Below are 144,179 nucleotides of genomic sequence, written 5' to 3' on the forward strand. Positions count from 1 at the left end.
GTTATCCTAAATGTGATCCCTTCATTCTCAATTCCAAACACGAAGTTGATCTTTCCCTTATTTTAATATTTAATCATTTTACTTAACATATAAAAATGTTTAGTGGATAGGGGAGATTTATTTATTCAACCGGCCGCTCTTCAGACGAGTAGAGCCAGATATTTGGCTCCACCAGGCCAAGAATAATATAAATATTAAAATAATAATGACTCTCAAATCATATCATAAATATTTTATTACTATTTATAATTTCTTTTTACCTCGTTATTGTATTGTATTGTATTGTATTAGTATATTAATTATATCCATATTTCTTTTAAAATTTATATATGGAGATAATAAAATTATTTTTTTTAGTAATTTTAAATACACTTAAAAAAAGTTTGGGGTACCATCACCCCTGGGCTTGGTCCCCCATCTCCAGCTTTTTAAAATTATCTTCGTGACTGGACTACAACACAAAAAAGAGAGCGAGAGAATGGGAAAATATCTCTTACCTCTTTCCATTTTTTAGTTTCTAAATTAATTGTTTTATAAATAATTTTTAAAATTACATGAATTGAATGAGAAATTGGTTGGTAAATTGTATAATTATTTTAAAAAAAGTTTTAAAACTAAGGATTTAGAAGAAAATCAAACGACCTTACCACAACAATAAAAAAAAAGAAATTAGCAACATATTTTTAGCATTCCCTTTTTAATACATTTAAATGTTTCTACTATCAATTAATTTTTTTTTAAAATTATACAACTATGAAAGAAAGCTTATTAAATAAATTGTGAGATCTTTAAAATTTTTAATTTTTAATATATTTTATTTAATAATAAAGAGTGTCTTAAAAGATGTGTTGTTAGATTTTTTCTTTCTTTATGATATTCTTTAATCTTTCTCTTTGTCTTCTTTAAACTTCAATTAGAAAAAAAAAACTCTTAATCATTTTTTTAACTATTTGTCTTTGTCGTTCTATTATCCTTCTTTATTTCTAAATTAAATTTTAGTTTTAAAAAAAAACTATTAAAAATGAAAAATGACCTTATACTACAATTTGAATAGTTTACATATTTGAACTATAATTTTCAATTATAATATGATTTATATTTAAAAAGATTTTATTTATTATCAATTTTAATTATATAAATAGTTATGACAAACTAAAATACTACTTTAAATAGGGTGCAGCTAGCTACTAGGTTTATCAAATCATAGTCGTTAAAATTAAGAAGATCAGCAAAAGAGGTATGCCTTTTTTAAGGTAGTCATAAATAAATTAATGCGAAGAGTGAAGAGTTGTATGAATATAATAAAATGATTGTGCATTATGTTAGGTAATGTTTCTGCTGTGGTGGGTATGTGTTTGCAGCAAGGCAAATTGGGTTTGAAGATGCTAGTGAGGTTCCAGAGCTATGCATATTGGCCCAAGACTATTTGAGAAAATCCAAAGGGTGTGATGAAAATATCTATGAATATATTTCCAATGCCAATGAGGACGACCCCGATTCCCTATATGTGAAATTGGTTGATGAGTTTGAGAGATGCATCCTAAGTTACTTCGCATTTCATTGGAACCAAGCTACATCTGTGGTTAGTCAGGTATGTTGTTCTTATCAATTCATCTGTCTTTTTATCACCCATCTTGTTTCTTATTTTTCAAACGAGTTCTTCTATGGAATACCTATTATGCTAATTGCTTTTTAGTCTCTACTTTTCCTAGATAATTATACCTTTGATTAAAAAAATAATTACACATACAAAAATTATCTCCTAACTAAACTATTAACTCTTTAGAAAATGTACCAATTAAAAGTGAGTAAAATATCATTCTTTTGAGAACAAACAATACTTGACGATAAAATCATAAATTATATACAAAATGGGTATTTAACGAAATGTATTCAATACAAAAGACAATAAAAGAGAAAGGTTTATGAGATATTTTTCATCTTTTTCTCATTTTTATAACGGTAGAAATTTAAATGAAAGGTTAAAAATGTAACTTTGGAATTAGGTTTCATTAAATAATATTCTCTTTTCATAAACACTTTAGCATTAAGTGATTTAAAAATCAAAGATCACTAGCAAATCATATTCATTCCTAAAATTGGAGTCATTAGGGATTTTCCTCCCATTTAAAGTTAAGAAAACATTTTTTAAATCATAAATCAAGATATGGACAATGAAACTATATCAAGCATTAAGTAAAATAAAATTGTTAATAATGTAGTACAAAGACAAATATATTAATTAAGTACAAGAGAATGAACTCAGTTATCTAATCCAAAAAATGGAGAGCTTATCTGCTTATTCTATGGGTCGCATCCACCATTTAAGAAAAATGAAGATGGTTTTGCTCTACCCCTCCTCCTTCGCTCTGCCCCCCTTCCTCCCCCTCTACTGCATTGCTAGCTGGTGGCACTTTTATGACAAATCGAAGAACTTGTCCTATGAATTCGATAAATTTGATATTCACCGTCCAACTGGATGTAATGATTGGTCGATTATAGGTTGCAAATGAAGGAGCTCGATTTTTTTTTATCAATTTCATAAATTTGAGCTCGAACTGTCCAAAACCAACTGCTGCTTAGGCTTAGTCTAGTGGTTTGAGGGACGGATGTAGGGTTGGAGTGATAAAGAGAGTGTAGAATTGAGTGGATCTTCATTGGCTAGCTGCTTTTATTAAATGTCATTTATGTTTTCTAGTTAAATGTTAGTTGGAGAAGCCTTGATCTATTATGGTAGTTATTTCTATTAATAGCTAAATAAAGGCTTTTTATCTCCTTTTATATAAAGACTTAGCTAGGTGACTCATAGAATGATGATACACACAAAAATACATTGGTGAGGTACCTTTGTTGAGTGTATAGGGATCAAGTGTGAGAAACCAACTCTTGTAAAGTTCTTGTAATCTATTTCAATAGTAAAGTCCAAAAGTACCTTGAAGAGTGGATGTAGGATTCAATCCTAACCAATATAATTCTCTATGTTCTTCTTTCTGATTTCAATTTTGTTTTTCGTTTCTGCATTACACTACTGCATTCTTGTAGTATCTTGTTTGTTATTTTACAACACAAAGAGAGATTGAGTTAAAATATTAACATTTATCAATAAAAAAAATACTTGCTAAGCAAAATTCTTTTATTGAGGAAATCTTTGAAATCTCACGTTGCATAGTGTGGCGAGAAAACTTTTGCTAAGTGAAATTCTCCCATAGAAGATTTTTTTAGAATGGCTAAATCGCTCAACAATTCTTCAATTTTCTAACTTCTCTCTGCTTAGATTTGATATTTCCTCTATTATCTATTATAAATAAAAAGCTATGCACATTTTTTTTCTTAAATATGAGTAAATTTTAACTACTTTTATCTCATTTATTGTAATACATGGCTTTTCAATTGTACTTTTTTGTTGTTGTATTTATTACAATTACAAAGACAACTTAGAAAGAATATTATGAAGTTAGTAAAATTTAATACATATAACTAATTTTTTTAATATATCTAAAATTAAATTTTTTTCCCATGTAATAAAGAAAAGATAGAGTATATAACACGTCCCAAATTGTAAATCAATAAAATAACCAACCGAAAATTCATATCAGCTTTCGGTTGTACAGAGTAAATGCGTGATGCTTTTTTCCCCCCCTGCTTTGCTATCCTTTTTCTTCTTAAATTAGATTAATCGTTACGTTTTTATATTTGCTGAACTATAGGTTTTTAGTGCGGAGTCTCCGCAGAAAAGAAAGCTGAAGGAAATTCTATTGGCAGCTACAAGGTAAATTCTATTTTCTTTAAAAAATTGTTTTATCATATTTAATCAAATAATTCAAATTTAGTCTTTATATCATAAAATTTTCTTATCTTAAAACTAAAATTTCACATCATTATTATGGAGTTAAAAGTTGATAACATTTATTTCTTCTCACTAGGTGAGAATAGCATGGTAATACAAGAAATGATAATTTTACAACATCTTACTCATTTCGTTTCATAATGACAGTACTTTTAACATTTTAATAATGATATCACTTTTAATATAATATTAATTTTTTTTTTACGAATTTATCTTTTCATAAATTATTTAATCGTTATTCGTACAATTTAAAGTAATGCATTCATTGAAAGTGAGGTATTTTAATAAAATTGTATAAAAAAAAAGTGATATATTTATTATTAATTTGTATATAAAAAAGAAAGAAAGTATAGATATCATTTGTTGTATCTACCTCTCTATCACATTATTTATTATATTTATTACTGTAATAATGAAGATAGATAAAAATGAAAAAATAATGTTGTATGAATTGTTTTTTTTTTTTGTTCGTATGTTGTATGAATTGTTATAAGTGCATCATTAATTTTAGAAATATTGACGGTTAAGAGAAATAATTGGTTGAAAGCAATATGGTGCGGTGTGTACAGGAAACAGAGGTTTGAGAGAGTAACGAAGAATCTGAAGGTGACAAGAGTGTTCTCTACTTTGGTGGAAGAGATGAAAGTAATAAATGGTGACGCGCAATACACAGACGTGATGGTACCCATGGCCCTCAGTGAGAGGAGTCCAGTGCTGATGTTTATGGGGGGTGGCATGGGAGCTGGAAAGAGCACTGTTCTTAAAGACATTCTTAAAGAGTAACCTCTTCCACTATTATCATTCTTCAATGCTAGAACTTTTACAAAATTTGCAGCAGTGCAAATCATATGACATTGAAATTGTGTGGATAAGTTTATAAGAGTTTTTGGGAATTCTCTATTGAAAATAGTTTTTTTTTTTTTTCGATAGAGAAGTACTACGTTCCAACCTAGTTTGCGGATTTAAGATTATTTATATGTATGAAACGGCTTTGGCAGACCATTTTGGTCGGGAGCAGCTGCAAATGCTGTGGTGGTTGAGGCAGATGCTTTTAAGGAGAGTGACGTCATATATAAGGCCCTTAACTCCAGAGGTCACCATGATGACATGCTCCAAACTGCTGAACTGGTATGCTTCTGAGTCAACACCTCCACTTATTATTATCACATCTCCTCTATTGTTTAGGAATGAATTTTAAAAATATGCACATTCACAAAGTAAAAGTTTCTTTTGAAATTAAAGGTATGACAAAATGAATGGCATATACTAGACCCTTATAAACTATTTTTAACTAATGGTTGCATTAAATTTTTCAACAGGTGCATCAGTCTTCCACCGATGCTGCATCATCTGTGCTAGTCACAGCTCTAAATGAGGGTCGCGACGTGATCATGGATGGTACCTTATCGTGGGAACCATTTGTGGAGCAGACTATTGCTATGGCAAGAAATGTTCACAAATACAAGTATCGAATGGGGTTAGGGTATAAAGTAGCTAAAGATGGGACAGTTATTGAGAATTACTGGGAGCAGGTAAATGAGGCAGAAGAAGAACATCAATCAGAGGAAATTTCTAATGGAGAACCACGCACTCGAAAGCCTTACAGAATTGAGCTAGTTGGTGTGGTTTGTGATGGCTATCTTGCTGTTGTTAGAGGCATTAGGTATATATGCTTGTGACTTTGTATTCTTCCAAGTTACTAGTTTGGGAAGGGGTTTCGTGGACATGACAGTTAAGATTTCCTGTTGGAATTTTGGCAGGAGAGCTATTATAACAGGGAGGGCAGTGAGGGTGAATTCACAATTGAAATCTCATAAAAGGTTTGCTAATGCATTTCCAAGATATTGCAAACTTGTTGATAATGCCAGGCTTTATTGCACAAATGCTGTTGGTGGTCCACCAAAGGTAACATGAACAATTTTGCACACTGAAATATTTGATTTTAAACTTTACCATTATTAAAATGTTAAGAGGATAACTTGCTTATGATGATGCATTACATAGCTCATAGGGTGGAAGGACGGTGATCACAATCTACTGGTGGATCCTGAAGATATCAAATGCTTGAAGAGGATAGGCAGTTTGAATGCTGAAGCTGATTCCATCCACGAACTTCACAAGGAACCCAACCCCATAATGGAACCTGGTTCTGTTTGGAATGACATCATTATGTTACCTTCAAGGCCAAGTGATCAGAAACAACTGAGGGAGGCCATTCAGAAAATAGAGAAATCCATTAGAAAAAATGTAACCAATATCGTTGCGTGATATGTTTGAGCCGTGTTCAGCTATCTTGTGAAGTTATCACGTTTTATGTTATATCTACTATTCCTATGTTTTACTAACATAAGGAAGACTATTGTGTGTCATTTTGTGGCATCAAAATGCAAAACATCCCTCGAAACATTTTGTTGCATAATATGTGGAAGCAGTGTTTGTCTATCTTTTGAAGTTATCATGTTTTATGTTGAACTTATTCATCATCTATGATTTCCTAAGGAGGATTACTGTGTATCATTTTTGTGGTATTAATATGTAAAACATTTCTTACAATTTATAAGCTCTAAACAAAGTCCTAAAAATCATCAGATATTTCCTTATAAGCTAACATTAGTCTCTACTATTAATGGTTAAAATTTACTAGAAATTGAAAAATCATAAACAAGACTCATTAAATGCAAAATGAGATCAATAAAATTTTATGATTTTCAATAAATTTGGTCAATACCAGAATGTTTTAAAAAGGTGTTACAAAGTGTTACTAGCATTTTTCTTGGCCCTATTCCTCCACCATATATTAATTGACCTGTTGACTTATTCAGTTCCAGAGAATTTCATAGGAACAAATGTATATACACACATCTCAGAAACTGCGATGCTGTTATAGACTCAGGATCGTGTCTAATTGCATACCCTGTGACAATATCATTGAATTGAGTAAGTTCTTATCAGCGATTTGATCTGAAGGAGATATTATATTCTTCGTCAATCAGTCTGTGGTCCAATGTATTGAGTGGCATTAATGGTTCACTTGGGCGTTAGGAATCCCCAAATCACATGATCCTTGACCTTCAACTTCGTGAGGCAAACTCCTCATGTTGAGAACACATATTATCACTTTCAACTTCACTGTCATTTTCGCTATTATAGGTCTCTAGATATGCCTCATCTCCCACCTCACCATCCTCTACCTACATAAAGATATGAACAAAAATATAAAATGAAAAACTGTTTCATCACAAGTCTTTTGATGAGGGTGGGGTTATTATCGCAGAGAGAGCAACCTCAGAGTTCTCATCATCAGAAGGATAGGCAGAATCCAATTTGTCATATAATGCTTCATCTCCATTGTCCTCTACCTTCTCCATTTGTTCCTATGAAAATTTATTTAAGCCAAATAAGATCAGGAAACGTGTTTCCCATAAAAGATGCAACTTGACTTGCAATAAGAAATGCTAAAAATGAAAGGTTAGGAAGGAGTTACTATTTCCGATCTTAGCTTCACCACTTTACTTTGCAAAGTTGAAATATGATTCAAGAGCGCCTGTTTGTTAACAGAAAGAGAGTTGAGGCATTATTTGACTTATCATATAAGAATGTACATACAGGACTACATAAGGGAGAGATGGAGAAGCAGACAAGAATTAGAGAGTAAAACCTTATTTTATTTTGGTCCTTAAATATATACAAAAAAATTATTCCCTCAAGATAAATTTTATCACCTTGGTCCGTTAAAGTTAAAACTTGAAATCTCCTTTTTTTTCAGCCCTCCATCTATTTAAGTTTAATATTGTCAACTCACGAGGCGTTTTAATAATATGAAAAGATAAACATGGCATATTCAGTACAGTTAACTAAGCCAAAATGATGTTTTGCCAGTTTTAGACAAGGTTTTGAGAGTTATATAATTTTCTAAATTAGAGCATTCATATACCTTTTTAAGACACATTTTGGCCAAATACTGTTATTTCCATTCCATTGGCAAAGCTAGACATGCCATGTCATCTTTCAATGTGGCAAATCAGGTTTCAACATTAAATGGATGGAGGAGTGAAAAAGTTAGGGATTTTTAGTTCTAGGGACTAAATTTATTAAAAAAAGTTGTATCTTTCAGGGGCCACAATAAGGTTTAACCTAAAAATTATAAGCTGCTTTCATTTATAGAAGACCAGCAACTTAATAAACGTCCAGCCAGACAGAGAGCAAAGAAAGGGAAATTTCTTATAGTGGTTTTTAGAACAATAAAAGAAAAGCATATAAATTATATATTAAACAAATAAATAGGTCATAATGCAGTGGTTCTGTGGTCTGACGTTAGGTAGTCATAAAACTGTAGTTTAAGGTACATTAAATGCAGAATTAGGTTGTTATAAAATTGTAGCTTGAGGTACATAAAGTACAGAAATGTACATTGCGATTGTTTAACTCCTGATCTACATGAAAATTAATATTATAAAAAATAAGTTTGTATGCATACCTCGTGTCGTTGGAGCTCAATTGAACGTGCCAAAGCCTTTCTCTTTGTCAAAAGATTTTTGGGTCTCAAAGATGAAGGTCGCTGGTACTCCTTACCCCGATAAACAATTATAGAATATCCTTTTGAAACTTTGTCAACTGAGACCAGAACACCTCCACTCTCAGCTTCAAGTGCTAGTGCAATTTTTTTTACTTGTTCAAAGTTTTTAGCCTTTACAATTATCTTGACCAGTTCCCGGTACTTCCAGTGCAAGTGCATGTTCTCAATAGTACCATCAAAAACTCCACGTCTACCTGAATCCACAAATTACTAGATTAGTATAAGCACCACATAATGAAGGTACCCTCAAGGGTGGGGGGATGAAATTATTGAGAAGAAAACGGGTTAAGGGGAGATATAGAAGATTTATAAACTTTGAAGAATGGATTCTCAACTTTTAGAGATGCAATATTCAGGTATAACATTACCATGAATTAGTTTTATAAGAAACTTTTTCTATCTGATTTCTTCCATCAGACTTAGTGGTGAAGGGATCCAAAGTGGTCCTAAAAAAGAGTAAGAATAATTTTACATAGATAAAGCTCTACCGAGAAGTAAGAAAGCTTTCATCCGCAATCCTAATTTGCGAAACATAAATCTCTCTTCATCAGATATACTTTCAGGATCTGCTTTGTATTCTGATGGCTTCAAAGACTCTTCCACCTTCATTAAGGCCTTTTCAGCTCTCATTAACTTTCTTTCAGCCTGGTTAGAAAAATCCAGGGATTACAATCATGCAAATTCTAAATTGGAAAATAATACAGAAAGAGACAACAAAGATTATCAAAACTTCCAGGAACCACTGACATGGTGTACATGATATTTAAAATCATTGATTGCCTAGGGTTAGGGTTTGTTTGAAAGTTAATTATAATCAGCCATAGTCAAATTTCAGCTCAAATAACACAGTTTTGTTTAAGTTTCATCAAGAAAACCCTTAGAAGAAAGGGCATTATAATCAAGCTGGATGATGAGAGATTAAACACAAAAGCCATTGGCAAGACAATAAGAGATTTCCATGATTATAGGAACTTAAAGAACTTACAAAGGAAAGCTTATGTTCTAATTTTTTAACAAGGTTTGCATGCCGTAGTTGCTCTACTTCTCTCATTATTTTTTGCTTGTGACGCTCATCCAATGTTTTCCCCCACTTTGCATCTGCATCCAAAGTTTCACCAAGAGTCCCCGCCTCTGCTGACAGCTCTGATGTATTATTAGTTGATATGAGCAATGATGACGCTCTCAATCTTGCTTGCTCCTCCTCATCTTGCATGACTTTTGCCATTTTTTCCCTCTCCAGCAAGGCTTGAGTGACATCTGCAGATAAAAAATTCTTTCCTCGAAAGAAGACCAAGAAGTCTTTATTTCTGGAGAGTAGTATACCACCTGTCAATTTCTGCAGCCAGCAAAAAAAAAAAAAAATTATCAACATATCATTGAATAGGTAACGATCTGGCCCATAGTTATAGTGAATGTAAGTTGTGTAGAGGGGAAGAAAAATGTATGCACATCTTCAAGAAATTATGGCAGATTATTTCATTGAAATGTGATCTGTATACAACATGTAGGCAAATAATAATAGTGTCTAAGCATACCCCTTCTTTTAAGAACAATACCAGCAAGACATCACAAGTTACAATCCTCAGGCAGTGAGAGACTAGTTATAACTTATCAAGTGAAACAAACAAGCCATAAGTGAAGTAAAATGTATCAAATTATAGAAGCAGTAAGTAACACTAGAATGCAACAAGAGCATTTCATAGTAATATGAATACAAAAAGCTGGAGGTTTTGTTTGCCAACATTCATTCAGAACAGGCAATATCTATATGCTGAAGCATTATATGAACCATGTATCATTTTCTTTTATTTACACAAAATAGAAACACTATTTTTCTCATAATATTCTACAGCAAGATTAAACTAAGAGACTTTTATTTTTCTATTACTATGTATATCACAGATATTAGTGGATCATTTGAGACATTTGAAAGTAGCAAAAGCACATGATAACAAAGTAGGGTTTTGCCAATGGGGTTTTTATAAAATTTCAACCAAAACAAGTGACAGTGAGAGCATTAGCAGGTCAGACGTGACATTGTCATGACAGAAGTTAGAACAGAAGAAAATTAGTGGGTTCACATGAATGTAGTCAATATGAAACACTGATCTTAACAGATGCCAAAGTTTATTCATTGATTCACCAATGAGAGTTCAATCTTTTGATAATTTCAAACTTACATTGTGGGTTGGTTCAATCTCTTAACATTTATTGTGCACTTAATGTATGCTGCTAGGAAATTACAAAAACTAAAGAAAATTTTCATGCATTAAGAAACTTTTATGCATCAGGAAATGGCATACTGACTCTGGAATGATGAAAAAATGCTAAAGAAAACAAAGCTACAAAAACAGGAAAATGCATAATGAAATACCTTGATCTCTTCTGCCATTCTCTCACTGGTAGTTAGCTGCACACCACGTTTGAGTGCAACCTTTGCAATAGAACTTATTTCCCATAATTTAATCATGGCTACAGCTAAGCCTTGAAGCTGTCTGTTTCTACCTATATATCATGATTAATTTATAATCAGAATAAAATTCAAAACTTCACATGCACAAGGGAAACAACAACAACAAACCTAGTGCAAAATGTGGAGGAAGGCTCCTCGCAATCCTTCGTAGAGCAGTTGCCTCCCTTAAACCAAGTGTTGATTTCACTCCAAAAGGAAGAACTCTGAAGGGAGGTTGGTAACCAGGAACTGTTCCAGGAAGCAAATCTGCATCAACAGGCAATGGATCACATCCAGGCCAATCTGTGTATCTAGGGCCTAGACCATCCAATAACTTGTCTACTTCATGTTCATAATTGACTTTAGGCAGATAATCTCTTTCTTTCTTGTCATATGTAGATTCCAATTTTGCCAATGGTGCATTTGTTGCAGCATTAGAGCCGATGTCAGAAGGATTCCCCGCAGTATTATAAGAAGGTGATGATAAAATCTTAGAAGTGTTCTCGCTTTTCCTATATATTTGTTTATTCTGCTTTACTGAAGGAACATCGTAGCTCACACCCCTGTATAAGGAAACAGAGTTGCCAGACCTCCAAATCACCAGACCACCAGTTTTTCTCTGAATGTGATTTTAAAAACAAACAAGAATATATCAGTGGTTATTGATAGTCAAATCAGAGGTGTATAAAGAAAAATTGGAAAACTCCAAATGGAATCTACAGTTGATGATTCACAGCAGCCAGCATTGACAATACAAACATTTTAATCATAGAGCATTCATATCGATCCCTACAGATAATCTGGACTCTTTAACAAGTGTTGTGGTTGAAGAAGAAAAATGTTTCCAAATTTGCAAGCACACTCAAGAGAGTGCTCTAGAAGATGGCTCAATTACTTATCACGGAAAAATTTGTATAAATAGGTATCACACCCCAATTAAAAATAAAAAAAATTACAAAATCAGAACAGGTTATGGGGACAGCTTAAAGAAAACCTGTTTGGTATTAATAAAATATTCATAATCAGATTCCCAGCTACAATCCAAGGAAAGTGAAAGTGTTGGATGAATCTAAACTCATTATAGTAATTAAGGATCAAACCCAACAGAAATTTGTACATAGTTACCTAATCAACAATTCACTTCCTATTCTGTCAATCCTATTTCCCCACATTGATTTGACATGTCTTAAGCAGATAATAATAATTGGACGGACATTCATCTGAAGAAAGAAAAAAAAATAAAGGAAAAACGTATTAGGGGAGTTTCTTTGAAATGCAATTCACTTTATTATACTGTAATTGGAGTAAAAGCCTTATCCCATATACACAAGACATGATAAAGATTTTGTTGGACTATCTACTTTGAAGAATTTTATGAAGCTCCCAAGTCGCATAGATACAAGCTATTTTAATAGTCCACTTTTAATTATCCAAAACAAGTTTACACACACTTCACAAAGATATTCCTATCATCCACTTCAATAAACTTGAACTAGCTTCTCGTTCCCAACATGCACCCAATAAGTTTTGTAACAAAATTCAAGACTTGGAGCTTGTTGCATGTATACGAGTTAGAGCTTCACTATAGGAAAAAGCTCTTTATTTTCAATAAAAAAAAAGCTTGTATCCAAACATACTCTCATTAAAACACACAAGAAGCTAAAAGGTAAAGACCAAACCTCGAGTATCTCATGCATCCTCTTCATGTTTAGCGCGGCCTCACCTTCAAACTTGAGCCTCACAATCTCCGAAGTCTTCCACCTCTCATGAATCTTGTCCACAACAGCTTGCGTAACCCCACTTCTCCCAATTCTGGTCTTGTGCTTCTTCTCAAAAGTCAACCTAAGCAGCCTCCTCAATTCTGACTCAGGAAGAGTTAATTCCGCCAGAGAGGTCTTACTTTTCCTTCTTACGGATTTCCTCTCTTCTAACTCCTCAACCACCGGCTTCTCCCACGGAAACCTCACTTCTCCATCATCACTTCCAAAGCTTCCAAACCCTAATGGAGATTCTCGAGAAAAACCACCTCTTGCATTAGGCAACATCCCTTCCTCCACATAAAAGATATCCTCCACCGACCCTTTTTCTATCACACTCTCCTTTGTTCTTCCCTTATTCTCAACCCCGTCATCAACGTACCCAAATTTCTTCAGTTTTTCCACGATCCTGTCCATGGTGCTTCCACGGGTGTTGCCATCAGCGTCCTCGTCGGAGCTGGAAAAACCGGATTTTGACGTTTGCCCATTTCCGGAATAGTCGAGAAGGGCACGTGGCGGTTTCGGGCGGGCGCGGTTGTGAATGGGGTGGTTCCACCGTTTCAACCAGTTTTTTTCAGCGGAGAAACTCTTGGCGGAGTTGCAGCGAAAGGTGGGTGTTTTGGCAGCGAGGAAAGTGGAATTGGGAGGGTGTCGGAATTGGAAGAGGGAGCAGAAGCGGAGAGAGTGGAAGTTGGAAGAAGTGTGAAATGAATCGAAGAATGGGTGGAGCTGGCGAGTGGGTACGAGAGCCATCACATTGACATGAGTGAACGAAGATAAAGAAAATTAGAAAATGATGATAATGGGATTTGCGAGTAACGTGTAAGTGTGTAATGGAATGGAAGTAGCTTCTTCTGCTCTGTTCTGTGTTTCCTTACCCTCTCGCCGGAGAGACAAATATCAATGTTGATTTTTGCTGCCGCCAAAACGACCGTGGATAGGGAACTACTCGTTGCCACATGCCAATATTTTCACAGTGAACAATTTTATTAATATTTTTTATTTTTCTTCCTTGTTCTAAATCTGCTTGCTTAAAATTGATTAATTTTTTCTTATGACTTAAAGAATTAATTCTTATACTGTAATGTTTATAAATATTCTCTCATCAGACAAATTGAGGTAAAGTGGATTTTAATTTTTTTAATTATTTTTTTCTTCTACAAGTGTTTTATAATGTTTATTCAAATAAGACTTAAATATTTTATTTTCAAATATTATTAATTAAATTTAGTTAATCTCAAATCATAGTTAGCTAAATATTGAATTCTGAATCTTTGACATAATATATTAAATTAAAATAATTAAGATAAATTATTTATTTGTCAAAAAGATAAATTAAATTTTAAGATTATTGACATAGGTGAAACTTTCTTGAACTTATATATATATATATATATATATATATATATATATATATATATATATATAAACCTACAGTTCTTACAAGCTTTTTTATTTATTTATTTATTTCGATAATTGCTAAGTGTTACTTTTTAAAATAAACTATCATTTTTTATCTTATTTCAAAAAGTTTCATGGTTAAATGTTTGACAGGTTTTTGAAGTAATAAGAGCTAATTGAGTAAGCAATTAATTAACTGTTTACTATATTTTTTTAGTGAATACAGGAGGCTAATAAGCTCAAAGATAAGAAAAAGACAAAGCAAAACTAAAATTCATTGAAGAAACGAACTCGAGGCAGCAATCAGAGGGATTGAGATCCTAGTGGGGGTGTTCAAACATTTGGAAGTTGAAACCCATGTTAGCCATGGTGTATACTACTTGATTGGTCTCTATGCAAACATGGTGACATTTGATCTGCTGCTCCATACTTGCAGTTTCAACAATGGAATTGATAAGTGTAGCACGACTATGTGAAGCTGCACATCCAGCATTAAGGAATTTTGCTGCAAGAGTGGAGTCCAATTCGATAATGATATCTTCTAAAAGTCCTTTATCTTTAATAATGCACAGGTCATGTAGAATGACCTAGAGTTTAGCTTGAACTACAGAATACTGCCCGAGATTACAGGAGAATTACAAAATATAGTCACCAATATTGTCACCGATGATGCCTCCACAAGCAGCCCTCTGACCAGAGTTTCAAACTGCACCATCACAGTTTAACTTGATGAATCTAATGGGAGGAAGGTCCATATAATTTTAGTCGAACATAATTTAAATTTAAAAGTACTTTTTAATTTCTTTTCGTATTAATATGTTATTTTCTATTTGAGAATTGTTATAATAATACGATATAACTTTTATTAAAGCTTAAATCATTAAATAATTTTATATTAAATATGAATTTTGTAAATTTAATTATTAAATTAAAAATTTTTATTTTTAAATTATATATATAATTTTATATTAATTCAAGATAATTTAATACTTCATTTTTATAAAATAAAATTGACATAATATATATATATATATATATATATATATATATATTTTTTAAAATTTATTAAAAGATGAACATTTTGAGTATCTTTAAATTGTTGTTTAATTTTAACAAAATTTGATATAAACATATAAAATACATGAACTTTCAATCTAACGGTTGAATTTACAAAATTTATATTTAATATAAAATTATTGCACGATATAATATTTAGTAAAATTACACTATTATTATTATTATAACTTTATATATATATATATATAAAGTAGAGGTTTAATTATGTTTTATAATTTTTTTTGAAGTTTAAAATTTTCTAAATGATATATATATATATATATATATATATATATATATATATATATATAAAGTAGAGGTTTAATTATGTTTTATAATTTTTTTTGAAGTTTAAAATTTTCTAAAATCATTTAGACAAAGCAGAAGCTTGTACGTACTAGCTAGAGGACTTTTGTCGAATGAAATATTTGTTTTAAATAAACAAGGAAACCAAGAGAATCAAATTCAACACAAATAGACGAATCACGAAGCACAAATTATTACTTTAAGCAAACAATAATGATTAAGCCCACGTATTACTTTGGGTTATTTAAAGGTAGAGACAGGACAGGTGCTTGGGGAGAGATGTTTGTCGCTGGTAACGTAAAGCATTGAGGTTAATCGAAAAGGCAAAGGTTGTTTGTTTTAAAAGTTAGATAAAATTCATTTTAGATTGTTATTTTTAATCTTGTTCAATATTTTAGATTGTGAATGGTTGTAAAAAAAATTAGATTGTTAAATGCAAATATGCTTATAGTATATTAAATTAATCTAAATCCTAAAAATTTACATTAAAATATATATGATTTTAACTTTAAGCATTGTCCAAATAGATTCTATTATTTGTCTTAGGTTAAAACTTCATTCAACTGTGGAGAAAGTTCTGTATCCATATCATCCAACATGCATCGCATCTCGTGGCAAAGTTAGCGTCATTCCCGAGATTTTGTTTAGTAATAGTGCCATGATATGATATCCTTCATTGGCACAACACAAAGTAGACAAATGAATGTGTGAAAATAATGAAGGAATGATAACCAGTAATTAAATTTAGGAGAAAAGGGAAAATTATAGTAGAATGAGAAGCTTTGTTTAAAAAAAACTTACTTAATAGGTGTTTTTTCTTCTTCAATTTTTACAATATCAGTAAATAAAAATATTTATTGGGATCCTAAAGTGTGATTTATATCTATAAATTAAATTTATGAAAAATGAAATTAAAATTTGAAAACCATAAAAATTAATCTCTTATTATTAGATTCGATTGAATTTTTAATCCAATTAATTTATGTGAATATATATATATATATATTATAAAATTAACTTGACAGTTAAAAAATCTTATATTTACGAAATTTTAATATTTAATTATTTTTTTCATGATTTTATTCTCAAGATTATCTTATTGCTTTTTAAAGAGTAAATATAACTATTTTAATATATGCATACGCTTATATTAGTTTTGAATTAATTTAAAAGTATTCCCATGTATCATTTTTCTTTATTTTATAAATTGTTTTATAAAAAAAATAATTAATAAATAAATAAATCTTACATAGTGTGGATCAAATGATAAAATAAGATACACTTACCACCTTAACATAATTAAAAACAAAATATATAAAACCGTTGAATCCAATCTAAATTGCTTATGATCAGGATAAAGATTAGATTTAATATTGTATTCAAATAAATTCAAACTGAACCATGACGCGTTTTCACACATATGATCAAATTAAAAAATATTTTTACTTAAAAATTAAGCTAATCTGAACTGCAAATACATGTATCCGCCTTATTATGCCAACCTTGATTTCCATGTAGCTATTAACATAAATAGGTTTTTTTTTTCAAAAAAAAAAAAGGAAAGAAGATTGTCACATTCTAATTATATAGTTCGATATAATGGGTCTTGTTAGGAGTAGCAATGAGTTGTATAACTCATAAACAAGTTATTAGGCCAATTATCCTATCTTTTAAGGTTCTTCTAATATAATGAAGAAATTAGTCGGTCACTATTATCGATATTCTATAAAAAAAAATATTAATATTCATGCATGCCTTTAAAAGCACGTTAATTATACGTGAATAGCATAAGTAAAAAAATAAAGATGCTGCAAAAACAAAAATCAAGGAAGGTAGAGCATAACAAAAAGCTAAGTTTATTCAGTTTTATAGTTGACATACAATACTGATGAAGCAAAACCATTATTTATTTTCCCTTTTATCAAGGGTAAATCAAGTGGTTACATGGCACCATGCTTTCATCTTGAAACGAAGACAACAAAAAGAAATATTCAAACACAAAGTTTTGCAAAGAGCAACTTCATGATGGAGGCTAAGAACCTCTTTAATTTCCTCTCACCAAATTCAGATTTTGGCATTGTCCGAAGCATCACGATGGCAGCACTGGTAATTAACAGATGTCACCTCCATCACACGTGCACACGTGGGATTTGGGCACGTTATAGTGACTAGAACATTTGCATTATTTTTAACAAAAGCACACTGTTGACGAGCATATATCTCATCAAGCTTGATCTTATAGTACTCATCGAAGGCCACGTCAAACCCTTCTTTTTGAAGTATTTTCTCTTTCCATGAATCAAACTCGGCCAAAGTTTGAAGCATAGGCTCGCTGTGACCCAGAACCCTCACGTTGAAGCCTTTGGTGAGAATAGCCCATCCTTTTTGATCTTGTTTAAGGCACAGCAAGGTCTTCACAATCTTTTGAACCTCACAGTCCAAAGGATCCTTATGCTTCTGCAGTCTCTTCCTCTCTATTTCAATCCAGAAACGTGAAACAATCTTGGAGTCATCCTTCCCCAACTGATAGTGATCTATTATAGTATCAGTGCTCAAGATTGTTGCATGCCTTTTTGTATTCTCCACGGCCACTGTGAACTGTTGAATCCAATTTTTGTCACCACCTCCATAGATGAAGATGTACCTGTCCCCGTTGGCCTAACTCACATTGAAAACAAACTATGCATATAAATATTGCACATTTATAGTATAATAATATGATACATTATTATTATTATTATAGCAAATTCCATTCACATAACATTTATAAAAGATACAATACTATAATCTGTTCTTCAATATAGTTACAGATAATACAATATATACTTTATTAAATTTAATATATTAGGTAGATAAAACACTAATTCTAATTTTGATCGAGAATAACACCGATTTTACTTATGATAAAATGGTAATGTATATAAAAATAGCTTCAAATACTATGTTTACCTGTATTCCAAGATTTGCTTTCCTTGCTGCATCCCAGAACCACTTCCATTTTATGGTAAGCTCAATACCATCACTTTTCCTGAAGGGGAAGGCATCGATTCCCCATTGGAAAATCAAGTCCATTGCATCTTCGTTCAGTATGTCACCTAGAGGAGTGAGCACTGGGATAATTGGCTTACCCAAGTAATTAAATTTCTCTTTTATTAACTCAGTGCCTGGTAGCTCTGAGAAGAGCTCCACTGCGTACCATTTGATGTTATCCTTCAAAACATTGAATTTGTACCTCTGCTTCTCGTCCCAGAGAGCCACAATGGGGAGCCACAAAATCTTGAAATCCTCTTTCTTATAATTTTTTATTATTTCCGTAGGGTTTTCCTGCAATCTGTCATAGATTGAATTCAAAAGTGAAATCTCATCTTCAATCTTGTCCAGGCTTGAAATGAACAACAAGACATATTTCTGCTTGAAGACTTCAATATCCTGTTTGAAACATAAAACGAAAAGAAAAGGACATAATCATTAGTACTGGTTTTGTTTTAAGAAGACACCCCAATAAGGCAACATAACTAAATGAAAAGGCGATATAAATTTTTTATAGAAATATATTGGCACAGTCATCCACTTTTGGATAGATTTATTGGTGGCTTCAGTTTATATTGAATATCAGATAACAATAGTTAAGGAAGCCTAAATGTTATTGAAACTAACCGTTTTGGTTTTGGTGCTGCCATCGTATATTTGGACCTTAGATTTATTGTCTTGGATCAGAAGCTTCAAGAATTCAACAACATCCTTGGGATTGGAAAATGCTTTCCTGCGCTGCAAGTATTCCTCTACATAATCTGAAACGAATTAATGGACATATAACCTCTTATTAGTTGTTAGCATTTGATCGGTTCCATCATACTTATTCATTAATCCAAAATTAAAATAACTGTTCTTCCTAATTAATATATAAAATATGAGGCACTAAAGCACCTAACCTATTTGCTCCTTGCTCGATATCAGGTGTTGCTTCAATCTAGAATCAGCCAAAGAAAGCCTTTCCATAAAACCCGTTAATCTATAGTCCCTGAAACAAAATTAATAAAGAATTTCAGTTTGATAAATAATGTGATAGTTAGATTGAGAAAAAAATTATAAAAGTCTATTTTCTCGGGTTTTACTATTGAAATTTGTATAAGCTTTATTATAATTTTTAATTCGCTGATCATAAATATTTTTTATATTAATAGTTTATTAAAATTAAATCATCTTTAAAAAAAATATCACAGAAACTAAATATATATTTAAAACTTAAATTCTATAGTATACACAACCCGATGAAAGTGTGTAGCGTATAAAGTCATAATTAAGAAGAAATGTTAGCTGCTGCATGTACAACAATTCATGCACTAAATTATATGATAAAAGCGAGAGAAAAGAAAAGAAAAAGAAATGTAATAAATGGTGTAAAAGGTGAGAGATTAGCATAAAAAGTGTCATATATAGTAGTATAAAATATTGGATGAAATGAAAAAAAAAAGTCATATAATTAAGAAATATGTTTAGATAAGGATTTTCAAGAGTTTCTTTACCAGAAAATTGGTAGAAAAATTCTTTAAAGTCCTTCTAACTTGTATTTAATAAAGTTCTAAGATAACTTACGAAACCCCAACGAGGTTGGCCGTGGCAGCAACAAGGGAAGCAAGTGTCCAATACACAACAACAGGGATCTCATTCAGGGCATTTGACAAGGAAGGCACTTCCTGTATGTCATAACCAAGAGCAGACCATCTTGCCCAGTCTTGGATGCGATCAAGCACTTCCCTCACCAGCACCACCAGATTGGTCGCAGGGTCCTTTCTAATTTGAACTTGATTCAGTTGTTTCAACGAGTTTGCAAGTTGATTATCCGGTGTTGCAATGTCACTGAGGTACAACAGATTCCCATACTCCAAAGCGAAAGCAGCTAGAGTTACCAGTGCTTTTGCCTCCCACGAGTAGCTTTTGAGGTACTGAAGAATGCACATCGTTGTTTGGTGCACATAATGTTCACCACGAGGTGTGGTTATCATCTGTTATCATACCATCACTTGTTTTCATTACGTTGCAAACATAAGATCATAATACAAACGACGAACGAACCCTTTATAAATGAAGCAAAATAAATCGTACGTCGCGCGCGACATGTTTCATCTAATTAATAATATGCAAATAAAGAAAGAAATAATGATGATTGTGCCATAAAATAACCTGACAAGAAATCAGCTTCATTGTACGAAATTCTGGTTGGAAAACGGTATAAGCCTTGCCTTCAGGTAACCCTGTCTGTGACTCACAATAACCAATTAAAATGTTAATTACATGATAAACATGCATATACAGATTGCATATATTATACTGTATTAGTTAATGTGACGTTGACATTGAAAAGGTGATACTAACTATATATAAAAAAGATAAATAAACTAGCTACTATATAGCAACATCTGTTATATATTGGAGTGGGAGAATGATCAGTGAAAGAAGGTGAATTATATTTATACCTTACGTACAACACTGTACACAATGTCCGAAAGGACATCTACATCGCACTGGTCTTCATCATGGAGGTGGGTCAGATAAACTTTCTCAAGGATTTGAGAGTCAGAGAGATCAAAGGGATTCGGAAGCTGAGGTTTCTGCAGCTTCGCAGGGGCAATTGAATCAGCTGCTATGGACAGTGACATGGTGATTTAGCTTTGGGGTATTCTTCAACTTCTAAGATCTTTAATGCCTTGTGGGGTTGGTTCCTCCACGTATATATAGGCTAAAGAGGGCACAAGAGTTGAAGAGTTTACACTTGGTATAATTACTTTATAACTTAATTAAGAGTTCAAAAAAGGATAAAATATACGATGTAGCTTCTGCTGGGGCCTTTCTAGGCGTGAAATGTGCCTCTATAATGTGATTTTCACAACATACCCCTTATGGGCTTCATGAGCCATGCGGGATGACTAAGGATATCATTGGCACTTTGTTGAAAATTCACAAAAAAGATGATCCAGATTCTGCCACTTCCCAAACAGAGAAAAGATCGAAACATGTTACGGGTTCAAGAAAAGAACAAATGTACTTAAATTTTACTGATTAACAAAGATGCTTCTAGACAGAAATACTAGAACAACCTTTATTTATTTATTTATTTATTTACAGTATTAACTAGAAAAAACTATAAAATAAAAAATAAAATAAAAATAAAAAAATCTGTGGACGAACATATATGAGAGTACGTATCACTACTAGAATTTCTCTTATTACATGCGACTTTTCCTACGAATTTTTCATAAAAATTTGCAGGAAACGTTGTTCCTACAAATTTTTCTGCGAAATTTTATTTGCAGGTAATACCTTCGTGGATAATATATTTTTGCGAATTTTAAAATTCGCAGGAAAATTTCCTGCGAAATTTCTTGCGAAAAAAATTCACAGGAAAGTTTCTTGCAAAAAAAAATTTGCAGGAAAATTTCCTGTAAAAAAAATCCGTAGGAAAATTCGCAGGAAAGTTTCTTGCAAAAAAAAGTTTGCAGGAAATTTTCCTGCAAAAAAAATTCGCAGGAAAATTCGCAGGAAAGTTTCTTGCAAAAAAAAGTTTGCAGGAAATTTTCCTGCAAAAAAAATTCGCAGGAAACTTTCCTGCGAATTTTTTTGCAAGAAATTCTGCAGGAATATTTTTTACGAAAAAATAAAAAAAAAATACTATAAATTATATATTTTAAGAATTCATAATCTTTTATTTTCATGCCTCATACATAATCTTTTAAATTCTAAGATTCTAGATTATAAGTCTACCACTCAACAATACAATTCAACTTGTAAGGTAAGTGTTGCCCCAACTTATATACTCTTTAATTGTTTTATTTTCAATCGATGTGGGACTTAGAGATTTTTTAAAATATTAAACTTATGAATTTAAATATTTTTTTTATTTTTCCTGCAAATTAAAATTTGCAGGAAAATCCGCAAGAAAAATTACCTGCAAAATTTTTCTACCATTTAGTAAACATTACTTGCGAATTTATTTTTGCAAGAAAATATGCAAGAAACAAAATAAAATTCTTACAATATTTTCTGCAAATTTTTACCATGAAAATTTTTTTCCATGATTATTAAAATTGTAGCAAAATTTGTAAGATGTAACATTGTTAAAAAAAAAAAAAAAAAAAAAGAGGCTGATTCAGTAGCCCAGAACGGACCGTTCCAAGCTACTGAATTGAACTACATATTGTAGTTGAGAACGGGCTGTTCTCGGAAGGAGAACGGACCGTTCAGGAAGGAGAACGGACCGTTCTGGGGGGAGAACGGACCGTTCTGGAGGGAGAACGGGCTGTTCTGGAGGGAGAACGGGCCATTCCGGAGGGAGAACGGGCCGTTCCAGATAAGTCCCGGAACGGGCCGTTCTGATTTCAGAACCGGCCGTTCTGGGCGTTAATTTTGTGCGTGATTTGGGAGTTCGGAACGGGCCGTTCCGAACTCGGTACGGGCCGTTCTGGGCCAATCCGAAAGTCTATAAATAGGGGGTTGGGGGCCTTCAGGAGTTTTGGAGTTTTTAGAGAGAAGTTTTAGAGAGAAGGTCTCTGGGTCAGTGAGCTCCTTTCTCTCCCAAATTTCTCTGTTTGACTCCTTTTCTCCTCTAGATCACTAACTCCTTCTGACTTTTCTTGAAATTCAGATTAGAAAGCTTGTTTTGGGAGGACTGAAGTTCCGAGTTGAGCCTCGAGGGGAAACTCTACTTTTGTTCAGTCTTTGGCTATCTGAGCCAATCTTCAGGTAAGGGAAGCTAGAATGTTTGTTATTTAAGTTGCATGTGAGTTTAGAAACTCAATTGATGCATGGAAGTTGAGGATCCATGGCTGGATCGGAGAATTCGCTAATTGTTCAAAGTCTTGGAAAAAAATGGGGTTTCTGGTGAATTTGATGCATCAGATGGGTGCATGTTGATTCTAGGTTTATTTAAGTTGTATGGAGCCTATGTATTGTGTTTTGTGTTTGCATGTGACTGGATTTGTTGGTTTGGATGAAAGTTTCTGAACTCTCTGACTGGGATTAGACTAGGCGCAGGTTGAGTGCGCCAGGCATGGAAGAGCTTAGGGCTCTCAGGTTGGGATTAGGCTGGGCGAGCTCAGGCTACGCCGAGCGTAAATATGTTAAAAGTTAAAATGTTAGATCATATATGTGTGATATATGATGTATGGTGCGGTGTGATTCATATGTATGCTTTGTGATGATACGTATGAATGTTTGAATATGAGTATGACTGTTGATCATAATGGTGGGTAGACCATATATGATGTATGATGCATTATTGCATGTGACGTCTTATGACATGTGTATGATTGTTGATCATGATGGTGGGCAGACCATTATGATGTATGATGCATTATTGCATGTGATGCCTTATGGCATGAGTCTAGCCTAGGACTTGAGGAGAGGAAAAATATTTTCGAACTGGAAGAGCTCACATAGAGTCTCTTGAGAGTGGTGCTTGGATAGGCCACTGATATATGAGAGTGGTGCTCTGGGAGGCCACTGGATTTGGGAGAGTGGTGCTCAGATAGGCCACTGGGTTGGGTGAGTCTCCTCTAAGTCCTTAGCTAGTGTTGGAGCGGGGTATGAGGTCGAGGGTTATTCCCTTAACCAAGTACTCGGGAAGGTGCGTGGATCCTTGCGGATAGTCGGTGGGCGAACTCCACAATTGACTTGGTTAATGCATGCCAAGGTCGTGGTAAGCCCGTACCCAGCTGTGCTATACCTGACGGTGGATCTGGACTTCCAATTGTGTAAGTGACATCATCCGAGTAAACCCGAGGGAGGATTATATATCCTGTTTAGCTGTGACCGAGCGGGCGCATTGGGCGTGAAAACGGTTGGGGTGGTTTCGGTAAGATGGAATGTCACTTATACAACTCTATTGTTGTGGAGATCTCCTAGGTGTATGCGTGACGACGCATTAGATGATTGATATGCATTGATATCTGTCATGAGATGCATTTATTGCATGATTATTAATATGATGAAGTGTGGTGTTTGACTTCATGATTGGTGGATTGTATTTTATGCATGAGTAGTATTGGATAAAGTGTATGGTGTGACTCTATGAATACGATTGTGTAATATAGATTATTATGATTCATTTGTGAATTCTTGCTTACCCTTCTGTTTCCATGTGGTGGAACTGCGATGATTATACTTGGTATGGGAGCAGGTCAGGGCTAGCTTGGAGTCGAGGTGACCGCTGCGAGACGGGGAGTTTGATCCTCGTGTTAGGGTTACCATTTTGGGTAGCGATTTTTGTCTGTTTGACCGGCACTAGGGAATATTATTTTTGGGATGACTGTACATATATGGCATTTTATTTTGTATTTAAAGAATTTGGTTATTTTTATTCTTATCTATACCTGTATATATGAGTTATCCAATTTAATATTTTCCTTAGTTCACTAGTAGTAGTGCGATTCCACTAAGTGTAGAGACCATGGCGGGTCGTTACATAAGAAATATCTGTAAATTATTTTTTGCAGGAAAATTGGCAAAAAATTTCTGTGAATATTTTTTCGTAGGAAAATTCGTAAAAAATTTCTGCGAATATTTTTTTGCAGGAAATTTTGCAAAAACTTTCTATGAATATTTTTTTGCAAGAAAATTTGCAAAAAAAATGACACTTTTCTAGTAGTGTATTTACCACCTCACTTGGTCTAAAATAATCTAATGGAAATACATTTGGATAATGAACACTTCTTCTTAAGAAGTATTCATTAGAGATTGGTATTTTGCGGATTCATTAAGATTATTCTAGTAATAATTATTATAGAAGAAGATATCAATCAGCTATTCGAAATGGTTTTAGCTATAAAATACGGCTTGTGTTATTTTCTAGCCTCAAGCCCTACTAAGAAGTTGAAAATTTATTTTTATAAATAAAAGACAGGAAGAGAATAGAGAAAAATATGAAATGAGATAAATTATGTAATAAAGAAAGATGAAGAAAAAAATTGTGGGAAGTGTTGCAAGAGCATCAATACACTAGTTATTTTATGTTTAAGCAATTATATCTTATTTGTTTTTTTAATGAACTCGACTTACGTAACATAAAGAGTATTAAGTTTAAATTTCATATTTTATAAAAGATAAGATAACTTATGAACAAAAAATCATTTTTACACTATCCAAAAAAATAAAAGACGGTAAAAAACTAGCAATTAGTAATATCTTGAAAAGGATTTAGTAAGAATTGTTTAAAATATTGCTTAAAGTGCATGATTAAGCCATTTGTACGGCGGACATTCTATGAATAATATATCTCTTATCTTAGGATAATGTACAATGAGGTATATAAAGGATTTTATTCTTCTAATGTGAGATAATGGTATTTTAAAAAATCAAGTATAATAATAATTATTAATTAAAAATTAATGATTAATATTATAATTAATTTTAAATTTATTTTACAAAAAAATGATTTTATCATAAATTTTAATCTTTAATTTTATAATTAATAATTATAATTGTACTTTATTCTCTAAAATACATTATTTTACTTTAGAAGACTCAAATCCTTATAAAAATATAATGATAAGAGAAATTCTTGAAAATAAGATGTAATACGTAATAAATAAGTTATAAATCTTATTGGGGCATTCATTTGCAAGAATTTTTAAATTTGTATATCTTCTGTTAATACGGGTATATTGTTTCGGTCGATACCATACAATTTGCAGCAAATAAGGTTAATTAGTTTATAAGCATTTTAAATCGTGATCGCGCTACTGATAGTAATAATAATAATTAATTAAAAAATCAGTATATAGAGGTATAAAACCACGAATCCACGATTGTTGAAAATCTTTGCTGACATTCACACCACTCAGAAAATCCTATTGTACTTTAACCTAGATGATGAGAAGAATGATGATGTGTGGCTGCGCCATTTTTTTATTTATTTTTAGAATGTGCTTTTAGTGGTTGACCATAGTCCATAGGATAGATTTTGTTAAAATAGATTATAATTAGTTGATGAATCCCTTCAATCTCCCATGGTAAGATTAGTAGCTTAATATTCATTGATACTTTTGAAAGTGTGACCCTTACCAAATACCAAGAATATATATATATATATATATATATATATATATATATATATATATATATATATATTATATGAAAATGAAACTGACTCGTGATTAACTTGATAAGTTCTGAAAATGAAAAACAAACTTAGGCATATACTTCTTTATATCCACTAGAAATAAATTTTGCAACTGTCTAGACCATCATGATGACAGGACTTGTAATTAAAAGATATATATATACACTCACAAGTGGGGCTTGGTGGCATATGCTAACACATTTGAACTTTGGTGCAATTATCAACATTGATATGCCTTTAATAAGCTTACTCATATATACGTAATATCATAGTATTCTTCGACGGATATGCCAATGCCGGGCTTTCTTTCTCTTTTCATATTTCACAATCCGCAACAGAGCATGATATTTACATTATCTTACCTTGGCCCAGATGCTTTATATTAAACGCTTTGTTGATAACATCATATCTTAATTTGAGGATCTCATTTAAGGCAAATTAAAGCAAACTCTTCTTGAATCTTTGTCCCCCAGCCACCAGCTGTTAATTACTTTAGGTTCTTACTTTCTATTCCAGTCCAAAAATAATAATAATAAGCGTAAAATCAAGATGTTGGTAAGTAGTTAGAGATATAATGTATTCATCATGATTCATGACTCATGAGTACTTGTGGTTGTGGGGCCAACATGTTAGGGTAGTTCATCTTTTTCTCACGTGAAAGTGTTGGGAGGGATCGAGATCAAGACGTACGCCAGTAGAGATATAAGGTATCCATGCCATGAGTACCAGTAGGGCCAACATGGGCCATGTCTATGATTGGTCTATAGGTGGCCTACTCCCATCTCTTTTGCGTGCTGAGGTTTTGTTTATGGGCTAATTAAACATGCATTAATTATATATAATAATATTCAGTTAGAGGATTCCTATAAAATTCATCTATAGCTAACCAAAAGGAATCTAATATGATAAAACAATAAAAATGGAGTAACAAGAAGATGAAGATGGATGACGGTGGTTGCATTTCAAGGATCCTCTCTGATGGTATATATAAATCTTTTTGAGGTGAGATTAATTTTAGGTTATTTTAGAGTGTTTGAGAATGAAAAATGTTAAACTTCTCTATTGGACCTCAAGCTTAGCTTGTATACAGCACCATAAAATTATCACCCAATGTTCCAAGCATCTATTGATGCAGCATTTTTTTATTATCTTACAAGCATATTGAGTGTTGGATCATGCGCTTTCAATGACATGCAAGACAACATTTTCAATGTTGACCAAAAGTGTAGCTGTGAAATTACAAAGACGATTGTGATGGAAATCAAATTTAGGCCTCAATTAATGTTTCTATCATAACCTCTTCCCTCCAATTACTCTACTGTGTTAATCCTAGTGGTAGGCTAAGGCACCCAATTAACTCTTATCAAGGCAGTATTTTTTTCATATCTCCAACGTTAAGCGTTGAGACTCCAATGAACATGTAAACTGTGTTCCATGCAACATTGAGCACTATTTGTTATCATTTGATTCTTGTTGTAATTTCATGCTTAAATTAAATTAATTGTTTTAATCTGTAAATCCTTTGATTATACGTCATTTCTAGCGTTAATTAATATTCTTACCTCTTTGGTATTTTTTCCTTTTTTTCCCTTCATGTTAGAGTAGTTAGTGAGAATTATTCATACTGAGCTGCAACAAATTAAGATACCATATCCCTCAGCAATTATATGATAAAGGTTAGGATGGTGCAACAAAAGCTTATGGGGAATATTCACATTTTTTATTTCTGTGGAAATTCTCTGCTACTTCAAATTTTGTTTTAATTAATTAGATATAGATAACTGTAGTAAGTTTGTAATTCTATTTCCATATCTTAATGCAAAGAATATGTTATCCTTGGCTTTTTTACTCACCGGAGATAATTTTTTTCAAAAATCCCTGAAATGAGTAAATTTAAAATAAATAAAAAATGGATAAGTCATGTTTGTATTTCACAAGTACGACTTTTTTTTAAAAAAAAAAGAAAAAAAGAAAGTCATGAGTTATTATACAAATTTTACGTTAAAGATAAAAATGGCAAAGTCATGAAGTGAAAACACGACTTACCTTTTTTTTTTATGTTAAAGTAATATTTTTTTTAAAACACGACTTTTTTTAAAAAAAAGAAGATAGAAGTCAAGTTTCACATACATGACTTATCCTCCTATTCTAGATTTAAAAAAAAAAAAAAAAAACTACATATCAATTTAAGAAAGAAAAAAAATCATTTTTGGAAATGTTTGAGATATCTTCAATCATTTACCACTCAATTTTAGTAAATAGAAAAAAAATTATAAAGATAAACTATTGATATATAATCTATTTAATATACATATGTTTATAAAATAAATTGAGTAATTTATTAGAAACAAATAAATTATTATTATTATAATATTTTCCTTTTTTTCTTTTATTTTATTTTATTTGATAGATTTTAGCGAGTTAAACCACTCACCAACGTACCTTTTTATCATTTGACGAGTCAATTCCTCAACCTACTGTTATAAACAATATGATTTTCATCGCTTTCCGTCGACAAATAAAGGTGGGTTGGCCGTTTTGTAACTGCTAACTTGTATAACATAGGATGGATAATACAAAGTAATTAATGCGCAAAATACAATAAAGAAGTTGGAATCACGTTAATCAAATATAATGCATCAAAATTGAGTCAAATGACAGATATCAAGGGTTTGCATATAAAACTAATTTTATTCGTTCATGAAATTCAGTATGATGCACACGAAAATAAGCCATTATTTAGTTTCAACCCATTGAAGGGCGAACAAAGTGGCTATAGAACACAACACATTCGTCTAAAGACATGGATATGAAAGAAAGAGACAAAAGTTGATATTTAAGCAAAGCAAACATTGGAAGATACTTGTTGGTCCGCAGAGAAATTAATCAGATACTGCAACCGTTTCCACTACCATGGCAGCACCTGTAACTAACAGATGTCACATTCATGACGCGCCCACACATGGGATTTGGACAAGTTATGGTTGCTAGCACATTTGAACTATAGTTATATGGACGATGAACATATCTCTCTTTCACCGTATCATAGTATTCTTTGAAGGCCAGATCAAAGGTTTCTTTTTCGAGCACTTTGTATTTCCACTTCTCAAAATCAACCACAGTTTGATACATAGGCTCAGCATGACCCAGAATCTTCAAGTTACGCCCTCTACTAAGAAGAACCCATCCCAATGGATCTTGTTTAAGGCAAAGAAAGGTCTTGACAACTTCTTGGATTTCACAGTCCATTCTGTCCTTGCACTCCCTATTCTGCTTCTTCCCATCTATGCCGATCCAAAAACAAGGAACACTGTCGGGGTTACCCTCCCCCAACTGGTACCTCTCTATGTTAAAATCCGCATTCTTTATATTCTCACTCTTGTTAATTTTTGCAATCGCTGCTGAGAAGTTCTGGACCCACGTGCTGTCGTTACCTCCATAGATGAAAACGTAACTACTATTATCCTTTCCCTTGGCCTGATTCACGTCGTAAACATATGTACATTAAGTAATTAATTAATCAGATAATAATTAAATACTAATAAGATACTCCAATTATATATAATTTTAATATTCATGATTATCCACGTATATTGTGATATATATGCTTCCTGTGCATGCATGCACGTACGTATATTGTATAATTGTGCTTACCGTTGCTTTGGGATCCGTTTTCTCCAATAAATTCCAAAACCATTTCCATTTTTTGTTGAGATCATCACCGTCACTTTGAGTAAACGGAAAAACTTCGATACCCCATTCAAAAATAATCTGCATTGCATTCTGATTGATTATATGGCCTTGAGGGTTGATCACAGACACAATAGGCTTGCCGATGTCAATGTTGAATTTAAATATCTCCGTTAAAACTGCACGTCCTGGTAACTCTTCAAAGTGCTCCAACACGCTCCATTTGATCTGTTCCTTCAATTTATTAAACTGCTCCTTCTGCTCGCTTTTCCACTCCCTCACGATGGGAACCCATAAAATCTTGAAATCCCCTTTTCTGACCCCTTTTACTTCTTCTCCCGGGTTCTCTTTCAATCTGTTATAGATCGAATTCAAAAGCAAAATCTCGTCTAGAATGCTGTCAAGCCCCGAAATGAACACCATCACATGTTTCTGCTTGAAAACTTGAATACCCTGTTTGGTAAATTACAAAAAAAGACATTCATTTACAATTTAATATTCACTATTCATGTGGGACACCCCGGAGATTTTCTATTTCAAACAAAATTTCTCTTTGTTTAGAAAAATGTCTCATAAAATTGATAAAAGAATCCTTATTTGTATAAAGAAAAAGTTAAGTCAGACAAAGACAAAGAATGTGTTTGGTTTTCCGTTAGAAAGCTTCAAATGGATGCTTTAGCACAGCACTAACCGTGGTAATTTCGACACCATTTTCAAATATTTTGGGAATGGGAGTTCCATTGTTAGGACCCGGAAGAAACAGAACATCGAAAAGATCTACAACATCTTTAATTTTAGTAATTCTAATGAAACGGCTTCGGACATCATCTATCTTCGCTGCAAACACATGGGGAAAATATCTTATTAGTACTAGAGGAAAAATCTCCCTAGTATTGGAGGAACAGAACCACATAAGCACTATATACCGATTTCAAATCTGCAACGTTCCAGATCAGTCTTCAACTTGATATCAATGTCAAAAAGCCTGCTTTTAAACTCTGATAATTTATGATTGCTGAAAACAAAATAAAAAATAAAAATATGCAAAACTAATCGGTCACAATTTTACTTCATTTACATTAGTCACTGTTTTTTCAACGTTAACTTATGTTTGCTTTAAATATTAGAGCTTAATTTCTATGTATCCAAATGAAATCATAATAATTAATACAAAATTCAACAAACTTACGATACACCAATGAGGTTGCCGGCAGAAGCAACAACTGCCGCAATTGTCCAATATACAACAAGAGGGATATGTTGCATGGCCTCAGCCAAGGAACGCACTTCCTCTATGTCATAACCCCTAGCAGAGATTCTTGACCACTCTATGAAGTGATTAAGCACTTCCACAAAAACTACGACCAGATCAGTCATATCTGCAGTGACATTTCTGCTTTCAACTTGGTTCAGCTGCTTCAACGAGTTCCCAAATTGTTCTGCTGTTTGAATCGCATTGAGGCGCCAAAATTCCCCATATTCCAAAGAGAAAGCAGCTAGAGATATTATTGCTTTCACATCCCAGGAGAACCCACTCAGTTGTCGAAGAATCTTAAGTGTTGTTTGGTGTGCACATTCTGGAGTGCCACGTGTCGTTATTATCTATAACAATTATATATCAGCATTTAGCACCACAACAAAACAAAAATTAATCCCCTAATTAAGTTCATCAACATATAGAATTAACCTGACAAGAAATCCGCTTCAGTGTAGTAAAGTCTGGTTTGAAACTCTCAACAGAAGTCTGTGGCAGAACAGCCTGTCCAACAATTAAATGTACCACGTGTTATTTGTTTATACGTAAGTAGAGATTTGACATAATTATATATGTGAATTGATAGAGTATAAATGTTAATTAAAGTGAAATTAAAGGGTGATGGAATTTGGTGAAGTACAGCAGTTGCTGAAACTTGAGCTGAAGCTGAGATCAAAGTGTTGTGGACAAGGTTGAGAAGGGTATCCTTGTCGCACTCTTTATCATCATTGACGTGGGTGAGATAAACTTTGTGCAGGATCTGAGAGTCTAGAAGCTCAAAAGGGTTCGGGAGTTGATCTTTCTGCTGTAGCGTGGTGGCACTTGCAGCTACGTTGGACAATGCCAATGCCATGATGATTAATTTGTATCTTCTGAGGTTTGTATTTGAGAGCAAGAGAAGAAAAGGTTTTGCGTTGTGATGTAGATGTAGAGATAGGTGCTCCACATATTTATAGTACTTTAGAATTCAGAGACTCCAAATAAACAGAGAGAGAGCAAAGCGGGGAAAAGAAAAACACAGAGTAGCTTCTGAAGCAGGCTGAGCGTGCATGAAACATGCTGTAATGATGGGGATTTTGCAATATACCCTTGAGTGATTAGGATTGTTGAGCAATGTGAGGTAGATTAGCAAGGGTATAATTGCTATTTCAGTTTAGTTATTTATCCAAGTTCTGCTTTTTTGGGGATCTTTGGTTGGTTAGGTTTTTTTATACAGGAAGCTAGCTATGCTTTGTGTGGGTGAATTTGGACGAATCAAACTTTTGCTTTTTGGAGCCAAAAGAAAAAGAAAAACGAACAAACATCCTATGTAAAGAAACCTTAATATACCGCTAATGTGTTGACAGGGTTGTATGCGTGGACGTGGAGTATTAACTTAACTACTTAAGTAACTCCAGATTAAGTAATTTTATTAGAGCAGCTCTGCCGTACCTTAACATTTTGAGGGATTTTGGAACCTTTCTTAGGTGGCATAAATATAATGGTTAACTAACACATATAGTGCCAAGTCACTTAAATGAATAGCTAAGTTATAAAAATTGCAAAATAGTCCTTCAAGTGTTAAGTTAAAAGTTTAGGATTATTTTTATTTTTAGTTCTGTAGTGGTGGCTTTACATAGGTAGAGGTTTCGACTAGTTCATTTCTTTTCTGCCATTGATACTTGAGACTTTCGTGGTTGTCTCATCTTACTCGGAAGGCTTCGCATGAGTGACGAGAGTTTCGTGACTGTTGTATCTTGGTCGGAAGGTAATTTTTATTGTTTTGGGCTTGATTTTCTTGGTCGTCTTTCAAGGTTTAGGGTTTGACATTGATTTTGTCCTTCGTTCTCTTCGTTCTGTAGGTTCATTCGTTACAGGTTTGCACCATTTCATTGCCATCGTCGTTCATTGTAAACGTTGTTGGCCGACTTTGAGGGTTTAGGGTTTGGCTTTCAAGAAGGTCATCTTTATTGTTTTCAGGTTCGTTTTCTTGGTCGACTCTCAAGGTTTATAGTTTGACATTGATTTTCTCCTTCGTTATCTTCGTTGTGTAGGTTCATTAGTTACAAATTTGTGCCATTTCGTTGCCATCATCGTTAACTACTCGACGTTCTTCGTTTAGATTTTGGCTTTCGACTTTAACTTTCGAGAAGGTAATCTCTATTCATTGTGTTCCACTTTGAATTTCATAGGTTATTCGGAAAATTAATCACTTATTTGGAATTGTCTTCTTCCTTTAGGTCGAAAAGGTAATTTTGATTGTTTGGCAGTAGCTATTCGACATTGATTTTTGGCGAAAAGGTAATGTCGTTTATTTATTTTTTTATGTTACTGTCTGTATTATGTTATGAGTTTGGGGTTTTTGTTTTAAATTTTGTGTATAATTAGTTAACAGAAAATGAAGGTTGTGGTGAAAAATGAATGTGTTTGCACTATGAATGTGTTTGCACTATGGGTTTAATGTGTTAGTGTTATACTGATATACTCTATTTTTTTTTTCTTGTATAAATTTTTTGTTATACTCTATTTTTATTTGAATTGTATTTGTTTTATTTAATGAAGGTTGCATTTTGTTTTCACATTAGTAGTTTTTTCCTTAATACTATGTTTAATTTTAATATATACATTTATTTTGGTTTAACTGTATGTATTCTTTGATAGATTAGTTATTTGAAATTCATGTTATGGTATATATTGCAGATGGATAATTGTGATAGAGAACCAACTGTTAATTTGGGTGATGATAAGGATTTAAGTAATGATGTTGTTATACTTGATGACATTGATAAAGATGATGTGAATGATGATATTGATGGAAAAGTTTGTGAAGAAGAAACTGTATCAACTGATGAATTTAAAAGAATAGCTGATTTGATAGGCGATGATATTAAAGGTTTATAATTTGGTAGTGAAGACCATGCTTTTGAATTTTATACTGCATATGCTAGGTGCCATGAGTTTGTAATAAGGAAAGATGATATACATAGAGATATAAAGGGAGATGTTATCAAACGTCTTTTTGTATGCAATAGAAAAGGTCTACGAAATAAAAAAACACTACTTGAGGGTGGATAGGAAAAGGGATCATAGGCCCATCACTCGTACTAATTGTCAAGCTAAGTTTCGTGTTTACCTTGATTATAAAACTTCTAAATGGAGAGTATCTTCATTTGAGGAAACTCATAATCATTATGTTACCCCACCCCATGATATCCATCATATTCCTAAGTACCGTGTACTTTCTGATGGTGATAAAGCTCAAGTGAATAGTTTCCATTCATTTGGTGTTAGAACTTGCCATATAATGGGATATTTATTATCTCAAAAGGGTGGATATGGTAGTATTGGTTTCTCAAAACGTGACCTTTACAATCATTTTTATCGTACCCAACTTGATGTGATTAAAGATGGGGATGTGAGAGTTGCATTAAGCTATTTTGAAGGCAAGGCTGGTAATGATCCAATGTTTTATTCAAAATTTCAAACTACAGATGATGGTAAATTGAAGCATTTAATTTGGGCAGATGGATGTAGTAGATCAGACTTCCAATGTTTTGGTGATGTACTTGCATTTGACACCACGTACAAAAAGAATAAATACAACATTCCTTTGGTAATTTTCTCTGGTTGTAATCATCATTCTCAAACAACTATTTTTGGTTGTGCTTTGTTGGCTGATGAAATTACTAAGACTTATAAGTGGGTGTTGGAGACTTTCTTGGATGCAATGCATAATAAATATCCAAGATCAGTTGTTACAGATGGTGATGGAGCTATGAGGGAGGCCATAAGACAAGTATTTCTGATGCATCACATCGTCTTTGTGCATGGCACTTACATAAGAATACTTGTGAGAATGTTAAGATTTCTGATTTTTTATCAGATTTTAAGACAGCCATGTATTCAAACTTTACTCCTGATGAATTTGAATCATATTGGAAGAAGATAATTTCAAAGCATGGTCTTGTTGGAAATAAGTGGGTTTCTAAAACGTATGATATTAAGCATTTGTGGGCTACTGCTTATTTTCGTGATAAATTTTTTGGCCGCATAAGAACGACTTCTCAGTGTGAAGCGATAAATTCAATAATCAAAACTTATGTTAGGAGAAAAAGTATTATAATGGAATTCATAGAATGTTTTAACCAAGCTTTAAGAGAATATAGGAACAATGAACACATTGCAGATTTTAAAGATTCTTTTGTTGAACCAGTGTTGACTACCTCTTTGTATAACTTTGAGCGTGAGGCTTCAAAGATATATACCATGGAGATATTCAAAGAAGTGAAGGAAGAGATAATAGTTGTTGGGGCATTGAATGTTGTTGAGCGAATACAAAATGGAGACCAATTGTTGTTCAAGATTAACATGTATTGTAATCGTATGAAAGAAGTCAATGTTGTTTATGATACAATGAAGTGTAACATAGTTTGTGAATGTCACTTATTTGAATCTCGTGGTATACCCTGTGCTCATATTTTTGTTGTTATGAAAAATGAGTACATGGAAAATATTCCTCAGAGTTTAATTTGTAGAAGATGAACAAAGACAGCAAAGATTGATTCATTATGCTCAGATACATTGGAAACAACTTCAGATGTGATGAAAAATGCTTGATTTGGGGCAGTTTCTACTGTTGCTAATAGGCTTTGTGATATTGCTGCAAATAAAAGCAATTTATTTACTCAAATTAGAGATGATTTATTAAATTTGGCTCATAAGTATGAGAAAATGTTGGATGGAAGTCACAATGACATGTCATGTGTCAACGGAGTTGGTGATCCGATAGTAGTGAAGACAAAAGGGGCTCCAAGAAAGAAAGGATTTGGTGGTAACAAAAGACGATGCAGAAACTGTAATAACATTGGCCACACAATTAGGAGATGTTCAAAGTTTGTTGGTTCTCTTGACATGAATCAAAACAATGAAGAAAATGAAGACAATTTATCAATTGCAGAATCCATTGATGATGACAATGTAATGTTATTATGTTTGACAATTAAGTTTTGTTTTGTGTCCTTACAAAAAAAATTTAAATAATGATACAAAATTTTTGTTTTTTAGGAGAAGGAAGATCCGACACATGATGATGATACAAATGTGGTTGTTGATATTTTATAAAATTTCTTCTTATTATGTTATTTACAAATTAATTTGTGTTAGTATTTGTATTTGTAATGTCTAATTTTATTTCATTTTATTGCAGAATGCGAAAGACAAGAAAAAAAGAAATGGATCAGAAAAGACAATTAAGAAAGTCAAAACCTTTAATGTAGAAAGATCTATTGTGTGCTTTATTTTGAAATTCTTTTGTTTTTTGTGTTGTTACTGTTTGAGTAATTTGATTTTGGGTTTAACTTTTTATTTGTAGAAGCAATTAAGAACTGCATCAACAAGTAGAACAACACCAGTAATCCCTAAAGTCGAAGTTGTGGTTCCTTCTTTTCCCCCTTGTAGTGGAGTTAATTCAATTTATCACCCAGGAATTTTGATTCCACCTTCATTTGCATACTTGCCATCCCAATATATTACACACAATCAAGGCCTATCTATTTCAGCTAATTCTCATTATCCATTTTTTACACAGCCTTCTCAGATTTGATTTTAAATTGTATTTAATTTTGTACGTACTTTGATTTTTGTAAAATTTTTAAATATTGACCTTTTTTTTTAATGCAGAACAATACAATGCATAATGTCAGTAGTGGTTTCTATTGGAATAATTTGCTTCAACAAACAATTAATAATGGAACTGAAACTGGTTAGTGTTTTTATAATGGATGAATGCAATTGGTTTGTTAAATTTTATGATAAATGAATTTTAATTATTGTCCTTTGTTTTAATAATGCTTTTTTTTTTCTTCAGGTGGAATTGCTTATGATCCTTAATTTTCATAATTTTTCAAGAACATGGTTGATGAGAAACAGAAGAAACGTCGTTATGTATTCTTTATAATTTATAATTTATATGAATGTTTTGGATGTTTTGAGGACCAAATTATATATGCATATTAATTTGATTTATATATTTTTTAAGTTGGTAGTTTTATTCCCTAGTGTAGGCCATTTTATTTTATTGAATCCGAATGTTAGACATTAAGATTAGTTTGTTTTTAAAGTTAAAAAAATTTTGTGTGTATGTCAATTGTAACTAGTTATTTTGATTTTTTATTACTATTATTGAACTTAAGTCAGCAACCGAGTCTAATGATTTACGTAATGCATAAACTTACGAATTTGAAGTTACGAATTTGAAGCAATTTAAGAATTTGAACTTACGAATTTGAATTGAGTTAGTTGGGAAGAATAAAATAAAGAATACATAAAGTATAACACTTTCATGCAATACTGGGACCTTTAGAGCCCTGTTAAGAAAGGCAATTATAGTGATGAAATTAATGACAGTAGGATCAAAGTAATGACCTTAGGTTTAGAAATTTTAAGAAAACAGTAAAATCTAAAATAGTTAATCTACATATAGTTCAGGAATTTTTGTTTTAATATCGAAGTCAAGTAGTTCTAGCATGAAGTAATTTAGTATTTATTATTTATAGGTATGTTAAAAAAAGTAAAAATGTATTTCAGTTTTTTTATCTAAGGAAATTGCAATCCAAACGTAGCCCATTTATTAATTTTACATGGGCCAATTTTAAGTAACCTAATTCGAGTACATAAATGACTAAGGTGGTGTTTATATATATGATGATCCAATTACTAATCCTAAAGTCCAAAAAGATAAATGTCATATGGGCCTACAAGACCTCGTAATCCAATTATTTAGTGCCTTGGTTCCGCTTGGGTGACTGTTTGGTATTAGTAATTAGAAGTTAAAAGGTCTCATCGTTTCAAAAGACGAAAACCCAAACCGTCAAATACAAGGTTTTGTCAAATCTGTGTTTTGTGTTGGAGACCAATGGTGCCAAGAAGACAAACACCGATTAACGAGATGAAGACTTTAGGGTGGTTCATGACGTTTCATCGGAAAAAAAAGGTAATTTTATGATTTTGTTTACGTTTTTAAAGTTATTTGGTTGATAATTTTTAGTTTTCTTCGTTAGCCTTTTGGAAAAGTCGAGGAAGACTTCTAGAACAATTTTAAGGACGAATTGGGTGGCATCTGGACACTAATTGATGAAAAGGAAAACAAACACGAAGTGAAATGTGAAGTCGTCCGTGAAGAAACACTACTGACAGATGGTTAGGTTTTCTTGCAAAATTTTTATGGGATGACTGGAGATCATTCCATCATGTTTCGCTACGTAGGTTGAGGTTGTTTCACATTACTGTATGGAGTAACCCATCGAACCTAAAATCCATAGATAAAGCTACAAACCCTTCGCGTTCATCTCGTAATCCCAACCCGGTAACTCCATCTGAAAGTCGACCACCCACCTATACGAAAAAAGTGTTCAAAGTAGTGCTGCTGAGTACAAAGCAACTGGAAATCAATTGGTCAATATATTTTATTTTTTGTCTTTTTAAAAATAAAACCTTTTTTATGAATAAGGTTAATACAAAATAATTATTTATTTTATATTCTGATAGAGCTTACCGGTAGAATTTGGAGATCATTTGCATAAGAGAAGATGAAAAACGTTGAATATCTGTGGTCCTGTGGAGATGGTGAAATGTTCTGTCATCATTCGTTCTGAGGGAAAGAAATGTGTCAAACTTGGGAAAGGTTGGAAGTTTTTTTGTTACAAAAATCAGTTTGTTGCAGAAGATGAACTTCAATTTTCATTTCCTCATGATAGACGCAATTTGGCCCATGTTATGAAGATTCAGAATTGATTATCGTAATTTTAATATTTATGGTTTAGGAATAATTTTTAATATTTTGGTGTTATGAAGTACACCAGATTAACAAAGTCAGTCTGCTTTGTTATCATATATTATAAACATTATGCTTAGGGTTTCAAATTGACTAAGTTCAATTTTTATATATTTGACGTTTTTATATATTATATTATATTATGCATTTCTTAAATGGTCTCTCCATTTAGAAGTTTTATAATCAAGGTAAACACGAAGCTTAGCTTGACAATTAGTACGAGTGATGGGCCTATGATCCCTTTTCCTATCGACCCTCAAGTAGTGTTTTTTATTTCGCAAACCTTCTCTATCGCATACAAAAAGACGTTTGATAACATCTCCCTTTATATCTCTATGTATATCATCTTTCCTTATTACAAACCCATGGCACCTAGCATATGCATTATAAAATTCAAAAGCATGGTCTTCACTACCAAATTCTAAACCTTTAATATCATCGCCTGTCAAATCAGCTATTCTTTTAAATTCATCAGTTGATACAATTTCTTCTTAACAAACTTTTCCATCAACATCATCATTCACATCATCTTTATCAATGTCATCAAGTATAACAACATCATTACTTAAATCCTTATCATCACCCAAATTAACAGTTGGTTCTCTATCACAATTATCCATCTGCAATATATACCATAACATGAATTTCAAATAACTAATCTATCAAAGAATACATACAGTTAAACCAAAATAAATGTATATATTAAAATTAAACCATAGTATTAAGGAAAAAGCTACTAATGTGAAAACAAAATGCAACCTTCATTAAATAAAACAAATACAATTCAAATAAAAATAGAGTATAACAAAAAATTTATACAAGAAAAAAAAAACAGAGTATATCAGTATAACACTAACACATTAAACCCGTAGTGCAAACACATTCATTTTTCACCACAACCTTCATTTTCTGTTAACTAATTATACACAAAATTTAAAACAAAAACCCTAAACTCATAACATAATACAGACAGTAACATAAAAAAATAAATAAACGACATTACCTTTTCGCCAAAAATCAATGTCGAATAGCTACTGCCAAACAATCAAAATTACCTTTTCCAAAACCCGACCTAAAGGAAGAAGACAATTCCGAATAAGTGATTAATTTTTCGAATAACCTATGAAATTCAAAGTGGAACACAATGAATAGAGATTACCTTCTCGAAAGTTAAAGTCGGAAGCCAAAATCTAAATGAAGAACGTCGAGTAGTTAACGACGATGGCAACGAAATGGTGCAAACCTGTAACTAATGAACCTACACAACGAAGATAACGAAGGAGAAAATCAATGTCAAACCATAAACCTTGAGAGTCGACCAAGAAAACGAACCCGAAAACAATAAAGATGACCTTCTTGAAAGCCAAACCCTAAACCCTCAAAGTCGGCCAACAACGTTTACAATGAACGACGATGACAATGAAATGGTGCAAACTTGTAACGAATGAACCTACAGAACGAAGAGAACAAAGGACAAAATCAATGTCAAACCCTAAACCCTGAAAGACGACCAAGAAAATCAAGCCCAAAACAATAAAAATTACCTTCCGGCCGAGATACAACAATCACGAAACTCTCGTCACTCATGCGAAGCCTTCCGAGTAAGATGAGACAACCACGAAAGTCTCAAGTATCAATGGCAGAAAAGAAATGAACTAGTCAAAACCTCTACCTATGTAAAGCCACCACTACAGAACTAAAAATAAAAATAATCCTAAACTTTTAACTTAACACTTGAAGGACTATTTTGCAATTTCTATAACTTAGCTATTCATTTAAGTGACTTGGCACTATATGTGTTAGTTAACCATTATATTTATGCCACCTAAGAAAGGTTCCAAAACCCCTCAAAATGTTAAGGTACCGGAGAGCTGCTCTAATAAAATTACTTAATCTGGAGTTACTTAAGTAGTTAAGTTAATACTCCACATCCACGCATACAACACTGTCAACACATTAGCAGTATATTAAGGTTTCTTGACATAGGATGTTTGTTCGTTTTTCTTTTTCTTTTGGCTCCAAAAAGCAAAAGTTTGATTCGTCCAAATTCACCCAGACAAAGCATAACTAGCTTCTTGTATAAAAAAACCTAACCAACCAAAGATCCCCAAAAAAGCAAAACTTGGATAAATAACTAAACTGAAATAGCAATTATACCCTTGATAATCTACCTCACATTGCTCAACAATCCTAATCACTCGAGGGTATGTTGCAAAATCCCCATCATTACAACATGTTTCATGCACGCTCAGCCTGCTTCAGAAGCTACTCTGTGTTTTTCTTTTCCCCGCTTTGCTCTCTCTCTGTTTATTTGGAGTCTCTGAATTCTAAAGTACTATAAATATTTGAAAACCTTTATGTGATTCCGATAGATAAATCCGTCATAAATTTTTTGTTTAATTTTAATAAATTTATTAATGTAACACCCCTCAAGACTTCACACGATGACACTTCATGCAACTTCTTGTTGGTCAGAACCTTTCACCAGTCAAAACTCTCCATGGGTAGCCTTTTTTGAGATATTTGTCCGCTTTTAGGATATTACTCCAAGTCAAGCACGCTTAACTGTCGAGTTCTAATGAGATAAACTACCGAAAAGTAGATGCATCTTGTTAATATAGGTAATACAAATTAATTCGTTTAAGTTATCATTAACTATACAGTCTCATACTTGTACAATCTACTTATTCTATTTAAAATAATATTATGATACAATTTAAATTATTTATTATAAATTGAAAAGTTTAAACAATAATTTATATATTTTAAAATATTATTTTTATAATTTGTAATGATAATATAATTTATAAAATTATAAATATTTATCTATTACATATTAAAACTTATTTATATATAAATACTTATAATGTGTAATATACAAATTAAATTAGTTAAATAATAATGAATAAAATTTCAAATTTATTTGAATATTAAGGTTTAAATAATTTTATGTTATCTTTTATATGCGATTAATTTCATCATTATTTTATTTTTTAAACTTAATATAAATTAAAACTTCATATTTTAAATGTGAACAATAGTATTTTGAAGGATTTTTTTTAATTTGTTTAGTTAATTCAATTCTTTTATTTATCATATTTATTTATAAATTAAATTTTAATATTTTAAATAAATTATTAATTAAATTAATATATTTATTTATCTTAAATTTAAGATATAAAATTAATATATATATATATATATATATATATATATTTATCCTTGTTTTATTTTATAATTATCAATCATTAATAAAATATTAATTTAAAATATTAATTAATTATATCATAATATTTTTATATCAAATTTAAAACTAGATATTAGTTATACAAAAATATGAAGATCATATAGTAAATTATCAATAAGATTCTAGTTAAATAATTTAAAAGAATTAATTTTTTAATTATATTTTTATCAAATAATTTATTTCAAAGCTAATCAATTTTTCTCTATATCAATTATTAATAAAATGTAAATTATGTATATATATATATATATATATCTTAGAATATTTATTTAAATTTTAAAACATTATTTTTATGCTTAATAATTTTTTTTGTTATTATGAAATATCAATAAACTATAAATACTATTTGATGATTGAACACATAGTTAAAATGCTAGTTATTTTCATATATTAGCATATTAATAATTTTGATATATATATGATTGATCTTTTTTAATATATGATTGTCAATTTTAATCATCTTCTTACTATTACCAAATGAAACAATAAGGCTAAAAACTTATTTTGGTCACTTATAATAATTGTTTGTTTCAATTTAGTCCCACTTTTATTTTTTGTCTCAATTTGGTCCCTAATAAATTAATTGGTTTCAATGTGGGAGTTCCGTCCAAATTATTTAAACGGAGTTAACTATTGGCCACGTGGATGCCACGTGAATGCCCATTTTTTTAAAACACCTAGAACCAGAACGACCCGTTCTGAAATCAGAACGGCCTGTTCTAAAACCAGAATGACCTGTTCTGAAATCAGAACGGCCCGTTCTGGGTGCACTCTTGGTGTGTTAATTTTGCATCCGGAACGGCCCGTTCCAAGTGCAAAATTAACACACTAAGAGTACAACCAGAACGGGTCGTTCTGGTTTCAGAACGGGCCGTTCTGGTTTCAGAACGGGCCGTTCTGGTTCCAGGTATTTTAAAAAAATCAGCATCCACGTGGCATCCACGTGGATTTGGTACAAAGCATTTCAAACACTGGATTTGATAATATTGTCAATGAAAATTGATAACTTCAATTACTAAACAGTTGGGCTATACAGTGTATCATTAAGGACAATGCAGTGTATCACTAAAAATAATGGTAACAGATTTTATTTCATTGTTAGTCAAACTGGAGTGAACCACTTACTACCAAATTGACACTATATAGTAAAGGATGAAATTACATGGTATTTTTTCTTGAAGTCATTAACGATGTACCTCAACAACAAGAACCTATTTTTGAAGAGGTAGAACCTGAAGTAAAGGAAGAGGATACACAAGACTAACATTTCACCACACAACTTTATAAAAATATATATTATTAATTATATTTTAATTATGTTGTTATATTTAATATAATAAATAAATTAATATTTTTTATATTTTATTTTATTGTTTAATTATTTTTTATTTTGTGGTAAAATTATCTTCATTTTTAATGAAGAAAAAATTTACTTACTTCAAGAGTAAGTCTTGATAGATTTATTCTACTTAATAATTAATGTTTTATATCAAATTTTTAAAAATTTAATTATTAAATTAAAAAGCTTTTCATGTATAAATCAAATTTATAAAAAATTTTAAATGAGTATAAAAATTTAGAGGAAATTAAAAGAAAACAAATTAATAATTTTATTATGTTTATCCTATTAATTTTTATCATTTTATTACTGTAATTGTAAATAAATTGCAAAAAATTATAAAGTAACACTTAAATATTTCTTCAAACAGAAAGGGAAAAAGGAAAAGTTATCACTCTATTTATAAGACAATTGTATTTTATAAAAATAAGTAATTTTAAAATTTTTACCATAAAAAAATATTTTTCAAAATTATTATATTTTTTAATAAAATTAATATAGAATATTCTATTGTTTTTAACTGTCGTTCTGGAACGGGTCGTTCTGAATCCAGAACGGCCCATTCTGGTTTCAGAACGGGCCGTTTTGGATTCAGAACGGGTCGTTCTGATGTACTGGTGGTGTGTTAATTTTGCATCTGGAACGACCCGTTTCAGATGAAAAATTAACACACCAATATTGCACCCAGAATGGCCCGTTCTAGTTTCAGAACGGGTCGTTCTGGTTCCAGGTATTTTCAAGCAATTTGGCGTCCACGTGGTATCCACGTGGCATCCACCTATGTATCTACGTGGCATCCACGTGGCCAACAGTTAACTCCGTTTAAATAATTTGGACGGAAGTCCCACATTGAAACCAATTAGTTTTTATTAGGGACCAAATTGAGACAAAAAATAAAAGTGGGACTAAATTGAAACAAACAATTATTATAAGGGACTAAAATAAGTTTTTAGCCAAATATTAAACATTTTTTATGGATGCAACTTTTGATAGAATATTAAACATTTTCGATAAATCAAATTTTTGATAATCTATTATCCATTGGTAACATTTCGTCAGAAAATTTTGACTTAAACATTTGTAAAATAATTTCGTCGAAAATTCTTACATTTTCAACAAATATAAATCCGTCAAAAATATTATATCGGTAATATAATTTTTTCTATGAATTTTTTCTTCGTCGAAAATATAAATTTTTTGACAGATTTGTATCTGTTGAAAAATATTCATCAGTTGTCAATGCCAAATGCCTAGTTGATTCAAATCAAGTTTGTGCAACCCTTACACAAATTTTAACTACTAACTATATTGTGAGTAGTAACATATCTAAATACCTAGTTCTCAAATAAATAAATAAAACTAGAATGTCCACTTACCTCCCCATATTTAAGCTAATTTTCACTTCTACAACTATAACCACTTATCTATTTTAACTGTTAACTACTCTCTATTGTCAAAAGCATAAAGTTACCATTAATAGGCAAATGTTCAATTCCATATATATCCATGACTCTAAAAAGCAACATGCATTAACAAGATGGTCCATGTCTATTAAGGCTTGATGTTACTATGCAACAAAGGATGTTGAAAAGAAGGTTTGAGCTTAAGCCTAATGTTGTTGGAAGGAAGAAGTCCATGTCTCTTAAATTTTTTCAATCTATTGTTCTTAAAGCTACTAGAACTGAGCCATATGAGGGAGTTTCTGGTTAATAGCCAAGAAATGCCTTTAAGACATGTTGTTTCATTCTCTGTTGTTGTTGTTGTAGATATTGATTTTTTTAGCGATCAGGTTGTTACAAGATTTGGTTTCAATGGTCCTAAAAGTGTTCAATTGTGCACCAACAAATTTTGAAACATGTTGCCAATCAAAAACTGATTTTGGCTTATTTAAATAATGAGTTACCTAATTTTCAAAACCCTACTGTAGATCAATCCAGTTTGAATTCTAGTAGTGAGCTAGATAACTGCCTTTGTTTCTAACTCCACTATGGCTCAAGATTTGGCAAATTTTGCCTCATTAGTCCAGTATGACATGGCTCTTCTTGCAACCAATTATTTTGATTGGAATGCCCATGTGGAGGATCACTTCTTCCAATCTAAGAGTTCTAAAAGTCAAAAGAAAAAGAAGAATCCAACTGTTGCTCCTAAGCTTAATTAAGCTTAGGTCTAGAGCTTCCAACTCTACAATCTCTTTGACTATTTTAAATGATATAAATCTGTCAGAAAATTTATATTTTGATGAAAAAAGAATTCATAGGAAAAGTTATATAACTGATGAAATATTTCCAACAAATTTATATTTGTCGAAAATATAAGAATTTTTGACGAAAATTGACAACCATATATTAAAAAAGATTAATAAAATTATATATATATATATATATATATAGAGAGAGAGAGAGAGGAGGAATCAAATGACTCACAAAGTAACTCTTGGTAAAGTTACTCCGTTCAATAACTCATGGTATATATTGAATTTTATCGATCCAATTGTTAAATTAAAAGTTAATAAATTTTACTAATAATTAATATAGAAAAAATTAATTAGCTTTGGATTAAATTATTTGCTAAGAATATAGTTGAAATTTTAATTATTTTAAAATATTTACTAGAATCTTATTGACAATTTACTATATGATCTAGATATTTTTTGTATAGCTAATATCTGATTTTTAAATTTGATACGAAAATATTACAATATAATTAGATAAGATTTTAAATTAGTATTTTATTAATGGTTGATAGTAAGAAAAAAAATAAGGATAAATATATTTTTTGAATTTTATATCTTAGATTTAAGATAAATAAATATATTAAGTTAATTAATAATTTATTTAAAATATTAAAATTTAATTTATAAGTATGTACTAAATAAATAGTTATAATTTTATAAATTATATTATCATTATAAATTATAAAAAATAATATTTTAAAATATATAAATTATTATTTAAAATTTAAAATTTATAATATATAATTTAAATTGTATCATAATATTAATTTTAAATAGAAATATGTAGATTGTTAAGTATAAAAATAAGTATATATAAATAAAGATTAATTAAATATAATAAAATTATTATTATTGGTAATATAATTATTATATATTACTATAATTTTTATAACAGTCTAGACACACCAGAATGAGAGAGATCTAGAGATATTACAAGTATGAGATTGTATAGTTGAGAATGACTTAAATGAATTAATTTGTACTACTTATACTAACAACATGTATCTACTTTTCGGTAGTTTATCTCATCACAACTCCATAGTTATGCGTGCTTGACTTGAAGTAATATAAGGATAAGTGACATTTTGAAAAGTTTCTTATAAATTGTGCAAGTAAGGACAAAACACGCTAAAAAGTGAAGTGTCATGAAATAGAATCCTTGAGAGGTCAAATATGAGGGGTGTTACATTAATAAATTTATTAAAATTACACTGAAATTTTTTGACAGATTTATCCGTCAGAATCACATAAATATTTTCAAACAATTTTCGACAGAGATATATCCGTCAAAAATTTCTGACAAATAATTACCGACGCTCCTTTTCCCGACGGATTTGCATCCGTCGAATATCCCTAAAAAAATTTATATCTTTGACGGATATTCCTTTTTACTGATGGATTATATCTGTCTAAAATTTGCATTTTTCTTGTAGTGGTCCACAAAACTGATGTAAATATGTTTACATTTTCTATTTATTTACAAAATTGTCACCGTGTTTATGATTTACATCATTTCTATTGGAATCGATGTAGATATAACGATATTGAACAATACTTTTCTAGTAGTGTAAGTAAAGGGGAATGTTGGAAAATTATTCACTAAATAAGCTATCAAATAAAAATTACTGAATTAAATAAGTTTTTAATATCTCAAATTTAAGATAAATTTATTTTTAATCTTTCAAATTTAAAATTAATTTTTTTAGTCCTAAATTTTCAGAAAACAATATTTTATTGTTCAAATTTTGCTAAGAAATATGTTAAATATCATCATATTTATCCCTGTTAGGATTTAATCTTTTTTTAATCTTTCAACTCTAAAATTAATCCATTTAATCTTGTAATTTTTTTATAAAAAAAACCTTGTCCTATTATTTAAATTTTGTTAAAAAAATCTGTCAAATATTGTACATGTCTCTCCTAGTAAAAATATCATATTAAAACTAGATGATATTGTACAATCATCTCAATCGGTTACTTTCAAATATGTTATTGGTGACCTGGGAGATTAAAATGAGTTTTTTTTTTTTTAAATTATAAGAATTAAAAAGAATAACTTTAAATTTGAGGAACAAAAATAATTTTATCCTAAATTTAAAAAGATTAAAAACATATTTTATTGAAAACAAATTCACTATCAAATGAACTTAATAAAAAAAAAAGTTTGTATTTTTTTTTATAAGAATAAGGGTAATAATCGAAACTAATTGCAAATTATTTGTGGGAAGTGTGGATATAAATTAGATTGCCAATACCCTCGATCTTTAGAAATGTTTTGTTCTTTTGGTTTATTTTGTTTTCTTCTCGACAGGCTTGCTTTAGCAATGTAATTTATTGATTCTCTAATGTTTCAAAGTATAAAGAAAGACATTTGTTCTTTCAAAAAAAAAAGAAAAAAAAAAGATGTAATGACCCGCCAGGTCTCGCACTGTCTATAACATCCAGATACAAGCATAAAATAAAATATCACTACTAAACAATTATATATACAATGAGAATATACAACTCAAAAGTCTCATAATATATAGGTAGTCGAATGCTACCAATCAACTAAATACAACGTCAGCTCTCCTCCTGAGTCTCAACCAAAAGAAGTTTACCCAGTCTAGCAGAACACCTAACCTGATCTGCTCGCATACCATGGTATGGTCATTGCAGTCCCAACCACAAGGGAAAACATGTTAGGGTAAGCTCACAATAATAATCATAAAAAAAATAACATCAACATATAATAAACAGCAATAAAGTTCTAATTTCAACTTGCAACTTAAAGCAACACAACACATACAACAATAGATATACATCCTCTAATAATAACAACATTTTCAACACATCATATTTTACTCAAATTGACCGCTTGCAATCGGTATAGTTCGGCCTGACCCATATACTGTGGTCGCTTCATACACGTATACCTCGACCTTGCCCACACACTGGACCAACTAAGTCCTAGAGGAGAACAACACATCATCCACTCCAAGGGACAACTTCCCAAGGAGGGTTTTTAACAAACTGGGCTCTTAGAGCACCACAACTATCTCAATTCGCACAATGGGATGAGCAACTATTCGAAAACTTCTCCTCTAGTCCTAGTGATCAATAACTCATCATCACAACATAACCACACAATTTTTTATCACAATAGTTCAACTATCAACTCGTTTATACAACATTATATACAACTTGAATGCAACAACACATGCAACATTAACTAATGTGTCGTCACGCATATACAACTAGGAGATCTCCAACAACTAAGGTTGAGCAGTCTAGGTGGCATAAACCCTACCAAATCTAATGTTTGACCTATCTCAACTAGGTCAGGTATAGGGCATCGTTAGGAACTCTAAAGAAAACCAGGTATAGAAAATAATAGGCGATTGCTTAGGTGTTCCACTTAAGACTCGGAGGTCCAGCACTACTATCAGGACAGGAGGGTTTGAGTGTGTGGGCCTACCAAGGCCTTGGCTTGCATCACCAATCCACATATGGAGTTAGCCCACCCACTGCCCTCCAAGTACCACGCATTCTCCAGTACCTAGTCAAAGGCTACATCTCTAACTAGATACCTTACTCAATTTGGTCATTCAACCATAACATGGATTAACTACCTCCATGTCGCTCACACAGTACTAAGGGATTCAACTTTAAAACAACTTTCAACTTGTCATTTTAGTACTATGTATCTCAACATAGGACATATATCTTCACCATATGTCCCCAACTTTACAACTTTACAACAATAGACATTTTTACACAACTTTACAATAATAGGTATCTTTACACAACTTTATAACAATAGGCATCTTTACACAACTTTACAACAATAGGAATCATAATCTCAACTTGAATAAATAAATTGAACAACTATAGTCATCACAATGTCAACGTTATGACTTCACAACTATAGACATCCTTCATTCAACTTTACAACAATAGTCATTTTGATAACTTTAAATCAACTCAATGCAACTTAACAACTTTAAACAACTTTACAACAATAAACTACTTCAACATATATACATCTCGACTTATTAATAATTCAACAATAGACAACATGTAAACAACTTAGTTTTATCAAATACACAACATGTAAACAACTTAAGTCAACAACTACTCAACTCATCTTCATCAAGCAACTTACCAACATTACAACCTTATAAACAACTTCAACAGTATACAACATATTCAACTTTTAATACAAATCAACCAACATTTTTAAAATTCCTCTATCATGCCAACTTACACAACATAAACAACATAAATCAACTTAAGCACTCAAAACAACTTTTAACTTAACCAAATCACTCCTTGTGAAATGACAACCTTTACATAAAATAGCATATCGAGAGTTATACTACTCCTATCATGCTCATCCTTATCTCATATGAAATATAAGAAGATTTCCTACAACTATTATGAAGACATAAAGTCCTAATTCCATCGTCTGCTTTGTCAAAACTTACAAAAACCGCAACAAACTGACAACTTGACCCTTGTTCACTAAAACAACCATATTTGGAGTTCTAGACCTCCTTTTTGTGTGATTCTAGCGCCATTGGAAAGCTAAGATCTAATGCTACAACTTTACCTCCAAGAATTCTCCCCTGGCTCGTGGCCCCCAAAGTGCTCAGCCCTTCAAAATGGCTTAGCCATTTCAAAAGCGCTCAACCCTTTAAAATAGCTCAGCCCTTTGGTTCCAGAAACCCTCCTTTGTCACGCAGCCCCTAAAGGGCTCTGCTCTTTAAAACGTCTCAGCCGTTTATGACAGAACCCACATGTTCTTCACTATTTTCACTCAAAACCTACGATCTCAGAAGAATCCAACACATGAAAATTTAAGAATGCGGTAATACCTTCACTAAACAACACCTAAAACACAAGAACAGCTACATGCAACCACTTATGCAAATCAAGCATCTCTTTTTCTTTTCAACAACAAAACCCAACCTTTTTTAACTCAAAACCTCAAATTAATCCACACATACAACTGCATGTCAACAAAATTGTGTTCAACAGTTCATTCTAATTGAAAATTAGTCCAAATTAACAAGATACGGAGTTTCCCTAACCTGAGAGGAAGGAAAATCCGACTCCAAGCTAAAGAGAAAGGAGAACTAGAATTGGCCGCATGACTCTGAGGTTTCCGAGCTCCGTGAAAGAAGAATGTGGAACCTCAGAGCAACTACAAAAGAGAGGAAAATGAAGTTGGGAAATGAAATAGCCAAGCAATCTACTCTTAGAATCCACCCTCTTCTTGCTTCAGTCTTGAAAAAAATTGGAAGATGATTCAGTAAAGTAAAGAAGGAATAAGGAAGAGTGACCGAGGAAAGGAAGAAAAGAAAGGGACAACAAGGGCATTACAAAAGACATTTGTTATAGGACAGGAACAGTTTGTTGGTTAAAAGAAGTATAAGAAATGTGTAAAAAGAAATTAATTCGTTATGAGGAAGTTTCGTTCTTTTTCTTTATTAAGAACCTTTTCTTTATGGGTAACCATTTAATGATTGAAATATTCTATAAGAAGTATGTTTTTCTCTTTTTATATTATTCGTCTTCTTCAAGTTTGTTTGCATTCTTCTCCAATTATAGAAACGTTTGTACTTTGTATGCAATTGATAGAGCAGCTTTGCTTCTCCCGTACAAAAGTTGCATTCGTAAGAAAAATTTAAAACGGAATAGTTAGGAAATTGTTGATGTTTCTTCGTTTGAAGAAGGATTACAGATAAGAAACTGTCGCAACGTGCTACTCCAATCATACTAAATGGCCGTTATAATTCAATTTCTTAATAGGAATAATAATTAATTTCATACTCGATGTATTTTATTAAACCCTAACAATGAAATTTCAACCTATAATAAACAACTCAAAATTTTCAGTATGCAAATTCTGATTTGAAGTGTATAAAAATGAGAAAGTATCTTATCATAAGAGATTAGAAGATTTAATAATAGTTTTTGGATTAAAATTAGTAATTGAAATTAAAACTCAATAATAAATAATTTCTTATAAAATAATAATAATAATTAAATTATTATATTTATAATAATTATTATTATTATCACTTATTGTCACTATTATAATTATCATGTTATGATTTATATTGTTATTAGTTGTCACGTGGTGACAATAATAATAATGAAGGTAACAACAATAATAATAAAAACATAATAAAAATGATAATAGTAATGATAGTAATAATATCAATTTAATATCATTACTTAATTATTATTGTTATTATCATTTTTATCATTATGACATACTATCATTATTTTTTAGTAATTTATAGTAATTTAAGAAATGTTTGGGAAAAAAGACGGCATTGTCATGCTCTACTTTCCTAGGAAGATCATTTGTCAAATTTCTTATAAATTTTAAAATATTTTTGTAAGTTAAATTTCATATCTCAAGTTTTTTTAAGTTTCAGGATTTTTGTAACATTTTATACCAATCAAACTAATTTTGAAGTTTTATAATTTATGTTTGATAATTTAAATACATAGTTTTGAATTAAAATGAGTATATGATGGGTTTGAGGAGTACGGAATCATCGTAAATGAGTATATGTTGGTAAGCCTTGAATCCTAAATTTTGGATATGGCATTTGTGGTAAGAGTTGGTGTCCAATTCAATAAAAGATTATACTTTTCTACGTTAAAGGACAAGTTTTATATTTTGCAAGAAATTTTGTGGTCGATTTTTTTTATTTGAAAATCTTTTAGATGAATGATAGTTATAATATTATATTATAAGGAAAATTAGTCTCTAACATAGTAAATTGAGAGTAGAAAAAAAAAACATCAAATACAACACTACAAGCGATTAAAAGATGTGAATTCATTTTATTTAAACTAGACTTGTACCCGTGCATTGCATGGAAAATAAATTATTATAGTCAATGAATTTTATTTTAATAATTAATATATATATATATATATAATTGTAAAAATTAATTAAACTCAATGCAGCATGAAGAAATAGAGAATATGATGGAATAGGACAATTAGAATGAAGTTTTGAAAAAAAATAAATTAAAAATTAAAAAATAGTTGAGATCAATTGACATTGAAAAACTGCAACCAATACATAAGAAATAAATATTCATAATTGTTTCTCTGAGTGGAAGACAAAGTGTGCAAACAATTTAATAGGAAACGTATGAAGTAGAGAGGAAGATGAATATGAAGGGTTTATGGTATTATATGATTGAGTTCAGACCTCGTACAATGTTTCTCTGTTAATAAGAATTATTAATTGACATTGAAAAGTTGTAACCAATGCATAAGAAATAAATATTTATAATTACTTCTTTGAGTGGAAGATAAAGTGAAAGTAATTTGATGGGAAACATATAAAACAAGGAGGAAAATGAAGGATTTTTCTTCTGTTAAGAAATATTAAAGGTTTAAAATTTATTAAATTAAAAAAATAAAATTCAGAATAATTATAATAAGATAAAGTTACATAAGTAGTTTTATTTTAAGTAGGAAAAGAAAGTCACAAATTTACTTTTTTTTATTATAATAAAGATTAACACACAAAAAAGTTTACAAGTTTACAATGTGGATCAAATAATTAATAATAGTGCACTAATATGCTAAACAAGCTTTTTCTTTTTAGCCAATGTATATATCAACATTATTGTGTTTAGTGTTGTCATATTACCATTAAGTCTTTTTTATATACATATGAAAACTATTGAGAAAAAAACTTTATAATCTTAGAGTTAAAGCGACATAGGTAAATCTCCTCTATGAGATATACTTTTTTGCAAGAATTAAGTCAAAAGTCTCTTTTTGAAATATTCTTATATATATTCTTATATCTTTCGGACTTACATATTTTCACTAAGACAAACTCCTTTAAATATATTTATTATTAAGCTTGTCATCAAGTAATGAAAGATATCCATTTTTACAAATTTCAATTTTGTGTGCTTAATTATTCCTAAACAAGAAATATTGTTAAATCAACATTCATTAATTTTCATAAATTTTAAAAAATAATTGTTATGCACTAATAATATAAAACAATTTTACATCATCAATCAATCATAATTCATTATTGATATGACTTCCAAAATTGCTATTATAAAAGTCAACAAAATTATTATATATAATGATTTATAATCCAATGAAAATGTTAAAAAAAAAAATTAAAAGTGTTAAATTATTTTACACTTAATGATAGCCTATTTTCTCTAATAAAAAAACTTAATTATACGATTTCGAAAATTTAGACATTCGATTTCTGAAATTACGCATTCAAATCAAGAGAATTACGAAGGGAATGCTGCAAATTTAGAGGTAACTAGGAACAAATTAAACAGAGGTAGAGTTGTTAAACTTGTACGCATGCATGTATGATTTATAATTTTATTCAATGGAGAAATTCAAAAACAGAGGAACGTATAAAAGAGAAAGTCTTATTCTATGTGTAGCCATTGAAGGTGAAAGCAGGTGGATATATATGATATCACACCGTGATGCATATATAGTAAACACACCAAAACGGAAGCAGAAGTTGAAAAGTTGAACAAAAAGCAAACTGGGGCTCTTTCACTTGACTCAACAGTTTATAGCATCATCACGATGGCAGCACTTGTAGTTAACAGAAGACACCTCCATGACGCGGCCACAAGAGGGATTTGGGCATGTTATGGTAGCTATGACACTTGAAGTATAGCCAACATTGATAAATTCACATGGTTGAGTAGCAGATATCTCTTTCTCCTTCACATCGTAGTACTCTTTGAAGGCAATGTCGAATCCATCGTTCAACACTTTTCCTTTCCAGTTTTGGAACTCTACCAGGGTCTGATAAAGAGCCTGGCCATGGCAAAGGAACTTTATGTTATGCCCTTTGCTCAGAATAGCCCATCCTTGTGGATCCCGTTTCAGACAAAACAGGCACTTCACTATTTTCTGAATCTCGCAGTCAATTGTTTCTTGATGCTTCTTGTTCTGTTTCTTCCTTTCTACGCCAAACCAGAAGCTCGGAACAGTGTTGGCTTCACCCTTCCCAAGTAGATAGTAATCTATTATAACATCTGCACGCTGGATGCTTTCATTCCTTTTCAGCTGTGACACTTCGTGTGTGAAGCTTTGGATCCACGTGTTATTGGTGCCTCCATACACAAAGATGTATCTGTCCTTTTTAACCTGAGTCACGTACATGAATTAAGTAACTCAATCTTATCAAAATGATGACTTTTCTAACCTGTCATATTTGTAAATAAATAATTGGATTCTTTCCCCTTAATTGCACTTTTTCTATAAAGTTTCACAATTATATGAATTTTTTATAATAACTTTTGAAATCATACATTTTATCATCAAAATAGACTATCAATTAACACCGATAAGACTTAAAAATGTGTAAAAATTTAAAAATTAAGCAACAAAAATATGTTGAAAAATTAAGGTTACCTGCAGTCCTGGTGTTGCTTTAACGAGTAAATCCCAAAGCCACTTCCATTTTTGATTAAGATCATCACCATCAATTTTCCTGAAAGGGAAGGCCTCTATGCCCCATTCAAAGATGACTTCAAGGGCATTTTCATTCAATATGGTACCTCCTTGGGTGAACAACGGGGCAATAGGCTGTTTCTCAAAATTCAATCTTTCTTTTATTATCTTGAAGCCTGGTAACTCAGAGAAGTATTCCACTGCATAAAATTTGATGATACTCTTCAAAGATTTGAACTGTTCCTTACGCCCATCGTTCCACTCGTCCACAATGGGGATCCACAAAATCTTGAATTCTTCTTTGTTGAAATTTTTCACTTCTTTTGGTTCTTCTTGCAATCTGTCGTGGATTGAGTTCAGAAGCGAAATCTCATCCTCAACGCTGTAGAGGCCCGAGATAAAGACCAACACATTTTTCTGCTTGAACACTTCAATGCTCTGTAAATTCAAAAACACAACATAATCATTAAACTCGGTCTCTAATTCAAAGGCACCCAATACGAAACTAACTAACCTCTTTAACCAGGAAGCTCCCTTCAAATATCTTGGGATTGAGATTCTGAGTTCCACTTCGTGGGTAGATCAGAGCCTTCAATTTTCCCACAATAGATTTAGCCTTGTCAAAGTCTTTCATGACATCAATGGAATTTTGTACATAGCCTGCAACAAATAAAAATAGCCTTAATTGGGTTCCCAACTCCAAATGATCGTAAAAACAGAAAGCTATTCATTTATTAACCTATTTGCTGACTGCATTTTGTGAGATGCGTTATCAATTCCTTAACAGCAGCAGCAAGCCTCACTCTATATTCTGATAACTTATAGCTCCTGAAAAAACAAACAATTTAAGTTACACAGTTGGATGACTGAAATTTGCTCACTAAATAATGAGCAACAAACACATCATATTCAAAATAAGTAACAAAATTTTGTACCTTAAACTAGTGAGTTAGAGGTGTTTGGTATTAAATTATAATGCATATTATATAAAACAATGAGTTGAATAGATGAGAACTTACGATACACCAACAAGGTTGCCGGTAGAAGCAACAGTGGCAGCAATTATCCAGTATACAACAACAGGGATGGCTAGAAAGGCCTCTGTCAAGGAAGGGACTTCGTCGGGATCATAACCTTCAGCAGAATACGTTGCCCACTCTTTAATGTGCTGAAACACTTGCACTATGTAGGTCACCAGTTCGGTAAGATCAGCAGACACGTTCCTGCTCTGAACTTGATTCAGCTGTCTCAATGAGCTTCCCAGCACATCGTTAGTTTGAAACTGAGAAAGGTGCACCAAACTCCCGTACTCCAAAGACAGAGCAGCGATAGTTATCAGTGCTTTCGCATCCCACGAGTAGCATTTCAGATGTTGGAGAATCCACTTTGTTGTTTGGTGCACGCAATGCGCAGCATTGGGTGTCGATATCATCTGCATGTGTCACCGTTTCTATGTGTCAAATTAAATACCAACTAGCTTAGACTTTAATATGCTAATTAATATAAACCATCCCATGAGAATTAACCTGGCAAGAAATCAGCTTGAGAGTGGAGAATTCTGGTTTGAAACTGGCTGCGGAGATAATCGAGGATTGACTCTGTAAAACAAATATACATTTGTGTTTTTATAACTTGCTAAGGTTAACATAACATAGCCTTAGAGAATTATAAAAAAGTATGTGAATTAGTTACCCGAAGGACAATGTTGGAGACGAGGTTGTAGAGGTTGGGATCGCAAGGTTCATCGTCATTGAGGTGGGGCAGATGAACTATGTCGAGGATCTGATCGTCACTAAGATCAAATGGGTTGGACAAAGTGGGACGTTGTTGGATCGAAGTAGTTGTACTCTGTTGGATCAAAGTGGTAGTTGAAGCAGCGGTGGACAATGCCATGGTGAATCAAAAGGAGAGTAGTATCCTCTTGGGTTTGTATTTGAAAGCAAATGAAGCTTTGCACTGAGCTGAGTGGTGGTGCTCAACTTATTTATAGGGTCGAGTGCGTGAGAGTTTAAACTTGGCATAGTTACTTTAGCATAGAGATCACTCAAGAAAGGGACAGAAACAGAGAGAATAATATATAAAGTAGCTTCTGATTTTGTGGTCTCTAGGCGTGAAACATGTTGCTCCCATGTAAAGTTCACAACATACCCCTGTGGCTGTGGGGTTTCGGAAGCAATAAGTGAACTAATTGGGAGATCACCAGACTAAAATTGGGATTTTGTTGGAGTTGTTGCACCTAATTTGTTTCTTTTTTCTTCTATCTCAAGTGAATAAGGCCAAACTTTTTCTTTTCGGAAAGATAATGACATGTGAAAATATATAAAAATGTCTACGTATGACCAAATGTTCACGCAAATTGTTTGTAGAAACCTCCAAAATTTATATGCATTTTTGTATTGTTGCTAAGGATGTTCAAGTATGAGATGTTTAGTATGAAATTCTTATCGGATCTACGTAAGTTTGATTATTAGAAGAGCACATTTTAAAAGATAATGAAACATGAAGTTGGATCAGAACAACCAAAGTACAATTTACGGATGAAATATAAAGGTAATTGTTTACATATTTCTAGCATTATTTTTCGATCAGACTTTAAATTTCACCTTAATAACGTTGATTGCAGTAAATTTGTCTCTCAACCATGTGTTCAATAACCCAATTTTCATGTTTGTTTGTATGGAATAATATCACCTAAATAAATAAAACCCAATATATTAGAGTATTGGTCTTTCGTTTTTTATCATAAATATCTTACATTTAACAGGAGAATATAAAAAATATTTAACATTTTACATATAATGTTCGTCTATAATATATGAGTTTCATATTTATTTATAAGATTCAACTTAATAATTATTTTTTCATATAAGACTTAAGTTATATTATCTCATTATTAATTATTTTTATACTAAAATATTATTAATTAAAATATATTCTCTTAATTTAATAAAATACATTAATTATAAACTTTTTAAAAGATATACACATTTAATTAGTTAGGAAAAGTGAAGTATTAATCAAGAAAGAAATATAATATAAGAGTAATTTTAGAAAAAATATAAAAAATAAGATAAAATTATTATTATCGATTAGATTAATTATTTTTTTTAAATTTTGATGAATTAAGTAATTAGATCTTGTATAAAAAAATAAATGTAGTGAATTATTTAAAAAAAACACTTTAAATCTAATTTTTAATATTTAAATTTATCATAATTAGTTTTGGAACCAATTAATTTGTGAAAGAAGACCCATGCGCTTGTGGATTCGTCACTAAGAAGAGTAATAGTAACATCTCGGGGAACAAAGGCAAAAGTTCTAACGATCACATAGCTCGATTGAACATAGAAGCATAAAAAAATAAAAATAAATAGAGAGAGAGAGAGAGAATGCGTGTTTGACAAAAAACAATAATTCTTATAAAGACATATGAGGGGTTGGAATAAAAGCTTAAAAGATAAATTAAATCGTTACAGGGAAGATTCAATTTTGTTTCTCTATCCTTAACTTTTTCTTTATTATAATAAGTCAGTCAAACATTAAAATGTCTATAACAAGTTTTTTCTTTTACGTTATCTATCTATTGTTCTTTGAGATTGTTCGTTTGCTTTTTCTACTTTGTTTCTCGCGTTTATTATGTGTATTTTTCAATCTTTGGTGAAAAAAATAAAAACAATATCATACTGCCGAAATTAAAATGAAATAGGGAAAATATGTTTTGATGCTAATTAATAAAATGGGTGAAATTTAGTTTTGATTTTCAATATCTTTTTTATTTTTATATAATGAAATTTTATTTTAGTCCTTTTAATTTAATTTAATTTTTATCTCTTTAAAATTTAAACTCATTATTTTTAATCATTAATATATTTTAGAATATAAGTAAATTATATTTATTTTATAACTAAAAAATAAAAATAGTTTTGGAGTCATGTATTGACATGTCACCACTTCAGCATTATTAGGTCATTTCCAAAGGAGATCTCATCTTTAGGTTCTTAAGTGAGATCTACATGCATGTATATATATCACTCATTTTAACTCTTTTTAATTTAAGCATTTTTATAAATATTCTTCTTTTCAATCTAAGATCTCTCTTTCAATTCTTAAATAGGTCCCACAAAAAATCTTACATTTTTATATATATCATTAATAATTTATTTATTAACTTATTTTTTTATGAAGTTATAAATTAAAAGTTTTTTATTCTACTATTTTGTGAAATATTTTTTCATGATACAAAATAAAGAAAATATTTAACTAAATCAAAATTTATTTAAAATGATGAAGCCAACTAAATTACACAATTATGACAATATAAAAATTATAAAGTTAAAAAAATACATAATTAAAATAATAACTAATTTTGCAAACTATCATACCCAAAATATTCTCAAATATGTTCCACAAGGTTAGTTTGAAGTTGATGATGATGTTATCTATCATTAAGAAGTGCTTTTCTTTGTAGATATGGTGCAAGATTTCGATGAGGACTATTATGTATGTCGATTGATGATATATTATTATTGAAATATTCATAAGAATAATCAAAATTACCATCATATGTGTATATTTCATCTTCCACAATTATGTTGTGTAATATGATATATGTATATAATATATGTTTGATTGTACCCATGTATCATGCATGCACAAGGTCATGTATAAATGCAAACCAAGATTAAAGCACTCCAAAGGCATGCTCCACATTCTTTTTCACTGTCTCTTAATGTTGAACAAACAATTTTCTTTTATCTGCTTGTGACATTGGAAGAGAAAATTTAGAAAATTGATGAGTAAAAAATATACAATGATTTCTATTTATACAAATATTAATATATAAAATTATATTAAAAATAATTTTATAACATTATAACAAATATACGTTCTACTCTTATTATATACCATTAATTTTTTCTTTGAAATAGTTCACTTTATAACGTTAACAAATATAACAATAACAAAAATTGTATATCAAATTTTAGAATTTTATTATATAAACTTAATTTTTAATTAAAAGAATAGATGCACGTGTGTTTCTATAAAGGTTAAAACTTTTATTTGGTCCTTTATAATATTTTTTTGTTTCAATTTAGTTCCACTTTAATTTTTTGTTTCAATTTGGTCTTCAATAATTTAAATTATTGTAATTTGGGACTTCCGTCCAAATGATTTAAACGGAGTTAACTGTTGGCCATGTAGATATATACCAGGTGGATGCCACGTAGATGCGTAGGTGGACGCCAAATTTCTTGAATACACCTGGAACTAGAACGGTCCGTTCTGAAACCAGAACGGCCCGTTCTGGTTACACTATGGGTGTGTTAATTTTGTACTTGGAACGGGTCGTTCCAGATGCAAAATTAACATACTAATAGTGTAAATCCAGAACAGCCCGTTCTGATTTCAGAACGGGCCGTTCTGCTGCGCTCGTGGCGTGTTAAATTTGCATTTGGAACAGCCCGTTCCGGTTGCAAAATTAACACATAACATGTGCAAGCAGAACGGGCCGTTCTGCTTTCAAAACGGGTCATTCTAGTTCCAGGTGTATTCATGAAATTTGGCATCCACCTATGCATCTACGTGGCATCCACGTAACCAACAGTTAACTTCGAAAGTCCCAAATTGCAATAATTTAAATTATTAGAAACCAAATTAAAACAAAAAATTAAAATGAGACTAAATTGAAACAAAAAAATATTATAAGAGACCAAATAAAAGTTTTAACCTTCTATAAATCAGTCACTTAATTAAAATTAACCACAATAAAAAATCTTATTCGAATCTTTCAAAGAACTTGCGGAGTTTAAGACTTTGCGTTATGGATGACCTTAAGTACTACAATTAAGATAGTCATGCCACTAGCTAGATATGTAACTGATGTAAGTAATTAATTGTTATTAGTTATTACACGATTATTTGGATTTTTTATTTTTACAAATATGATAATAAAAAATTAAAAGTAAAACGAATCATTAGAGTCGATTTAGTGATTGAAAGTTGAGATAGAATGTACAAATTTTCGATTCAAATCCTAATACATTATTAATTCTAATGAATAAAAAAAATTAAAATATAATTAAAAAAATCTTTATAAGAAACAAAATTTAAATTTATTTTATAAAAACATAGTTATCATACAAATTATATATATATATATATAGTAATGTTATGTGTCAATTTGTTATATTAATAAAATTTTCAAGTTATATGATACATTAAACCATTAATATAATTAAGTTCATAATTTTTAAGATATTTTTAAAAAGTTAATTTATTAAACAAAAAATAGATCCACAAGCATAATTTATGGCCCAATGGATCAGGAGATGTCATAACAGGATAATAAAAGTATCCACAAACATAAGTCTAACAAATAACAATTAATGTTTTTGGATAATATTTCATTTTTTTTTAGTATTGGTTGTAGTTTCTCTATCTCTTTTCCTTAATCTGGAAATAAAATATTCAAATTACCTCTAATTTATCATGTCATTCGGTGTTTTATTTTTATTCTTTATGTTTATCTGTTATTCAGTTTCAAGTGTGAAGAAAAAGCTTTATATTGTAGACCCGTTTGTCACATTCACCAAAAACTGTGTGGAGGGGTGCTCTCTGTATATATTCGTGTCTTTGTTCTAATGTTCATTTGAATATGCAATGAAATGCTACATGTAATGGAATTTTTGACATCTCAAATGTGATTTTAAGAAATTAATAACTATATCACGTTTCAAACCTAATTTCTGTTTTCTTAAGGGGTTTCCAAACATGGTAAGCGTCATACAGTGAAAGACTCAACGGCAAGAATTATGAGAGATTCGTAGCGATGTGAATCATAATTTGCTAAAGCATTTACTAAAGCATGCTGCAAACGTTTGGGGTTTGGCAAAGTGCATCTTGAAGAAAAACGTTATACCATACTAATTGCTGTCGGTATCCTTTAATTTTACTTTCTTTATGAGTTAAGTAGTTAGGATGATCCGTCATCTGTCTATATCTTTAATTTATTGATATTTTTTATTAGTCAATAGTGCCCGTATTGTAATATAGGATATTAATTATTATATTATTAATAACTTTTCAAAAATATCAATAGTTAGTACTTGTTAAAGATAATAAAATAATGTTTGGTGAACAGAAATCACACTTTTAGTTATTTAGAACATCAAGAACTGTTTATCGTAAAATGAGTCGACTTAGTCTACTAGTTGCACCTTATTATCAATCCACAAAAAAATATAAAAAGTTGGGTTGTCTTGCCAAACAAAAATGGACAGGGCACCTTGGCCCATCCCCACATAAGAGTGGGTTAGTGGGCTAGCTTGCCAAAAAAAAAGGAAAAAAAAAGAAAAATATTACATATATATTTTGGATATCTCTTTTAATATATTTTTTTTCTCAACACGTAAAGAATCCACATAAATTAGTATGTGTAAATAATAAAATAAATCTTAAATTACAATAAGATTTGATTTGATTTGTTGCACAATAAATATTAAATTACATGTAATAAAATAAGTTAAATATACAATATATCTGTTGCTCAAAAAATTATAATAACACATGTGACTTAATTAAAACTTAACATTAAAAATAATAAATAAAAGTTAGACAAGTCAGTGACCAACCTACCCTAGCCTACCATTTGTCCTAACTGACTAACGAGTTAGGCGAGGTAAGTTAGTAGGCTAAGAAGTCTAACCTGACTTGCCAATTTTGGCAAGTTCGCAAGCAGTGACTTATTTTGTCATTTCTAGTACTAGTGGTTAGTGGCAAATGCAAGACCTAAGTTAGTGGGGACAATTATTTTTTAAAAGAAAAAAATAATAATAATCATGATCATATAGACAAAATATAAATGTCAAAAATAATCATGAGTGAATTTAATATATAAAATTAGGGTTACAAAATAATATTTTAAACATATATTAATAATTTAATTAAAGTGAGAGGTACATTTGTCTACTTTCATTATAATGTAGGTCCATTAGTGTTATTGACAGTGGTTTGTATGTCTTCATCAAGTTTTTTAAGATTAAAAATCTAATATTGAGCATGAAATAAGTTTTAGATTACTTGGACAATTATAATTAATGTTATTATTTTTCTCTAAAACTCAGATTAATTAGATGTTAAAGTCTAGAGCATATTGTTGTTGTTAGTCCCAATTTTGCGATCAATATATTAATATTTATTTGGATTAATATTAACATTATTATTATTATTATTATTATTATTATTATACAATAATGATTGGTAATATGGGTTTATATGATGGACCTTGTGTGGGCTTACTATGATAGGTAAGTGAGTCCTTATTGATTTAACAAGGAGAGATCCCTATTTCTAACCAATGCATAGTATAATTGCCCTCATTGAGACTTTAGTAAAAAAAAAAAAATACAATGGAATAGAAATGGTTTCTTCCCTTTATTTTTTCTTATCCATCATAAGAACTGAATGAATCAAATGTCATTTGCCTATCCATGTATTTCTAACTTTATTATTTGTTGTTTTATACATGTTACATTTAGGGATTAAAAAATATGTAAGGATGTATGAATTATTTATTGTTAATGTAATCTTTTCTACATTCATTGTATATAACAATAAGTAATTATGTTGGGAGAAAAATACTCACCTTGTAATCTACTTACAATTCTCGATAGAGATTAATCACCATTTTTAACATTGAATACTTTGTGTCATAATTGTCAAATTTGGATCATTCGATTCAACTAGTTAGATTGAGAACCAACTTGGCGACTAGATGTGTCAAAATGAGTCAAATCTAGTAGATCAACCCAACTCGCCATAGGGTCGGGTTGGGTCGAGTTAGGGAAAAAAAATTATATCATTTTTAGCTAAATTCTAATTCGACTCACTTAACCTGTGAGCCAAACAAATTCGAGTATAAGTAAGCCAAGTTAACTCATTTAAGCCACTATTAATATATATATATGTTTTATTTAATTTTTATTTGAAATTTTGATTAATATTTTCTTATATATTTGCATTTGAATTAACAATAGACTTTATTTGTAGATATAAAAAATTATAAATTTTTATTTTATTTATTAAAAATAGAAACATGTAATTAAATTTTTTTTTAAAAAAAATTTGGTGAGCCAATTAACCCACCTAACCCATCAACTCGTAGTGGGTGGAGTCGGGTTAAAATTTTTCTGGTTCACCAAAAAGTGAGTTGGGTTGGATTGATCTGTTTAAAACACTAACCCATGATGAGTCAATGTGTGTGAGTCGGGTTGGCTCATTTTAACATTTGTACCGGTGATCAATCTGGTGACTGGTGCAATAACTATGAAAAATTGTTTTAGAACTGATCAAACCAGTCAAAAACCAATCAGGAGTCGGGTTGAATTGATTTTTTTAAAAAATTTATTTAAAATTTTCATGATAAATATATAAATATATTAATAAAAATAAAAATTAGAATATAATATTTTATCTACCATTTTTAATAATTTTTTTATAAAGATATAATTCAATCATTTATATTAATTTATAATTATTATATCATGATATTTTTCATTTTATATTATATTAATTTGATATTTTTCTATTCTAAATATAATTTTTTTTATTGTTAATGTATATAATTATTTTTTAAACTAAATTATATTTTTGGTCCCTCTATTTATTTTTAAGATTCAATTTAGTCTTACTATTTTTAAACTATTCAATTTGACCCTTTGTTTTTTAAAAAATATTCAATGTTATTATTTTGTTCAAATAAACACTAATGAAGTAAATGAAATTACATAAAAAACTAATATTATTTATTTAAAAAAAAATTGAGGATCAAATTGAATATTTTATAAATAAGGAGAAAAATTGAACATTTTAAAAATGACATGATCAAATTGAATAATAATTAACAAAATATTTCTATTTGTGTGAAATGTTAAAATAAGTGTTTGGGATGTTAGAGAAATTTTTATTCAATCTGACCCCTCTTTTTTTTTTTTTGAAAATTTAATTTAGTCATAATACTTTTAAATGATTTAATTTAATTTTTTAATTTTTTTAAAAATATTGATCAATGTTATAATTCTATCCAATTTTATTAACGTCATTAATATCAATTTGAATAAAAGGATAACATTAACAGAGGTATTAATATTAAAATTTAACTTTTATTTTATTAAAAGTTTAACTCAAATATAATTATATTTAAACTTTTATATGCCCTTTAAATATTAAAAAATATATAAAAAACATTTTTTTTATTTTAATTTTAATTATAATATTATATTATATTTATGTAATATCTTTTTAATGTATTATGTAATTATCATTATTAGTTTATTAATATTGATTTAACCATAATTAAATCATTAAATCTTGGATGAATATTGTGACTTGCTTAATTTAAAAAACATTTCTTTGTATCAATTTCGTAGTTAAAAATTAATAAATAAAATTTAAAAAAATTAAGATATTTCATGCTTTATATGGGTATTAACAATATCGTTTGACTTTTTTTCGTGTGAAAAAATTAAGTAACATTGACATATGATTAATTACATAGGCATCAAGTGAGAATGCCTCTTTTAATAGCAAATGGATCAAGAAAGAGAGTTCATAAAGTCAAAGATGAGTCAGTACATGAAGTAAGTTCCAAAACGCATGGAGGTTCCGTCGGAGCCTCCTAATGGTGGAGAGGGAGACCGTTTATCCTTTAAAGAGAAGGTTATGGGTGGCCCTTCTTCACCTAAGGCTGTACGTAACCTTATTAAGGAGGAAACCATGACCTTGGAGTTCGAGGGAGGTGATCATCTACTTCCTAAGTTTAACACCGCAAAACCTACGTTTGAGCAACTTTGTGTCTCTTAGAAAGAGTGTTTGGTGATCAAGATACTCAGGAAAAAGGTCGGATTCCTAACTGTGCGGGAGAAACTCCGCTTATGTGGAAACTACAGGGAGGCTTTGAACTCATGGATGTATCTCATGGTTATTTCATGGTAAAGTTTGATATTAACGTCGATCGAGAAAGGGTGATGCAAAGGGGACCTTTGATGATTTTTGATCACCATTTGATCGCTCGACCGTGGTCTCCTGACTTTATGGCATCAGAGGCTAAAGTGGATAGTATGCTTGTATGGGTGCGATTTCCAAGGCTCGACATGGTTTTTTATGATGAGAGGGTTCTTCTAATTATTGCGTTAGCCATTAGTAAGCCTATCAAGGTTGATCTTAAAACATTAAACATGACTAGAGGCAAGTTCGTGTTGAAATTGGACTAGATAATCAACGATGGGGAAATTCTTCCTCAATGGTGTATGGTATAATGTTGAATACGAGGGCTTGCACCTCCTATGCGTTGTGTGTGTGTGTGCTACGATCATGTAGCTCATAACTATCCCACCGCTATACCAGTTCCAAATTCTCCGTTTGATAGTAATGTAGAAGCAACCAAGGTCAGGTTAGGATCGTCAAAGGATTATTAGGTCAAAGTGCTGCACTTTCTCCAGATTCAGTAACCGCTACTGTCTCGGTAATCCTAACTAATCATGCCCCTAATCCGCATGGGGACTGGCTGGTGGTGAAGCAAAAAAATAGGAAGCAACAAAACAAAAAAAATCTTCGAATCTTGGGCACATTGTGAATCAGCTACAGCCTACTGTTGGGAGATATCGTGATGGCCCTTCTGACGGGTCTCCTAAGTATACAATCTCTTTGGGGAATTATTAGGCATCAGAAATGCTAGTAAAACCGCTCATTATTGCGAAGGATCATGAGTCTACACCATGTTGTAATGAGGAGAAGCGAGGTCACATGGAAGATCACTTTGACACCACGTGGTACCAAAAATCTGGGGAGGAATGGGTTTGATTTGGAGATTGTAATACCAGCTTCTTTCATGCACAAACCCTTATTAGAAGAAGAAAGAACAAGATTCGTGGCATCTTTCTTATGAATGGTATGTGGCAAACAGATCAGACAGTGATTCAAGCTGACGTGAAGTGGTACTTTATGAAACTATTTCCTGCGAATCATATGACTTCATCTACAGACATGTCGAATGGCTTTCACCAAAGCTAGGGGAGGAGGTTGTCTCAAGATTGTTGGCTCTTGTTAGCAATGAGGAGGTACAACGGGTTGTTATCAGCATGAAATCTTTCAAGGCCCCTAGACTAGATGGCTTTTAGCCCTTTTTCTTTAAACAATATTGGCACACTGTAGGGGACGAGCGCTAGCGACTAGTTGAGGGAGCTTTCCAACATGTTTATTCTAATCCAACTTTTTTAGAGACCTTTATTGTTCTTGTGCCTAAGGTAGATAATCCGGTGCATCTTAATGAGTTTCGTCTGATCAACTTATGTAATGAAGCGTACAAGGTACTAGTTGTTTGCCTTTGTCCGTTCTTGGATGATCTTATTGTCCTTTACAGCGAAGTTTTATACCTGGTATGGGAACATTAGATAATAGTATTCTGGCTCAGGAAGCTCCTAACTTTATTCACTAGGACAAGTCTCAAACAAGCACTTTGACTCTGAAAATTGACCTAGAAAAAAATATGATAGAGTTAACTGGAATTTCTTTCGAGCCACTCTAAGGAGGTTTAGATTCCCAACAAGGAAAAGTAGGTTAATCATGTGGAGCGTGACTAATTTGTCTCTATCAATACTATGGAATGGGAATAAATTGTATCCTTTTGCACTCGGGGCCTCTGTAAAGGAAATCCCCTCTCACCATATCTGTTTGTTTTATGTATGAAGCATTTGGCCCTCCAGATTCATGAATGGAACAAAGTAGGAATTTGGGAGCCTATCAAGCTTTCACATAATAAACCTCCCATTTCACACCTTTTTGCTGGCAATGTCATCACATTTTTTGCAAAGCAACTACAAATCAATTAGTTCAAGTAGTTACATCAACGTTAGAAGGCTTTTGTAACATCTTTGGTCTTAAGGTAAACATGGACTAATATGAATTTGTGATATCTAATCGTGTCCCTTTTTATAGGAAGGCCCAATTGGAGGGAATATGCATCTTTAGCTCACCCCAAATGGATAAATACATGGGTATACCCATGATCCAAGGGAAACCCAAGCTTTCTGATTTCCATCACATTGTAGAACACTTTAAGATTCGATTGGCATCTCGGAAGGGGCGACTTCTTAATAAGGCTGGTAGGTTATGTCTTGTCAATTCTAGCATCACAACCATACCTACTTACAACATGCAATCCCTTTGGATTCCACAAGGGGTGTGCAATCTTATAAACCAGTTGTGCATGTTGTTGATTTGGACGAAAGAGGGTAATGCTAGATTTTGATCCCTGGTTGGGTGGGATACCATCACTAAACCAAAAGAGATGGGTGGCTTGAGTATTAGAGAATCTCGACCGAAAAATATCTCTTTGATTGGCAAGATAATAAGGGACCTAATACACTCTCCTTAGAAACCATGGTTTCAAGCCATCTGTGATATATATCTCCGGGATAGGTCTATTTTACAGGTTATTACAAGGAGAAACATGTCTTATGTGTGGAACAACATTACCAGGGCGCTATCATTCCTATGTGAAGGTTTTGAAGTACAACTAGGGGCAGGGATTTCATCATTCTGGTTTGATGATTGGATGGGTACCAGTCCCTTATGTCATGAGGTATCGTACGTTCATATTTGTGATTAATATTTAACGATTGCTCGTTGTTAGATGGAAGGGTCGTGGAACTTGGGGTCTCTATATACACAACTTTCCCAGGTCAACTTGGATTGAATACAACAAATTAGGATTCCAACTTTACCATAAGGTCGAGATACCTTCATTTGGAGAGGAGATGCGTCTAAGAGATACACAACAGCTTCGGGATTTAAATTTCTTCTCCGCACTACAACACCCACATAGGACTCTATTTGGAAGACTATACGATTACATATACCAAAGAAGGTGAAATTCTTTTCATGGCAAGGATTACATTCAGCTCTACCAACAAATGGCCAGAGATTTCAATGTCATTTGGCTTTGGAGGAAGCCTGCTCTCAGCGCTCCTACATGCGAGAAGATGTTCTACATGCAATTCGAGGTTGTTCTCATTCCCAGGAGATATGGTTAGTTGGAAATGTCTCATCTTTTATATTCTCATCCACACAAGATTGTTTTAGCTGGTTCCAATTATTGGTGATTCATTCAGCAGTTGTGCACCTTACTATGATTGCTTGGTGGACATGTAGACTATGGAATAATATGGTGTTTCATGGAAATGAGTGTTTTATGAAATACGTGACCCGCATGATTGGATATTCAATTTCACAGAACTCCCTGTATCTGACGAAACATTCACTTTGGATTGATAATATTGTGTGGTTGCCACCAGAAGCACCTTGTTTGAAACTTCATGTTGATGGGAGTTGGTCAAACCAAACTCATACCATTGGAATAAGCGACTGGTGGGAGATGTGGTCAACAAATGGATAGTTGGATTTGCTAATTCTTATTTTGATGGTAATCCATCAGGGTAAAACTTTTGGCTATGGAAGAGGGCATTAAGAATTGTTGGGAGTTGGGATTTTGTATATTAATTTGTGAATTCGACTGCCAGGAGGTAGTATCTGCTGTTACAGGTCCACATCAGGAGATGGATTCATGGTACCAACGTGTTATTAGCATAATAAAAGATAAATTGACAAGGAATTGAGAAGCTTCATTTTCCATCATACCTTGGAGTATCAATGGAATGGCTCATGCTCTAGTATGGTGAGGTGCTATTGATTTTGTAAATAATGTGAGGTGGCGAAGTCCTCCCACCTTTGTGTTGCATGCGATAGGAATGAATGCTGTGACCCTTTAGTTTAGTTTAGTTTTTTTTTTTTTTTTTTTTTCCTTTGATTAACTTTCGTTTGTTAATATATATATATATATATATATATATATATATATAATTTATAACTATAATAAAGGGGATATAGGAGATGTAATTGCTTTTTAGTCTCTATTTTTTAACAGACCATTATACTCTTTATATCCAGATATAAAAAAAATCTTAAATTTTCTTTAAATAATTATACACAATTTTCTAATATTTTATTACTGAATAACTATTAGAAGCACGAAGTGCGTCTACCCTTCTAGTATCAATAAAGATCTTCAAATTGTAAGTTTATATCTTTAGAGTCATCTCATAGATATTATTCGTTTTGATATAAATGATGTAAAACTTTTAAATATACTAAAATAAAAAATATACTTAAATATTTTTAAAAAATATTATATATTTTTAAACATAGATAAATTATTATGATGTTTTGTAATCTAATTTTAAATTTTAAATATTGAAATATTTTCTCTAAATTATGTAAATTAAATTAATATATCAATAGTAAATAAATAAATATCAATTTATACATTAAAATTTTAGTTTAATTTTGATGTACTTTACAACTAGTTAATCAATATTAAAGTATTATTTGATAAAAAGTTATTATTATTTTTTATTTTTAAAATATTATTAAGATCTTACAACAATGACAATTTGAGATTTTTATACATAAATTAAGAATAATAATATAATTATCACTTTTTATAATATAATTTTATTAAAATAATTTATTTTCATAAATACATTATTTTTAATTATAGTTGTTGAATAATTTATAAAAAAAAATTTAAAAATAATTAAGATTACATTAAAAGTAAAAATAAACTTGACAACCGTATAAGCCTATCATATGTATATATTATTTTCTCTTATCACTTTAAATAATAATAAATAAAAAAAAGTAACATAATTTGTGGTATACACGTGTCAGACATCGAAGGGTGAAACGTAGAGAAGTAAGGGCGAACTACTCAGACTAAAACTAAATTCTGATCACGCCGTTGTCGCTTCGCTTCTCAGTCTCACTCTCGTTTTCGCATCCCCTGTCGTTTCGCTTCTAAGTAAGGGTTTAAGGTTATGCCCTTGCAATGTTTTCTTTGCAATTTTGTTTTCTGCTTTCAAATACGCATCATCCTTAGCGGTTTTCCCAGTCAATGAATCCCTTTTAGTTTTGTTTGTGCAAACCGCATGCTGCGTTGTGGTAAATGGGCATTGGAGAACTTTAGTTTATTAGGCTTTTGAAAATCAGAAAAGCTAGGTTTTAGTTTGTGGAATATTTTATATTAATATTTCTGGGTTTGAAAATCAACTGCCTTCGCGTTTGTGCGCGCATTTCTGTGTGTTTTAGTGGAGAAGTAGCGTATTGTTTTGCACACACTTTGTTTCATATTCTTTTAAATGAACTGTTTATGGTATTTATACCTCTTTGGTTTGGTGGCTTTAAGTCAAAATTGAGCTGCTACCTTGAGTCAGGCCTCTGCATCTGTCAATAAAAGTGGTGGTGGTGGTCAATTGCAGGAGGCCCCCATCATTGTGGAGTTTTTGCAATTGTCTTTGTAAAATTGACAGCATAATTGATGGCCATGATTTGGTTAAGGCAGCTTCACAATGTTCACATTGTCATTATATGAATTTGTGTCGAACAATTTTTGAGCATTTCCAGCAGTTTATTTGGTCATCAACTCATCATATCAGTATATCACCATCACCATTATTGCAACCATATTCATAGGTACAAGGAAAATATATTTGATTAAGTAGATAATTTTGGCACTTATCTGGAAAAAAATGTATGATTGTTTATAGCTCAAAGGTCATGAAGAAGAAAAAATTTGTATCTATTCACGTTTTATGTAATAAGTATGAACGTGTGTGTACAAGCATCATACCTCATTATTTCAACTGTAGTTGTCTTTACTAGAACATACATTTCAAGTAGATAAATGTGGTTTTGATAGAATTTGTATGATAAGTTTATTGTTTAAAGAGCATCAGCCATCTAGTATAAAATGTTGTATCTAGTTGCATTTTATGCAGTAAGTTGGAACATGTGTGTCTTTATCCGAGAAGCTGGAATCTAGAAAAGCTTACATGTTTATCTATATATGAATGGTCATTAGTGTCATAGCTCATAACTATATGATCTCCTAGTACAATAGTGATTTTGGTGACATACTGACACTTGTCTCCTAGGAACAAAATTGATATCCATCAGTTTAATTATTAGCGTTTACTGCAAACTTTTAGTTTGAATAATACTTGTGCCTTTGAATTAGATTTATAAACTAGCACTCTAATATCTTTTTATTCTATGGCAGAAAGAACAACGGGAAGAAACAAACAATGTTTCTCAAAGTCCAGCTGCCCTGGAATGTCATCATTGCTGCAGAAAATCTGCAACCAGAGGGTCTGATGCTTCAGAGGGAAATCATTGTCCGCCTTCTGAGTGACTTTGCTGTGAAGAAGGCTACCAAAGATCTGGGCTACTTTCTTGCCGTGACCACATTGGAGAAAATTGGTGAAGGAAAAGTCAGACAACATACTGGGGATGTGCTCTTCCCTGTTGTTTTTAATGCCATTACCTTTAAGTTTTTCAATGGTGAGATATTAGAGGGTGTTGTCCACAAGATTTTAAAGCATGGAGTTTTCTTGAGATGTGGTCCAATTGAGAATGTCTATCTCTCAAACTTGAAGATGCCTGATTACCGTTATGTTCCTGGTGAAAATGCTTGTTTCATGAATGACAAAATGTCAAAGATAGGAAAAGATGTCACAGTTCGCTTTGTAGTGATAGGTACCAAATGGATGGAGGCAGATAGGGAATTTCAGGCATTGGTCAGTTTGGAAGGAGATTATCTGGGACCAATTTCATCTCCAGATATTTAGCTACATTTTCTGTGTTATTAAATTGTTGTTTTTTTGTTGAGAGTAAACTCATGTTGCTGTGGGGCTTAGTTTTTATCTTTCCTGGTACTAATCATGGAACCTATTAACCAAAGTAATGCAGTGGGGTTTAGTTTGTGAATAGCAGATTGGTGCTCTGTATATTCTTCCTTGTTGATGATCTTTTTAGTCAACTAAACATCTTTTATTTTTTTTTATTTTTTATTTGAATGATTTGTTCTCTGGAGGATCTTATCGTTGTGACAAACTATGCAATTCTTAGTAGTTTTTGATTCGTAGAACAAAGATGTTTATTGCCTTGAGGTATATGCAATAGATAGAAAATTTTCTATATGGAGCGGATGGAGTTCAGGTGGCAAACTTGTCCCTGTTTACTTGCATTAGCCTGTTGGTCAAAATTTGTTGAAAAAACAATTAATGATACCTCTGTCTATCATTCCTGTTAGAACTCTGATTACTGGGTTGTGTACGGACTTTTTTGTAGAAAGATTGTTCTTTTAAACTTTATTAAAGGGGATTCGTAAAAGGTTTAGGAGGGTTGTAGGGTGTTACTTGCATACTGTAGACCAATTTGTTTAATCCTATGAGTTATGATACAAGAAAAAGAATTTGCACTCTTGTTTCATGTTTGTGATAGGGATTATTTTGAAGTATTGGCAGCGTTGTTGGCCTTGTTAATGTTGTGTTTGTTTAGCTGGTGAATTATGGAGAGATTTGTTGTTTAGTAATCGATATTATATATTATTTAGTAGCCTATCTGAGGAATCTCTTTGAAGCAGATAATTGTCAAGCTAAAATGGTTCATAACTGATTATTTTTAAGTTAAAAGGGCTCTCAAGTATTCAAATTTGCTATTTTTAGGAGGTTAAAATATATATTTAGTCATTACAATATGCATTTTATTGACGACCTTGGCTTGGCTGATTGACCATAGTCGGGCATTTTATGAAGTTATTTACGTAGTTGGGGCTCTTTTTAAACAATGTACACCTTTGGGGCTGTTTATAACGGTGTTGCTATGGCTCATAGCGACACCAGTGACACGTGGATTTTTTTAACTCCAGGAAAGCCATGAAAGCCATGTTGATAAAGTCGTTACAGCCCATAGCGACATTAAACGGCTTGACTGAAGTCGCTATAGCCTATAGTACTCCATTTTTAATATAAAATAAAAATTTTAAAAAAATAAGTAAATAGTTTTTTAAAAAAATGCGAATATGTGAAAGTGACGCTATGGCCTATAGCGACACAGTGTCGCTATAGGCCATAGCGCCACCGGTTAAATTAAAATACATTAAAAGAAAAAAAATAACATAAAATAAATACAGAAAAGATAAATATATAAATATAAATTATAAGAACTTAATAAAAAAAATTAAAATCTAGAAAAAACAGATTAAGTAAATAATTAAAAAAAAAAACGTAAAAAATGGTGGCGCTATGGCCTATAGCGACACTAGGATAAATATTTAAAAACATATTTAATTCGTAAGAAAAATATTTAAAGGAAAAAATATATAAAAAAGTAAAGAAATTAAAGAAAAAATAAGTCTATAAATAGAAATTTATATTGAATTGGTAATATAAAATAAAATAATTTTAAAATTAATTAAATTAATAAATAAATAAATAAATAAACCAAAAAAATAGTGACGTTATGGCCTATAGCGACTGTGTGTCGCTATAGGCCATAGCGCCACAGTCTTAAATATTTAAATACTTAAAAAGAAAAATAAAATATATATAAAATAATTAAATAACAGAAAAAATTTGTATATAAATATAGATTTATATTAAATTGATAATATAAATTAAGAAGTGGAAAAAATAAATTAAGTATATAATTTATAAAAAATAACGTTAAAATGAGTGGCGCTAAGGCCTATAGCGACGCAGTGTCGCTATAGGCCATAGCGCTACCAGTGGTGGTTGAAAAATTTAAATGTTGGCTGCCACGTGTCAATTTACCGCGGTTGTGGCCAATGATAAGTTGACACGTGACTGTGACACAGTTAAAAAAACAACTTATCCTATATATACACATTTTCACCTCCGTTGGTCCCCCCTTCTCTTCTCCCCTACGAAAATTTCCCTTTGCTTCAGTGAGCAAGTTTTTGGGTTTTTAAATTTTTTTTAATTTATATATTTTATTTAAATTGTTTATGTAATAATATATTTGTATTATTTCAGGTTGTTGGTGTTTCTTTCGGGATATTATATCATACGAGGTATTTTTTATTTTATATATTTTAAATTTTGTAATTTTCTGCAATTTATTTAGTTATATGTAAATATTTGTTTTTTTTGTAATTAATGTGAAGTCGTTATAGGGTATATCATTTTAAGTAATTTATTTAAAAAATGATTTAATTTAAATTTGTAATTTTTTAATTTGATTGTGTGTAATTATTTAGTTGTTAGTAAATTTTTTTTTATAATTGTGAAATCGCTATAGCCTATACCATTTTAAAAAAATATTTTTAAAAATAATTTTTTAAATTTTAAATTGATTAAATTTAATTCTGTGTAAATTATATATATTTTAAAAATAATTATATTTAAATTGTTAATTGATTTAATTTATTTCAGTGTAATTGATATTAATTTAAATAATAATTATATTTAAAATTTAAATTGATAAAATTTATTTCTGTGTAATTTTTGTTTATTTAAAACACAATTATAAGTAAATTTTAAAATGATTTAATTAATTTCTGTGTAATTTATATTTATTGAAAAAATAATTATATTTAACTTTTAAATTGATTTAATTTATTTCTGTGTAATTTATATTTATTTAAAACATAATTATATTTAAAATTTAAATTGATTTAATTCGTTTCTGTGTAATTTATATTTATTAAAAAATTAAATTTATTTAAATTTTAAATTTATTTAATTTAATTCTGTGTTATTTATATTTATTTAAAAAATATTATTATTTATATTTTAAATTGCTTTAATTTATTTCTGTGTAATTTATATTTTTTTCGAAAATAATTATATTTAAATTATAAATTGATTTAATTTATTTATGTGTAATTTATATTTATTAAAAAAATACTTTTATTTAAATTTTAAATTGATTTAATTTTATTCTATGTAATTTACATTTTATTAAAAAATGATTTAATTTAATTATGTGTAATTTATTTAGTTATATTTGAATTTTTTTCCTATAATTTTTGTAAAGTTATTATGGGGTATATCATTTTAATTTATTTAGTGTTATATTACAGTTTTTTATATTAGTTTATTTATATTTTATATAATGTATGAAATAATGTGTTGTTATTTTTTGTTATAGATGACATCATCTTCTACATCTATATGTGTGACATGTGGACCCGTTGAGGATGATTTATTAACATTGCAAAATATACATGTTTCACAACATGTTTGGAATAGAGAAGATGATAGGAGATTAATAGCACGACGTGCTGCTCCAATGCGCAATGAAATTGACGGAATTCCACATCAAATAGTTCCGTTATTAGACCATGCAGGATTTGGATGGATTGCTCGTTTGAGTTATATCAAAGTTAGTCCTAGTTTGTTAACTGCTTTGGTAGAACGATGGAGACCAGAAACACACATTTCACATGTCATTTGGAGAATGCACAATTACTCTTCAAGATGTTGGTATGCTTGTTGGTCTTCTAGTTGACGGTGAAGCACTGTTAAGTCGAGGCAGTGCTAATATATTGGAATTAGGTACTAAAATAACTATACTTTAAGTTTTTTTTTTGTTATACTAATTGTCTTTTATAATATTAATAATCGGTAAATAATTTGTTTTATTTTATGCAGCTCATGATTTTTTAGGTGTTGTTCCACCTCAGTCAGAAATTAAAGGACATCGGGTTAAGTTATCTTGGTTGGCAACAAACTTTAATGAGATTGCAGATGATATAAATGAGCTACATCAGTTGCTTCCTTATGCTAGAGCTTGGATACTACGTTTTATAGGAGGACTTCTTTTTCCTGATAGATCTTCAAGCTATGTCTCATTAAGGTGGTTGGCGTTCTTAGGTGACTTTCAAACTATTAAGACATATGCATGGGGTGCAGCTGTGCTTGGATGTTTGTATCGCAATTTATGCACCTCTACTGATTACAAAACGCCAAGTTGTGGTGAGTTTACACTTTTATTGCAGTTGTGGGCATGGGAACGATTCCCAACCATTCTCTCTTCTCCATTCCCACATATTCCTCCAGGCAGTCCTATTGGTTTAAGGTATGATCAAATTCAAATATTAACATTTTTAAAATTATTCAATAAAATTTAGAGAAATTAATTGTTTACATTTTGATTTCAGGTGGTCCAACACAGCCACTAAAATAAGCATGAGCGATGATATTAAATTTTATCGCAAATTCTTTGATCGTTTGACCAGAAAATCTGTAAGTAACTAAAATTTTAGGGTTTGCGATTTTCATTATGTAACTTATTAGTATTTTAATATAAACTAATTAAATAATTTTATTTACATATTATTTGGCAACCATATCCGCCTTTGGAACAAATGCCCGAGGACTGCACACAGAGGATTCGTATTTGGGGTTCTGTAATCCCCTTACTTTCTTTGTGTATTTGTGAATGGCATCAGCCTGATAGGGTGATGAGGCAATTTGGTTGCCAACAACCAATTCCAAATCCTCCGATGACTCCTGCTCATGTGCATGCGTTGACCCTGCGGGGAAAGACCGATGATGATTGGACTACAATATTAAGTCCAGCACTTGAGCATTGGGCCAATCAATATGCATACCACTTTGCACCTACTCCTCCACAGGTTGGACTATTAGGTCCAAATTCTGAATACATGAGGTGGTATCGCAGAAAAGGGAAGTTGTACATTGATCCTGATGGAGTTAAAGACTCAATTGTGGTATGTGCATATTACAACTCATATTTTAATATATTATTTTGTTAAATTATTGTTAAGTCTCAATTTTACTTCTTTTTGGATGAGACTTATTGAACAATTCCACTCATCCTCTGAACCATTGCAATATAATTGTTCTCCTTTTTAATTCACTTTTTGTGCAGATATAGCTAACCCATATTTAGCTAACAATACCTTAATACACCTCATTTTTTGTGCAGGTATTGAGCTAGTGAATTGAGGATGGAAGACCTTAGGATTGGAAATCTAAGGAGTAGGGAGCAGAGCAGAGTAGATGCGTCGGGCGCAAGATGACCCGCGCCGGGCTTGAGAAGAACAGAGTGTTCCACCTCTAAAAGTCACGCCTGCGCCGGGCTCGAGACTACCTCCGCCGGGCGTGATCGAGACAGAGAGTACCTTAAACTCTCTGGAAGGTATTGCGCCGAGCGTAAAAGGAAATTGCGCCGGGCTTACACTGAGGCAGAGAGTGCTCAAAAGACCCTGCGCCGGGCGCGAAGACTTACGTGCCGGGCGCGAAACCCTAATCTGATCTCCCCAAGCTCGTATTTGAAGCCATTTTCGAGGGAGAAACCCTAATTCACGCAGGGGCGCCTCCTTGGAGCGGTAGAAGGGATTCTCCGAGCTTGGGAACGTTCGTGTGTGGATCTTTCCTTCGATTCTTCACTTCTCCTTTCATCTCTATTTTGTATTTACCCTCATTGTTGAGTGGTTCCACCCATTCTGGGGTTAGATGTAACCAACGTACTCTATTGTAATCCTTACGTTTTTAATGATATATATATATGTATTGTTTCATTCTTTGTTGTGTACGTTTCTACGCTTAATGCTTGCTTTGGATTGATCACCCTTTGCATGATTTAAGGTTCCATTGAGTATTGGAAAATACCATTGAAACTAGTTCTGGAACATATGCCTAGTGGATATTGTATATAGGGATAGAGCTTGACCCATTAGTAGTCTTAAACCCTAGCCCGTAATGCGGGTGTAGATATTGGTTACTCAAGGGATTGATATTCAATGTCCGCACCTAGACTCTTTCTCTAAGGGATTAGGTTTGAGTAAACTTATGGGTTGACTAAGCAATGTATGTAACAAGAGATTAAGGATTCATTAGTATGACGTTTGGTGAAATCTAACCCCCACAACCTCACAAAACCATTATACCATTCTATCATTTTCCACTCACAAACCAATATTTATTTATAGCTTTCATTCCAATAGTCACAACTTTGAATTCACATGACAAACTATGAAATTGGAATTATTCTTTAGTCACGAATAGTCAATAAATGCTTATTTTACCTTCTAATCCCTGTGGATACGATATTTTTACTACTTGAACGGCCGGTATACTTGTCGTGTTTGAGACTGTTGATAGAATTAAACGAATTTACAAATATTAACAAAAGTGTTTCAACGGAAATCTCAACAATTATAAAGTTGTAAACTAATTTTATTATTTTTTCTATATGTAGGGAGACGTAACTGAATGCTTGGCATACTTGACATCTCCTCATGATAGGCCAGACTTTTCAGTGGAATCAGTCACAGAGCAGTCTAATCGATTATTATCGATATCTGATGACTATAGGGCTAGATTCGTTGAGCCAGCTGAGGAAGCACCTGTTCCCTTTGGTTCATATGACGTTGGGACTTTCAATGTTCCTCCACAGTCAAGGGAGGCTGCATGGTTATCTCGACGAAGAACGACAATTAAGGCGATGGATCACATTTACCCTACATTGCCAGACAGAGCAGCATGGTTATATTATATTCCTTCTTAAGAGCCCAGTTATCCATCGCAATCCCAATATACATATTGGTACACTCCACCACACTCACCAGGTTTTGAGACATCAGTTCCGATGACTACTACACATATCTGTGAGTCACTTGGTTTAGACTCATCACCAGAACCTGGTATGTCATCAGAAATGATGGATCATATTTTTGGAGAATCCCTTTTAATAACTCCACAGCCAAGTCTGCCACAGGATGCCACACAACCGAGTCAGGAAGCACCTTTTCATATTCCGTATGATCATGATTATATCAGTCGTGCTTATACATCAGGTCGTCTCATATTTTATTATTTTGTTATTCTTTTCTTCTTATAATTATTATGAATATTTATAATTTGTGTCAAATTTGACGTTGCAGGTGTTGATTTGCGTCCAGAATTTTCTGCGGAGGCTAGTCATCCACCATCACATCCAGAACAATTACGTGTTTGAAGAAATCCTCAAAGGGTTGCAAGGGAAAGACCACGACGGTGTATTCTAACTCCTGCTACTGTTAGAGGGCATCATCATGAGGAAGATGAGGAAGACGATGATGAGTAGATATTGTATTATTATGAATAGACAATAGTAATTACATTATGTTATACAGTGACCATCATGAATACACATTAGTAATTACATTATCTTTAAAAAATGCTAAACATCCTCAAAACTTATCGACTGATTATTAGACTTAGATGGACAATTGCGCCTGTTGTGACCTTCTTGTTTACATATGCTACATTTTGGTCGTCGTTGTGAGCTCTCAACCCAATCCATTTCATTTCTAATTCTTGTGGATTTTGGTCTCCCTTTCCCGCGCACCGAATTTGGAATGGGACAAGTATCCAATCCTCATTACTCGGAGGGATTAAGTCTTCATTTCCAATTGGTTCCCACGGACCAGAGTAGGCTTTTAAAACATAATCACTGGTATAAACAAGATCTATAAACTGGTAGTAATCAATGCTAACAACACCACATGCAGCTATAACATGAGAACAAGGATAATGAAATGCTGTAAACTTTCTGCATTGACAGTATCGTTCCTTTAAATTTACTACCCATTTCTTCCCTCCTGTTTGTGTTATTGGATCAAAGGCCTCTTCAACCTCAAATTTTGAAGATTGAATGTCGTATCTACAAACTTGGTGGGAACAAGCCTCTTCTTGATTTTTTCGCAAAGCTTCAACCAACTTTGAAACGAAGACCTTCCCAGATGAAACATCGGCTAAAGCACGACTACCACGATTACTAAAATACTCAGCGCACCTGGTATAAGTCGACCGAACTAATGCAGTGATAGGGAGATTTCTACAATCCTTTAAAATCTTGTTAACACATTCAGACAAATTTGTTGTCATATGACCATATCTTCGACCATCTGCATCATATGCCATGCTCCATTTGTCTTTTTGATATCCCTCCTATCCACCTTTCAACATCAGGGCTAGATTCACAAAACTTTTGCAAATTGCGATAAAAAATGTGCTTACACGGTGTATACCCTGCATACAAATTATAAATAATGCACAATAATTTTTTTTTGAAATGATTAAAAAATTTAAAATAACAATACGTACCTAACTTCACAAGCTTTTGTTTAAGTTTCACATCCTTGAATCGAGTATTAAAATTACTTGCAATGTGCCTAATGCAGTACTTGTGATATGCATTTGGCGGTCTCCAACCAATTGCCTCATTGTCAATGGCCGATTTAATGCTACGATGTCGATCAGATATTAAACATATCCCTTCTTTGTTTGTAACATGTAACCGCAAATGAGACAAGAACCACGACCACACAAGTAATGTTTCTCCTTCAACCACAACAAATGCAAGAGGAAGAACGTTGTTATTACCATCTTGTGTTGTAGCAATGAGCAATGTACCTTGATACTTGCCATATAGATGAGTGTCATCAACTTGTATCAAGGGTTTACAAAAATTAAAGGCATCACAACACGACGTGAATGTCCAGAATAATCTGTGAAATTGACGGTAACCACGATCACAACGATTACCAACAAAAAACTCATCATGACACAGATCATAAAATGACCCTGGAGAAAATTCTTTCATGTATTGGAGCCATCGAGGTAAATAAGCATACGATTCTTCTCAATCTCCAAAAATGTTAACAATTACTTTTTGTTTCGCCATCCAAGCCTTTCTATAAGATATTTTGAACCCAGTTTGAGATGTTATTCTCTCTTGGATAAGACTAATCTTGATTGATGGATCTTGGTTAACCATTCCTACATATTAAATATTAGTAATCACTAAGATAAATTATTATTAATATAAACTATAAACTTTGCAGAACTTATCTTGTATAAATGTTGCAATTAACTTAGAATCTAACTTAGCATGATCTTGGGACAAAGACATGTTCAAACACGTATGACGTCCACCCCACTGAGTCACTTTCCACTTATCAGATTTCTTTGACTCAATGGCTCTCATGTACCATCCACATCCATCATGTGCATTTGGACATCTAACAACCCACTTAGTCTTTTTCGACTCAACCACATAAAAACTTTGATGCATTCTCATTGCATTTTGCTTTACTGCATTTTTAACCGCATCTTTATTCTCAAACTCCAACCCCACATATAAATCTTGGCCAATTGACCATGTATTACGCAGATCCATCCCTAGGATATCTTCTTCATCGGGATGATTCCAATTGATGTTAGTGTAGTGGGGTAAATTACCCCAAAATTGACTTCCACCTATTTTAATAATAATGAATTTAGTAATTTCAATAAAATCAATTTCAACAATTTATTTTAAACAAATAACAAATTATTGACAAATTTAATTTTCAGATGTTACCTTCAGTAGATGGATACATTGAAATTGGTTCAACCATTGGACTATTAACAATAACATCCGGCTGCACCTCATCATCAGATGGATCACAATCATCAATTTCATCTTCATTGGATTCATCAATGCTTTCATATGATATTGAAACATGATAGTCTTCATCTGCTTCGTCATCTTCATCTTTGTCTCTTGTGATCAAAGGTGATCGTTCAATTGACAAATTTTCTAATGAAAAAGTTAAAGATTCTTGCATACCTATTTAAGCATATAATTCCATTATTGGCATCACATTCTGGCTCTGAAATGCTTCTATCATGCATTGTACATCATCATCGTCACTCAATTCCAATGAAGCATATATGTTGTTATCACCTTGTGAAACTAAAAATCTGTAACTTACAGATAATATCACTTGATTTGACTTAAGACCAGATTTGTTGTGAATCATTCTCTTTAATATATCTAAAGTTATATCTCGTTTAATATACATTTCTTTTCTTGGTCCATCAAATGTTATACCTTCTGGACCTTCATACATCTTTTCAGTATAAATATAAGCAATAATTTGATCCATAATATCTGGAAAAAAAAATAGTACAAAATAGCTACAATTTATATTTTAAGAACAATAAAGTTTTACTTACCAATTTCAATCAGAACAAAGCGTAACTGGTAGGAGGGGTTTATAAGATTTCAAATGATGACTGAAAATGTGCACAAAACGTGACTGCCGGGAGGGGGTATATATACTGTAATTGGCGCTATGAGCCATAGCGACATAGTGTTGCTATGGCCCATAGCGACATCATTTTTTTATTAATTTTCTAATATAAATTCTAATTAATTCAAAAAAATCTTTAAAACATGAAAATATATTCAATATGAAACGGTGAAAATTCAATTAATAAAATATATATTATAATTAATTTATATAATATAAGTTAATAATTATTCTAAAAAAAGGAGAAAATAGTGGCGCTATGGCCCATAGCGACACAGTGTCGCTATAGGCCATAGTGCCACTATTTTAACTATTTAATACATAAAAACACATTAAATTAACTGAACCATAAATATATAAAATAATATTTATATTAAACAAATATATAAATAAACTAATTTCAGAAATTTATAATAAAATGTAAATATTTATAAATTAAAAAAAAACAAAACTGGTGTCCACTTTTTAATTTTTTTTCTATTTTTTTTAATTACGTTTTTGTGGCCCAGTTTATTTTAATATTTAATTATATTATATTAAATAAATTATATATAAATACTGAAAATATTATATTTAATTATATTAAACAAAATACTGATAATTTAAATTTAATTAAATTTATTTATTTCTATAAATATTATATTAAAAATATATAAATTAAGTTTTTAAAATTAAATGTTAATATTTAAAAAATAAATAATTAATGAATGGTGTCGCTGCCCATAGCGACACTTATTTTTCTATTTTTTACGTTTTTATTTTATTTACTTATTTTTTCTACAGTTTTTTTAAAATTTAACATAATATAATATAATTTTATTTTAATTATTCAGTTAGTTTACTTTGAATTAAAAATAGAAAAACGAATAATTATAAATAAAACGTGATTATTTTGCAAAAAAAAAAAATGCAAGGCGCTATGGCCCATAGCGACACTGTGTCGCTATGGCCCATAGCGTCTCTCTAAAAAATACATAAAATTTATTTTAAAATTACATTTTAAAAAAACTTAATTTTATTTTTATAAATATATAATAAATAACTCAGTTTATTATTTTTATTTTACATTTCTATTATTTTTGTTTTTTTGTTTTATTTTTTTAGAGGGTGTCGCTATGGGCTACATTATTTTTGTTAGTCCATCAACTGTGTTGGCCCAACCTATAGCGACATTGATGTGGCTCATTCCAGCCCATTGTAGACCATAACAAAAAATTGCCACGTGTCATAGATATCGCTATGGACCATAGCAACACTGTTATAAATGACCCCAAAGACATAATTAGTTACAAAATAGCCCAAATTACATAATAAACTTTTAAAAGGACTCCACTTTGGTCAAAAAGCCCCTTGTCTTCCTTTTACAACTATATCGCATTATAAATTTCTTTCACGCCAACCGTGCTATTGCTGGAATGATGGATGTCAAACCGGCTTTTCCTTGTCACTTCGTGGAGTGCAGCAGAACCCTGTGTAAGAAGGTAACAATCATCGAAGGAAGAGACTAGCGAACAATAAAGGGGAACCAAAAGAATAAAATTAGATTAATGTATTATTTAGACTAAACGAACATTTTAATCCATAAAAATATACTATAAATACTTTTTTTACATTAATTAAGTATTTTAAAGATTAATGTGACATCAAAAGATTTTTTTGAAATGGTTCTTTAAAAATTTAAACTAATTTGATGCTACTTTGAATTCTGAGAAAACTAATCTAATGTCACAAATATTTAGAAGACTAAATTCTTATTAAATTATTTTAAGAAGACCAGAATAATGATTAAATGTGAAAACAAAACACATGCAATCATTTTTATTTTCTTTAATTATCCCAATCAAGTTTTTATTTTTAATTATTACAATCAAGTCTCTTTGTATAAAAAAAATTGAATTCTCGTTTTTATGTTCAAAATTTCTATGAACTAACCATTAAATCTTTTTAAATTATGAAAATTTACTAATTAAAGCATCATATTCTTCTCAAAGTCACAAATCTATACATATTTTATTTACATGTCTTTCATTGTTTTTACCTTTAATCTTAATTATATAATAAAATTTTTAAAAAAATTCTAATTTATTAAAAGTTAATGGACTTTAAAATGTTAATCCAAAAATTTGAAGAAAAAAAACATAATTACATTTTCTAAAAATACTAAAAAGTCTTTACATGAAATAAATGATAAATTAATAAATTTATAACTAGAATTTCGAATACCCATTAAGTTTTAGTGGATTTTTTTAAAATTATATAATATATAAGTCTAGTAATTTTTATAAAAAAGAATTCAACTTCTGGCCTTTTCATTTTTTTTTCATTTTAAATATCTATTTATTTGAATAAAATCTAAAAGCTTGAGAGTATTTTAATAAACAAAAAAGTGATGAAAAAATTGACCGTAATGATTAAAAAAATTGAAATAATAAGAATTATTAAAACCCTGAAAGATTAAACGTGAAGTAGCGACAGGCTTTTTATTTTTCATTTTGAACACTATACTCCGATTTTGTTTAGTTGTAGTTGTTTGTTCTCTCACGTTGTATTCGATAATTTGGCGCTTTCTCCACTCTCCGATACCGGAAACGAAATGGGTTTGATTCCTAATCCTAATCCAAACCCTAAGCAGGGTGTGTTTTGCTTAAAATGGCCATGGAATGATGCAAACCCTAGCCCCTGCAAGTTCGAGGGTCCTTGGCTATTCAATTCTCTCCAGAACCTTGGCTTAACCGCTTTCCATTTTGCGAGCTCCGTTTCAAGACGGAAGAAGAAACCGAGTCCACCGCAGTCGGAGGCGGAGCAGAGAGCGTTTGCGTCGGCTCTGGCGAGCGGGAAGGAGGCGACGTTGCTGGAGTTCTACTCGCCCAAGTGCAGACTCTGCAATTCCCTTCTCAATTTTGTTTCCCAAGTCGAAACCAGAAATTCTCAATGGCTCAACATTGTCATGGCTGATGCTGAGAATCCCAATTGGCTACCTGAGGTATCTTCTTTTGCACTTTGTTTCATACATTCTGCTCACTTAATATAAAAACCTCTTCATCCAGCTTCATGGTACCATGCATGCTTGAAAGTCTTCTCCAAGTTTTTAGTATTTAGGTTTCGTTCGTCTTGTATCTTTAGGTGGTTTCCTGTAACTAATAAATTATAAAATAACTACTGTTCGGGACCCCAACTTTATAAAATTCCCATTTTTGGTTCCTGAAAAGGGGTGACAATCAATCAAACCAACTTGAAAATGGTTTGAAACTTGGAAATGAGCTAAACTTGAGCCAAAAATTGAATTCAATAAATAAATGAGTTAAAATTGAGTTGTGTATTGTTCGGTTTATTTAGTTTATGAATCACCTCAACATATAAATATATAATTTATATAATTAACTTTTTATTTAATTTCAGTTTATTAAAATTTGAAAGAACCTTCAAAACTTAGTTATAAGTCAGTAATAATAAAAGAAGTGAACACTTTAGAATTTCTTAATCATGGATTGAGTTTTCTATTATTTTATGCAAGGAGGAGTAGTTTTAATTTATCCAAACTTTAGTTGTAATCGTATTTCTTTAGAGTTGTACCTTGTAATCTTATAAAGCTAATAAAATATGTTATATTTTTTTAAAAAAATTAATCATTTTATCTAAAATCTATTATTAAATTGAAATTTTGAAATGTATAAGATTAAAAAAAAATTGAGTCTTAAGTCATGTGATTTGAGCTAACGAGCTGAATTGAATTGTTAGCGAGTTTAAACCAAATTGAGTTCTAGTGGGATAAAAAGATTCATGTTGAACTCAAGTCGAGTTGTGAACCGAAACAAATGTTATCAAACCGAATTGAATTAACCTGAGCTCAACTCATTTCCAGCCCAATCCCTGATAAAGGGAATTATGTTTTGCAAAGTCAGGGACCAAAGTGAGAGCTTATATATTCAAGGACTAAAGTGATCAACTCTTATAGTGTGTACTCTATTCTTCTTTGAAGCACATTTTAAAAAAACATTGTCCTTTAAATTTATATCTTCACTTTAAATATGTCCGTTGTTTAGATCTCGTTGAATATCTATCAATCTATGTTTTTCCATCTTGATCCGCCATCAAAAAAATCTCATCAATTGGTAATTTCTTGACTACTTAGTTCATTACGATCTTCATTGCTATGCTCTTAAAGAACCAAGAGGCAAGATCACGTTGAAAGTCTATAGTTTCTGCTAGTAGGCACCAGATTAAAAGTGGGTTTGTTACCTTAGTATGTGTTAGTTAGTTGCAACAGTTAGTTTGAGAGGATGGGGGACGATTGGGTATAAATAATACGGGGGAGATGGGGAGGGAATCATACTTTCATATCATTCTGTTCTGTCTCCTTTATACTGATCAGAGGCTATTCATTAAAATATTGTTTTCTTGTGCCTTCTATTAGTTTTTTCTTACTGATTTCAGATCTGCCTTTCTTGAAATATTATCTTGAGAGACATCGTTGGCAGGTGGAGAAATCTAATCTAGTAGTATCTTCAAAAAGTTTGATTGTTACTCAATACTCAGTGATTTCTGCACTCCCTACATTGGTTGTAGTAAGGGGGAAAATCTTCCCTACTTAGTCAGTCAATCATCTTCAGATTCATTGTCTACCTCTCCTTCCAGAAGTAGACATTTGTTTAGCTTGTGCTCACCTTTTAGAAACTCCACATGGAACCAAACTTGATCTTGACACAGGTTTCTCATAGCATAAACTGCATCAACGGTCTGCTTGTCTAAGTTATTTCTTGGGCTTGGATATATCCCAAGACATTTTGCATACCAAAGTACATGATGCTATGACCGTTATGAACTTTATTTCTGATACTGAATTGTCGTAGGATAATATCCTTTTAGCAACACCACAGAGATATAGACAGGATGGGAGGGACAAGTAGATCTGAAACACAGCTAAGGCTGGTCTTCTGATTAGCAACTAGGAAAAATAAATGATAACCTAATAAAGTCTGGGAAAAATTGAACTTTTCCCAGTGACAGAAATTAAACCCCTTCCGTAGCAGACACCCTGAATAAAAAGAATTTTTATCTATTGGAATAGATCTAATTCTAGCTATATAAATTAAATTGCATGAATAGGAACTAAAAGACTAATAAAAGATAAAAATAATACTTTCATGGTACCTGTTCTAAAGTGGTATGGAATGGAGTATGGACAATTTCCATGCAGCCATGCTACAATAGCATGAACAGTACTTGTTTATATTAAGTCCAAACCGAAACTCAACTAGTAATTTATAATAATTCCCGTTTCTTCTACATTATCATAGTTGGTGATTTTTTAGCTTAATGTTGGTGACATTTGGTTTTCCACTATTACCTAAATCAAGAATTTTTGAAACAAACTCTTGTACGCTTATTATCACTTTGTAAAACGATCTGGATGTGGTTATCATACAACTCGGTTGATTGTCTAGCACTGGTCTTTGGTCTTCCCAGTTTGAGTCGGGCTGGAAAAACTATCAAACATCAATGAAAATGGATAACTCATATAAGTTGCCTTTATCTTCATTCTACCATGTGTTATATTCTTTGTTAGTTCAGGTCTGGCTTTTTTATGTAGTGTAGCATATTTGTATATTACTAGTGTTATTGTTATATGTTTGTGCTATGGAAATTGGGTTTATGTCATTGGATTTTGAAGGATTTTGGTACGGTATCCTACCTTATTAACATTTACTTTGTTATTTTTCTTTATATTTTTTTGTTTCTTCTAACTCAAGTGTATAAATTTAAATATCAAAGTTTGGTCATTAGAAGGAATTAAATGGGACAAGAGGGCTTAGCAAAACTTAATATGATAATTATTCATGGTATCTCCTAGAGTAAGTATAGTGAATTAGGGTTGTAAATGAATTCATTTATTCATCATCCATTTGATTCCTCCACAAGTAAATTCATCAAATTCATCCATTATAATAAAGATAAATAATGGATTAGATCCAATCTATCCATTTAATTTTATTGATCGTTAGTAATCTATCCACCACTTTTTTTTTTTTTTTTTTAAATCCATTAGATTACAATATGATATGGTTATTGAATTGAAATTTTAAAAGACTATTTTGACACACAAAAAAGGTCTTGTGAATTTTAAAAAACTATATAAGAATGAAATGACTTAAAAAGAAAAGAGTGAGAAATAAAATATTTTTAAAATAAAAATTATTTAATTTTTAAAATATTTATTCATCCATGAAAAAATTGTTAATGGATGTATATGTATTGAATTTTTATGTGAATATTTAATGGATCTGAATAGATTATTTTTATTTGATTCATTATGATCTGTCTAAAAAATTATTTGATCCATTCATTTGTTACCACTTACCCCTATGCTGAACCACTTTTGGACAGATCTGACTAAGCCATTAGGTACACGCTGTGTCTTGGTCACCAAGCCTTTTTCACCTCCCCTTTAAGATGCAGGCTTTTTTCTCATTTTTATTATTTTCAATTGTGATTGTTAATATATCCCTTTTCAAGTAGTATTGCATTCTTGACTCTTCACGTGAATATCAATTGGCTTTTATTTATTTTTTTATGCATTCTTTCAGAATTATTTTGAAACTTTGGTCTTTAATTGTGCCAAATGGCATCATGCCATCATGCCATCATGTGATCCATGTAGCTGATCTCACATGGTGAGATAAGACTTTGTTGTTGTTCTTTCAGAATTACCTTTGCATGAAAAAGAAAAATTACATACCAGCTGCTGCGTAAATCGGCCTTAACTTAGTATCTTGCCTTGGATTATGAACAGCATGCATTGTAGCAAATCATGTTACCTCAACTGTCAAATTATACCCTGGACATCTCAATTGTTTGCATGCTATTCAAAATTGATGAATGGGCAATGCCGGCATTCTACTCAGATAGAGAGACCCGCACTAGGATCACCCTTCAGTCTAAAAGTTTTAAACCACACATTCTAGATCCATTTTCATATATATGTCCTTCAACGCATCCAGTTTTGATATGAATGGCGATCCATTTTGACATATTTCTTTGCGAAACTTGAGATGATGGTTCTGGTAAGGAACATCAATTTTTTGGAAATGTACTGGAAGAGCATCAAATTTTAATTTAAGAGTAAAATACATTGTTAGTTAAGAGATTTGGGTGGGGCCTTTATCCTTTACATGATGGAAACAGTGAAATTCCAAATTTTCGGATGCACTTGCAAGTTTTCTCTGAATATATTCTTTTTTTAGCTTTTCTATTTCTGGAAATCATGTGGAACTTAGAATCTAGTCTCGTGGGTTTCCTTTGAGAATAATTCAAGGTATTATTTCTCGATATTCTTGCACGACCTTCATTGAAATTTTGGTTTTGGTATCCGTTAATACCTGCGGGTAATGTTGTATACGAATAGTTGGAATTTATGTTATTTATTTGTTTAATTTCAGAAGAATACAGTTTGTTCATTATGACTTATTGCTGTCTTATTTTAAAATCCTTGTATTGCAGCTCCTTAATTATGATGTTAGCTATGTTCCTTGCTTTGTGATTCTTGACAACAATGGCAAGGCCCTGGCAAAGACAGGTGTCCCAAATAGTCGTTTACATGTTATTGCAGGAGTCTCCCATCTTCTCAAAATGAAGCGCCCTCAACAAAATAATGGATGATGAATTTAGTTCTTGAAAACCAACATATTTTGTGGGATTGGTATATATATCTTAAATAACATTTTATGCAAATCATTAATCATCCTTCTTCCTTTCATCATTTACTTCCTCTTCCATTGCCATCGTTACAACTTTCTGTTCAAGTACCAAGACACCGCTCTCTTTTGTTATAATAAATTAACCACTCTAAAAAAGCAACTAAAAGGGACAACGATCTAATTAAATAGACATGCTACTCAAATGTTGTTAATTAAAAAGCTTTTACGTACTGAAAAAATAAAGGGTAATAAAAATGAATCAATGTGATCAAACATTGACTAAAATAAAATAATCCTAAAGTAGGGGACATTTTTTTTTTCAATTTCATATTTTACCTTGCAATTATTTTGCACATTTCTTTTTCTTTTTCATTTTCAGTCAATTATATATTAGAATTTAATTTTCATACATTGACTGATTTTTTTTTTTAATTTGGTAATTAAAAATTGTTTGGTCCAAAATGTGAGATGGTGCAAAAGAGTCAAATAGTCCAAATAGAAAAAAAAATGATTTTCGGGTAGGTTTTTAGTTTGATCGGGTAAAAAATGGGTTTATATGAGTAATTTTGGGCAGATTCAATTTAAAATTTTTGAATACGTTGCAAACTGGAAACAGAACATGTCCAAACATCATACACAAAGTAAGGTCCAAATCTAAATTGAAAATTTTCTAGTTTTTTGATAAAAGTTATGGGTATCGGTAATTATTATTGAATTGTTTTTAATTGTTAAGTTAAAGAAAATAAGAGTCAAGTTTTAAAATGATTTAATAGTTATATAAACAAAAACTATAAATTTATAATTAATTAAAATACAATTATGACTTAATTTATGGGTCATGTTTAATTTTCACAATCTTTATCCACTCAATTTGTTATTTTCTAAAATTATTAAAAACAATAGTCAGATAATTAATATGAATAAATAAATATTTGTGCTCAAATATTGGTCCAAATTGAGCAAATATGCCTGTCAAAATCCATAACTCAACAGCACTCGACCTGCTCAAACGAAAGTTGCATTCAAACAAATTTGGGTGAAAAATTAAATAGTGTGGGCTCAGATTGGGATTTTTAGACCCAAACCAGCTTGACTTCCACCCCTACCAAATAAACAGATGAGCGAATTCAAAACACTTTAAAATGTTGGTATATTTTAATTATTATTTCATTATTCTATTTAATAAATAGCTCATCCTCTATAAAAAAAATATAAAAATATAAAAAACCTTAGAAATTAAATATTTTTTCATTTTTTTATGTTGAAATATTTTTTAATCTTACATTTACTAGTTAATGTTTTTATTTAATATCTTTATCAGAATAAAAAATTAAAAAGATGATAACATAATCGAAACTTTCGACTTTGTGTAAACTAACTCTTCCTTCATCATTTGGTCAATCTTGTGATTCTTCTAATTAATATCGTACCACTATGTTAAATGGATTTTCACACGCACATTATTAATATGAATATAATTAAAAAAATAAAAAATAAAAGTTAAATAAATTGATAGTATTTAAAAATATTTTCAAATAATAAAATAGATTTTTTTTAAAAAAAAACTTAAGGGTGTTTATATCAATGCATGTAATAAAATATTTACTATTTTTCAAGATAAATTTACTTTGACTATTTATTTAAAAAAAAAGTAACTGTAAAAAATTAAATTTTAAAAATTAAGACTAAATAATCTAAAAAAGTGAAAAGAAAAACTAAAAATATAATTAAATTTATAACTAAAATACATTTTAAAAATAAAATACTTGGTGATTAGTTAATTTAATGAAGCGTTCTCAAAATAAAGAGTATAATTAAAGTGTCAAAAAAATGTGTTACAAATATTTATATATTTCGACAAGTCTTATTAGCTCAATTTTTCTATTTTAGGCTTAAATTTACTTTTGGTATAACATTGGACGTTTTAATAATTGTTGATTTATTGAATTATTGTATTGTGGTGAATTATTGTTTATTTGTTGAGAAACTTTAGAATTTAGAAATTTCTTATGAGTTTTTAGTTGTTTAGAGGTTTCTAAGGGTAAAGGTCCAGTTTGTTTTGTAAGGGGTATATAAAAGGTTTCTTTTAAGACTTAATCTTTATAAGTTTATTTCTTAAAGAAATTTAGAGAGAAAATAGAGATCGGAACTATAAATCTTAACTTTCTTTCTTATTCTTTTTAGTCTTCTAAGAGTTTTAGAATATTGTAGTAGAATTGCTTATAAGAGATTCAAGCTTGGAAAGCTTGGAATCTGGATATTGTGGTCTCAGTGTGGAGTTCCTTAAGCTTGGTTTCTTCTTCCTCTCATTTTAGTGGATTTTAAGGTAAAGGGAGCTAGAACCTAGTTCTTTGTTAATCTTTGAGGTTTTGTGTATGAAACAGTTGTTGAATGATTGCATTTATATTGATGAGTTGCATGATGTTGAAGTTTGGTTGTTAATCTTTCAGGTTCTTGGTTTTGAAGAGAAGAACTTGATGATTTTAAGAATATGATGTTGCATGTTGTAATTCTGGTTGGATTTAAGGTGCCTATGTTATGCATGTATGAATTGGTGTAATGAATGTTGGTAGTGCCTGAATTTCAAGTGGTCTTAAACCAGTATATGATTTTGTCAAGTGTAGAAATCACCATCATGTTAAGCGTGACACACGTTAGAAGCTTTGTCTCACTAACATTAAGCACAAAATTGTGGCAACAAGCATGAACAAAGAGAAGTTCTTTGACTTGATCATGTCGAGCTTGAGTTACATGGTGCTAGGTGTGGATGAGAGAGAAAAACTTTGACTTGGTGACGTCAAGCACTTTAGTTCTATGTTGGAGCCTTGCTTCTCAAAGTGTAGTTCTCGTTCTTTCTACTCTAATTGAAAGAGTCATTTCAATGGCTTGGTTGATCTATCTTTCTTTCATTCAGAGTTAGTTTCACCATACATATAAGCCCTTTGGGCTCTATTATAACATTTGAATTACTCCCCTACATTTTTTATCTATTCGTATCCTATCTATGATAGACTTTTTTTCTAAGCCTATTTTTGAGGACAAAGGAAACCGAGATTTCTTAGTTTGGATGCTTTTTCATGGTATGCTTTGTCTCTCTTCAGTCTATTTGATCATAGCATTTTGAATTGAAAAGATAAAAAGACTTTAGATAAAATTGTCGCTGAAAAAGGTCTTTCAATACGTTTTAAGTCTTTTTTTTTGTTGACTTGGAAATACATCAACCTAGCTACCGATTGCTCTGGGGTAACTCCTTCTAGTTGAGTGGTGCCAGACATGATCAAAATATAAGTTTTTTTGCCTAGATGATGTCAAATGCTGGTTCAATAGCCTTGAACATGAGTTAGGAAGAAACCCTTTACCTAAAATAGGGTTAGGCATTAATTTAGCCATGCTATGCATGACTACAACAAAAGCCCTCTACCTCATTCACATCAGACGTAGGTTGAGTAGCATCGAGAATATTATGTTGTGGTGCTTCAGAAGCCCAATTTGTTGAAAAGATTTCTTGGGAAGTTGACCGCAAAGTGGATCGTTGAGTCTCCTTTAGGGACTTAGTTGATGCGGTATGTGAGTAAGGTCGATGCATATTGTCTATAAGTGATCACAATATAGGATTCAGGTTGAACTATACTAATTATAAAGCGATCAATGTTGATCCGTATGGGGTCAGATCGATCCATACGTGCATAAAGTGGTCAAATCGAATATGGTACAAGGTCAGGGGCCAAAATCCCTAACTAAGTACTAGAAAAAGCATAGTATTTAGAGGGTAGTGGGCAGGCTAATCCCATAGGTGACTTAGTTATGCAAGCTAATGTTGTGGTAAGCTCACACCCAAGTTGTTCTACTCTAAGAGGAATACAAGAGTTTTATAGTTTAAGTGACGAAATTCAAGAAATTATGTTATTGTAGATTTTTATCCAAATTAATTGTTGATCTAACTACATTGAATATATTGTGTTGTTGGTTTGGTAAGAGTCAAACCACTTAGATTGCTCATTTTTATTGTAAGAGATCTCCTAGTTGAAATGTTTGATTACACATTTAGTTATTATGAGTTTCATATGTTGTTGAGTTGTTTAACGGTGTTGTGCATATGCTATGTTGTTATTTTGATGGTATGGTGTTGTTATGTGGTTCAAGTGGTGTGGTGTTGTTATGTGGTTCAAGTTGAATGGTGTGTTATGTATGTGATATGCTGATGTATGATGTTGTTCACATGCTATATTGACACCATGAATTATCTAGTTGTGTTGGAAGTTAAACATGTTAAAATGTTGTGAAGTTGAGATGTTATGTAGTAGAGGTTGTATATTGTAAAGTCGATTGCATGTTGATTCTTTTGTATAATAGTTTACCCTTGCATGTTTCCTTATGATTGAGACTACGATGATCATACTTGATATGAGAGTAAGGTAAGGATAAACATTGAGTTCGTGTTGAGGCCATGTTGGAGGATGGCAATGTGTATTATTAGGCTACTCTTATATAGTTGGTATGTAGATATTGATTGATCGACAAATAGAATTTTTCATATTTTCAGCATTGGATTACTGGATTATGGCATGTATGTCCAAATATTGTATGTATGTTAATTTTAAATAGTTTCATTAAGTGTAGGAACTATGACAGGTCATTACATTTGTTCTCATTTTTTTTATAACAATTTAGTCTCTTAGTTTACAAAGTTAAACAATGGTCATCCACTATTAACATGTCATTCCAAATTATACATAAAATTTTGACTAGCATAGCAACCTGTTATGGTATTTGCACTATACGACATAACTATTAGCAGCGAAACAATTACTAAGTTAGAGTTATATGCCTATAGATATAAGAATGTGTATTATATATCCTACATATAAAGGTGAAGCAACTATACAAATATATGTAATGTAAGTGTAGTATTCCACTAAAAGTAAACTATACAACCTAAGTTGTCGATCAGGGGTGGATGATATGAATGACTCTTATGCTATTTGATGGATATGACTGAGTATGATTGGATTTATATAATTGTGAAGTTTTGATGGACAAATGTTACAAATGGAATGTGATTGACAAGTCGTTGTGAATGACAAATTATTGTAAGTACGCATATTGATAACATGATATTGCATCAAGTCTTGTGTGAGACCTATGCATCATGTGCACATTAACAAATCATTGTGTGTGAATTCTGTGAGGCTCGTACAAATCGACAAATTGATACATATTTTTTTATACATATATTTGATTGGTGTCACATGCATATAAACATTGTAGTTCGTGTCCATTGCATTACGAGAATGAGTATATATTATGTGATGAATTAGATGATAAATAGTGTGGTGAATTGTAGTTAATTCAATTGTATCTTGTTGAGATTACTTATTTGATTATATGTGTGTGTATATGATTATGATATGTTGATCTTTTGTGTTTAGCTATTTAACCTTATTCTATACTATGAGCTAGAGTGAGATGTTTGTCACTCCTTGTTTTCTTGTGTTGTTTCCTATATATATGTTACTGCAAATGAGGTTGTTGATAATGCTAGTGAAGAAGTTTAGTCTTTGTGACAGTACTCAGATAAGATATCTAACATCGAGACATAACTAGAACTGTTATTTATATTATTCAGATGGTTCTAAGACATGATATTAGACTACTTTATTCTGATCTATTTTGTAATTATTATTGGAGTTTTGACATGACGAGTTGGTTATGTGATATCCTTTATCATATTGAATATTATCAGTTAATTACTTATATATAAACCCAATTTTTAATTTAAGAATTCTTTATTATACTTATTGTTACACGTGGAATAGAAAATGTCACACATGTTATCTACAAGTAACCATTTACAATATTCATTTTCTATCTATAACAAATTTTATGCGCGAGTATGAATTTTTTTACATCCTTAGATAACCTCATGTTAGTACTAGATTTGTATAATTGAAATGTTAGCATAATATTTTTTTTTCTCTTTTTAATGTAATCAATATTGATACAAGAGATTTCCAACAATTCTCAACGGTTGATTTAAATAAACTTTCACTTCAAATTCTATTTATTTATTATATTTAAATTTAAAAATTAATATAATTTAATATTTTAATTATTAATTTATTTATAATTATCATTGTTAGTGCCATTAAATTATTTTCATTGTTGGTGTTAATTACTGTCGACTTTTATGTATTTTCAATTTATTTATTGTTTTTATTAGTGTCTTATGTGATTTTGTTTGAACATTATAAAAATCTGATATAAATGTTATGTAAGTGAAATTAATGGATATGTTTCACATTTTTAATTAATAAAATATTACATTTCTAAATAAATATATAAAAGAACTATTATTATTTTAGAAAAAAAAATAATATTAACTAAAATCAAAGAATTAAATGATAAACATGTTTTTTAAAAAAAGATATAAGATTGTAAACAAGTTTTTCAATAAAATAAAAATTTAAAAATATATGTATATCTATAATATTAAAAATTACTTATATTTTGATTTTTAAATTAATCACTCGTAATTATTCAAATCTTTAAATTATTAATCATCTGTTCTTTTACTTAACTTTAATTTTTTATTTATCTTAATTTTAATTTATTTTTAAATAAGATATAAAAATATAAAATGACTTGAGTTGAGTCAACTAATAATAATAAAAGCAGAACTCTAAATAATAGTAGGATAATAATGACAATGAAATGTGCTAATTGATGAGATGATGAACAATAATAATAATAAAATGATAGTGGTTGTAAAGACACAAAATTTAGAAAATGATAATAAAATTGTCCTAGTTGTAAAGACACTAGGTTTAGAAAATGATAATAAAATCATCCTAGATTGTAAAGACACGACATTTAAAAAAATGATTATAAAATTTTCCTAGTTGTAAAGACACTAGATTTAGAAAATAATAATAAAATTGTCCTAGTTTTAAAGACACTAGGTTTAGAAAATGTTAATAAAATCATCCTAGTTATAAATATAGAATATTTAAATTTAAGATGTTGTGGGAATACAAGAGAGCATAGCAATACTGCACTGCCACCTAGCTAGCCTCAAGATAGTGGCCGTTAAATCACATTAATTATTAAATATAAATCCTCGTACCTCGGAAATTCAAAGATTATATTTTAATCACTGCAACTCCTCCTAAACGATAAATGCATGCCTTTTCTATTAAGATTAATATATACATTAACTCATATTGAATTAAAAATAAAAATAATAGTAGAATGTCAAATATATTTTTAAAAAGGTATAGAAGGATAAATTAAATATTAAAAATAGAAGAAAAATTATAAGTTAAATACAATACCACGTGGGTACTTTATATACTACAGTACAAATAATTATATATAGAAACCTAAGTCTCAACTCTCAACTGTTTTACATTCATAATTATTAATTGTTGGCACGCTAACGAGGAGCAGAACGTCAGACATTGTCATATCTTCAATGTGAAAAAACATTGTTTTCACTTTTTGCTATGACTAACGATGTGAATCACCCAATCCATCGTAAACAACACCTAACGATGTGTAATTTGGTACTTTATAATAATTATTTATTTTAATTTAGTTTTATTTTTATTTTTAATTTTAATTTAGTCACTAATAAATTAAATTGTTATAATATTGAACTTTTGTCCAAATTATTTAGATGGAATTAATTATTGGTCACGTGGATGTCACATAGAAGCTACGTAGATGTCACGTGGATGTCAAATTTTGTCATGCATCTAAAATCAGAACGGCCCATTCTGAAACCGAAACGGCGAGTCCGATTGCACTTATGGTGTGTAAATTCTAGATCTGGAACGGCCTGTTCCAGATGCATTATTTAACACCAACGTGTGCAACAGAACGGGCCGTTCTGGAACCAGAACGAGCCATTCTGGATTCCAAAACGGGCCGTTCTGGATTTAGAACGCACCGTTCCAGAAAGTCAACCAACATAGGTTCAAAAATCGAAAGCAAACTATTTACACATACACAATTTTTTTATCTAAAAAATAATATTTTATAAAATAAAAATTATATTCTAATATATATATATATATATATATATATTTAAATTATCGTATGTATAAAATATAAATTTCGAGGAGTTATTCATTTATCTTGTAATGCAGTTGGTAAACTAGAACGCGCCGTTCCAAAATTAGAACGGGTCATTCCAAATGACTAAATCAAAGGTGATTTAGTAGCCCAGAACGGGCCGTTCCCAAACTGGAACGGGCCGTTCCAGACTACTAAATAGGTCTGTAAAATATAGTTGAGAACGGGGTATTCCAAACCATAGAATGGGCCGTTCTGGTTGGAGTACGGGCCGTTCTGGAAGGAGTACGGGCCGTTCTAGATGGAGAACGGGCCGTTCTGGATGAGTCCCAAAACGAGCTGTTCTGATTTCAGAACGGGTCGTTCTGCATGTGTTTTTTGCACATGATGAAAGGGTGCAGAACGGGCCGTTCTGGATTCGGAACAGGCCGTTCTGGCCACTCCTGAACCTCTATAAATAGGCGTTGAGGGGGGGGGGAGAAAAGGGGAACTTAGAGAGAAGTTTTAGAGAGAAGTTTTAGAGAGAGGGACTCTGGGCCAGGAAGCTTGCTTTTGAAAGATGGAGGTTCCCAGGTTGAGCTTCGGAAGGAAATTTCACTTCTTCTCAGCTCTTGGCAATACTGAGCCAATCTTCAGGTTAGGGAAGCTTCATGCATTGTTTTCCTTGAAAATGGTTAAGTTGTTGGTTGTGGATTGAGTTAAAAGGTTGGGTTTTGTTGTTTAAAAGAAAAGATATAATTGATTTAAATTAGTGGTTGCATGTAGTTGTTCTTGTGTTTCAGAAGTTGTTTATAACGTGATTAAGTTGCTAAGTTATCTGATGAAGATGAGTTGAGTAGTTGTTGATTTACGTTGTTTATATGTTGTGTATTTGGTGAAACTAAGTGGTTTTGTTTATGTTGTTAATTGTTGAGTTATTAATAAGTTGAAATGTATAAGTTGAAGTAGTTCATTGTTGTAAAGTTATAAATTATCTATCGTTGTAAGATGTTTATTGATGTATTGTTGTAAGTTTCTGTAAAGTTGTTAAGATGTCTATTGCTATATAGTTGTTAAGATGTCTATTGTTGTAAAGCTGCTATGATGCCTATAGTTGTAAAGTTGTTAAGTTGTCTATTGCCGAAAAGTTGTAAAGCTGCCTATTTTTGTAAAGTTGGAAAGTTGGGGACATATGGTGAAGATATATGTCCTATGTTGAGATACATAGTACTAAGGTGATAAGTTGAAAGTTGTTTTAAAGTTGAATCCCTTAGTACTGTGTGGACGACATGGAAGTAGTCGATCCATGTCATGGTTGAATGACCAATTTGAGTAAGGTATCTAGTTAGAGATGTAGTCTTTGACTAGGTACTGGAGGGTGCATGGTACTTGGAGGACAGTGGATGGGCTAACTCCATATCTGGATTGGTGATGCTAGCCAAGGCCGTGGTAGGCTCATACCCAAACCCTTTTGTCCTAACAGTAGTACTGGACCTTCGAGTCTAAGTGGCACACCTAAGAAATCACCTATTGTTGTCTATACCTGGTTCTCTTCGGAGTTCCTAATGTTGTTTTATACCTGACCTGGTTGAGATAGGTCAAATGCTGGATTCGGTAGGGTTTATGCCACCTAGACTGCTCAACCTCAGCTGTTGGAGATCTCCTAGTTGTATATGTGTGACGACGCATTAGTTGATGTTGTATGAGTTGTTGTATTCAAGTTGTATATAATGTTGTATGAATGAGTTGATTGTTGAGCTATTGTGATAAATACTGTGTGGTTGTGTTGTGATGAGTTGTTGATCACTAGGACTAAAGGAGAAGTTTTCAAAGTTTCTCATCCCATTGTGCGGATTGAGATAGTTGTGGTGCTCTGAGAGCCCAATTTGTTTAAAAACCCTCCTTGGAAAGTTGTTCCTTGGAGTGGATGATGTGTTATTCTCCTCTAGGACTTGGTTGGTCCCGTGTGTGGGCAAGGTCGAGGCACACGTGTATGAAGCGACCACGGTATAGGGGTCAGGCCGAGCTATACCGATTATAAGCGGCCAATTTAAGTAAAATACGATGTGTTGAAAATGTTGTTGCTATTAGATGATATTGTGTATCTATTCTTATAGGTGTTATGTTGCTTTATGTTGCAAGTTGAAAGTATAATTCTATTGTTGTTTATTATATGTTGATGCTATTTTTTTGTATGTTTATTGTTGTGAGCTAACCCTAGCGTGTTTTCCTTATGTGGTTAGGACTGTGATGACCATACTTTGGTATTCGAGTAGATCGGGATAGGTGTTCTGCTGGGCTAGGTGAGCTTTAAGACTCAGGAGGAGGGCTAGCGTTGTAGTTAGTTGATTGGTAGCTTTTGACTACCTAGTTATTGTATAGGATATTATTTCCCTACTTTCAGTTATATATATATTGAGACTTTTTAGTTGTGTATTCTCATTATATATATAATTGTTTAGTGGTGAGATTTTATTTTATACTTGTTTTTGGACGCTATAGACAGTGTGAGACCTGACGGGTCGTTACACTTTTATGGTATTAGAGCAGGTCGAGCCTAGTGGAAACTCTGTAGGGGTGATCTCATTAGGTTTCTGTTGTGTTGTTCTTTGTGTTGTGTTGATAAGTTGTTGAGTGATGTGTTGGTTGTTCATTGGATTTGGGTGATAGGAAGTATAAGGTAAATTTGATATATTTGCCTTTAGTCAATATTGACATGATCTTCGGGATGGATTGATTGTCTGTCAATCAGATTCTTATAGATTGTGCCAATAGGGAGTTAGTATTTCCTCAGTTACAAGATGAGTTGTTGGTGAGAGCTAACTAAGTTAAAGTTTTGTTAAAGGATGGAACAGAGTGTTGTATGTCGTTTATTATTGTGAATGTGGAAAACGAGAAGATTATTAGTGAAATTGAAGTGGTAAGGAAAGCTAGATTGTATGTTGTCTGGTTATATGTGAGTTTAGGAACTCATATGGAGTAAGAATGTTGAGAATCCATAGTTGGATTGGAGAAATTGTTCATTTGGAGTTTTGATGATTTCAATGTGTTTGAGGAATGGATGTTCAATTTGAGTTGTTTTTAAGTTGTAGAGAGCCTATGCAGTGTTTTCTTTGTTTGCATGTGGTTGGTTTTTCATGATTTTCAGGTTTGGAGTACACCGAGCACAAGGTGGGTGCTCTGGGTGTGGAGACTTTTATGAGTTTTTGTTCCAAGGACGCCGAGCGTGATCTGAGCGCGCTGAGCGTGAATGAGTTTTAGAACTCTCGGGTTGGGATTAGGTCGGACGCGCTCAGGTTGCGCAGGGCGTGAACATGTTTATTAGTGATAGTTGAAATAACGCTTCGGAATGTTTAAAGTTGAAGTTTTAGATCATGTATGTATGATATATGATGTATGTTGAGGTGTGATTCATATGTATGCTTGGTAATGATATATATGAATGTATAAATATGATATGACATGAGTATATGTTCATATGTGTATGATTGTTGATCATGATGGTGGGCAGACTATGTATGATGTGTGATGCATAATTGCATGTGATGCTTTATGGCATGAGTCTAGCCTAGGACTTGAGGAGAGGAAAAATGTTTTCGAACTAAAAGAGCTCACATAGAGTCTCTTGAGAGTGGTGCTTGGATAGACTACTGATATATGAGAGTGGTGCTCAGGTAGGCCACTAGGTTGGGTGAGTCTCCTCTAAGTCCTTAGCTAGTGTTGGAGCGGAGTTTGAGGTCTGTAGACACCCAATTTCGTCTGGGGGGCATACAAACAAGGAAATGGACCGCTGTTATGGAAGGAAGGAGCTCCCTAAGCATGCAAGCAAAAAGACAGGACTTTAGAAGGCCCAAAAGCCCAAAAAAGCTGATTTTAAAAGACTGGAACGGGCTGTTCCAAAACCAGAACGGGCCGTTCTCAATTTGGAACGGGCTGTTCCAAGTTCCTTAAAGGGCCAAAAACCCTAATTTGGAACGGGCCGTTCCAAGCCCATAAAAAGGGGGTTAAAGCCTTAACTGGAACGGGCCTTTCCAAGTTATGAAAAAGGCCTAAAAACCTTTCTTTGGAACGGCCGTTCCAACCTAACCAACATTGTGTTAATCTCATCGCTGGAACGGGCCGTTCTAGTTTTAGAACGGGTCGTTCCAGTTACAAAATTTACACGTAACGACCAGATTCAGAACGAGCCGTTCCGATTTTGGAACGGGCTATTCTGGACCCTTTTTGAAGCCTATAAATAGATAGCTTGAGCACATTTCTGAGGACTCCAAATTTCGTCCAGACTCCTTAGAGCTCGAAATTTCTCTCTTTCTCTCTCTCTTGTATTTCTTGAGATTTTGTGAGGCATTGTAGTGTGAAAGGTTGCCACAAAGCACCTAGAATCTCCATATCAAAAGATTTAACAAAGCTTGATACGAGGTATTTCAATCAAATTTTCTTCTCTCTCTTTTGTTTCTTATTTTTGATAAATATTGTTATAATAAACGCAATTATGTAGATATTTCAGAGTCAATTGTTTAATTTAAATTTCAAGCATGTAAATAATAATTCATAAAGGGGATCTAATATTTAATTTATTATTTCTTATCACATTAACTTCATCATAGGGTACCGATTGAGGGCGCTATAGGGGTGCTTAACACCTTCCCTACACGTAACCGACTCCCGAACCCAATTCTGGTTATCAAGGCCATTATTGGATCTTTAAAAACCTTTTCTTTTCCCAATATTTTGAGTAAAATATTAGTGGCGACTCCATGGACTTATTTTCCAAAACCATTAATTAAGGATTAGTCTGGTGTCTAGGCATTCCTTAATTAATGAGACTTTTAAAAGGATGTCTAAACCATAGGTCGCGAGATCGAAAAAATTCGGTTTGCGACAGATGGCGACTCCACTGGGGACGTTTAAAGAGGGTCAGGCCCATTTAACTGACGTTAGTAAAATAAAAATAATAATTTAAATATTTTTCCCTTTTACTTTATTTGCTTTATTTGTTTGGCTTTATTATCTATATGCTTGTTTAAATTCTGCACATGTTTGAATTAACAAATTACACACAAAGCATAGCACACAACAGTCCCCCTACACCCGGGGGCATGAGGGTATTAAACATAGGGAGTGGTTGACGTACGACCGGCCCAAGTTTGGCCTTGGAGCTTGCGAGTCTTGTCAGAAATCACACTCAAGGTGATAACTGGTTACTCTAGCCTGAAATACTGCGACAGACCTTAGAGTTTGCCAGGTGACGGCGACAGAGATATTGAGTCCCTATAATGGGGGCACCTTGGGGGCCTTAAGACCAAAGTGAGGATAATTAGAACTGCCCTATACAATGCACTTTTCTTAACAGGGACCACAGACCATGGATGTATACGCGACTGTTTGTGGATTGTATGAGCATATGGTTGTTGCATTTTGTCTATTCAAATCATTCATTTATTTTTTATAATTCCCCTAAGGTAAAGAAAAACACAAAAATTAAAAATTCATTATCATGTGAGAGAAAACCTAGTGTGAAAATAAGATTGGTGAGAAGCATACATTCCTTCTTTAAAAAAAAAACGGGGGGCATCATGCATTTTCTACAAAATAAAAAATATAATAAATAAAAGGATAATAAAAAAAGAAAAAAAAAAGGAACATGCATATCATATATTTAGGATCACAAGGGGATTTGTATCAATGACGAGAAATCAGTGTGACCTCTGTCACATCATAAAATATTATGAAGAAGAACACCGATAACTCACCTCTCGACAAGGATGAGCCATCAAGTCTTTGATAGAAACTCCCTTCATGCATTACCATTTAAATAAGCTTGATAAGAAATTATCTTGTCCCTTAAAGGTGGCTTTTCAACATTTTGTACTCACACGAGCTCAAAAGATAAAAGTTATGGAAGACCTAGAGGAAAGAAATCGTGTCCTCAATGAGGAGCTCGGACAGCTCAAGGAACAAATGGCTAGAATGCTTGAGGCCATGAACAAGTTGCAGCATGAAAATAGTACTAACAATGTTGGTGACATTTCCAAAGATCATCTGAACGCCTTGGAAGAAAGACTGAGAGTTGTGGAAGGCCACAATTTTGACATTCAAGAGACTGCGAATATGTGCCTAGTGTAGGACATCCAATTCCCCGCCAAGTTCAAAATCCCTGACTTCCAAAATTACACTGGGGCTAGTTGTCCAAAAAGACATCTGACAATGTACTGTAGGAAGATGGCAGCCTACGTGGGCAATGAAAAGCTCCAAATACACTGTTTTCAGGAAAGCCTTTCAGATGTTGCTCTTAACTGGTACATGCAGTTGGATGGAGGGAAGATCCAGACATGGAAACAGCTATCCGATGCTTTTCTCCGTCGATACAAGTATAACATCGACCTAATTCCTGATAGGTATGATTTACAAAGCTTAAGCAAGAGGGGCGATGAGTCCTTCAAAACCTATGCACAAAGATGGAGAGAGTTGGCTGCGCAAATAGAGCCTTCATTATCTGAAAAAGAGATGGTGACAATGTTCATTGTCTCTCTAAGTGGACCCTATTATGACAAGATGATAGGGAACACGTCAACCCTTTTTGCCGACATAGTCACCATAGGTGAAAGGGTTGAGCAAGGTTTAAAAAGCGGGAAGATAGGGAAGGCTCCGACAAGTAATGACCCCAGGAAAGTCTATGAAAAGAAGAGGGAAGAAGGGGTCCACACTGTCATCTCTACTCCAAATAGTCAAGCCACTCCACAGGCAAAGCCTAGAGACGACAAAGTAGTAGACAAAATCCTCATCACATACACAAAGCTACTACCTCAACTCCTAGAGGCTTTGATGCTAATCCGACTTCCTCCAACAAAGAAGATGAACCCTCCTTACCCGCCGTGGTACAAACCCGAGGAAAGGTGTGATTATCACTCTAACTCTCCGGGGCACACCGTGGAACGATGTAAGACCCTACAATTCCGTGTGCAAGGACTTATAGACGCTGGATGGTTGAAATTTGACCCGACACACCTAGCATCGACAAGCACCCACTGCACAAGCATGACGTGGAATGACCTTGGAGTATAAAATTGAGAAATTACTAGAGTAGTGGGCTTTCTTTCTTTTTCAAAAAAAAATTGCTTTAAATTCATGCTCAACTCATGACATTCACCCACTGTCATGAGTTTAAACAAAATAAGGGTTTGTATAAGTTTTTACATTCATCAATAACATACGTCATTTCCATAAATCCTTTGTGTTTATTCTTTTCTCCCTCCTATCACTAAAATCTAAAACCAATCATAGCAAAAAAAAAATAAAACAAAAAAAAATAAACATGACTGAAGATAATAAAATTAATCAAAGCTTTGAACATCTAAGACGCATTATCTGAGTCAAAGGTAGAAAAGGAGATCACTTCCTCGAAACACACAAAGATAGGAAAGTGATCAAAAGAGTCCTACACAAGATTCTCACTGCATAAGAAGAGACTTGCAAAAAAAAAAATGCTCAATTTGGACGATAAAGGAATCACAAATCTCAGTCCATGAAAGAACTCTCAACACTCGTAGATCGGGGCAACGTCTTTCTCCTTGGTGTACAGGAATGAGGGGCAGTGTTAATCATCAAAGGCGCTGGTCCTCCCAAACGCGGATGGCAGGAGATTTTGTCAAAGCAAAGAAGTGTTATGCCAAAAAAATAATATCACTTGCAAAATACTACTAGGATGAAAACCCGCAAAGGGCATCTTAGGCAATCAATAAAAAAAAATTGAAAATTCCTGCTAGGACAGGTCCTAGGCAAAAATTAGGGATCTAAAAATGATAAAAATAGCAAGTGATGATTCTCATAGTTAAGGCTGCTTGAACACTTCTACAAGGGGCCAAATTCTGCGAAGACTCTGCCTGAGACTCGGATATGTAGTTCAAGATAATTAGGAGAATGATAATAATAATTATCCAAGGAAATGTTTGTTTAAAAAAAAACATAAACACTTATCCACCTCAACTACCCATTCATTTTAAATCATTCCACCTCCACTAACCATTCATTCTAAATCATCTTTTTCTTTCCTTTTTGTCTTGTCCAATCTTAATGACGTATATTGTTGATGGTTGTCAAAATTTGAACATGTCCAAAAAAAAAATGAAAATGACCTGTTGGGATGAAAACCCGCAAAGGGCATCCTAGGCAAAAATTAGGGCAAAAGAAAAAGTAAAGAAGAGAGCAAAAATACTCGCTAGGATACATCCTAGGCAAAAGTTAGGATTTCTAAGCAAAAAAAGAAGAAAAGAGAGACCCCCAAGACGGTTCAATACATCAAACGGCTAATACAACTAAATGTTGCGCATCAAGCAAAGTAATTTATTCGTGAGAAGGAGAAAAGGGAAGCCACCTTCTAAAAAAAGCTAAAATCAACATGCATTGCATGCATCCAAAAGCATTTCACACACTTAGAAAACTTTCTTTATCCAAGGGGATTATTCAAAAAAATAAATAAATAAAAAATATTGCATGAATAAGCATCCAACATTTTTTTATTTTCTTGCATCCTGACAAAAGAGCAAAACAATGACATGAGAAGAAGGCAAGCTTCGTAAATGTTGAGAAAAAAAAGCCGAAGCATTTAGAAAAAATAGCAGAAAAAGGCAAGCTTCAAACATGAAAGAGCCAAAGCTAAACAAAAATGAAATTCATAAAAACCTACCACAAGCAGGCGCCTGGAGAGGCATCACAATACTCACATGGTAAGGGCAGCACCAGAATCTCTGTCAACCATCTACTCCTTTGCCCACCTGCACAAGGGCACCACTTACCAATAATCCTCGTTAAGGGAAAATCACATCATCGACACCAGCATATGGCCTGTAGAGGCTATGAAAATACTACGGCTTGGAGAGACTATAAAAATACTACAGCCTGGAGAGGCTATAAAAATACTACGGCCTGGAAAGGCTATGAAAATACTATGGCCTGGAGAGGCTATGAAAATACTACGGCCTGGAGAGGCTATGAAAATACTACGGCCTGGAGAGGCTGAAAATACTACGGCTTAGAGAGGCTATGAAAATACTACGGCCTGGAGAGGCTATGAAAATACTACGGCCTGGAGAGGCTATGAAAATACTCCCTCTTAAAGAAGCTACAAATAAAGGGACACACCGTCACAAGAAAAATAATGGAGCATCTACTCGAAGACGAAAGATCAGGTGTATAGTTTGTCACCCTTGTTACCCCATAGAGTATGCAACCCAACACTCAGCTGCTCTAAAACGTAATGATACAAGCAATTACACCTATCCAAGGGAAGCAATGTAGAAGCGTCACACAAAGAGACAAAGAGAAGACCCGGACGAAATGTCTACGTCTTTACTTGCCTCTGGAAAAGTAACACATAGCTATTCCAAAGGGAAAGTAAATAAGGGCAGCTGTAGACACCTAATTTCGTCTGGGGGGCATACAAACATGGAAATGGACTGCTGTTATGGAAGGAAGGAGCTCCCGAAGCATGCAAGCAACAAGACAGGACTTTAGAAGGCCCAAAAGCCCAAACAAGCTGATTTTAGAAGACTGGAATGGGCTGTTCCAAAATCGGAACGGGCCATTCCCAATTTGGAACGGGCCGTTCCAAGTTCCTTAAAGGGCCAAAAACCCTAATTTGGAACGGTCTGTTCTAAATTGGAACAGGCTGTTCCAAGATTGGAACGGGCCGTTCCAAGCCCATAAAAAGGGGGTTAAAGCCTTAACTGGAACGGGCCGTTCCCAAACTGGAACTGGCCGTTCCAAGTTATGAAAAAGGCCTAAAAACCTTTCTTTGGAACGATCGTTCCAACCTAACCAACATTGTGTTAATCTCATCGCTGGAACGGGTCGTTCCAGTTTTAGAACGGGGCGTTTCAGTTACAAAATTTACATGTAACAGCCAGATCCAGAATGGGCCGTTCCGATTTTGGAACGGGCCATTCTGGACCCTTTTTGAAGCCTATAAATAGATAGCTTGGGCACATTTCTGAGGACTCAAAATTTCGTCCAGACTCCTTAGAGCTCAAAATTTCTGTTTTTTTCTCTCTTTTTCTCTCTTTTGTATTTCTTAAGATTTTGTGAGGCATTGTAGTGTGAAAGGTTGCCACAAAGCACCTAGAATCTCCATATCGAAAGATTTAAAAAAGCTTGATACGAGGTATTTCAATCAAATTTTCTTCTCTCTCTTTTGTTTCTTATTTTTGACAAATTTTGTTATAATAAACGCAATCATGTAGACATTTCATAGTCAATTGTTTAATTTAAATTTCAAGCATGTAAATAATAATTCATAAAGGGGATCTAATATTTAATTTATTATTTCTTATCACATTAACTTTATGATAAGGTACCGATTGAGGGCGTTGTAGGGGTGCTTAACACCTTCCCTACACGTAACCAACTCCCGAACCCAATTCTGGTTATCAAGGCCATTATTGGATCTTTAAAAACCTTTTCCTTTTCCAATATTTTGAGTAAAATATTGGTGGCGACTCCATGAACTTATTTTCAAAAACCATTAATTAAGGATTAGTCTAGTGTCTGGAAATTCCTTAATTAATGAGACTTTTAAAAGGATGTCTAAACCATAGGTCGCGAGATCGAAAAAATTCGGGTTGCGACAAGGTCGAGTGTATCTCCATGGGATGCTCCTGTGTTGTTGGTGAAAACAAAGATGAAGGTAGCCAATTGTGTGTAGATTGTAGACAATTGAATAAATTGACTATCAAGAATAGATATCCGCTTCCTAGGATGGATGACTTGATGGATCAACTTAAAGGAGCATCGATATTTTTGAAGATTGACTTAAGGTTGGGATATCACCAGATCAGGGTGAAGGAGGATGACATACCTAAGACTACATTCAGGACTAGGTATGGTCACTACGAGTACGTTGTGATGCTGTTTGGGGTGACCAATGCCCTGGCAGTGTTCATGAATTACATGAACAAAATTTTTCGGCCTTTCTTGGATAAATTTGTGGTGGTGTTCATTGATGACATCCTTATTTACTCAAGAACCCCGAAGGAACATGGAAAACACTTGAGGTTGGTGTTGGAAATTTTGAAAGAAAAATAATTGTATGCGAAGTTTTCAAAATGTGAATTCTAGTTGGAAGATGTGAAGTTCTTGGGTTATGTTATTTCAACAGAAGGAATTACAGTTGATCTGGCTAAGGTGGAGTCGGTGTTACAATGGGAATGCTCAAGAACTGTCACAGATATTCAAGGCTTTGTGGGTTTAGCAGGTTACTATAGGAAGTTCATTGATGGATTCTCCAAAATAGAAATGCCTCTAACCCAGTTGACTAGAAAGGATCATCCTTTCATTTGGATAGATGCATATGAGTAGAGTTTTCAAGAATTAAAGAAGAGGTTGACTACTTCTCCTATGTTGGTGTTACCTGATCCTAGTGAGTCATTTAAGGTGTGTTGTGATACTTCTCACCAGGGATTGGGATGTGTGTTGATGTAGAACTAGAGAGTAGTGGCATATGCTTTAAGATAATTGAAGAACCATGAGAGGAATTATCCTACTCATGATTTGGAGTTGGCAGCTGTTATTTTTTTTTTTTGCCTTGAAGATAGGGAGGCACTATCTTTATGGTGTTAGGTTCAGCATCTTTAGTGATCACAAGAGCCTGAAGTACTTGTTTATTCAGAAGAAGTTGAACATAAGGCAAAGACGATGGATGGAATTTATGAAAGATTATGATTTTCAGTTGATGTATCACCTAGGGAAAGCCAATGTAGTGGTGGATGCTCTTAGTCGAAAATTCATCCACATGTCTAGTTTGATGGTGAAAGAGTTGGAGCTGGTTGAGAAACTTAGAGATTTGAATCTCTATGTAGAGTTGGCTCAAGACCACAATAGATGTGGAATGACTACCATAGCTAGTGAGTTCTTGAAGCAAGTTGGGTTGAAGCAGTTGTAAGATCCGAAATTTGTGAAGGATTCTTAGTTTGTTGGATACAGAGAAATCAACTGACTTTGAGATGGGTAAAGATGGGATTTGAGGTTTAAGGGAAAAAATTGCCTACCTCAAAATTCTGAGTGAAGAGAGAGACATTATTGGATAAATGGCGGCCTGTCTGACCTGTCAGAAGGCTAAGGTTGGACACCAAAAGTCTGGTGGTTTAATTGTAGATGATGGAGATCTTGTAGTGAAAGTTGGATAGTATCACTATGAATTTCATTGATGGGTTGCCTAAGTCGACTAGGAATAGTGATGTTATTTGAGTTGTGGTTGACAGATTGACCAAGTGTGCACATTTCTTGCCTGTCAATATCAAGTGATCCTTGGAGAAGTTGACACAACTGTATGTGAAGGAAATAGTACGATTGCACAGAGTGCTTTCTAGTATTATTTCAGATAGGGTCCGAGGTTCACTTCCAAATTTTTGGCAGAGTCTACCCCAAGCCTTAGGCACGAGGTTGAGATTGAGTTCTGCTTACCATCCACAGACGGATGGTCAGTCAGTTAGGACAATTCAGTCCTTGGAGAATTTGTTGAAGGCTTGTGTACTAGACTACTTGGGGAGTTGGGAGAAAGTCTTACTACTGGTAGAATTTATGTATAATAATAGCTTTCATGCTAGTATTGAGATTTGAAGCATTGCATGGTAGGAAATATGGTAGACTCCTTGTGTTGGTATCAAAGATGGTGAGTTGGTAGTTGCGGAGCTAGAGTTAGTTTTACAAACTATTGAGGAGGTGAAGTTGATTCAAGAAAGGATGAGGTTTGCCTATAGTAGGTAGAAATCATAAGTTGATAGAAGGCAGGGAGGCCTTTGGGATTTTCTGAGATGGAACACGTGTTCATGTTTTCTAGTGGGAAAGTAGTTTTATGATCCAAGTCATGTGGTAGAGATGGATGAGGTGCAAGTTCGAGAAAACTTGACCTATGAGAAGAGATCGGTAGCTGTGGTTGATGACAAGTTGAAGGAGCTCAGGGGCAAATCCATCAGCTTGGTGAAAGTTATTTGGGATACAACTATTGGTGAGGCGACCTGGGAGATGGAAAGTTAGTTCAAGAAACGGTATCCATTTCTCTTTTCAGGTAAGCCTATTTTCGGGGATGAAAATTCTTGTTTATTGGGAGGTATTGTAACGCAGTTGGTAAACTAGAACGGGCCGTTCCAAATGACTAAATCAAGGGTGATTTAGTAGCCCACAACGGGCTATTCCCAAACTTGAACGGGCCGTTCCAGACTACTAAATAGGCCTGTAAAATATAGTTGAGAACGGGGCGTTCCAAACCCTAGCACGGGCCGTTCTGGTTGGAGTACGGGCCGTTCTAGAGGGAGTACGAGCCGTTCTGGATGGAGAACATGTCGTTCTAGATGAGTCCCAGAGCGGGCCGTTTTGATTTCAGAACAGGCCATTCTGCATGTGGTTTTTGCACATGATGAAAGGGTGCAGAACGGGCCGTTCCGGATTCGGAACAGGCCGTTCTGGCCACTCCTGAACCTCTATAAATAGGCGATGAGGGGGGGAGAAAATGGGAACTTAGAGAGAAGTTTTAGAGAGAAGGACTCTAGGCTAGTAGGGATGGCAAATATACCCGTACACGCGGGTAATACCCGAACCTGTCCCAACTTTGACGGGGAATACCCGATTTGACCGGGTACGGGTACGGGTACGGGTAAACCCGATACTTTAAATCGGGTACGGGTATGGGTACGGGTATGTACTTACCCGCCCCGTACCCGTACCCGTCCCCGTTTACATTTTTAATTTAATACCCACTTTTAATTTAATTATATTAAAAAAATTAATATTTTTTATGTGTGATTATTTATTATAAAATGATATAGAAAAATAACTTAATTATAATTATAATATAATAAAAAAATAATTTAAAAATATCATATTTTTTATAAAAAAATAAAAAATAAAAAAAATGACGGGTACGGGTACGGGGACGAGGATGAGTTTAACTCGCGGGGACGGGGACGGGTATCATGAAACCCGTACCCAACCCGCCCCGTTGCCATCCCTATAGGCCAGGAAGCTTGCTTTTGAAAGATGGAGGTTCCCGAGTTGAGCTTCGGAAGGAAATTCCACTTCTTCTCAGCTCTTGGCAATGCTGAGCCAATCTTCAGGTTAGGGAAGCTTCATGCATTGTTTTCCTTGAAAATGGTTAAGTTGTTGGTTGTAGATTGAGTTAAAAGGTTGGGTTTTGTTGTTTAAAAGAAAAGATATAATTGATTTAAATTAGTGGTTGCATGTAGTTGTTCTTGTGTTTCAGAAGTTGTTTATAACGTGATTAAGTTGCTAAGTTATCTGATGAAGATGAGTTGAGTAGTTATTGATTTACGTTGTTTATATGTTGTGTATTTGGTGAAACTAAGTGGTTTTGTTTATGTTGTTAATTGTTGAGTTATTAATAAGTTGAAATGTATAAGTTGAAGTAGTTCATTGTTGTAAACTTGTAAATTATCTATCGTTGTAAGATGTCTATTGATGTATTGTTGTAAGTTCACTACTAGAAAAATTAAAATTTGTGACGAAAATTTGTGACGGATAAAATGTCGTCACTAATAGTGACGACTTTTGTGACAAAAATTTTATTTTTGTAACGGACTACTTATTTTTAGAGTTTGTGACGGATTTTGTGACGGAAAAATTTTCGTCTCTAACAATTATGTCACAAACGGGGTCACTAATAAAAAAATGCGACGAATTTAGTGACGGATTTTGATTCCTCTCTAAATATTTCGTCACAAAAATTCGTCACAAAATAGAAAATTTTATTGTACAATTATTATATTTAAGAATTATGTGTAAATAAAAAATATTTTGCTAAAAAAATAATTAAAAAATTATGAAACTAAAATATTTTTTTCATCAAAAGATTAAAAATTAAAACATAAGAAATGAATTAATTTAAATAATAAGTTGACATTTTGAAGTATAAGAAATTAAAATATGAATTAGGAAAAAACTTTTAATTTAAAATACTTATGAAATTATAAAAAGACAATATTATTTTGCATTTTAACTAAAAAAGCTAAAAATAAATATATAAAAGTATATTTATAAATTATATATAACTATATATATATATATATATATATAATGATTGACGCTAAAAAATTCATTGTGCTTGATCATTTAATAAAAAGTACAATTAAGTCTATCAATAAATATATAAAAATATTATCATCATACTTTATAATACACTTAAATGGAATAATTTAATATATATTATATAATTAATAAAAGGTGAAAATATATATATATAATTAATTATAAAGTGTATTATATATATTATATAATACACTTTATAATTAATACTTGTATATTAGAAAAGAAAGGTGAAAATAATGTATATTATATAATTAATAAATCTGGAATAGTTTAATTATTTTTTATTTAAAATTTCGTAAAAATAAAAAAAAATTAGGATTTTGTGACGGATTTTGAATCACTCACAATTTGTGACGGATTCTGTGACGGAAAATTTTTAAAAATTATATTCCGTCACAATTTGTGAGGGATTACGTATCCTTCTCAAAATAGAAAATTTTATTGCACAATTATTATATTTAAGAATTATGTATAAATAAAAAATATTTTGGTAAAAAAATAATTAAAAAATTATGAAACTAAAATATTTTTTTCATCTAAAGATTAAAAATTAAAACATAAGAAATGAATTAATTTAAATAATAAGTTGTCATTTTGAAGTATAAGAAATTAAAATATGAATTAGGAAAAAAATTTTAATTTAAAAATACTTATAAAATTATAAAAAGACAATATTAATTTGAATTTTAACTAAAAAGCTAAAAATAAATATATAAAAGTATATTTATAAATTATATATAATTATATATAACTATATATATATAATGGTTGACGCTAGAAAATTCATTATGCTTATTCATTTAATAAAAAGTACAATTAAGTCTATCAAAAAATATATAAAAATATTATCATCATACTTTATAATACACTTCAATGGAATAATTTAATATATATTATATAATTAATAAAAGGTAAAAATATATATATAATTAATTATAAAGTGTATTATATATATTATAAAGTGTTAATTATACAAGTGTTAATTATAAAGTGTATTATATAATACACTTTATAATTAACACTTGTATATTAGGAAAAAAAAAGGTGAAAATAATATATATTATATAATTAATAAATTTGGAATAATTTAATTATTTTTTATTTAAAAATTCGTAAAAATAAAAAATTAGAATTTTGTGACGGATTTTGAATCCCTCACAATTTGTGACGGATTCTATGACTGATAATTTTTAAAAATTGTATTCCGTCACAAATTCTGTCACAATCTGTGACGGATTATGTATCCCTCTCAAAATAGAAAATTTTACTGTACAATTATGTTAAAAGATAGATGAAAAAGAGAAGGATAATATATTTTTAATACAAAGATGAAACTATTACTTTGTAATACATTGTCATTTGCATTTATTTAAACTTCTTTTAATTTTTAGGGTTTGTGGGAGTATGAGTCTCGTATAAGTAATGCACGTACCTGAATATGAATTAGGGTTTTGTTGGGCCTTGGGCCTGAGATCAGTTGTGACCTATTTCAATGTCGAGCTGACATCGTCTAGCGCGTGTCCGAGGTCACTTTGCACTGAGGTGTCGAGTTCTCCCTCGTCCGTTGGATTGCAAGCTCGTCTTGTCGCTTGCCAACTCGGCGTACAAGGAGAGGGGTCTAGAGAGTGAGTATCTTGTCCTTTTCAGGTTTAGGGTTTGTAAGAATTTTTGTTGCTGATGTTTTTTATTTCTGTTTGCAGGCATAATGGGCAAAAACAAGTGGTGTGAGTTGAAGCACCGCTACAACGTCGCCGAGATTGAGGTCCCCGAGCCTCAAGAGGAGGAGGTCGCGCCCCTGAAAACGCACAAGAAAAGGAAGAAGGGCGAGGAGGAGGTCGGGGGGACCTCTGCCCCTCGAAGTGCTGAAGAGGTGACCTCCAAGGCCGCCGACGCTGACGCGGTCGATCTTACTTGGAGTCCTCCGTCTGAGGGAGCTCCCCAGGTGGCCGCCGAGGAGGTGGCCCAACCCGCCGAGCAAGTTGCTCAAGTCGCCGAGGTTAGTACCTTCATCTCTTGTGATTTTTCTTCTATGTTGTTTTTTCTTGTTTTTTGCCTGTGAAGCAATTTTTTGTGTTTATTTTTTGTAGGCGGGGAACGCTGCCGATGTCTAGGCGGTTCCAAGCTCGGAGGTGCCAGGGGTGGGCGCCCTCGTTGCTAAGCAGGGGGCGCCTGCTACTACTGCTGCTGCTGCGGAGGATCGCGGCAAGGGGTCAAGCTCCGAGGTCCCGACACCCACTCCCGTGACGTCGGCGCCGTTGTCTGGTCCGTCAAAGGGGCCCCCAGAACCCAGTACCTCGCTCAGCGCTTCAAGAAGGGTGGCTCCGTGGTGAGGTTGGATCACTTGAGTGCTTCGGAGGACGTCGACTTGCTGTGGAGCGCTGGGGTGACCTCGGAGAAGTTCTTCCCCAAGGGTTTGCTGAGCACGGCTAATCAGGCTATGATCGAGTCGGCCAGGCCAGTGGAAAGCCTTGATTCTGTCAAGGTCTTCCTGCAGAGGAGCATGGCCATCGTGGACCACTGGAAGCACAAGTGGGCCAAGCAGCAGAAGGACCTTGAGAAGATGAGGGCCCGTGTTCAGCCATTGGAGGAAGAGAACATGGCTTTGGGGGCCACCCTTGGCGAGGCCAAAAAGCGAAATGAGGCCGAGCTCCGAGCTTCAAGGGGATATCTCTTGAGGGTTTAAAAGTCTCTGGAGATCACCTTGCGGTCCAACGAGTCTTATGCTTCCCAGGTGAGTGAGCTGAAGGAGATCGCCTCTTCTTCTCGGAACTGAGTGCGCTCTTTGGAAGACGACGTGACGTCCCTGAAGGCGGACTTGGTGGTGGCGGCCGAGAAGCGCCTTTATGACGAGGTGCTCCTTGGTGGGAAAGAGGAGGAGGTGGCCGCTTTGAGGGTGGATCTTGCGAAGCTAGACGCGGCTAGGGCAGAGCTGGAGAAGAAGCTCGAGGAGACTGAGCGAGCTGTCATATTTGAGCATAAGAGGGGATTCCTCAAGGCAGCTCGCCAGACAAGGTTGCTCGCGCCGGGGTTCGACTTCTCCGCTATGCATGTGGAGAAGGATGTCCGCTTCGGGAAATTGGTGAGGGAAGACGACCTCGAGGAGAGTTCCAGCGACAACGCCTCTGCCTAGGCCCTTTTCTTTTTGTAATAGCTTTAGTTTATTTTTCTTTCCATTGAATTCATGTGTTGAACTCGCGGAATTATTGTATATATGTATCATTTTTTCGAGATTTTTCCTTCGTGCTTGTGATAGTTCTGTTTGGCCTTCTGTTTCTGAACTTGTGTGTTTTGCACTTGTGTGTTTTGTGCTTTTTTCGGGGCTCAAACTTGGCTTGATGTAAATGGTTTGCATTGAGGTTCGAACCTGACCTTATGTTTAGAATGAAGTGATTCGTGGCAAGGTTCGGACTCGACCTCAGCGTAAAGCAGAATAAATTACTCTGAGGTTCAAACTCGATCTCGGCGTAGGGTGGCATAGGTTGTACCAAGGTTCGAACTCGACCTCGGTTTTATAGTGATGTGATTCGTACCAAGGTTCGAACTCGACCTCGGTTTTATTGTGAAATAAGTCGTGCCAAGGTTCGAACTTGGCTTCGGTGTAAAGTAAGGTAACTCTTACTGAGGCTCGAACTCGACCTCGGATTTAGAGTAACGTGGATTATATCAAGGTTCGAACTCGACCTTGAGTGGATTATACCAAGGTTCGGACTCGACCTTGAGTGGATTATACCAAGGTTCGAACTCGACCTTGAGTTGATCATACAGAGGTTCGAACTCGACCTTGGGCTGAAGTAGAATGAATCGTATGGAGGTTCGAACTCGACCTCGAGTGTGATATGAATCATATCAAGGTTCGTACTCGACCTTGACCTATAGCGAGATAAGTCGAACCAAGGTTCGAATTCAACCTCAGCGTAAAATAGAATAAATTGTGTCAAGGTTCGAACTCGACCTTGGCTTAGCATAAGACATTTTATGGCAAAATAATGTAAAGCTAGGAGAATATGAATGAAAAGAATGATTTATTTTATTAATTGTGTATATGTGCCTCGTTAAAAACCCTCTCAGCCAAAACCCATTTTTCTATTTTTTGGGACAAAAGACTGAGGCGGGAAAAGAGTGCACAGCTTATTCATACAAATTTAGCTGAAATAAAACTTGAGATGCGTGGCATTCCAAGTCCGTGGGATAGCTTTGCCGCTGAGCTCTTGCAGCCTGTAAGCCCCATTTTCTAAGTCTTCTGCAACTCGGAAAGGGCCACCCCAGCTGGGTGCGAGCTTTCCTTCTGATGAGTCTTTTCGTGCATCGCCCAATAGATGCCACACTAAGTCGCCAACTCGGAAAGAGCGAGGTTGCACTCTCGTGTTATACCTTCTGGAAACTCGGAGTTTGCATGCTTCTTCATGGATCCGAGCTTGTCAATCAAGTCAAGGTCAGCCGCTAACTCTTGAGTGTTTTGCTCGCTGTTGAAGACCTGGTGTCGGTGAGATATCTCTCCGATCTCCACTAGGATCATTGCGTCAGCTCCGTAAGTCAGCCTGTAAGGCATTTCTTGCGTTGATGACTGTGGGGTGCAATGGTATGCCCAAAGGATGTTGGGAAGTTCATCAGCCCATTGCCCCTTGGCATTCCCGAGACGCTTTCTGAATTCTTGGAGTATCACCTTGTTTGCAGCTTTGGCTTGACCATTAGTTTGCGGACGTTCCACCGATTTTGGAAGGTGTTTGATACCGAGCTCTCGGAGGAAGTCCTCAAAGCTTTGTGCGATGAACTGCCTGCTGTTGTCGGTAATGAGGGAATGAGGGATGCCAAATCTGCATATGATGTTTTTCCAAGTGAATTTTTGGACATTGTCGGTGGTGATCTTGGCGAGTGGGCATGCTTCGATCCACTTGGTGAAATAATCAATTGCCACCAGGAGAAATTTAAGTTGGCCTTTCGCAGGGGAAACGGTCCCAGGATGTCCATTCGCCACTGGGCGAATGGCCACGGAGACATCATCTGGTGAAGAGCTTCAGGGGGCTGTTGATGTGTGTTGCCAAACTGCTGGCATTCTTTGCACCTTTGTACGTAGTCTTGGAAATCTGATTTCAAAGTGGGCCAGTAGTATCCTACTCGGAGTACTCTGGTCGCCCTTGAGCATGCTCCGGAATGCATGCCACATATGCCTCGGTGGATCTCCTCGATGACATAGGTTGCCTGAGGTGCAGTTAAGCACTTGAGCAGTGGGGTGGAGATGCCACGCTTGAACAATTCGTCGCCAACAATCACGAACTTAGCCGACCTCAACCTCATCTTCCGAGCTTCGTCCCTATATTCGGGCAAAACTCCTGCCTTCAAGTAGCTCCAGATGTCTGTCATCCAACCCTGGTCTTCGCTGTTGCTAGTGTTGACGACCTTGTTGTCTAGGCTGGGTGAGTGCAAGGTCTCCTGGATGATGGTCTGATGTTGTCCAGGGCGTTTGGTACTAGCGAGCTTTGATAGAAGGTCGGCTCTTGTGTTCTTTTCTCGCGGTACATGCTGTATAGTGAACTCGTCGAAGGACGAGATCTGTTGTGATACCATATGGAAATACCACTGTAGGAGAACGTCCTTGGTCTGGTATGTTCCGCTGAGCTGCTCTACCATGAGTTTGGAGTCGCTGTTGCAACTCACTCTCCAGGTCCCGAGGTCATGAGCCAACCTTAGCCCTGCGAGAAGCGCCTCATACTTTTCCTGGTTGTTGGTCACCTTGAAGCTGAACTTGAGGGATTGCTCCAAAGTGACTTGCTTCGGTTCTTCCAAGATGATACCTGCACCACCACCCTTAGAGTTGGAGGACCCGTCAACGTGTAAAGTCCATACCTGTGGTTCTTCGGTTGAGGTAGGCGTGAGTTCGGCTACGAAGTCAGCCAGGCATTGAGCTTTTAGGGCGCCATAACTCTCGTACTGGATGCCAAACTCGGACAATTCTACCGACCAGGTAGAGGAGGAGGTTGGCTTTGTGATCCGGCCTCTGAAGGATTGGCGGAGTAGTGAGGAAGGTTTTGAAGCTTTTGAAAGCCTCCTCGCATTGGTCCGTCCATTCGAAGTTCTTTGGCTTGCGCAGCAGGGTAAAGATGGGCCCTGCCTTGTCCGCCAACCTGGGGATAAAACGGGAAAGGGAGACCAACCTTCTTGCCAGACGCTGGACATCTTTCACTGTCTAGGGACTCTGCATTTGAATGATGGCTTTGCATTTTTCTAGGTTGGCCTCGATCCCCCTGCTAGTGATCATGAAACCAAGGAACTTACCTCCCTGGACACCGAAGATGCATTTCTCTGGGTTGAGACGCATGTTGTGTCTCTTGATTTGGCCGAACACCTCGGCAAGGTGGGCAGCATGGTCTGCGGCCGAGGTGGTTTTGACCACCATGTCGTCAACATAAACTTCCATGTTCCCCCCGATCTGCTGGTGGAAGACCTTGTCCATCAGTAGTTGGTAGGTGGCCCCTGTGTTCTTGAGACCGAAGGGCATCATTCGATAACAGTATTTGGCGTGATCGGTGATGAATGATGTATGCACCTCGTCAGGTGGATACATCATTATTTGGTTGTACCCGGAGTAAGCGTCGAGGAAACTGAGGAGGGCGTTCCCGGATGCCCTGTCTACCAACCTGTCAATGCTCGGCAAGGCGTATGAGTCCTTGGGGCATGCTTTGTTTAGGTCGGTGTAGTCGACGCACATGCGCCACTTCCCCAAGCTCTTCTTTACCAGAACCACATTTGTCAACCATGTGATGTATCTGACCTCACGGATGAAGCCGGCGTTCAGTAACTTCTGCGTCTCGGTGATGATGGCTTCCCGTCTTTCGCCACCGACCTTCCTCTTTCTTTGGGCCACCAGCCTTGCCTCCTTGTGGATTGCCAACCTGTGACAGATGAAGTTAGCATCTATACCTGGCATGTCGGCGCTAGACCACGCAAAGAGGTCAGCATTCTTGGAAATTTCAGCTTCGAGCTGTCGTCGTAACTCCGGGCTCAACTGCCTGCTGATCGTCGTGCATTGCCCCGGGAGTTTTTCGATCTGGAGGTCATCGAGCTCGTTGATGGGACTCGATCGTTCATCATGGGAGTCGGACCTCGGGTCGAGGTCAGTGATATCCACGTGGGTAATGTGAGCCACCGTAGGGGATCACTCTTGCATTGCTCGCCAGACGAGTAGATTTTTAGACTCTCGGTGTAGCATTGCCAAGCTGTCTTCTAGTTTGCCTTGACAGAAATAATCTTCCCATCACTCCCTGGGAATTTCATGGTGAGGTGCGGGGTAGACACCACTGCTCCGAGTTGGTTCAATGTCGGCCTCCCAATGATTATGTTGTAGGAGGTGTTGGCTTCTACGAGGAGGTATCGAACCATAACCCGCCTTGTGTCCAGAGAGGTCCCGAAAGTTGTCAGCAGGTCGACGTACCCTCGAGTGTGTACTCGCTCTCCTGCAAAACCAACTAGGGGGTCCGTGTGAGGTTGGATGAAAGAGTGAGGGATATCTAACCTGAGGAACGTCGGCCAATACAAGACATCAGCCGAGCTTCCTTGGTCAATAAGTGTCTTGTGGACCTCCCAATTAGCTACCTCCACGGCGATGATCATGGGGTCATCCTAGTTGGGGCTGATGCCAGCATAGTCATCGTCAGTGAAGGTGATCGGCGGTGAGCTTTGGTGCGAGGCCGAGGTAGTGGAGTGGACGTTGTTGATATTGCACAGGTGTCTCTTCCGGGCCGAGCTACTAGAGCCTCCCCCTGCGAAACCACCTGCAATTGTGTTGATTACTCCCCGTAGGGGAGCTGACCCTATTTCCTGGCTTATCTCGGCTTGCACTACTCCACCGGCATTTTACTGAGAGCTAAAGGGTTGGTCCGTGCGAGCTCCGAAACCACGACCTCTGCCCCTTCCTCGTCCACCGTAGCCTCCTCTGTGACCTTGCTGTCGTTGGACATATTGGCCGAGGTGACCTGCTTGGATGAGTTCTTCGATACGGTCTCGGAGTGTGCAACATTCTTCAGTGGTGTGACCGTGGTTCCTGTGGTATCGGCAGTGCTTGGAATTGTTTGCACTGTTGGGAGTGTGGCCTGGTGATGGCAGAGTGAGCAGGTTGCTATTACTAGCCTCCTCCAGGATGTGAACTCGGGGCATATTCAGGGGAGTGTAGAAGTCATATCTCCCCCCTTGTTTGTCCTAGCAGTTTTCTTGAACTAACTATCGTTGTTGACTTTGATCTTGTCCTTGTGGCCCTGTTCTGGCTTCATCAGTGACTTGCCACGAACCTGGTCACGAAAGGGGGGGTGCTTTTCCATCTAGATGTAGCCAACAGCCTGAGCCCGAAGCTCGTCCATGTCGCGAGGGGCTTCTCGGCACAGACTGTCGACAAAGGGTCCTGGCTTGAGCGCCATGAGCATGGCATGTAGGGCGACCTCGGGATTCAAATTCTGAATCTTCACCGAGATGCCAGCAAAGCGTTCCATGAATGTCCGTAGTGGTTCATTGTCGCCCTGTTTGAGGCTGGCCAGAGCAGCCGATGTTACGTGGTGAGGTCGACTCGTTGCATACTGCGCCATGAATCATCCGACCAGAGTGCCGAAGCTGTCAATTGACTCGACAGGTAGCTGGGTGTACCAGTTGAGTGCGGTCCCTTTGAGCGAGGTCAGAAAGACCCTACACAGAATAGCATCCTCATTAGTGTAAATGTTTATCTGTGTAGTATAGAGGTCGATGTGCTCGTCCGAATCCGTCGTGCCGTCGTAACGGTCGATGTGGAGAGGCTTCCATCCAAAGGGGAGGGATGTTTCCATAATGCCAACCACAAAAGGATGACGGCGGAAGTTCACTTGATTCCCCGTGACGTGCGCAGGGGCATTGCTGACCTCATGGGTCGACATGTTCGTCGGCGCGTGTGACCGATGTGTGGCAGGCTTGGGAGTTTGTGCCCTAGGTGCTGTCGGCGGATGAGAGACCGAGTGCCCCTCTTCCTCGTTTAGGTTACTCGGTTGAGGGGGTTGATCAGAGGTGTGTCGTGGTAGCTGAGCGCGGATACGCTCATTCTCAGCGCGCAGGGCCGCTAGGTCAGCTTCGTTAGCGGTTCGCATTGCTGCTAGGTCAGTTTCATGCTTGGCACGCATGCTTTGCAGATCGGCGGTGTGTTGCTTCAGCATCTGCTCGACCTGCTTGATCAGCCTTCTCAATGTTGCTTCGTTGTCCATGCTAGTTGTGTGATCTAGGTCGTCTGTTGCGCGTCTGCTATGGCTTCTGGTGAAAACCATAAGCGTGGCCGATAAGAGCTATCTTGATCGGCCCCACGGTGGGCGCCAAATGTTCTTACCGAAGATCTGTCGTAGGGGAGAATCTGCTGGGTAAGGTCGGTGAGCCTCCTTCACTGGTACGCTTGTTGCTCCAAGATGGGGGTGGTACCTGCAAAAGAGACTCCGATGCTAAAGTTAGGGTTTGTGGGAGTATGAGTCTCGTATAAGTAATGCACGTACCTGAATATGAATTAGGGTTTTGTTGGGCCTTGGGCCTGAGATCAGTTGTGACCTATTTCAATGCTGAGCTGAAGTCGTCTAGCGCGTTTCCGAGGTCACTTTGCGCTAAGGTGTCGAGTTCGAGCTCGGCATGGCGGTACGGATAGTACAATAACATTTGTTTGTCTTCATTTTTTTAAATATTTAAATAATAAAAAATAATGTGAGACCTTGAGAGTTTAGAGAGAAGAATTCTAGAGAGAAGAACTCTGGTCCATGAACTCTCTCCTCTCAATCTCCTTCTCCTTTTCTTCGTTGATTCATTTCTAAGTAGTGTTGTTGTTTGATTCAGGTGTTGGAGAACCTTAAAATATACCTTTGGAGTCGTACGAAGCTAATTCTTCTTCTCTTTTCTTCCTTGGATAGCATAGTCGGAATTTTTCTTCCCTTCCGAGATAAGGGAAGCTAGAATTTTTGTTGTAGCGTGTTGGAATGAAGCATGAGCTGAGTGTTGTTTGAAATCTTTGGTTGGGAGAGAATTTAAGTTGAGAAGGTTGAAGTTGAAAGGGGGTTTTTGAGTTGTTTAACAAATGAGATGATTTGAGTTCATTTTATGTTGCATGTTGTTTTCGTGAAGTTTTTTGTGTTGTATGTTGTTAGTATGGATGCATTTTTCGATTGCATGTGTTGGTTGCTTATGGAATTGCATGTTTTAGTTTGAATTTTTGAACTTGTGGTGCCCATTTTTGAATTCACGTCAAGCGTGCCTTCATGGCGCTGGGCGGGCATTCATCAGAGGCTTAAGATTCACATTCATGCCGGGCACAAAGTGGGTTGCGTCGAGCATGAAATGGGATTGGGATCTCTAGATGAATGGCAACGAGTGTGAAAGATGTGACAATGGGTGCGATATCAGAATTGGGGATGGTTGGGCCTCTACTGATATGAGGTTGGGCGTAAGGTAATCACACCAGGCATTATTTACCTTTGGTGTTCTCTGTCAAGCCTTAGCGCCGAGCGAGACACCTCGTGTTGGGCGCGAGAGAGCCCTGGTGCCCTTGAGGTTAATTCACCAAGCATTGAATTTACCACGTCGCGGGCGTAATTACCCTTGTAGGTCTTTGCCTGACCTATGTCGAGCATGGCACTTACTACGCGGGGGGAGATTCCTTTAGGGAGTCTCTACTAGACCAGCGTCGGGCAGGATTTTCTTCGCGCTGGGTGTGAGAGTTTGGAGCTCTTTGGTTGACCTTTACGTTGGGCGAAATAGTACTTTCATCGGGCGTTACTCTGCTTGTGTTGTGGCAATATATGCTATATTTTTAATGTTGAAAATGAGTTGAAAACATGTCGATTGAGTTGTTATGATGTGTTGAATGTGTTATGTGTTGTTGAAGTTGTTTTATAAGTTGTATGTTGTCTTATGTGTTGAATGTTGAGATATTGTTGAAGCATGTTGAGATGATAGAGTTGTGAAGTATGAGATGCATGTTGTAACTGAGTTGTGAAGTTGTGTAGATGTGTACAGTTGATATATGAGTTGTTATGCTGAAAAAAAGTGTTGTTGAGATGAATTCTGTTATTGAGTTCAGAGTTGTATGAGTTGTTGTATTGTTAAACAATGTTGATAAAACTGTGTTGTTGTGCTATGTTGATGAGATGTGTTGACCACTTAGGACTAGAGGAGATGTTTTTGAAAGTTGTTTATCCCATTGTGTGAATTGAGAGTGTTGTGGTGCTCTGAGAGTCCAATTTGCTGAAAATCCCTCTTTGGAAAGTTGTCCCTTGGAGTGGATGTTGTGTTGTTTTTCTCTAGGACTTAGCTGGTACTGTGTGTAGGCAAGATCGATGCACACATGTATGAAGCGACTACAGTATAGGAGGTCAGGTCAAGCTATACTGATTACAAGTGATCAAAATCGAGTAAAGTACGAAGTTGGAAACTTACTTCCTAACCGAGTATCAAAGGATTGTAGTATTTAAAAGATAATCAATAGGCTAATCTCATAGGTGGCTTAGTTAAGCTAGCTAATTCCATGATAGGCTTAGACCCAGTTATTTTATCCTAACATAGTACTATACTTCCTTGTTTAAGTGGCAAATCTGAGTAATCATTATCGTGTTGTGTATTGATATCCAATTTTTTGTTGATCTGGTAAGCCTAAAAAGATCGTTGTGTTGTCAGTTTGGTAGGATTTACCCACTTAAACTGCACCTCCTGTGTTGTAGGAGATCTTCGAGTTGAAATGCATGATGACGCATATGTGTTGATGTGTTAATACTATGTTGAGATGTGTAGCATATGTTTTGTTTGTTGTTGTGTTGGATGTGGTGATGATATTTGAGTTGTTATGTTATACCATTTATTTATATGAGTGATTTTTTTTACCTAATTTACCTTTGCATGTTATGTAATTTGGACTGGGATGATATATGTTGTATAAGAGCATGGTAGAAATAGGTAAGAGAGTAGCAATGGAGGCCAACAATGGTGCAAGAGCTAGGTATTTTGTTGACTACCAGTTGTGATAGATTTTTTTTTATAATTATTTATAATTACTTGCTAAGCTACTTAATTGAATATTATCATACATATATATATATATATATATATATATATATATATATATACACAATATACTTATTGTAGTATATATATTCTTTGATGTTTTAGTTGTTGTCATACAGTATAATTACTTATAATTATTCAAATCTTTAAACTATTAATCATTTTTTTTACTTAATTTTAATTTTTTTATCTTAATTTTAATTTTTTAAATAAAATATAAAATGACTTAAGTTGAGTCAACTACTAATAATAAAAGTAGAACTCTTCATAATAGTACGATAATAATGACAATAAAATTATACTAATTAATGAGATGAGCAATAATAATAATAAAGTTGTAGTGGTTGTAAAGACACGAGGCGTAGCAAATGATAATAAAATCGTAGTAGTCGGAAAGATAGGCACGATGTTTAAATTTAAAATGTTGTTTGGGAAAAGCACGAAAACGAGTACAAGAGAGCATAGCAATATCGTACTGCCACCTAGCTATAATGGCCGTAGCGCCCCTTGACAACGGCTACATGATCACATTCAAATTCAATATAAATCCTCGTACTATGGGAATCCAAAGATTATATTTTAATCAAATAATAATAACCATCGACACTTGTCAAACAATTATCCATTCTTTACGCTTCAATGACTATGAGAGCCATCTCTAATAAGTGATGACAAATAATAAGGTGTATTTATTAAACAAAAAAAATTAAATGTGTTTACTTTATTATCTTTTACAAAATTTTAAAATTTAGAAAAATATCATTTAAATTATTATATATTATTAATTTATTAATTTTTATACAAATTATATTTTAAGTCATATAAAAGTAATTTCTTATTAGATGCTTACATCATCACAATACATTTGTACTACTATACTAAACTCCTATATTAAATGCTAAGATCTTATATCTACACAGATGTGAACATTAGACCACTGGTTTCACTGAAAGTACTCCTCCTAGTGTGGTCTTAAACGACAAATGCATGCCTTCTCTATTAAGATTAATATATGTAATAAAATAGTTTTTCAATTTATTTAAAACTAATATATAAATTAAGTGATATTTCATTAAAAATAAAAATAATAGTAGAATATTAAATGTATTTTTAAAAAGGTATAGAAGGATAAATTAAATATTAAAATTAGAAGAAAAATGATAAGTTAAATACAATACCACGTGGGTACAAAAAAATAAATTATATTATATAGAAACCTAAGTCTCAACTGTTTTACATTCATAATTATTAATTGTTGGCACGCTAGTGAGGAGCAGAATGTCAGACATTGTGGTTTGTTCACATTGTTTTCACTTTTTGCTATGACTAAGGATGTGAATCACCCAATCCAACATCAACAACTCTGGTCACCAAACGTAACAGCAATGGGAAATCAAATTTATGACTATCAAAAGAAGAGAGAAATATTTGGAATGTTTCACTTTCACACCAAGACATTTCTTTTTCATTTTTTTTAAGAGGATAAATAATGAATATAATTATGTTTTAACCAACATATAGCGGTCATGGTTTCACTGATTGATTATTTTATTTTTCCATTATTGGGGGAATGTTGTAAGACATTGTGAGAAGCAGTGGCAACGTGTCATTTAGAATTATTTGATTTTATATTCATAATAGTGTCATTTAGAATTATTTGATTTTATATTCATAATAGTGGGAGAGAAAGGGAGAGTGTGGGTGTCGTACTGGTAGTGGTAGTGGTAGCAGCGAGAATTTAATGATTTAGTGCGTGTTTACTTTAGCTTTTGGACGTGAAAATTCACGTTTGTGATAAGTAAAAAATTGTAACTTCTACATAAATTAACTTGTAAACGTTGAGAGATAGTGAAAAATCATGTTCTAAATATAAAGCAAACACGCAATTAATGGAAAGGGGAGCATCTCGCCTCGCTACCCTACGTAATCAACAAATCTACGCCTCCATCTAACTACCTATTCCCAAAACCACTCATGCCTTATATTTTTAACTATTTTTTAATCTTTTAAATTTTTATTTATTTTTTATGATTTAAAAATAATAATTTTTTTATTATAATTTTATTATAAAATTTATCAAATATTATCTTATAAAATTTATTTATCGATATTTCTTTTAATAAAATATGATATTAAAATAATTAAATTTAGTTTATATTTATAATTAATTTGTTACTTTTAAATATATTATTATTTTTGTTGATGTTACGAGAGATTAAAATAAAAATTTAAAAAATTTAAAAATTAAATATAATAATTTTAAATTTGAAAGATCTAAAATAATTGTATTTAAAATTTGAAAAATTAAAAATATATTAAAAAACATTCTTTCCCTTTTGTTATGCAGGAATTAAATCGAATGACCCATAATTATAAAATTCAAATTTAGGATCACATTACTCAAAATTTCTATATTTAGGTACGTTTTAATGGTTTGTCTAGTTTAATTTGTTTTAATTATTATTATTTTTTATTTCAATTATACACAATTTTTATTTTCACTATTTTTAATTTAATGGAGTTTTTTAATTTAGGGATTTTTTTTGAAGGATTAATTTAGGAAATTTAATCTCTATAAATTTTCTTCTAATCAGAATCTTTAAATTCTTTTTTTTTTTATTTCTCCAAATTAAATTATATTTTATTAAAAATTCATGAATCTATACATACTTTTTTCCCCACTCTCACTCTACATAAAATATTTCAAAAATTTTCAATTTCCACTAAGATTTAAAATTATAACTTTCAAAATTATCTCATCCCTTAAATTCATTTTAAGCTTTTAAGTGCTATGCAAAAGAAAATTAATGAAATAAAGCTATTCAAAAAAATTTATATTTAATATTATAACAAACATATTTTCTTTGATCATTTTATAAAACTCAATTATATAATTCATCAAAATTTAAAATAAAAAAAAAAGGTTAATTTAATCGATAGCATTAGATTTATTTCAAAAATATTCCTAACATTAAAAAATAGTTATCCTACTAACTACTTGTTAATTATGATAAATAACTATAATTAAAAGTGTTTTTAAAAAAATTAATGCAAAAAACACTTTATTTGATCCGCATAGAAGAAAAGATCAAACAAAACTTTCTGATTTAAACCATATAAAAAGAATTGAAGGGAGTAATTTTTTTCTTATTCATATTTGAAACACTGGTTTAATATTTCACACCTAAAAGTTCACATGGTAACAATTTATTAACAATTGAAAGACACTATTTGATTCGTTTGACATCTAAATGTTCACATGGTTCACGTGTTAACAATTCATTAACTATTGAAACACACGTATACAAGTTAACTTTATACTCCAGAGGAATTTTAATTATTTTTTAACTTTTGTCCTTTTGTAACTTTTTCCCCTTAATCATTATCCATTCCATTCATATAAGTAGTTCACAGGATCATTTTTAAACTAACAATTATTAATTTTGTGCATTATACTTCCTGTTAATATAATATCCGAAAAATATAATATAAATACACTACCAAACTATATAACTATTTTAAATATTATAACAATCCGTCGTAATTATTATATTATGTAAAATTATTACTAGTAATAAAAATTAGTCTACTAGAATTATAAAAGTTTAACAATCATATATATGGACATATATACAATAAAAATATAAAAGTAAAATTATTGTACGAGTATAAATCATACATATGTATATACAATAATCTCTAGGTAAATTATATTATTTAATGCTAGTTGAACACACCAATACAAGTTACATAAAGTAGTTCTGATACCATCAAAAGTTCCTTCACTTGCTCCTTCAGCTTAGTCCTAATATATTCTCATATAACTATAATCATCACAGTTTAAATTATATGGAAACAAAAAGGTAAGCTAAAGTCCGAAAATATATAAGCATAGAAAATAATTCATCATACCCATAAACATATATGAACTCTAAATACTTCAATGCTAACATATATCTCATCCAAACCATGTCACATAGGATATCCAACAACACATAACATACATCATATGCATACACCTTAGATAATGTGTCGTCAAATTTTCACCTACATGATTTCTCGAATTTTGCCACTTGCACTAAGTAAATCCAATTCCACTGTTAGGAGTGATACAATTGGATATAGGTGTACCACAACCTTATCATGCATTATCAAGTCACATGTAGAGTTAGACCATTAATCATCCTCAAAGAACCATGTAATCTTTTCAAGTACTTGGTTAAGGATTTTAGTCCTCGACTTCCTACCTTGCTCAACCACTAACTATAGATATAGAGAAAACTCAACACATCTCTAAACTCACTCCAAGATACATACTTACTTATGGGTGGTTTTCCAACAATGGCCTACCCGAACATCACTTCAAAGTTTCTATATTTTATTAAAAGATACTTATAAATATAAATTAGTTTAAAATTTATGAATGTTTATTTTATTAATATTAGTGAAATCGAGGCATTTTGTATATCTATATTTTATTTAATAAAATATTTAAAAATTACTAATATTTATTGAATTAATTAGTATTTTATTTGATCTTCAAACATCAAAATCTTGAATTCAAAACTTAGGTTTATAAAGATAGATAATTTCTCCTATTATTTTTTATTATTTAAAAATTTAAGGATAAAATTATCTAAAATATGTGTACACTTATTTAGGTTACATATGTTATAGACTACATATTATTAATAATATAGATAATAACGGAATTTACACCTTAAAAAATAAAAATAAAAAACAGTTTTTCACGTTATAAATAGGGTAGGACTCGGACGATCGTACCACAGCAGTTAGCCCCAATTAGCCAGCAAAAACCCATTTCTTTTTGCATCCAAACCTTTGAGAATGAACGTTGTAATGTCTACCAAGTCTTCACTAAAGTCTCTTCTCCATAGTGCTGAGAATGAGCACAACCCACTTACCATGTCTGATGAACAAATTTTGGAGCAAATTTACTCAACCCATGTCCACAGTGACACAAAGTTTGATGTCGACTCGCTTTTCACCCTTGTTGAGAACACCCTTAGACGTTCAACCCACATTGTTGACAATGTTGTGCAGGTATAAATTAAATTTTTCTTCTTTCCATCCATGTTTTCACTTCAAATATCCATGCATGCACTCATTTTAAATTTCTTTTACAGGGATCCCATGCAAGCTTGGAGCACATAGATGACAAGATCCCCCAATTCAATTCACCACTCTGTACCCTGAAGCAAATTTCTCATGAGGTCATTCACATATCTGACTAACTCAAAGAGAAAAGAAAAAAATAATAATAATATACACTTAATTATACACGCACAACATGATACTAAAATTGTGGTAGTGAATTAAATTGATGAAAATATAATGTTTAATAGCTCATGCATGGACATAACATAGTATGAGTTGTGGGTGGCAGATGTCATGCAAGCCTCCAAGTGAGGAAGTTGCTCACAAAACTACGTTGGCTATACTTAACAAGCTCTCCAACTATGAGTGGGATGCAAAGGCTGTGTTGACAATCGCTGCTTTTGCACTCGAATATAGCGAGTTTTGGTTCCTTGCTCAGTATCAACCAACAGACCCACTTGCAAAATCTATTGCTATTTTGAAGCGAGTGCCAGTGCTCACAAAGCCTGCAGCACTTCAAAAGTATCGCCAACCAATTGTTGAGCTCAACAGTTTGGTGAAAGCAACACTGCAAGTGATTGAGTTAATCTTTGAGTTGGAGAAGCTTACCACTTACAACACCAAGGATGTGCCTGCTTTGGAAGATGCAATAGAGCAAATCCCTGTTGATGTCTATTGGGCAATCATAACTATCGTTGCTGTAGTTACTCAAATTGATTGCCTCACCACTGAATCGTAAGTTTTTCACCAACAAATCTATTACTTGTTCCATAAAACCTTCTATACTATATTTTTCTAATATATTGATTATTGAAGAGAGCTCAAGCAAGAATTGTCTCACTATGGTCAAAAGATCAACATCATACTCAGCAAACTGAGGAAGCAGATAACTCTCTGCAGACAACAGATTGGTTAGCAATTAATAAAATAATCGTCTCTCGTTTTATTCTCTCAACATCTTTTTCCTTAAAGCTAGTGTGTTTCTCATTCAAAACTATAATATTATCGCAAGCTCCGGATTTTCTATGAAATTCTAATGAGAGGGGATATATCTACATTTTTGCAGAGGAGGTAGAATATTATCGAAAGCTCAGAAAAATTCTTCAGACCCCCACTGAAATAATGGAGGTGTTCAAGTTTCTGATTTTCTTCAAGGGTGCTCCTCAGCTACTGTTTGATGGTGCTACTAAGACCACGGTTTGTGATTCCTTCTCAAATTCATTAGAATTTGTTCCCGTACGAAAGAAAATGAGTGTGGAATTTATGCTTGATTTAGTTAATATTTTGCTCTTGTTCAAATTACTACATTTAAAAATGTTGAAACAATACACAAAATGACTCGAAATCCTCATAACTAAGGTTGTGTTTGGATTAGGAGATTTAAATAGAGTAATTTATTTGTTTAAAAATTTTCAATTTTTTTGAGATAAAATTTTTTGTTTGAATGAAAAATTTACAAAGAATTTAAATTTTAAATATTTTTAAAACTCTTTAAAATAGTAGAATTTTAAATCTTTTTAAAAAATAAGAATTTAAAATTTATTGTATATTTATCTTATTTCACTTATATATTTTATCTTATCTCTTCATGTGTTTAATTATTAAATATTCAAAAATATTTTAAAATTATTAAATATTTTCTAATATTAATTTTTAAAATTATGAAATGTTTAAAAATTGTTTAATATTTATTTTATTAAATATATTTAAAAATCTCAACATATGAACATATTTTTAAAATCAATTTTATTATGGTGTAATCAAATTACCATATCCAAACTAACAATTTAAAATTTAAGATATTTGAATTGATTTATCTAAAAAAATATTTTAAAATGATAGAAATTAAAATAAAAATAATTCAAATACAAAAAATTTCAAATTTCTTAAATTTCTGAAATTCTTCGTCCAAACATACCATAAAACTTAAAAATAATGATATTTAGACATCCAAATATTACAATATATAAATATATATATATATATATATATATATATATATATATATATATATATATATATATATTGCCATTACAAGTACATATAAATACAAACAAGACAAACTTTCTATCACTTCTCTTAGTCTTGTTTGGTTGGTAGAAAAAATGAATAAATTTGAATTATAGGAAAATTTTCACTTTTAAAAGATATTTTTTACTTTTATATTTATCGTCTACTCAAACAAAATAAATAATATTATTATTCCTATTTTCTCTTTCTTAACATAACATCATTAATATTTTGTTTGATTTTCTTTTGAAAAAACTGGTATTGAAATAATTAATTTTAAACATGATTATTGGATAAACAATTTTCGTTTCATGATAAAGTGGATTCATTTTTAAAATAAAAGTAAAAATATATTTTATAAGTTTCATATCCAAAATAATTATCATTACATGACGCCCTGCTGGTCAACAAGAAGGCACCACAAAACAGCAGCGAACAAAATTCATTTTATTTAAATTAGTTTTAAACTATTGAATATTTTAAGAATATGTGTTTAAATTAACTTTAATCATAAACTTATGTTGTGATATATATTTTTTAATTAAAAAAGTATAATATAGTTTTTGACACCGAAATAAATAAGACAAGTTTAGCAAAAGTTATTTGTTGGGTTATTGTTAAATTTATTTTCGACGAGCGTTTGAAAAGGGATAATTCATTTGAATACAGTTTAATAAGCTTGATGGTAACAATACAGATTTTTAAAATTTTACACGGTTTTAGGTAAAATTCAATTTTAAGATATTTATATATTATAAGAGAAGAGTAAAATAAAAAGCATGGTAAGAATTTGTGATAGATTTTTCTACTCCTATGTCTGTGAAATGATGTTTTAAAGTATCCACCGTTCAAGCAATTGTAGTTCTTAATCTTGATTCATTTTTTATTTGGTAGGTCGACATCACTGTGTTAAAAAAGAAGAACGTATATCTGTTTGTTTCTTCCTTAGACATCACGGACGAAGAGATTTTAGTACTCCGACCAGTTTTTGATTATATTAAAACTAATGATGAGTATAAGATTGTGTGGATTCCCATTGTGGAGCAATGGACGGAGCAACTGCGCAAGAAATTTGAGATTTTGAAAAGCAAGATGCCTTGGTATGTGGTGCAACATTTTGGAAGCATAGCAGGATACAAGTACATTAAAGAAGAATGGCACTTCAAAAAGATGCCTATGGTTGTGGTGTTGAACACTCGAGGAAAGGTGCAACACTCAAACGCATTCCATTTGATTCAGGCTCATGGAATGAAGGCTTTTCCCTATACATCTTGGAATGAAGAACAAATAAATAGGGAAATCAATTGGGTTGGCTCTGTAGTGGGCGGCATCCACGCGGACGTTAACAGTTGGGTAAGTAAATTTAACAATCATTTTTTAGATTTGTTAATTTGTCCATATGATTTGGTATTTAATTATCTTTGCAAGAATATAGAAAACTAGGATAAATTACAATGTGTTGTGATACTTTGTACGAGCAGATCGAAAAGCAGAAGTACATTTTCTTCTATGGAGGTAACGATAGAGAGTGGATCCAACAGTTCACTAAGTATGCGACTGCCCTTGCAAACGACGCTAATATAAAGGGCGCAAATATTTCCATCGAGTTGTTTTGTGTGGAAAAGGAAGACAAAAGCTTTGTGAAGCGTTTCTGGAGTGGCATTGAGAGTTTGTTTGTGACCAAGGTTCACAGGACAGTTGATGCTGTGACTCAAGAAGTGCAAAAGATGCTGTCTTACAAGAATGAGACTGGATGGGCTCTCCTTAGCAAAGGGCCAGCTGTGGTGTTGAGCGGTCACGGAACCACAATTTTGAAGACAGTGGCAGAGTTTGAGAAATGGAAAGAAGTTGTGATCAAGAAGGGCTTTGAATTCACCTTCAAAGAATACCACGACAAGATTGTTACCACCACTCACCGTTGCTCACACCTCGAACTTCCAAATGTTGCCGGAAAGTTACCAGAGACCATCAAATGCCCAGATTGTCCTAGGACAATGGAGATTTTCATCAGCTATAAATGCTGCCACAATGGGCATGCCGGGAATGCCATTCGCTAGATTTCAATGTGGTTGTCGTGTTTACTTTTCATGAACGAGTGTGTTAGAAGAAGAGACTTTCCTGTAAAGCTTGTCTTTCAGGAATATTAGCTTATTCAGTAAAATAAGGATCACTCTCTAGGAAGAAATAAAAATTGTGACTTTCGGTGTATGTTTGTTTTCTATGTAACAGGTGGTTGTAATGTTGAATCTAAGCATTCAATAAGCTTATCTATAGATTATGTTGAAATGGTTGAGTATGTAATGTTAAGGGATAGTTATTTGTGGTTTAGTTATTTAAATAAATATTTTGTATTATTAATTACATAATTAATTATAAATAAGTCTTTCTTTCAGAGGTTGTTTATTATTTATTGAGATCATTTTCTTGAGTGACTTTTTCCTATTTTTACTAGGGATCATCTCTAGTTGAATGAGCCACTTTCACTCAGCCGAACTTTATCATGTTTGTTATTTTTGTTAAGTGGGACTCATATTGTTAAGTGAAAGTATGAAACTCAACATTCACCCTTCAACTTATGAAAGCTCATTCAACAACTACCAACTTACTAAGCAAACATGCTTTATGCCCAAAATGTGCAAGACCTTTCTAGTCTTTCTCTTCATCATGTAAATCATCCAAAAGCTTTTAGACAACATAAATACAACGAATCCAAGCATAAATAACACAGCATCAAGATTTGGGGTATCAATCAAAATTCTCTTACCTTAATCGAACTTCCTAATAGAGAATAACAACTTGAAGTCCTAAAAACCCTTTCTCTAACTTCTCTCTCTAAAAAACTTGAATTATTAACTTATGAAGTTCTCTTTTCAAATTTTTCCTAATATATCTTAGCCTTCATCAAGCTAAATCTCACACACTTGAGTTATATGTTGTATAACTTAAGCGTACGGTTATTTCAATACTAACTCATGTCCCTCGGGAGTAACACAACAACTAACAACACATATCAACACTCACATAATCACATATGTCATAAATATGTAAGATGCATGTTGTTAAACTGTGTTATGAACTTAGGACTAGAGAAAACATGTTATTTTAAAAGTTGAAATATCTCATTATGTGAATAAGTGTTGTGGTCTTTTGGAAACCCAATTATTGAAAAACCCTTCTTGAGATTGTTGTGTGACAACCCGTCAAATCCCTACAGTTCACATCTCAGCAACTAGCAGCATAAATATACATCTAACTTCCTAGGATTAACATGCAAACAATAATTTAGGATAAAAAGTAAGTTGAAATGTTGTTAAGTGTATAATTGTGCTATTGTGCTATTAGGCTAAGCATTTGGTTGTTGTTGTGTTGTGTTGATGAAGTTGTTTTATAATTGACTATGTGTTTCTATATTATGTTGTTTGATTGTATAGAAATTTACCCTTTTCCATGTTATAATATTGTGAGGATCATATTATTATGGTAGAAGGGTATGATTGGATCAGAAGGCTTGCTTGAGGATTTGTTGTAACACCCCTCAGATTATGATGTCTTAGTGGCTCCATTCCATGATATTTTACACGGTGATATTTCACACAACACCTCGTTGGTTAGAATCCTTCGTTGATCAAAACTCTCTATGGGTGGCCCTTTCTGAGATGCTTGGCCACCTCTAAGATCAATGATTGTCCCCACAAATAAATACAAGACTTTTTAGCGTGTTTTGTTCTCACTCGCACGCTCTCTAGGAAACTTTCCAGAAAGTCACCCATCCCTAAATTGCTCTAAACCAAGCATGCTTAACTATGAAGTTCTTAAGTGATGAACTACCAAAAAGTAGATGCATCTTGTTGGTATATATAATATAAATTAATTATTTTGAGTCATCTTCAACTGTACAATTTCACACTTCTACAAATCTCTGGATTCCTCTCATTTCGATTTATTTGGGCTCTTACATTTGTCATGTTGGAAATGGTTATTTCTTTCCATGGTGTTATTCTAATGCAATGTATATATAGTTGTTGTTCGACCAATAACCTATAATTTTTATGTTTTGTAACCTTATATTTGTTTATGCGTGTTTGTGTATACATGATTTGGTTTAATCACACTAGGGATTTTATGTTTCCAATTGTTTACTCTTTACATATATATATATATATATATATATATATATATATATATATATATATATATATATATATATATATATATATTATTGCATAAATATCCAGGAATTGTTTGCATGATAACCTTAGGTATTCAGATTTATGTTTTTCGTTACTTAGTCATTAAGTTATAGTAAGTGTAAATACATGTCAAGTCATTACAAATAATTTATTACACCTAACCTAAGAAAATTTTCTTCTCATTTAGAAAAAATATCTTATTTTTAAATTTTAAAATTGTAATGTATGGCACCCTTGTTAAACATAAATGAAATTAAAATGCACTATAGATATGATATAAATACGAATCAATCGCATTTAGAATATCATATGCATCCTAAATCTTAAACTTTAAACCTTAAACTAATTAAAAACAATAGTTAACAATTAAATGGGTTGGTGAGCCAATGAGCCATTTAGCCTAATGGGCAAGGTGGGGTGAGTCAAATGGATTAGCTAGCTAGAATGTCTTTCCTGTCTTACGAATTTTTAGTGGACTAGCGAGTTGTGATCCACTTTGTCCCTTCTAATTACGGGTACTTTAGTCTATGTAATGCACATGATAAACATATGTAAAAATCAATATTATATTTAAAAATTATATAAATAATTTTTTTAAAACATATAATTTATATTTTATATTTATGATAAATAAATTTATATTGTGGTACTTTATTATTTTAATTATTGATAATTTTTTAAAATATTAAATTTAATTTATAAATAAATATGATAAATAAAAATTAATCGTGTTTAATTGATCGTGCTTACTAAATAATAATAGTGTATTTAAAATTGTGATAAAAAGAAATTAAAAGCCATAGTTAATAATTTAATTTTCCTAAACCTTATTTTTATTTTTTATATCAAAATTTTTATGTAATCAATTTGGATCGGCATAAATGATGAAGAACTCAACCAAAGTTTTCATGCAGTTAATGATTGTTTTTCAATCATTTATTATCTTTCTTTAATTTCCGGAGTTTGTGGACAAGACACCAAAAACGTATTTGTATATAGAAACTGAATTAAAATTATGGACGAAGTAGGTGCGTTCAGACATATACGTACTGAATATATAGTGATTTCGTGAAGTAATAAATGTTTTCATACCTATATGTTAATATGTATGAAAAGTAAAGAGTTAATTAATAAAAAAGTAAGACAAAAGCATAATATATATATATATAGTGTTTTTTCTAATATCAAAAGTAAGATCAACTATTAAAATTATTTATATATATATATTCAAAATTATTTACCTTGCGTAATATAATATAATTATTTACATTCTCTGTATGCTTACAATATTGTGTTAATGACATTAAATATAAAGTTTCTTAATAAAATCAGTGCTTACTTTAATTTTTTTTTTATCTAAGTATCGGTAATAAACAGCTGTAACTTAAATATGTTTTCAATTTCTAAAGAATTTTTTTATTCTTTTAAATTTATAGATTTTTTATTTTTATAAAATAAACAAAAAAAAATTATTATTTTTATTCTTCTAAAATTTTAAATCACTATTTTAAGGATTTATAAAAAAAATCAGAAATGTAAGATGCAAATAAAATATTAAATATAGTTGTGAGTACTACTTAGAGTAACCACAAAACATTTTAATAAACATATAAGTAATTAAGAATAATCACTTAATAGTAAAAACTAAAATCATAATTTTAAATTTTAGAAGAATGAAAAATTAAAAAAATTATAAAAATTAAAATTAAAACATGTTCATTAATATATAAAATTATTTTAATTAATTTTTAAAAATAAACAGATTCCTAATTAATCTACCACTTAAGAAAACTCAATCGAACAGAAAACAACAATTTAATTCACTTTCATAAAAAATAATTGATTCATCTTTTCTGCAAACCACCACATCCATTAAAAAAACCATAGCTTATCCAAATAAGTATTTGTAGAAAGAAAAAACATAATTATAGATATTAGTCAAATGCATCAGATAAGCCACTTGTGGTCAGAGTTAATCACCGGGATTTATCATTGAAGTTGTTTGTCAGAGTCAGAGATTAAAAAACAAAAAAACAACACCACAAAATAACAGAATGATAAACTAATTGCAAGGATTCAAAAGCATTGAATTGTAATATTGAGAATGTGTTTGAACTGTTTTGTTTTGTTTTTATTTTCAGCTACCATTTTTTTTAAATATAAGACTTAATTATATTTTTTTGCAGATTTTATCTCCGAATTTTGACAAAGTTACAAATTATTCTTTCTTATTTCTATTATAAGTAAACAGATTTATGGGTTGGTCAGGGGAATCTGCTGCATGTCTTAATCTTTATTAAGTTAACTGTTTATAGGTTGGAGTACCATTTGAAGTCGTTTTTAATATATTTCATTTTGCCTAGAAAAAAAAAAAGTAAACAAATTATTTTATTCTTAAATTAAATAAATTTTAATTATTTTTGTTCTTATTTAATAATACTCTCCTCATAATATATCTCTTTTAGTTTTAACGTATAAATTTTCAGTTGTACACTACTTTTTTTTTTTTGCATTTATAACAACAATAATTTAAGAAAAATATTATTATCTTCATTCTTCTTCATAACATCCATTTTAGAGTAATTGTTTGTTCCTTTATATATATATATATATATATATATATATATATATATATATATATATAATCCAATTTACTTATCTCATATAAAATTGTTGCATCTTAAATGTTCTTAAAAGATAAAAGTATCCGCAATAATAACAATGGACATATATAGTACAAATGTTGAACTCAAAAGATTAGATTTAAATCGTTATACCAACTTAATCTTGATCTTCAGCAATTTAAAGAAATATAATTAGATTGGAGATAACGTTAATTTGAGAACATGATATTAGAAGGTTATTATTAAAGTTCGAAAATAAAAATTTTAAAGTTGTGACTTATTATTCTTGATTCCCCAAAGATAAAATTCATAAATTATAAAATAATATTGTCGATTTTACTTTTAAAATTGTTGACAATCTTATAATTCTAGGAAACTAAGTCTTTATCTTAAAAAAAAAAATATCAAAGCATAAACGAGTAGAAGTGAATTAATAAATTCATTCAATTGGAAATTAAGAAAACAACTTGATCATGGCAATTCCTATATTTAATTATTTTAGATTTTTCTTAATTAAAATAATTTAATCATGTACTTCTAATTAATTGAGAAAAGAATAAAATATTAAAATAATACAATAATTAAAGCAAACAATTCATAAATTTATCATTGGGGGTTCACAATGTGCAATTACATCACAACATATCCTAGAATAGAGAACTAGTTAGACATGCTACTACAACCCATTATATAAAGGGAAAAAAATAACCAAGATAGGAAGAATCCTTCTCCAAGAGTTTGACTTTTAACCTCTTATAGAACCTCAAAAATAAATACAAGAGAAAAAAAATATAAGAAAAGGTTAAGCTAAAAATTGGATGAAAACAATGTGGTATAGACATCTCTATTTATAGTAAAAAAGCTAAAGACATACTTTTAAGTGCAGTTGTGCATTTCAATAAGCACGACTATGCTTAATAGCTAATTAAGACCATAAGCATTGGGCATGCTTATGGGCAAGAATTCTTGTGCTTTATATCAAAACACATGCTTCATTAGTGGCAAGGGCATGCTTTTTGTCCAAGTGGCTTTCTAAGGGGAGCACAGTCGTGCGTGTTGGTAAGCATGACTATGCTTTGTAACATGGTTGTGCATTTGGGTGTGCTTCTCATGAAGCACAGTCATGAATCATACAAGCATAGCCATGCATGTTTTTAGCCTTCATAATTGTCTCATTTTATTCCTTAATTGTACTTATTTCATTATTTTTGTATTTTTCCTGTTTGTTGCATAATTAATAAAAGAAATGAAGTATTGTTAAAAACTTAACACTAAAATAAGGCAAAACAACATAAAATATCAGGTTATTATACAACATTTTGACAATTTAACAATAATATTAATTATTTTTAGGCTAAAGTACCCCAAAATAAAGTGTGTTATCTTAAGTTGGTAAAATGCATTAATTATAAATTCTTTAAAGAGTATATACTCTAATTAGTTAAAAGAAAAATGAGTATGAATTAGGATAAATAAATAATATAGGGTATGTACTATAATTGATTAAGAAACATAAGAGTATGAATTAAGAAAGAGAAGTAGTATAAGGGTAATTTTAGAAAGAAAAATAAAATTATATATATATATATATATATATATATATATATATATATATATATATATACATATTGGACAAATTTAAGAGTAAACACCCAATTTGGTAAAAGATGGTAGAGGTGGTCAGTAGATCCCTAAAATATTTATTTGGCTTTTGGTTCCCTAAATTTTAATTCCTTTATACTAGTTAGTCCTTCCAATATTATATTCAGTTACTAACTTTGTTAGTCTCATGCCAGATAATAATTAATTGTCACGTTGACACATATTCGCTCTCCTAGTTAGCATGCAACAGTTACATACAGCCTTGCTTTCATAGTAATAGGGAGGACCATTATATTATCACTAAGCTCTTTCTCACTTCTATCAAAGGAGTTTTACAATTTATTAAATATAGTTAAAACACTTATATTCAATTGATGCATCCTAACTTAAGATCTTTCATAATGATCACTCATTTTGTTAAATCTCAAATTCAATAATTTAGGATTTACAATCCTATGACAAAGTGTTCATTGCTAGTCGAAAAGTACCAAAATCTTGCATTATGATCCATATTAGGTGATTAGGAAAGAGAATAACTAGCTGAAAAAGAGAATAATTGTCAATCTGACACTTAATTACTGATTGTTCAAGTAATTAACAAAGTTAGTACTCAGTATAATAGCAGCACAAATTTGCATCATGGAGTTAAAATTTAGAAATTTACATGTCACAAAAAATATTTTAAGAAACTATTAGCCACATATTTCATCTTTCAAAGACCAAAGTTAGTATTGAGTGTAACAGAAGCACAAATTTACATCACGGAGTTAAAATTTAGAAATTTAGGAGCCACAAAAAATATTTTAGGAATCTATTAGCAACCTATTTCATCTTTCAAAAATCAAATTGGGTGTATACTCACGAATTTATTATTATCAACTAAATTAACTATTTTTCTTAATCTTGATGAATTAGGAAATTGGATCTTATATATAAGAATGAAGGTAGTATAAGATAAGTAAAATTTAATATAAATAATTAATTTTCTTAATATGTATAAAATCATTTTTTTTACTTATAATTGAGAATAGAGGGAGCATGCCCCCTCTATTAATATTCTGTTAAAAATTAAACAAAATGATGCCATAAGTATGCATTAAACTTAATTGTATTTTATATTTCTAAATTTTCATTTTATTACTAATTTTATTCCAAAACTTTGACAATAATGCATACTAAAAGTCTCTTTCAGACTATAGTTAACATGATTGTAAATCATTATTTTAAATGTATTAATATTCATATAAATATAACATGTATTAATATTGATACATATTCAATTCATGAATATAAGTATATTATTATAATTGATATGAATCTATATTATTATATGAAGACAATACCTCTTTTGATAATTGTATTTATCCTAAAACGAACAAATAAACAACTACTCATAAAAATGATAATTATTTTCTAATTTTTTTAATGATGTCGTCTTTTTTCTTTAAGTATGTTAATAAAAATAATATGTCAACATTAGAAGTAGAAATAGGTTAATTTTGCTTAAAATTACCACTACCACGATTATTACTACCACCAACGACAATAATAATAATAACAACAATATAATAATAATAACATCAAAAATTTAGTTTTATTTTAATAGGCCAGCTTTTTAAACTTAAAAGATTCTGAGTTTCTTTTTAACTATGCTTTAATATAAATTTTAATGTGACTTATTTCTAAAAATGTCTAAGCTTGTTGGTTGGACTCAAAATAAGCCAAGTCATAAACCATTGTCGGATGATCTAACTTATTTTTATCTTTAATTAACACAACACTACTACAATTTGTTGAGCGACTTAGATTATTCAAATTGTAGTAGTACAAATATCAAATTAGCTAATAATTAGTAATATAAAATAAAATATCACATTAATCTATAAAAAAAAAATCATTTACATGGTATATATAAATATATGCTATATATATTAATACACTGAATTATCTAATATAATATGATGTAGTGTCATAATTCACAACATTGTCACAATTTTGGAGGCAAAATTTGCCAAAAATATTATTTGGGATCAAAATTCGCGGCAAAGTAAAAGTTTGGAGATACAAAATGGTATTAAGCATAATATTTTGTTTATATTTTAGTACACAATTAATGAAGAAGTATAATTCGCAAATTCTCAAAAATTAAAGTCATTTATGTAATATATATAAATATATGTGATATCTATATTAATAGA

At 32.4% G+C, this 144,179-nt stretch overlaps 11 protein-coding genes and 1 long non-coding RNA gene across 14 annotated transcripts in view; 6 read left to right on the top strand and 6 right to left on the bottom strand.

Annotated features, from left to right (window-relative positions):
- Nucleotides 1-6,289, top strand: part of LOC109805338 (calmodulin calcium-dependent NAD kinase) — a 7,139-nt gene extending 850 nt beyond the window's left edge. The window contains exons 3-9 of the mRNA XM_020367378.3: nucleotides 1,362-1,591; nucleotides 3,708-3,769; nucleotides 4,417-4,626; nucleotides 4,846-4,975; nucleotides 5,167-5,510; nucleotides 5,608-5,752; nucleotides 5,852-6,289. Coding sequence (XP_020222967.1) covers nucleotides 1,362-1,591; nucleotides 3,708-3,769; nucleotides 4,417-4,626; nucleotides 4,846-4,975; nucleotides 5,167-5,510; nucleotides 5,608-5,752; nucleotides 5,852-6,115 — 1,385 coding nt within the window. The 3' untranslated portion in view covers nucleotides 6,116-6,289. The remainder of the gene's footprint in view (nucleotides 1-1,361; nucleotides 1,592-3,707; nucleotides 3,770-4,416; nucleotides 4,627-4,845; nucleotides 4,976-5,166; nucleotides 5,511-5,607; nucleotides 5,753-5,851) is intronic.
- A 246-nt stretch (nucleotides 6,290-6,535) lies between these two features.
- CFM3A (CRM family member 3A) lies at nucleotides 6,536-13,572 on the bottom strand. Its single transcript, XM_020367205.3, has 9 exons — nucleotides 12,555-13,572; nucleotides 11,005-11,494; nucleotides 10,798-10,928; nucleotides 9,409-9,759; nucleotides 8,912-9,068; nucleotides 8,325-8,617; nucleotides 7,332-7,391; nucleotides 7,132-7,221; nucleotides 6,536-7,038 (listed from the first exon to the last, which is right to left on the bottom strand). Exons 1-9 carry the CDS (start codon nucleotides 13,383-13,385, stop codon nucleotides 6,919-6,921), a joined length of 2,523 nt encoding a protein of 840 aa, XP_020222794.2. The 5' UTR covers nucleotides 13,386-13,572; the 3' UTR covers nucleotides 6,536-6,918.
- A 3,663-nt stretch (nucleotides 13,573-17,235) lies between these two features.
- Nucleotides 17,236-21,108, bottom strand: LOC109805152 (protein SIEVE ELEMENT OCCLUSION B). Its single transcript, XM_020367148.3, has 7 exons — nucleotides 20,873-21,108; nucleotides 20,580-20,654; nucleotides 19,992-20,401; nucleotides 19,328-19,416; nucleotides 19,053-19,186; nucleotides 18,345-18,824; nucleotides 17,236-18,053 (listed from the first exon to the last, which is right to left on the bottom strand). The coding sequence occupies exons 1-7, from the start codon at nucleotides 21,053-21,055 to the stop codon at nucleotides 17,460-17,462; spliced, it is 1,965 nt and encodes a 654-aa protein (XP_020222737.1). The 5' UTR covers nucleotides 21,056-21,108; the 3' UTR covers nucleotides 17,236-17,459.
- An 8,074-nt stretch (nucleotides 21,109-29,182) lies between these two features.
- LOC109805199 (protein SIEVE ELEMENT OCCLUSION B) lies at nucleotides 29,183-32,423 on the bottom strand. The gene is made up of 7 exons (XM_020367208.3): nucleotides 32,097-32,423; nucleotides 31,889-31,960; nucleotides 31,391-31,803; nucleotides 31,128-31,216; nucleotides 30,893-31,038; nucleotides 30,166-30,654; nucleotides 29,183-29,988 (listed from the first exon to the last, which is right to left on the bottom strand). Exons 1-7 carry the CDS (start codon nucleotides 32,307-32,309, stop codon nucleotides 29,398-29,400), a joined length of 2,013 nt encoding a protein of 670 aa, XP_020222797.1. The 5' UTR covers nucleotides 32,310-32,423; the 3' UTR covers nucleotides 29,183-29,397.
- A 16,097-nt stretch (nucleotides 32,424-48,520) lies between these two features.
- Nucleotides 48,521-52,798, bottom strand: LOC145949580 (uncharacterized). Its single transcript, XR_014427914.1, has 2 exons — nucleotides 51,158-52,798; nucleotides 48,521-48,712 (listed from the first exon to the last, which is right to left on the bottom strand). It is a non-coding gene; the product is annotated as an uncharacterized LOC145949580 (long non-coding RNA).
- A 1,649-nt stretch (nucleotides 52,799-54,447) lies between these two features.
- LOC109805158 (protein SIEVE ELEMENT OCCLUSION B) lies at nucleotides 54,448-57,522 on the bottom strand. Its single transcript, XM_020367156.3, has 7 exons — nucleotides 57,246-57,522; nucleotides 57,080-57,151; nucleotides 56,573-56,985; nucleotides 56,293-56,381; nucleotides 56,068-56,213; nucleotides 55,515-55,991; nucleotides 54,448-55,247 (listed from the first exon to the last, which is right to left on the bottom strand). Exons 1-7 carry the CDS (start codon nucleotides 57,444-57,446, stop codon nucleotides 54,654-54,656), a joined length of 1,992 nt encoding a protein of 663 aa, XP_020222745.1. The 5' UTR covers nucleotides 57,447-57,522; the 3' UTR covers nucleotides 54,448-54,653.
- A 13,809-nt stretch (nucleotides 57,523-71,331) lies between these two features.
- LOC109805154 (DNA-directed RNA polymerase V subunit 7) lies at nucleotides 71,332-73,513 on the top strand. Of its 3 annotated transcripts, none has more exons than XM_020367149.3 (2): nucleotides 71,332-71,466; nucleotides 72,724-73,432. In XM_020367149.3, the coding sequence occupies exon 2, from the start codon at nucleotides 72,749-72,751 to the stop codon at nucleotides 73,289-73,291; it is 543 nt and encodes a 180-aa protein (XP_020222738.1). In that variant the 5' UTR covers nucleotides 71,332-71,466; nucleotides 72,724-72,748; the 3' UTR covers nucleotides 73,292-73,432. The 3 variants fall into 3 exon arrangements, with proteins under 3 accessions (XP_020222738.1, XP_020222739.1, XP_020222740.1); XM_020367150.3 differs by having other exon boundaries at nucleotides 71,394-71,479; XM_020367151.3 differs by lacking the exon at nucleotides 71,332-71,466 and adding an exon at nucleotides 71,545-72,137 and having other exon boundaries at nucleotides 72,724-73,513.
- Nucleotides 73,514-76,911: 3,398 nt separating this feature from the next.
- On the top strand, nucleotides 76,912-80,003 carry LOC109804648 (serine/threonine-protein phosphatase 7 long form homolog). Its single transcript, XM_020366482.1, has 5 exons — nucleotides 76,912-77,023; nucleotides 77,135-77,546; nucleotides 77,629-77,713; nucleotides 77,920-78,201; nucleotides 79,695-80,003. Exons 1-5 carry the CDS (start codon nucleotides 76,912-76,914, stop codon nucleotides 80,001-80,003), a joined length of 1,200 nt encoding a protein of 399 aa, XP_020222071.1.
- A 671-nt stretch (nucleotides 80,004-80,674) lies between these two features.
- On the bottom strand, nucleotides 80,675-82,658 carry LOC145950052 (uncharacterized). Its single transcript, XM_083060976.1, has 3 exons — nucleotides 82,366-82,658; nucleotides 81,584-81,987; nucleotides 80,675-81,384 (listed from the first exon to the last, which is right to left on the bottom strand). The coding sequence occupies exons 1-3, from the start codon at nucleotides 82,656-82,658 to the stop codon at nucleotides 80,675-80,677; spliced, it is 1,407 nt and encodes a 468-aa protein (XP_082917102.1).
- Nucleotides 82,659-86,025: 3,367 nt separating this feature from the next.
- LOC109805302 (Thioredoxin superfamily protein) lies at nucleotides 86,026-91,309 on the top strand. The gene is made up of 2 exons (XM_020367335.3): nucleotides 86,026-86,539; nucleotides 91,054-91,309. Exons 1-2 carry the CDS (start codon nucleotides 86,150-86,152, stop codon nucleotides 91,210-91,212), a joined length of 549 nt encoding a protein of 182 aa, XP_020222924.1. The 5' UTR covers nucleotides 86,026-86,149; the 3' UTR covers nucleotides 91,213-91,309.
- A 14,215-nt stretch (nucleotides 91,310-105,524) lies between these two features.
- On the top strand, nucleotides 105,525-106,367 carry LOC145950053 (uncharacterized). The gene has a single exon (XM_083060977.1). The coding sequence runs from the start codon at nucleotides 105,525-105,527 to the stop codon at nucleotides 106,365-106,367; it is 843 nt and encodes a 280-aa protein (XP_082917103.1).
- A 24,847-nt stretch (nucleotides 106,368-131,214) lies between these two features.
- Nucleotides 131,215-135,957, top strand: LOC109805030 (protein SIEVE ELEMENT OCCLUSION B). Its single transcript, XM_020366963.3, has 7 exons — nucleotides 131,215-131,501; nucleotides 131,585-131,671; nucleotides 131,845-132,290; nucleotides 132,372-132,466; nucleotides 132,622-132,752; nucleotides 134,460-134,918; nucleotides 135,047-135,957. Exons 1-7 carry the CDS (start codon nucleotides 131,286-131,288, stop codon nucleotides 135,620-135,622), a joined length of 2,010 nt encoding a protein of 669 aa, XP_020222552.1. The 5' UTR covers nucleotides 131,215-131,285; the 3' UTR covers nucleotides 135,623-135,957.
- Nucleotides 135,958-144,179: the final 8,222 nt, after the last annotated feature.

Source organism: Cajanus cajan, chromosome 7 (genome assembly GCF_000230855.2).
Source record: "Cajanus cajan strain Asha chromosome 7, NIPB_CcT2T_4, whole genome shotgun sequence".
In the NCBI taxonomy this organism is placed as follows: Eukaryota; Viridiplantae; Streptophyta; class Magnoliopsida; order Fabales; family Fabaceae; genus Cajanus; species Cajanus cajan.

Bases quoted from the DNA above. Each gene is read 5' to 3' on its own strand.
- LOC109805158 (XM_020367156.3), bottom strand. From the start codon at position 57,446: ATGGCATTGTCCACCGCTGCTTCAACTACCACTTTGATCCAACAGAGT. The intron at 57,152-57,245 runs GTAACTAATTCA...TTTGTTTTACAG, and splicing joins TCTCCAACATTGTCCTTCGG to AGTCAATCCTCGATTATCTC. The intron at 55,992-56,067 runs GTTAGTTAGTTT...TTGAATTTACAG, and splicing joins GGAGCTTCCTGGTTAAAGAG to AGCATTGAAGTGTTCAAGCA.
- LOC109805302 (XM_020367335.3), top strand. From the start codon at position 86,150: ATGGGTTTGATTCCTAATCCTAATCCAAACCCTAAGCAGGGTGTGTTT. The intron at 86,540-91,053 runs GTATCTTCTTTT...CTTGTATTGCAG, and splicing joins ATCCCAATTGGCTACCTGAG to CTCCTTAATTATGATGTTAG.
- LOC145950052 (XM_083060976.1), bottom strand. From the start codon at position 82,658: ATGGATCTGCGTAATACATGGTCAATTGGCCAAGATTTATATGTGGGG. The intron at 81,988-82,365 runs GTTAGATTCTAA...TCAATTTCACAG, and splicing joins TTGTCCCAAGATCATGCTAA to ATTATTCTGGACATTCACGT. The intron at 81,385-81,583 runs GTACGTATTGTT...CATATGATGCAG, and splicing joins ACAAAAGCTTGTGAAGTTAG to ATGGTCGAAGATATGGTCAT.
- LOC109805152 (XM_020367148.3), bottom strand. From the start codon at position 21,055: ATGTCACTGTCCATAGCAGCTGATTCAATTGCCCCTGCGAAGCTGCAG. The intron at 20,655-20,872 runs GTATAAATATAA...TGTGAGTCACAG, and splicing joins TGTACAGTGTTGTACGTAAG to ACAGGGTTACCTGAAGGCAA. The intron at 18,054-18,344 runs GTAAACATAGTA...AATGTGAGTTAG, and splicing joins AAGCAAATCTTGGAATACAG to GCCAACGGGGACAGGTACAT.
- LOC109804648 (XM_020366482.1), top strand. From the start codon at position 76,912: ATGTCATTTGGAGAATGCACAATTACTCTTCAAGATGTTGGTATGCTT. The intron at 77,024-77,134 runs GTACTAAAATAA...ATGATTTTTTAG, and splicing joins TGCTAATATATTGGAATTAG to GTGTTGTTCCACCTCAGTCA. The intron at 78,202-79,694 runs GTATGTGCATAT...TTCTATATGTAG, and splicing joins GAGTTAAAGACTCAATTGTG to GGAGACGTAACTGAATGCTT.
- CFM3A (XM_020367205.3), bottom strand. From the start codon at position 13,385: ATGGCTCTCGTACCCACTCGCCAGCTCCACCCATTCTTCGATTCATTT. The intron at 11,495-12,554 runs GTTTGGTCTTTA...AATCACATTCAG, and splicing joins GGATGCATGAGATACTCGAG to AGAAAAACTGGTGGTCTGGT. The intron at 7,039-7,131 runs GTTGCTCTCTCT...ATCTTTATGTAG, and splicing joins CTGATGATGAGAACTCTGAG to GTAGAGGATGGTGAGGTGGG.
- LOC145950053 (XM_083060977.1), top strand. From the start codon at position 105,525: ATGGCAGCCTACGTGGGCAATGAAAAGCTCCAAATACACTGTTTTCAG.
- LOC109805199 (XM_020367208.3), bottom strand. From the start codon at position 32,309: ATGGCATTGGCATTGTCCAACGTAGCTGCAAGTGCCACCACGCTACAG. The intron at 31,039-31,127 runs GTATATAGTGCT...ATGTGTTTGCAG, and splicing joins ACGTTGCAGATTTGAAATCG to CGAAGATAGATGATGTCCGA. The intron at 29,989-30,165 runs GTAAGCACAATT...GACGTGAATCAG, and splicing joins AAACGGATCCCAAAGCAACG to GCCAAGGGAAAGGATAATAG.
- LOC109805030 (XM_020366963.3), top strand. From the start codon at position 131,286: ATGAACGTTGTAATGTCTACCAAGTCTTCACTAAAGTCTCTTCTCCAT. The intron at 131,502-131,584 runs GTATAAATTAAA...TTTCTTTTACAG, and splicing joins TTGTTGACAATGTTGTGCAG to GGATCCCATGCAAGCTTGGA. The intron at 131,672-131,844 runs GTCATTCACATA...TGTGGGTGGCAG, and splicing joins TGAAGCAAATTTCTCATGAG to ATGTCATGCAAGCCTCCAAG.
- LOC109805154 (XM_020367149.3), top strand. From the start codon at position 72,749: ATGTTTCTCAAAGTCCAGCTGCCCTGGAATGTCATCATTGCTGCAGAA.